Below are 138,085 nucleotides of genomic sequence, written 5' to 3'. Positions count from 1 at the left end.
TTCACATGCACACGTTACAACAGAATGTAAGCTCTGTAAGGTCAGGGACAATGTGTTTTTCTGTGATGTATCTCCAGTTCCTACAACAATGTTGGCACATGACAAATATTTGTTGAAAGAAGGGCACATAATGGAACACATACTTGCAAGTAAATGTATACATACAGTTATATACATATATAACTATACGTCATCTCTACAATGCTTATGCACATATATGTGTCTACGTGGTTATCCACACACACATATGCTTTTAGATAATCCACATGTATAACATATGTTGTTATGTATATACACACATGTACACATACCGCGTATACAACGCATGTAAGTACATGCACATTACTATGAACATATTGATATTACACATGTTACACAGAGATATCACATATATACTACACATACATGTGCACATTCACATACATAAATGAATATAAACGGAAGCATCTTTTTACTCAAAATTTTCCAATTTAACTGTCTTAAGGCCCCCTGGCCCAGGCCTGGCTGCCACAACTAGAAATATCCACCAGATGGCACTCTTTTGCCACTTCCCGTACTCCCAAGCTTTGCCAGGGGTGACGCCAGAGCTGTCGCCCCTTTCCGCCGAGGCACAAAACTTGCGGAGCCGGTGTAGCCCAGGAGCTTCCCTCTCATTCCCCTACCCAGCAGGGCGGTGGGCGTGTCCTTGGTTCCCAAAATCTGCAATCTCGGCCCCCTCCCAAATCGGGCTCATCCTCTCGGGCCTCCAGGCTTCTGTTGGAGGGGCGGACTCCCCCCTCCGGGCCCCAGTTCTGCTCAGCCCTCAAATCCACCCATGTTTATCAGTGAGCCAAGAGTTGGGCTTCACCCAGACTCTCTCGATTCAGAACAGCGCGGCTCAAGGACCTTTACTAGGAGCCTTCCTAGTAATAAGCAGTCCGATTCCCCACGAAGGCGGAGGAGGGAGTCAGGGTCATTCGTACACACCTGGACACAGCCCCCCAACCCCGGCGTACTCCCGACATCCTGCCCTGGACGGCGAGCTGGGGTCAGCCAAAAGCGGAGGGAATGGCCGGACCCTGGGACCTAGTACCCTCGGCTAGGGAGGGGCTGGTCCCTGTTAACCCCTCTTGCACCAGTACAGTGTAGACTCCCGATCTCTGGTTCGGAGTCGAAAGGAAGGGCATTTGCTCATCTTAAGCAAACCACTTAAAACCCCGGAGCTGGGGGAAGGGGGATGGGACAGAGGTCCTCCCGCCTCCCTGCCTAGGCCACTCCGAGTCAGCTCTCCTGAAACCTCACATTTCGGGTGTGAGCAGCCTCGAACGAAAGACGCAGGGAAAGCTTGAAAACCCGTGGGGAGGCGAGGCCGGGAGTTCTGGTAGCGGCTCAGCTTCCCCTCCCCTTCCCCTCTCTTCCCCCGGGAGCAGCGGGAAATTATTTATTAAAACGCCGCCCGCGCTCTCATTTATTTGCGGTGAATAATCCTCGGCTTCGCAGCGCGTTTATTAAACCTTTCCCGTCCCCGCATTACTTTAATAATAAATCGCGTGTCACTTTCCAGCGACGTTATTAAAGCCCGTCTGCCGAGCAGAGGCGGGGAGGGGGCGGGGTGTGAAGCAGCGGGGATTCCTTCTATTCCAGGCTGTGGGGCCGGAACCAGCAGGGCCAGGAGGGGGAAACTGAGGCTGTAAGGAGCCGGCACTCGAATACTCTACAAAGTCTGCAAAAGCGATCAAGGAGTCCGGACTCCCGGGGGTGCGTGTGACCCTCCTTGGGTCGGGTGGAGCCTCTACGCTGCAGGTGGGCACGGTACTATCAATAGACCCGTCAGGGGGCGCCTTCGAGCACAGCTGGGCGGGAGTCCCTGGCGAAGAACTAGCCAGGGTCGAACAACCCATACCACGTTCCCTCTTCCAGTGCGAAGTAGACCGCCTTTTGGTCCGGACGCCAAAAACACGACCGCCCCCCCCCCCCCCAATCCCTGGCACACCGCTCACATCCCTACTCCGCTTCCGCGGTCGTCTTGGAATTCACCCCAAGTATCGAACCCGCTCCAGCTGCCGAGCGCAGGTCTTGGGGCCGCCGGGCTCTAGACAGGACTAGTCAACCAGAGCTGTCCTCTGGCTTAGCCTCTGGAGGAGCCCTACGGTCCCGCGGGAGAGGCGGCCAAGCCCTCGGGTGGGGATTCCGGACCACTCCCCTCCCAAGAGCCGGGGCTCCCTGCCTTGGGCCCCAGAGGACAAGCTCAGACAACTGAGCCAACTGCAATCTCTCCTGCCGTGGCGCCAGACTCTGGGCGGTCTCCGCGTAGGAGACTGTCGCCATCCACACACAAGATCTTGGCCTCCCGAACTTAAGTTTTCATTTTCTGCTTCACTCAGTCAATAAACACTGGGCTTCACCCAGTAGGCTAGGTACAGCGAGCGTGGAGAGAGGTGTGGGGAGCCAGGAACTGCAGCTCCGGCAGTGACCCCCAGCCAGAGAGGACAACTCACAGTTGGCAGATAAGGAAACAGGCTTACCTGACTTTGGGTTCAGCAAGAAAATGGGTGGATTCCTAAGGGAATCCTAGGGTGCAGCCCATACTCGTGGCCAAGCTTCTCCCCTCCTTCATCCAGTTTGTGCTTTTACACTGGGACCCTACCCACACCGACCTGGTTCCCCACCTGCAGGGGCAGGCAATCTAACTCTAGTCCAGCCCCGATGGAGTGCAGACCGGGAGAATACCCTCCCTCCAAACAGATGGCTTCAGACTTCCTCCCTAAAGGGCAGGGTAGGCCCCAGCTCAAACTTCCTCTCCGTACATCTGGCAGGCATGTGCTTAGGGGCAGGACCTACAGCTTCTGGAAACCAATGCCCTTCTACCATGGAAAGCCTCCCAGGGAAATGTGGTCTTCATGTGCACACCTGCATGAACCACCTGTGCATCTGTGTCTGTTTGTTCAGAAATCTTTATTGCATACCAACTGTGCCTAGTCCTGTTCTAGGAACTGTCCAATATAAAAAACAGTCCTGGCCTCAAATTTTTCAGAAGGACAGAAGTTAGACATGACCAAATGCCCATCTTACTGCACTGACCTAAACCATGCTCCATTATGTTTTTCCAGACAACAAATGCCAACAGCAAAGAGGACTGCAGTTAGTAAGTACAACTGGAACTTAGGTGAGTGGAGGAATTTCTAGGTGAGCTTCGAGGAGGGTAAACTGAGGCTAGGCAAAGGTGAGGGACTAGAAAAATCACAGCAGGAGTTGTGGCAAAGGGTAGATCGGAAGACTGGCTGAGCAGGGCTGGAGGGAAGACTGGCAGGAAAGTGGAGGATCCCAGCCGCCTCTTTGTGTCTGCTCTGCACTCCACCCCCTCACCCCCACCCCCGCACACTCCCACCCAGCCTAGGGTCCAGCAGGCAGCTGCTGTCTTCTGCCTGGTTGCTCCACGTTGGAGACTGTCCCAGCCAGGGCATCTCCTCCATGGGCCCCTTTGCTTCCCACTTCCCCTAGCCTCTGCCTCTCTCCTTACCCTCTACCAACTTTTGTCTCCCTACTTACCACCACGTCTCTCCTATTAAGGGCATTAAAGCAATGAAAGGGCCCTGCTCCCCCTTTTAGGTCTTTTCAAGAGCAGGGATGACTACTATCCCCACTCACCCACCCCCATAGGCCAGGGCTGCAGACCTAGTAGTAATCCTCGCCCTCTTCACTCTCAGCCTCCTCCTCAGGAACCAGATGCAGGGATGGCAGCTGCGGGATGCCTGTGGAGTTCAGCTGGTCTGCAAACACATGTGGGTAAAGGAGAGAGAAAAGGAAAGAGGGGCTGTCAGTCCCCCTAGGCTGGGAGAAAGCCATACTTGTCTGTGCACCCACATGCACATACGCACATGGACACACATTCAAGGGCCTCACTCCACCACCAGTCCCCCCCACACACACACAGGTCCCCAGAGTCCAGGGTTCACCCTTACCTGGTGTGAGCACTGTCAGGCTAGCTGGGGCCTCGACCTGGCCCAGAGCATTGCGGGCCAGGCAGCGGTAGATACCTTCATCGCTGGGACGCACAGCCTGGATCTGCAGCCAGCCTGTCACCTCAAACCTCTGGGGTCCACCCCTGAACTAGAGCCAGAGGAGGGGTCAGCAGGGTCCTTCTAGGGGGACCCTGGGCTGCCCAAAGGAGGCCTCTCCTCTCTCCTACCTGCACTGAGATGTGGGGATCATCCCCTGGTAGCTGAATGTCCAAGCCGTCCTTCCTCCACTCGATGGATGCCATGGGGTAGGCAAACACCTCACAGCCAAAGATCACGTCCTGCCCCGTCACGTTCCAAATGTCATAGGGGTGCAACACGATCTGGGGCTCTGGGGACGGAGGTGGGAGGCCTGAGGACGGGGTGGTACATCCGGCCCCACAAGCAGCCCATATATGAACCATCATGGATGTGTTTGTGGGGAAAGACAATCAACGCGGAGGTGTATGCACATCCATACACATGACAGGTACACACGGGTACATATAAATGTAGGTACAGGTACACACACGGTACAAACAGAAGTGGCGAGGTACATGCAGACAGATGCCACAGCTTGGCAGCCACACTCCATCCCTCATAGCTCCCCTGTCCTCATTCCACCCTCTAGGCCCCTATCCTGCTATACTTGTAACCAACACCTCCCCCTACCCTCCCCTCTTCCTAACCAGGTCCAGTTGCCAAGGACCCGAAGAGCAGCCCTCCCCCAGAGAACCTGAAACCAGATCTGGGCAGCGGGCAGAAAGCCGGCAGTTGTGGGGTAGAGTGTTGGGACCCCATCGGTGTTTGTTTTCCTGGCAGCCCCAGCCAGGCCAAATCCCTCAAAGGGGCTCAGGAAGTGAAAGTGACTAATGCTGCCAAAGGAAACCTGAGGCCTGAATGGCCCTCAGACCCCTGGGATGGGAGGGAGGGGCTGGAAGAGCCCCCTCCTTCACGAATCCTGAGGCACGGAAGAAACAGAAGGGAGGTGGGGAGACTGGGCTAACAGCTTGCTCTACGAATCGAATCCCAAACCGCCCAAGAGAAACCCGATTGCATCTCTCTGGAAGCCAAGTCTCACTGCCTGGGCTCCAGCGGTCTGGGCAAAGTCCGGGAGTCTCTCCGCTCTCTCAGTTTTGAGACCAATCATTGGCTCTGTGCCTGCTCCCTCAGAGGGTTGGTCCCTGCCAGCCGGGTCTGGAGCTTTCACGCGCCTCGGGGCACACAGCTTGCCGACAGAGCTCAGACCCGCGCCTTGCGACGCCGGTCTCTGCGGACCAGCAGCGAGAGCGGGCTCTTATATTGGACTCGAGGACTCCCCGGCCTCATCTTTTTCTCTCCGCCGGCCAGAGACCAATCCAGTCGGAGGTCGGGGAGCAATGCCTCGGGTGCCTCGAGTGCCCCAAGTGCCGGGGGTAGGGCGGGCCGTGCGTACCCGATTCGCAGGGCCCCGGGTGCGCCACCGTGAGGTTGGCGTCGGGCCGAGCGCGGGCCGCCTCCTGGAGGCGGCAGATCTGCGCGTAGGTGCGGCCGTCCGATCCGCAGACCGGGCGCTGCGAGCGGCAGGCACACAGAGGCTCCGGCACCTCTCCGCGGCTCAGGTCGCCGCCCGCGTCCAACCGGCACTCAAGCTGCTCGCCGCAGCGCCCGTAGAAGTGCGCGCTGGGGTCCAGGTCGCAGAGCTGGCCCTCGAGGTTGGCGCACTCCCAACAGCAGCCGCACGCGTCGCGCACCCGGCCGGCCAGGCAGCCCCACGGCTCGGCGCACTCTTCTGGCCGGCAGGGAGCGCAGCCCTCGCCCTCCGCCAGCAGCCGCAGCCAGCCGCGCCGCAGGTAATCGGGGCCTGGGGACCGCGGCGCGCCTGTCGGAGGCGGCGTCCGCACCAGCAGCAGCAGCAGCAGCGAGGGCAGCGCCAGGGCAGCGGCGGGCGGCTGTGGCATGGTTAGCTGGAAGCCCTGCGAGCACTCCGGGCATCAGCGCGATCGTGGCACCCTGCCGGGGAGGGAAGCCAGGACGGGAGGTCAGAAGCAACCTCATTGCTCCTCGTACCAAAGTCTGACCCGAGCACTGCCCCCTCCCCTGACGCCCTCAACACAGAGGCATGGTGACTCTCTAGGAGTCATCCAGTTATTGATTGGACTGTGTTTCTGGGGTGGGGGAGAGATGAGAAGGGTAATAAAGCTCAAGACCAACACACACACACACAACCAGCCGCAGCACCACATACCATCCCACTCTGAAGCTTCCTGCCCTAGAGGTGGATGAGAATTGATGGCCCCAGAACTAAGGAGCTGTTAACAAGGGTGGGAATGGGGAAGAAGTAATGCCCTGGGGCCCAGAGTGCTCACCTAGTGTCAGGACTAAGCCCTTCAGAGCAGCTATGTCTCCGGTCGGAAGAAGCAGGCGGTGGAAAGAAAACAGAGGCCAACAATCGGCTGGGCCTGCCAGCCACCTCTGCTCCGGCTTGAGGATCTCTGAGAGAGCCCACGGACTTGGACTCAGAGAGCAACTCCTCCGCCCCTCTCCCCGCCTCTCGACGTCGCACACAACCCCCTCCCTCCAGTTCTGAAGCTGCCAATTTTATGCAGCCGCGCGGGACCCTCCTGAGCCACTTCCCCTGGCTGGGCCAAAGTCACAGTGAGAAGTGAGAAGTGAGAAGCCGTAACCGGGCACCGAGGCTGGGAGAAGACAAGGGACAGGGTGGGATGGGGGTTGGGAGTAGGGGATATGGGGGTGGCTGGGAAGCTGGAAGAGTTGAGTGAAGGTCGAGGTCTTGTTCCATCGGACTTTACAGTCCCTGGGCTCTGCCAGAGCAGCTGCATAATGGGGAGGCGGTAAGAGCTCTGGTGCCAAGCCGGGTGCTCCTGGAGGGCAGGGCCAACCAACGTAGTCTCCCCGCAGCCCAGGGCCGGCTTCCCCGGGGCTACTGCAGACTTGTCCACCCAGCTTCCCTACCAAGACGCTGACCAGAGACTTGGCGCTTACATCTGCCACCCCACAACTGGCCTCCTCCTCCCTCCCCACATCCGGCAGGTGCTTCAGCCCGCGGGTGAGCGGGTGAGCCGAGTGATTATAGAGGTCCCAGCTGACCAGCAGCCGCAGGGAGAGGTGGGCGGGACGCCTCCCCCGCCGACCTCGCTCCGGGTTGGGATTACGGGTTACATTTGCAAGGCCGGCAGGGCCGGAGGCATTGGGTCTCGCGGCCGCCACCAGCGCCACCGTGGCACTTTGGTTTGGGGGCGGGGAGGAGAGCATTCCCGGAGGCCCGCCCGCCCGCCTTACCGGGGGTCTGCCAGGCCCCGCCCTAGCCTGCCCCAAGCGGCTTACAGAAGCCGCGTTGCAGTCCAGTTTGCAGGGGGCGGAAACTGAGCTTTGCAGCCGGGGAGGTGACGGTATTTAGTCAGTTTCGTCCTAGAAGGACCTGGCCCCCGGCCTAGCGGCCTGGACCTGGGCCTCCTGACCAGTCGCGAAGTTGAGGGCGGGCGACGGCCTCCAGACCGCCCAGGGGGATCGGCTCCGCATGCGTATTGGAGGGCTGGAGAGTCGAAACTCCCGGATGCGGTCCAGGACTCTCCCTCCGGACCTGAACTCTGCCAAGCCCTTTCACTTAGGGGTCCCCTAGCCGCGTGCACGTCACTCCTGGCCGGGGGAACTCTGACGAGGTGGGCGAAAGCAGATACACACAGTCCCCCTGGCCTCCAAGACTCAAGGACAGGGAGCGAACTTCACGCGAGATCTCGCGACTGTCGCGAGAATCAGAACAGGAAGTCTAGGAATTCAAAGCAGGAAAGGCCCGCGGGTTTCAAACAGGAAAAGGAGTGGGCGGAGCCAGCGATTGCTGATAGTTGTGGGTAATCCCTTGTCCTTGGCATTGGGGTCAACTGAAGCGTTGACCTAGAGCAGAAGTGAACTGTAAGAGAACTGCAGGAAGCCCTGAACAAAACGGGGGAGCGGGGTAGGAAGGAACATGAAATTGCGGAGCTGACCAATGGAGTCACTCAAGGATGTTTCTGACTCTGAATTACAAAATGCCTTGAGGGTGGAGATCACTTCCAGTATACCAGGCGGAAGCCGTCGGGCATCTCATAATGAATTGTTACCGGCTTCTAAGACTTGGAGCCAGGATTTAAAACAACAAACTCCCCAGACCTAGAAACTCTTCACTTACCCCACTTTATTGTACCGTCTGTTTACTTTCAGTCTTTGCTATGCTCTAAGTGTTTGGTATTAGGAATCGTGCCTAACTCTTAACTGTATCTTGTGCACCTGGCCCTGCGCCTGGCAGCACAGTAAAATCTCGGTAAATATTTGTGGATTAAATATGAAAGACTTCCTGTGTGTGAAAGTCAAGTTTAATTTGGGTTTTCTGAGTCGCTGATTGAAGGCTGGATAGACGGGGAACGAGCGCCCTCTGGTGGGCTTGCGGTTGGTGACAATAACATGACCGTGCATACAGTAGGCACCGAAGATGTTGACTATACAGATCTTTTAAGTAAAAATTTGTTCCACATATTATAAAAATATTTTTAAAATATGTAAAAAAAATACCACATATTGTAAAAATATTTTTATAAGGGAATTTTTTGCAGAAGACAATTTGAAAGTCTAGATATGTTCCCAAATCCCCATCATCTGACACTATCCATTCAGACTGCAAAACACATTCAGTAACATCTATTCCCATACAATTTTTGCATATTCATACTTTGAAAATGTTGGCTCAGTTTGGGTCATGCAAGACTGTTGGGCCACAAGAAAAGGATTCTCTAGTTTAGATAATGTGAGTACTGCAAGGAGAGAAGCCAGGTGGCAGCAATCCTTTGCATCTAGGTGAGGGAGACTAGATTCAGATGAGGAGAGTGAAGTTAAAATTTCTTGAAGAACAGATAGTCCTGCCTCTTTCTCCTCCCCACCCTTGACTGTAGATGCTTGTACTGGAGAGAGAATGAGATATAGAATATAGTTTGCTTTCCACTGTGGATCATAGGCTGGAGTTCACAGGTTATCATATCTTCACCTTCTTTCAGCCACTGACCCATGAAATAATTGTTAAATATAATGACAGAATGAAATGGGCCTTATACAGATGAACAGCATAAGATGAAAAAAGGTGTAAAGGATCAGTGAGTAACTTGGTAAGAAATTACTTGGGAAGGGGGCACCTGGGTGGCTCAGGCTCAGGTGGTGATCCTGGGGTCCTGGGATAGAGCCCGGAATTGCAGGTAGCCTCCTTCTCCCTCCCACTCTGCCTGCCGCTCTCCCTGCTTGTGCTCTCTCTCTGTGTGTCAAATAAATAAAATATTTAAATAAAATTAAATCTTTAAAAAAATTACTTGGGAGGACCACACATTCACTTCATGAACGCTGTTTTGACACAGCTGGTGAAAATAGTGGGGTTGCAATTTTGATGAAGAAGCAGAAGTGAAACAAATGGTCTAAATCAACCCATTAGAAATGGACACAGAAGAACTGTGCTTCCTGTGAACATTAGAATCACTTAAGTCAAAAAAAGCTCAACATAGATAATTGAGATGGAATAGTTTGTAAATACCTACTATAGGCGAACTTAGTCAAAGTGAAAAATATGTATAGAAAGGTAAGGTTAAGTAAAAAGGAGAAATATATGGATACTCTTTATCATACATATCATCAATAAACACCCTAAGAGGTGCCTGGATGGCTCAGTCGGTTAAGCGTCTGACTTTGGCTCAGGTCATAATCTCAGAACCCTGGGATCTAGCCGGCTTGGCGGGGAGTCTGCTTGTCCCTCTCCCTTTCCCTCTGCCCCTCCCTCCCACCTCTCCCCCAGGCTCATGCTCTCTCTCAAAAAAAATTAAATTAATAAATAAAATCTTAAAAAAAAAACACCCAAAGACAATTTGAAATGAGGCAAATGGTTGTGTATAATGCTCACTATTCCTTTATTTTGTAAAATTATTTTCCATAATAAAAAAGTAGAGGCTATTTTTATAGGTAAATTAGGATGTTGAGATAAATTTAGAAAGATGGGCCAGCCAGGTGGGAAGAGAAACATAATTCAGCTACAAATAATGTTACCAAATGAAAGCTGGAATACCCAGGAGACTAGCTGTCTGGAATATCTGTAGGCATTAAGTCAGATTAAATGAGCTTTAAGGCATGCAGAGAAAAATCAGGTGAAAATTTCTTTACTTTACTTTTCCTATATCCAAAGAGTCAACTCTCCCACTCCACCCTCCAGTGTCCCATCCACCTTTGAGATGGAGAATGTAGCTCCATCTGACCTGATAACTTGGCCGTTTTTTGTATTAATAAACTTAGAAAGGATGTTAATTTTTTTAAGATTTTATTTATTTATTTGAGAGAAAGAGAGAACAAGCAGGCGGAGGGGGAGAGGAAGAGGGAGAAACAGACTCACTGCTGAGCAGGGAGCCCTATGAGGGGCTCGATCCCAGAACCCTGGGATCATGACCTGAGCCAAAGGCAGACACTTAACTGACTGAGCCAACTGGGTGCCCCGAAAAGGATGTTTAAATCATTTAGACTCTTTCTACATTTCTTGTTCTCTTTTTGTTTTAACTTTTTTTTCCATTTTGAAGTATAACAGACAAGGAGAAAAGTGCACAAAATAGAGATATAGTTCAATTAATTATTATAAAATGAATACTCATGTGATCATCACCCAGGTCAAGAAATAGAACATTGTTAACTCCCAGAAACCCCCATCATGTCCCATCACAACCATTAATCCCTCCTTTTCCCCCAGATAACCATTTCTAATTCTGTATTTTAATTTTACCTGGTTTTGACCTCTATGTAAATTGCAATACACCTAGGAATGGAATTGCTCCTTCCTGTGATACATGCTCTCAACATTAGTAGTTATTACCAAACCATTTTTCCAAAGTGACTCTATCAATTATAGTCCCCAGCAATTAATGAGAGCTCCCATTGTGCCACATCCTTGTCAACACTTGGTATTGTCAGTCTTTTAAATTTTAGCCATTAAGTAAATATTTTAGAGCCTAAGATTCTTTTTTTTTTTTTTAAAGACTTTATTTATTTGACAGAGAGAGACACAGCGAGAGAGGGAACACAAGCAGGGGGAGTGGGAGAGGGAGAAGCAGGCTTCCCACCAAGCAGGGAGGGAGCCCGATGTGGGGCTTGATCCCAGGACTCTGGGATCATGACCTGAGCCGAAGGCAGACGCTTAACAACTGAGCCACCCAGGCACTCCAGAAGGCTTGTTTTTAAAGAATAAATATGGGGGCACCTGGGTGGCTCAGTTGGTTAAGCGCCCATCTCTTGATCTCAGCTCAGGTCTTGATCTCAGGGCTGTGAGTTTAAGCCCCATGTTGGGTTCACACTGAGTGTGGAGCCTACTTAAAAATAAGAAAAAGGGGTGCCTGGGTGGCTCAGTTGGTTAAGCGTTGGAGTCTTGATTCTGGCTCAGGTCATGATCTCAGGGTCATGCGATCCAGCCTCCTGTTGGGCTCTGCGCTCACTGGGGAGTTTGAGATTCTCACTCTCTGCCCCTCCCCTCTGTTCATGCACATATGCTTGCTCTCTCTCTCAAATAAATTATTATTTTTTTAAAAGATTTTATTTATCTGACAGAAAGAGACACAGCGAGAGAGGGAACACAAGCAGGGGGAGTGGGAGAGGGAGAAACAGGCTTCCCACTGAGCAGGGAGCCCGATGTGGGGCTTGATCCCAGGACCCCGAGATCATGGCCAGTCCACAAGGATTCCTCCCCTGGATTTTTAAAAAACTTTATTTTGAAATAATTTAAAATTTGCCTAGAAGTTTCAAATATAACACAGGAAGTTCCCATGTACCCTTACCCATCCTACCCCAAAGATAACATTTTATATAACCATAGTATGATTATCAGAACCAAGATTTTAAACATTATTTATTTTAGGAGGGGTGGGTGGGAAGAAAGGGCAGAAGGAGAGGAAGAGAGAGAATCTCAAGCAGACTCAGCGCTAAGCCCAGCACGAGGCTCGATCCAACAACCCTGAGATCATGACCTGAGCCAAAACCAGCAGTTGGATGCTTAACCAACTGAGCCACTCAGGTGCCCCATAAATTGCTACATATGCTATTAACTACTAACCAAATTATGGACGTTATTCAGATTTCACCAGTTTTTACATGTATTTGTATGGGGTGTGTGTGTGTGTGTGTGTGTTTATAATTGAAAAGTTTTTAAAGATTGTATTTATTTATTTGACAGAAATAGAGCCAGAGAGCACAAGTGGGGGAAATGGCAGAGGGAGAGGGAGAAGTAGGTTCCCCTCTGAGCAGGGAGCCCGATGTGGGGCTTGATCCCAGGCCCCTGGGATCATGACCTGAGCCAAAGGCAGATGCTTAACCATCTGAGCCACCCAGGCACACCCCCTATAATTGAAATTTTATCACATGTATAGGTTTGTGTGACCATAAGGTAAATAAATGGGTCTTTTCGGGTATGAGGGACTAAATCTCATACCAAGGGAAAAGCTTGTAGAATCTATAATAGTAGAACAGGGGCACCTGGGTGGCTCAGTTTGTTGAGCGTCTGCCTTCGGCTCAGGTCATGATCCCGGGGTCCTGGGATCAAGCCCCCACATCTGGCTCCCTAGTCAGTGGGGAGTCTGCCTTTTCCTCTCCATCTGCCTCTCCCCCAGCTCGTGCTCTCCTGTCTCAAATAAATAAAATATTTTTTAAAAAGATTTATAATAGTAGACCAAATGCCATTTAATATATAAGTTGCTTTTTATTTTTTTGAAGATTTTATTTATTTGAGAAAGAGACTGAGAGAGAGAGAGCAGGGGGGAGGGGCTGAGGAAGAAGGAGAAGCAGGCTCCCTGCTGAGCAGGGAGCCCAATGAGGGGTTGGATCCCAGGACTCTGGGATCATGACCTGAGCTGAAGGCAGATGCTTGACTGACTGAGCCACCCAAGTGGCAATAAGTTGCTTTTTAAATTACTATCAAAAGTCATTGAAGGGAGGGGCACCTGGCTGGCTCAGTCAGTGGAGCTTGCAGCTCTTGATCTTGGGGTTGTTTGAACCCCACGTTGGACGTAGAGATTACTTAAAAAAGAAAATCTTTAAGAAAAAAGTCATTGAAGGGAAAGGAGGCTAGTTGTTGGGAAAGCTAAATACACATTTTCATAGTCTACATCTACTTGTTGGGGCAGCTGTGGGCAAGGCTAGAGCCCCAGGGTCACTGGTTGAAGTCCACTGTTCATTATGGCACACCCAGAAGGAATGATTTGGTGATGACAAGTGATGTTCTCCAAAGTGGCAGGCCCTTCAGTCTAGCCTTATTTTTTACTTGAAGACAATTTTCTGTAAGCGAGGTCAATGAGATAACTTCCTGCTGGCCCCTCTCCAGTGATTCCTCGTTCCTTCGACCATGATTGTATATGTCCAGATGATTCCCAAATTTCTATCTCTGGCCCAGACCTCTCTCCTGAATGTCACACCAGTACATTCAAACTGATGAATCCACTTCTAATATTTTCTTCCAAGCAGCCAGGAAAGAAGGCCATAAACAGCTTCTGTCTGCATATATTTATGGCTCCCAGGACAAAAAAAAAAAAAAAAAACCACATCAATATATCAAATCCAGGGTAACATTTTATTGACTCTGCTTGAGTGATAGGCTCAACAAGAATTAACGACATGGCCAACGCGTGGCCATCCAGGAGCACAAGTCCCCCCTGTAGCAGATGCAGTCAGTGCCCCAGCCATTTACACTTGGCCACACCAAAGTTTACCTGCAGGCAGTTCCTGTACAATCTCATGGGTCCCTCTGCCTGAGGGAGGCCTCTGGCCCCCAGAGTGAGCTCGGGTAGCAGGGCAGGTTAAAAATGCCAGAGTCAACTCAAAAGCAAGCCATGTCCAGTGAGGGCCAGGAGTTGAAGGATAAATACCTCTGCTTCCTTTCCTTTCCATGGCATAATTCTGAGGTGTGTTCTGTCTAGTCTACCAGGGGGCTGCAGTGGGACTGAGCCCCAGTTACCCTCAGTGGTACCTAGCTCACTGATGCACTCCTTATTTGCTTTTCCTCCCTTCCCTCCCTTACATCTCCCTCACTGTGTTTTCTGGGAGGGTTCTCAAACAAACAATTTATACTCAATCCCGGTCTCAGGATGTCCTTTCTGAGGAACCAGAACTAAGATAACCCCTGTAAAGATCATCTGTCTGGGAGCCCCATCAAGACCATATGACCAGGAAAAGATCTCGGACCCCAACCTACGTTTGTTTGTGACAATATCCTTGCTCACATCCCACTTTCAGCCTTTGCTTTTAAGATATAACAGTTAAGTGTTGGCTTCTGTGAGGAGCTGGGCAACAGGTTAACATCCAAGACCCCTCTGAACTGGCTATTTCCCTGAAACCAAGGAAGAATCTGGAAAATGTATGCTCAGAACTTCAAGGAAGAAATGGTGGGATGTTTTCTCAAGGGCTTAGGGAAGACAAAGAGCACTATTCAGCAGGAACTACTTGGCTTTTAAAGAACCTCACCACATAGAGAACTCTGGGCCCTAGGCAAGCATCAGAATATGGGGTGTATAATCCTGAGCAGACAAGAGCTGCCCTCTCTGGTCAGTTTGTGCGACTGAACAACTGAGTCAGAACTCAGCAATGACTGAACAGATGAGTCAGAAAGAATTGTCTAGGGGCTCCTGGTGGCTCAGTCAGTTGGGCATCTGCCTTCGGCCAAGGTCAGGATCCCAGGGGCGTGGGATGAAGCCCTGTGGGCTCCCTGCTCAGTGGGGAGTCTGCTTCTTTTTCTCCCTCTGCCCCTCCCCCACCCCACTCATGCTCTCTCCTGTGTGCACTCTCTCAAATAAATAAAGCCTTTAAGCAAAAAAAAAAAAAAAAGAAAGAAAGAAAGAAGGAAGGAAGAGAGGAAGGAAGGAGTAGGCTATAAAGAACAAACACGAGGCTCAGCATGAACCTCTGAGCATGTTCAGAAGCCCGTAAGTCTTACATGTCAAAATGCTCAGCCACATGAAACCCCAGATGCCTTTGTGCATTCTATCCTTTTTTTTCCCCAACAGTAAGGTACAGGAAGAGAGTTACCAAGAGGTAGCAATCAGGAGAACTGTGCCTAGCAAGCCTCCTGCTGGCTCTGTCCCCACACTGAGGGACACCCAAGTGGGGAATTGTTTAAGTAGAATCACACTGAAGTTGGGCTCAAGAGATGTGTAGAAAATGGTGCTTTAAACAAAGTTGAGATCTCCAGGGTCCCGAGACTTGACTTGATGTCACACTGCCCTCTACAACATTTTTTAAAGAATTTGGGTTTATCACAAGAGAGAAGACGGCTGTGACCCAGGTCTTGTGCTTCAGGAGATGCCAAGGGCTAACTCTGGCCACCTCTGCAGTGGGTGGCTGCTGAAAAGGCCCCACAGGGTAGGAAGGGCCTCACAGAAGCTCTTACTTTAACTTAGAATCCAGGCTTCCAGTCAGCTTTGGCAGCAGCTTCGACCCACCTGAACCTCAGTTTCTTCTGAGGAACGAGGGTGAATTCAGCCTTCAGACATGTATTTGGCACAGTGTTTTGAGTTTTTATCTAATTGCCAATATTTCTGTAGTGAGAATTTGTATTTAAAAATCCAGAATTTGGGGGCCAGAGTCATCAGGCCAGGATGTTCAGAGAAGCAGGCGGGAGAACTCCCAGCTGCTCTTAGTATGAGATTGGAGGTGAGAAAAGTCAGAGCTAATATCAAGCTGCTGGTGCTGCCAAAAGAAAAAAAAAGGAAAGAAAGAAAGAAAGAAAGAAAGGAAAGAAAGAAGAAAGAAAGAAAGAAAGAAAGAAAGAAAGAAAGAAAGAAAGAAAGAAAGAAAGAAAGAAAGAAAGAAAGAAAGAAAACCTGGGGAATTTGGTCCATCCAGCAACCACTGAAGATAAGTACTGGTTGCTGTTTTCAGTGGGGCTGGCCCTGTCGGCCCCCCCCCCCCCAAGTCCTGATGATGGGACCAACTTCCCTCATATAAGAGTCCTGTCCACCCCTGGAGCCTTTGCAGTTATGATCCTTGAACCAGATGGTTCTTTGGCTCTAACTGGCGACAACAACAACAACAGCAACAGCTACACTTAGCAAATGGTTCCAGTCTTCTGCCGGCAATTTACACACATGAGCTTGTTTCAGACCTACGACACCTTGTAAGGTAGGATCCTTAACCTTAGTGTCTAAATAAGAACACAGAGGTTCAGACCTGTAGGTAAGTTTGCCCACTGTCACACTGACCAGTGAGCAAGAGTCAAGACTTGAACCTGGGGCTGCCTAGGTCTGAGGCATGATCCTAACCATCACACTATCCCGCCGAGATCACTGTTCTCTTTGTCAGCCTAACCTCAGCGCGGCTCGCGCCAGAACTGCGGCGGGCGGTTTTATGAGTGTTAATGCCCCATGTTCCGAGCCAAGTCCTAGAGACGCAGGTGAGTGTGTACCCAGTGAGCAGAAAATCAGGAGGTGGGAGGTGGGAGGTGATGGGGCACATCCTTGGTTATAGCATCTGGGCCCCTGAAGCCGAAGTGCTTGGTGGTGAGTGTCTAGAGCAGACAAGGGAGATGAGCTGGGGCTGCGGGGGAGGCAGGTCAGTCTCCGCGGAGGGCGGGACCCTTGAGAGGCCTTGGGGAGAAGCTCGAGCTGCTCTAGCGCTGACAGGCAGCTGGAACCGGAGAGCGTTAGGGCTGACGCCCGCGCCTGCTGCTGGCAGAACTCTCTGGCTACGGGTGCTTGGGGTGGGGGGGGCTGTGCTGAGTGGAAATCGGGTGGCTGTCTGAGCTGGGGGGCAATGGGAGCCTCTGAGCCATGGGGCTTAGGGGTCCCACCCGTGCCTTCCTATTCCTTGCCCCTGTCCCCGCCTTGTCTGAGTGGTCTGGGGTAACCAACCAGGTTCCTTTGCAGGAGGCAGCCCCGCTACCTCACCGGGAAAAATAGGCCTGGAGCCTTTCTTAGGTGCCGCAACTTACCTAACGCCTCAGGGCCACCAAGCCCCTGCAGTGCAAGGACGTGAGAAGGACAGGGAGGAAAGGACTCGCTCCGAGGCCCTTCACCTCGGCGCGGGGGCTCAGCCGCGACTTGCCTGGCCCGGTGGGTAGCAGGGGGGATGAGGCGCGGTCAGGGGGTGAGGGCACCGCGCCGTTCGGTGGCCCAGTCAGCTGAACGGCGCGAGCCCAGAGTTGCGCGCCCTGCCTGCGATCCCGCAGCCCGGGCCTGGTGCGCCCCCTGCGGGGGGCCGAGAACACCGCAGGCAGGTGGCGGCGCGGGGCGAGGAGGCCGGCGGACCGAGCTCCAGCCCCGCCCGGGAGCGGGGTGCGCCCCCAGCCCACCTGCGCGAGGGCACCCCGCCCGGGGGAGGAGGGGCGGGAGTCTGAGGCGGGTCGGATTCCCAGCCAGCTCTCTCCTCACAGGAGGCGGCCCATTATCCGGCGTCGTTAAAGAGCAATTAGATGGAAATTAAGCCGAGAACAAGTATTGATTATCTCATTAAGGCCGGGGGAGCCCGCTCGGTCGGTGAGAGTTTACCGCCGCTCACCCCATTATCTGCAAGGTGAAAGCCTGCGGTCATCAAAACCCAGTGAAGTATCGATCTTACCCCTATCCCCAAACCCAGTCCCAGGCCCTCCCTCTAGAGTGTGTAGGTTCTAGAGAGGTGACACCGGGGGTGTGACAAAGTGGAGGAAGACCTCAGGCCCCCACTCTCTGGGTCTTAGCACTTCCTCTGAGGTTCCTTTCATTTTCTTCTTCTAAATCATTATTTTTCCCGATGCTCCGGGGTGGGGGGTGGGGGGCCGAGACTAGAGATAGTTCACATCTCTCTAGGACGGTAGAGGGGACTCCCCTAGTTTTACATCCGGGGAAGATAAACTAAAGTTGAAACTAAACCGCAAGTATTTGCCCCTGTCGACACAGTGTATAGGGTGTCCCTGGGCCCCAAACCCCTTACCCTGCAGGGAGGTGGGAATGGCCTAGTTCTGGATCACCACCATCTCCAAAGGAAGAGACACCTGGGATCGCCCCCAAGGCCCCCAAGTCTTAGAAACCTCAGAGTTCAGAAGGGACTTCCCCAGGGTCCCAGATGATGTGATCTTCGGAGAAAAATCACAGCGTGTTAGAGAGAAAAGTTGTTTTCATCCTAGTTTTGCTTCTAGCTAGCTGTGTAACCTCAGGCAAGTCACTTGCCTCTTCAGGCCACAGACTCCGCAAAAGAATGGAGTTGGAAGGGCTCTAAAGCTTCTGCGCCCTCAGACGCAATAATCTGTCAGACAAAGTGCTGAGCTCGGGCTGGCAGGCCTCAGGGTGCAGCTGTATGCCCAGCCCCTGCCTGCCCCCCAAGAGCTTATGCCCTCAAGGGGAAGAAGACATTGAACAATCATGGAAATAATAAGTTACAATTATGATATGAATGAGAAGGAAGAGTGCCGGTGCTATGAGGCTGTTTAAGAAGGGAGCGGTGGGAGATTGTGCAGGAAGCAGATGTTTCAGTAAAAACATAGGGAAAGCCTGTTGCCCACTAACTCATTCAACACACACTTCCTGAAGGTGCTCCAGAGCCCATGGTGAGCAAAACGATGGTCCCTTCTCTCTGGAGCCCACAGTCCAGTGAGGTCGACAGATATCAATGACATAATCACAAATAAAGGCCAAAGCACATATATGGTACATATACTGAAAAATATGTGGGAGCAATGAGCGAGAATAAGAGGACGAATTGACTTGGGGAAGAAAGGGTCAAGGAAGGCTCTCCGAGAAAGCGATGGTCAGTCCATCGTTTAAGATCAGAAGTCCTGCAATCAAGTCTTTCGGGAAAGCTGGGGGAGTCTCCCGGAGAGGGCGCACCTTCCTCCCCAACTCGCCTTGCCTCGGAGCGCGCCCAGCCCGGACCCCGTTGTGCGGCTTACCTGAGAGAGTTTCGGGCGAACCCGAGGGAAGAGGGGAAGGAGGCGGAGGGAGGGGGGAGGAGGGAGGGATGGCGGCGGCAGGTGGTACGCCCGGCCCTCACCAAGTTGGCCCGAGCCGAGCGTGCGGCGCTGCTGCGGTATCTGGGCTCATCTCCCTGCCCCGGAGCCGGGCAACTATTAATCTTGGTTGACGGTTTCTAATGTCCTAATTGGGAAGTGGGGAGAGCGGCCCAGTCCGCCCTAAAGGTAGAAGCGGCTAATGGGCCTCTTCATCACCGCCAGGAGCGGGTCCCTGGCGGAGCGCGAGGGCGCTGCAGCAGGTGAGACGCGGAGCTGGCGGCGGCCCTTAATGAGGCCGCCGGGCCCGGGCGGCCCGAGCCCCCGGGAGGGAGGCGGTTCCAGGGGTGAGAGGGCGGAGAGCTCAGCCGCGCGCGGGGGCTCACCTTTACCTGAGGAGGCCTCCTGGGGGCGCAGTGCTGGGGGAGGGTGCTGGGTTAGACCTGAGTAGACACGGATCTTTGCAGAGGGGACAGGAGTTGGACGGGATATGGGGGAAGGAGGGGTCGCCCTGCAATAAGCGAGGGCCGAGCACAAAGTGGGCGCTCCGCAGTGCGGCTGACCCGCGAGGCCTGTGCCCGACGTGTGCAGGGCGGAGACGTTAGCAGGGGCGCATTCACCGGCTTCCGGGACCCTAATGACTCCAGAGCGCCTTGTCTTTTCGTAGCCGCGCCCCTGCCCCTCGGCGACTCAGTTTCCCTTCTGGAGCGGGTTTGTGAGCTCCCAGCCCTCACCTCTCCTGTCCGTCCCCCCAGTCCCCCACCAGCATATCCTGGCAGAACCTGCAGCCAACCTAGCACCAAGACAGTTGCCCTCACCCACCCCCATGTGGCCCACACTGCCAGGGGGCATGGTGGGGGTAGCGCTTGGGCCCACGCAGCCGGGTCGGCGCCGCTCCTGCCCTCCCCTGGGAACCGCTGCGTGCCGGAGCCGCGGCGGCTCTGCGGGCTTCGCTGTCTCCCGCTCGCTGGCAGCCTTTCTCCCGCCCCCTTCCCCCTCCAGCCGCCTCAGAAATGTATTCTCACCTAATCCTGTTCAATTACAGCATAATAAAACACATAATAAAAGCCTAATTCATTTTTCTCCCGCACCCATCTCCCGGCATCTTCTTGCTCGGGATTAAAAATTTGTCTTCATGCTTGTGGCGCCGCAGTCCCCGCGCGTCCGCATCTTTAATGTATGAGCCGGGGAGCTAGGGACCCGCCGATTCCGCCGTCTTCGCTCCGGGAAGGCGTCCGCTAGTCACCTGAGGATGCGGGTGGGGAAGGAGGGAGAAGCGCAGACCTAAGTGGGGCCCCGTTGGCAGCCACCCCTCCCTTCCACGGGATGGCTTGGGGCTCAAAGGCCCCCAGATTTCCAGTGGCCGGGCGATAGCTTGTCGGTCCGATCGAACACACCCAATGTGGCCTCCAGGGGCCGCAGCGTGGGGCAGGTCTCCCGGTGGAGTTTACCAAGAAGACTTGGCTACCTGATTGCAGGCCAGCCCCCTGATGCAGAGCAGAGCCGGGCCACGTGGAGGGGCCCCAGTGTCCTCAGCCTCCATTCTCTCCTTTGCTTCTGCTCTCAGCTGGCCGGGCCAACGCGGCTCTGGCTTCTAAGTTCCCACCACCATCCCCAGTCCCTAGGGACTCTCTAACCACCCTCTGATCACATTGTGAACAACCTGGATCACTGAAACAAGGTTAGAACTTCCCACAAAGAATTATTAAGAATTCAATAAGAGAAAATTTCCTACGAAGGCACAGTACCTGCAGTTTCCAGAGGGTAGATCTGAGACCCAATACACCCCAGCGATATTTCCTCATGCCTTCTTTTCTTCCCTCGTGCATTGAGGGCAAGGGTCCCCAACTTTCTAGAATTACAGAACCTTTAGTTTTCTAGTAATTTTTTCACAGTACCCTAGGCCAAAAGAAATATCAAGTAGTTCCCTGTAGCTAGTTAGGTCCAAGCAATTTAGTACATATTTATGGCCTAACTCCATCGTACCTGTTTGAAAAACGAATACACGTACATTTGTACCTGTTTGAAAAACGAATACACATACATTGGGGGGGAATCTTTTTTAAAGATTTTACTTATTTATTTGAGAGAGAAAGAGGGTGGGAGGGAGAGGGAGAGAGAGAATCTGAAGCAGACTCCCTGCCGAGCGCAGAGTCCAACGTGGGGCTCGATCCCACAAGATCATGACCTGAGCCGGAACCAAGAGTCAGACGCTTAACCGATTGAGCCATCCAGGTGCCCCAAGAATATTTTTATGTAATTCTTTTTATTATTATTATTACTTTCAAGTAAGCTCCACACCCAGTGTGGGGCTTGAACTCACCACCCCAAGATCAAGAGCTGCATGCATGACCCACTGAGCCAGCCAGGCGCCCCCCATTTTCATGTAATTCTTAACCTTTGTTACTTACTAATGGGATGTTGCACCTGTTGAGATCTGCATAACTTCTCAAAACTTAGAATCAGCTTGACTACTGCCACCCTCATTGCCTGTACCACATTGACTCTTTTTGTCCCAGCAACCATCAAAAATTCAGTTTTGCAAAGACACTGAAAATAATGCAGCACAGTCTAATTTTGAAAACATGAACTTGAGCTAGTAGTTTGTGCAATGTCCATTGCGGAGTATTTTGGGGTCCTCTCGAAAACAGAGAATGTTTTGCAGTGGTCCTGCGAATTCATTGTGGCACTCTGGGATGCCTCGGCACAGTTTGGAAACCACAGATTTAGGGAGTCTGCCTGTTTCCTTTACATAACAAACCTCTTTAGTGGCCTAGGAAAGTTTGGGACAATTGAATGGAAGTCATCTGATTTGGCCAAAGGAAAAGAACTTGAATTTCATCCACAACTCAGGGGTCAGATATAAGCCTGGGAGTCTGACAGCTTGAGGCTAGTTTAGGTGTTGGAAGCCAGCTTGCAGAAATGGAGCCTTGAAAGAAAATCACTAGCAGTGACAAGCAAGTCCAGCCAGGAAGAGCAAGACTCAGCAGAAGGCCTGAGTATCATAAAAAGGAATTCTTTTAGGCATATTGTAGGGTGATGCTTAATCTTACATCACTACTACCCAGCACCTCCCCACCCCATTGTGCCTTGGTGCCCTGGAAAACAGGCCATGAAAATGAAACCATACGGCCAGAGGCCCAAGCAGTTCTGCCGTGGGACCACTCAGTGGGAACTGGACAAGAATAAGGTGAAGGTGTCTCCTTTCCAGCATGCCTTAAATGATGGCAGCTCAGTGCCAGCCCCAAGAAGCTGCCGAGGTAGAGGGTAGGTCAGCACCATGGGGCACGAACTGCCACAGGAAAGAGGCATTGACATGGCACAGAGAAACAGACCAGAGAGTTGCAGACAATGGCTCTGATTACATGTAAGACACTCTCTCCCTCACCCCCTTTCATTTGGGACTCCTGGAGAGACACAGAAGAGAGGGGGCTGAGCTCCTCCTCTCACTGGCCATCATCTGTAGGGACAATCTAGGGACAGCTTCACTTTGCCTGAGGGACTTTTCAAGCCGCAAGGTTCTGATAAACCTCCCTGGGAGGATATGCTTTCCCATCCTCCAGGCTGAAAGTCACTAAAGTCCTGAGCCATTGTTTCTTTTGTGAATATGTAACATATTTTAGGTTTGCTGAGGAGTAAAACACATTGAGAACCACTGTGTTAAAGATCTTCCCTAGGACCAACATATGAGTGAGGCTTAGGGCACTTTGCATTCCACATTCATTTATTCAGCAAACATGTATTGAGTACTTACTGTGATTCGGGCAGTATTATAGGTGTTGTGGGCATACAAAAGTGAAGATATGGGCTGTTGTTTAATGGGTATAGAGTTTCAGATGAGCAAGATGAAAAAGTTATGAACATCTGTTTCACAACAATGTGAATATACTTAACACTACTGAATTGTACACTAATAAATGGTCAAGATGGTAAATTTTGTGTTGTTTTTTTTTTTTTTTTTCACTTTTTTTTTTAAAAGGGAAGATATGGTGCTGGCCCTCAGGGGAGGTTTCATTTAAACTGGAGAGAACTACAGATGCATGGGACCAATAATAACACATGTTGTAGTAAATATCAGTCATGGAGATTCCCAGCTCACAGTAATTGCCCTACTTTGGGAACAGCCCCAATCATAGAGGTAGACCTGAAGTAATGATGTCCAATGTCCTTGTAACTTGACCCTGACCTCTGGCCACCTCCTAGGAGGAGACAACTGATCTAATCTGTACCAATTTCTGAAACTTGAATGGACAGATCGGAAACTGGAGCTGGTTGAAGCTGCTACCTTAATGGCAGTGTCCATAAACTCCAGTTGCTGAGGCCCCAGAGCTGCCCAGCTTCCTGCTCGTTCCAAAGCCAGGCTGGTTAGTCCCAACTCTGGTTCTGAGAGTTACTGCAGACTCCTTCCAATACATCTCTGTTGACTGAAGCTGGCCACAATCATTCTCTGTTGCTTTCCACAAAAATAACTTGAACTAAAACCCAAACCAGAAGTGCTTCTTCTGGGAAATAAAAGTTGTAACTGATTGAGGACTTGCTGGTGATAGGAGAAGGGAGGTCTTCAGTCAGAAAGTAATATAGATGGTTGATTGGTTTTTAGATTTACATAGCAAACTCTTATTCCATAAGCAAACACCCTACCTTGAAGGAACTGCTTGTGGCTTGTTACCAGGAGCTGGTTACTCTCCTATTGGATGTATGGGGTGGGAGGAGGAAGGGGTTGTGTGTGTGGCCCAAGCTATGCGGGGTTCCTCCCTCCCCTGTTCTCCTGGTCGTTATTTAGTTGCAAAACCTTGCTGGTCTAAGATTGGAGAAAGGAAGGAGAAGCTGGAGGAGGCTGGGACGCAAAGCTGGGGCCTGCTGTTGTCCCCCTGGCAGCCTGAGTTGGGACAACTGCCCATGAGGAAAAAGGTGTGTATATTTAGAAAGAAGGGAGGGCGCTGCCCAGGAAGCTCCCTTGGAGGGAATGATGCAGCCGGGTCAAGATCCCTCCACAATTCCGAGCAAAAGAATGCAGCAGAATTGGGCCGAGATCGCTGTAACAGGCAGGGAGACTGACGTGGAGGGGACGGAGGGAGAGGCACCTTAATGACTGCTGGGCACAGGCTGTGTCCCTGCAGATGGGAAGGGCCTCGGTTCACCCAACAAGACATTTCTACCCAGCGCCGGGCACAGAGCCACTCTTAGCAGACTTCAATAAACGTTTCCCCAACTGTGGGAGGCAAGTGCAAGAGGCAGGGCCGATAACCTCGTAGGCCGCGGAAAAACCCGGGCTTGGGACCCAAGGAGAGGCCTCACGCGATTCCTCGAAAACCTCGCGGATTTCCGGGCAGGAAGTCAAAGGGCGGGCGCTCAGGAGCCCGTGGGCTTCGAAACAGTAAAGGAGGGAGGCGATTTGGCGGATTTAAGGGTCCGGGACCGAGGTCACCCGGAAAGCGGATCTGAGTCCCTCGCTCAGACGGGGAAGATGAATTGCATTCCGGGCCAGCGGCGATTAAAGCCGTTGCCTGGGAAACGGAAAGGAGGTGGGGCCGAGCCTGACTTTGACTGACAAGGGCCAGAGCAGGGGCGGGACTCTGCGCCAGACTGGCTTTGCCCCCCCCCGCGGGGCGTGGCCTACCTATGACTGACAGGCACCCACCCACCCCCAGGGCGGGGCTGGGTTGAGAGGAGAGCTTGACGGAGGAAATGGGGCTTGTCTGTGACTCGTAGGGGACCGGGGACTAGCCTAGTCTTGGCATGAGCCCACAGGGCCGGAGCTGAAACTGGCCCTCACCACTGCCCCTAAGATGCCGGCCTCACTGACCCTAGAAAAGAGCAGGGGACCCTAGAGAAGAACAGGATATACTCACTTGGCCTCCTTCCTCTGGCCAGGCTAAGCCAGACGGGAGCCCTTTTTCTCCTTAGAACATGGGCTGGGAGAGAGGGAGGGCTGTGGTCTTCATAATGGGCAAGGTGGGAGCTCTGGAGCAGATGAGGCCAGGCCAAGGGAAGAAGGCTGGGGAGGAAGACCAAGGATGCAGATGTAGGCTCCCAAAGAAGGTTCTCAGAGTCTGAGCAGGAAGAGGAGGAAGGGAGGCCCAAGAATGGGGGAGATTACTTTCCAGCGAGAAAAGTGCTACCTCTGCCCAAGTGCTGACTTCTGAGGAAAAAGTCCAAGTATGTGGAGGCAGTCTGGAAAAGGAACCCGGCTAGGATTTGCCCCTAGAAAGCCTGTGAAGTGTGCCTAAAGCTAACTTTTGCTTTGAGAAGCTGTGGTAGAACTAGGAAGGAAAGATGACAGGAAAGCATTCCTTCCTAACTGGCCCCATTGGTGCCTTGGCCAGTCGTCTCTCTGATATGGTTTAGTGTTATCTGCAGAGCACAAATAACTGTGTTATAAAATGTTCTTAGTGATTTTGTTTAACAGAGATTCCTGCACCTCACTCCCCAAGTAGGTTTATTTTATATGGATTTTCCAGTAAAAGTTCAAGGCCCCTTTTCAAGGGAATTACCAAAGGGGAAAGCTGTACCTGCAGAAAGAGGCTTGAAGAGGGGCGCCTGGGTGGCTCAGTTGTTAAGTATCTGCCTTCGGCTCAGGTCATGATCCCAGGGTCCTGGGATCAAGCCCCGCATCGGGCTCCCTGCTCAATGGGAAGCCTGCTTCTCCCTCTCCCACTCCCCCTGCATGTGTTCCCTCTCTCACTGTCTCTCTCTGCCAAATAAATAAATAAAATCTTAAAAAAAAGAAAGAAAGAAAGAAAGAAGCTTGAAGAGCTGACCCAGGGCCCCGTGGGCTTGGTGGGAGGCACCACTCAAGACTGGCAGAACAGGATGGAATTGAAACGTGTTTTCTAAATGTCACCCGATACTTAAAAAAATTTTTTTAAAGTAAGCTCTAGGCCTGACGTGGGTCATGAATTCATGACCCCAAGACTAGGAGTCGCATGCTATACTGACTGAGCCTGCTAGGGGTCCCCTCTAAATGTTGCCGCATATTTAATCAAGAATAGGATGGGGCACCTGGGTGGCTCAGTCGGTTAAGCATCGGCTGCCTTCAGCTCAGGTCATGATCTCAGGGTCCTGGGATCCAGCCCCGCATCGGGCTCCAAGTCCCCTGCTCAGTGGGAAGTCTGCTTCTCCCTCTGCCCCCCGCCCCATCATGCGTGTGCGCACACTCTCTCTCTCTCAAATAAATAAATCTTAAAATAAAGAATAGGAATCTTTGCTCATGCTCCTTCAGCTATAAAACCCTCAAGCTTGGAAACTCCTCAGTGGCTTTAGTAAAAGGTCTGAGTACACGTGTGGGCCTCAGTTTTGCTGGCCTGTAAACAAACGGCCCAGGGAGGAGATGCCCTAGAATGTCAAAGGGACCAGGAGAACTACTTCAAGTTTGGCTGGGGGCTGGCAGGTCAGGAAGAAGCTTAGTATCATGGCTTCAGAGTCACACGGCTCTGCTTGAATCCTGGTTCCACCACTCCCTACTTGTGTAGCTGCGGGCAACTTTTTACATGTCTTTAGGCCTGTTTTTGCTCAGAGTGGACATAACATGTCTGGCCCCACAGTGGGTTGTGAAGATCATAAGAGATAATGGGCTTAAAGCGCTTGGCTTTTTATTAAGCCTGGCACCACACATAAGGCTCAATGAGCAGTGGCTGGTGTCACCCCCACCACCCATACAAGTAAACTTCTACTGCCCAAGAGGCGTGAGCAAGCCCAGGCCAAGGTACCAGGTTCACTTCCGGCTGTTGTGGGACCATGCGGCCCTAAAGATTTCTCCCCACCACCTAGTGTGAGAGCTTTGAGCTGAAAAAGAGGAGATGAGGGGTATGCCCTGCCAGGAGTATGCAATGGATTTTATTGTAGATTCATACATGGTTATTCTTTTGAATCTTCCAAAGCCAAGACTTAGGGTAAGAGACACAGCTGTAAGCTGTTAAATTGTAGCTCTCATTATCTGTTCATAGACGTGAACTTTTGGCTTCATTTTTCCCAGGAAAAAAAGGGGGGGTATGTAAAGAGGGAGTGGAGGGTGGAGGGCCCTGGGATGGGGGGGAGGGGGTGTTAACTAGCAAATGGTCTGTGCCAGGCTTGTTCCTGTGTTGCATTGATGGGGGCGTGGAGGGGTATGGAGGGTGTGCTGGTGCGCAACTTCTCTCTGATGGAGCTGGACAGTCCTTAGCCCTCTAGTCTTCCTCTCTCCAGAGGCTGCCCTGGGAACCAGAAGCTACCAACCCATGCCAAATGCCTGAGCCCAGAGCCTGGGCTGGTATGCAGGCGTGTGATCAGCCTTCCTAGCAAACAAGGAAATGAAGCCAGGACTCTATCTGCAAAGGGAATAGAAGGCATCTACATCCCCTCTAGGTTAGTTAGTACTCAGGATGCTGATGGACTGATTTTCTAATCTCACAGCGCCCTCTGCTGGGAGCTGGAGTTCCCTACAGAAGGGGAGGGAAGAGACTAAGACCTACATTTTGTGGGGAGGGAAGGCAAAGGGTAGGCAAGAGGCTGGCTCTTCCTGGACCCTCGGGACATGGAATCAAGTGAAGATCAAGAAGTTGACAGGTTTTGGGACGCCTGGGTGGCTTCAGTCCGTCAAGCGTCTGCCTTTGGCTCAGGTCATGATCCCGGGGTCCTGGGATCGAGCCCCACATCGGGTTCCTGGCTCAGCGAGGAGCCTGCTTCTCCCTCTCCCTCTGCCTCTCTCCCTGCTCATGCTTTCTCTCTCTCTCTCTGTATCTCAAATGAATAAATAAAATATTTTTTTAAAAAAGAAGTAGACAGGTTTTCAGTTTATTGAGTAACAACGGCATCATAGTTTTAGTCACTTATGGCGGATAGCTGGGGAAGCAGGAAAGTGCTCTTAGAGGATCCCACTGGGGCCTTCATCTATAACACCTACTGCTTCGGCCAGAGCACATGGGCGTTAGAGTCAAGGTCCAGCCCTGTATCCTATGAGTGTACCACCATATATTCCATTCCCAAGCCTACCTCCCCTTTGGACCACCTATGGATGCCCAGGCCCTTCTTCCTTTTGGGAGGTGGGGGTAGGAGTAGGAGTAGGAGCAGGGCTAAGCCTTACAAAAGAGGACCTAAGCTCAGGGTTCTGCTGAATGTCTAACAAGAGCCAACAGAACATAAAATGTCCTGTCTTAAGGTTGTACACTCAGGGCCTAGTTGCCCTTGAGGGTGTCCTAGTTACATCCACTCAGATACCTGTGGAGGTTAAGCACCATTCCCACAGCCTTGTCCCTCTGTAAGAGGGGGCAGTGGGAGCTCTTAAAGGGGAATGCTTGCTCGCCTTCATGGCTTTGTGGTGTGGGGAGGGAGTTGGGACTCTAGGTGTAGATCTGAGGTTATAACGTCAGAGCAGACCAAGAACTCCTAAGATTGTACAAAAGGGTGCCCACCCTGCAGTGTGGGGAGACGGGAAGATGGCGGGAGTGCTACAGGATCCTGGTGCCCCTTTGTTCTCATAGAGGAGAGAAGACGAACTTCTCTATGTCAGGATGTGGGGGATGCCTAAACCACCCTGTTTCCCTTATCCTGATACGTCTTCCTCTGCCAGCCCAGCTCCCGGGTCAGCTTTGGGAGCTAGGAACCAGAAATCTGAAGGAGTCGGCCCAGTTTGGCCTGCCAGTGTCTCTCAGTCTCTGTGCTGAGATCCCGGGGCTCCTTGTGCGTCCAGAAGGGGCGAGGTGCTGCTAGAAATGACTGGGCTGGTAGAACTGTTGAGCAGGGAAGTCCTGTAGCCTGGCTGGCTGACAGGTGGCAAGATGCCGAGAGAAGCCAGATATCAGGACACCCTAGGACAGCGTGTCTGTTCCTAGCTTCCAGGACAGCACGTACACACACACACACTTATGCACACGTATTGTGTATGTATGCACGTAGACAGAGAAGCCCAGGAGAAAGGGATTATGTGACCCTGCTCTTTGAAACCAGGGAGGAGAGAAAAAGGCTGGACGGTGGCACCTCTCTCAGCCTAATGGATTGCTGGTCTCACTGGCCATGCCCCCACGCAGCCCCCACCCAGTACCAGGCAGATGGGCAAGGTAAGGGGAGGGAAGGCGCCACTAAAGCAGCAGCCCAAGGAGGTGAGGGAGGGGGCCATGGGCCGACCCTCCCTCAAAGCCCCTTGTTGTAGTAAACCACTTCGATGTCAGGGTTTTGCTCACGGATCCGAGCTCTCAGCTCTGGCTCCAGCCTGCTCACGTGTAAGGAGCTGCAACAGAATAGCACAGGCGGGCTGAGTATCCCCTGAACCCAACCTGCATCAGGCTAAGGGATCACCGCCCTTCCTCCTCCCAGGCTGAAGAATCTCCTTTGATGGCCAGAAGGCCCAGCTCACTATCATTTCCCTGCGCCAGAATAAGCTTAGTGCCTGGCAGGCCAGGCCTCCTCCTGGAACACACTGAAGGACCCTAAGGTCAGCTGGTTCCAGAGATGTGAAGACCCATCCAGAGCCCCCAGGCCAGCCCGGGGTGCAGCACTTACCTTCTCTGGGGGAACAGGGCACAGCACAAGGGGGTGGCAAATACCAGGCTGGGGGGAAGAGCGTTGGAAAGGTTTGTGAAGTTTTGACCCAAGGTTGTTCCCTCCCTGCACCCCACCCCATCTCTGGAGAGAGCCCCTAGGGGTAGAAATTGATTAAAGCCAAGGCTGACATTAGGCTCTGGCTGAGGAAAGAGCCTCCAGAGCAGCGACTGGGCGTGCCACATTCAGCAATCAAATGTGCATGAAACTCCTGGATGTACCAAAAGGCCTAATTCCATGCTTTCCTCTTAAAGACGAAGACTAGAATCTCTTCAACTGGACTCTTGGCCCTCAAGGATGGAGATCACCCCCAACACACAGCATGCCCTACAAGTGCCCAAGACCCCTACCAGCCAAATGTATGAATGAATGATGTACATAAACATCTTAAAATCAATAAATACCCACTACATCCACCAAGGAAAGGACACTCTCACATACCCTTGCTGAATCTCCACACACTTACCAGAAGCCCACCAGTCCCACCTGCAGGGGAGCCCCCAGCCAGGGGCGACACTGTGGGGAGACAGAGACAATGGAATGGCTTGTGTCCCCTCGTCCCCTCCCTCCACCCCATTCCCCCTACCACAGCTCTATCCCTCCAACCCTGCCTCTGAACCTCTGGTATGTGCCCCATTTCTTTCTCCCAAGCCCACAAGAGGGAAGGAATTTCCAGATCACCACCCTCCAGTCGGCCAGGCCTGCTGGCTGACACCCTCCCTAGAGTCCCATCACCCATTCTCCCCTCTCAGAATTGGTTCCACACTTCCTCTAGGAACTGCTTTCTTCAGGAAGCCTCCCCTAACCCTCCACTCACTTCCTCCGGGCCCAGTGGCGTGCATGAACCTGTCCCTTCTCGATTCACTCCAGCCACAGGGACCACCGTTCTGTTCCTCCAACTGGCACAGTTGGTGCTCAGTAAATACTTGTGCATAAATGACTCAGTGAGTGAGCCTGTACTCCTTGCCTTGCGTCTCTGTTCTGTTTGTGCACGTGTGAGCCTGTGTTTCTCATGGTTGTCGGTAGGCGACAGCATGAATGTGATGTTCGGTGTGATTGCGGCAGTCCATCCCTGTGTGTGCCGGAGGCCTCTGGAGTGACACCAGTTCTCTTCAGAACAGAAACCATTTCCTTCCTTCCCTTATCTCTTCCTACTGCTCCCTCATGGTTCCTTCACCCCAGCCCAACTCCTCGCTGAATGAATGATGGGAGTGGGGGCAGCACAGGGGTGGGGCAAACAGGGGCCACGTCTCAGACTCAGGCCAAGCTGGAAACGGGCTCGGGGGCTGGTCACCTCTGCTTCCAGCCACCACCACTTCCACGATGGGAAAGGTGAGAGTGACCTACCTTTAGGAAGTCTTTCTTCTCCAGAGTGTCCATGATCACGGGGGGAATGGCTGCAGGGAGAGCAGGGCGGAAAAGGAGGGAGTTAGTGAAGTGAAAGTCGGGATCCTAAGGAGGGTGGATCCCCCTTCACAGCTCCTCCCACTCCCCCCAGAGTCACAGCGCTCAGAGTGCTCAAAACCCCTGGAGAATGGCCCCCCATTCTCTGAGAGCCTCCCGTGCCCCACCCAGACACCTCTGCCTCACCCATGGCAGGAATGGCCATGCAGATTCTCGATATCACCACCTGGAAGATTCCCTGCTTGGCCGCAGCCACCGAGTGGCCAAGTCTCTGACTGTCCTCATCAGTTACTGGGATGCCCACCTGCAGTTCCCTGAAAAGGAAAGGGGGTGGGGGTCAGACCACAGGCCCTAAAGCCTACCTGTAATGCCCTCTCGGGCAGCTATTCCCTGGGGTCCCCTCAGGTGTCACAGACTCAAAGGCTATCTCTCCCAGCCCAGGAGCCCCGAGTCAGACTGAGACTGTGCCCAGAAACTTCCGTTTGTGGAGGGAGAGGACTGGGCTGGTGCGCACGGCGGGCACGCATGCCAGGAGCTGGGGCCACTCACCTCTGCCTCATCAGGGGGGTGTTGATGCAGTTGGCGGCTGCCACAGCTGCAAAGGGCACAAATCTGCCGACCAGGGGGGGCAGGTGCTGGGGGAGGGAAGATGTCACTTAGTGGCCCTAAGGGCCGTGGGGTGGTGAGGAACTCTGGGGAGAGGTGTGGGGAGCCTGTAAGTCGGTGTGGACGAGTGATGGGGAAATGGAGGGCATTTACCTTGGTGAGGGATTTGAGCCCCAGGGCTGTGACCACGGCACCGGTGGTGGCACTCACGTAAGCTGTCCCCAGCTGCCTGTGGCGGAAGAGTCGGGACACACGTGGGAGGTGAACGGCTCTCGCTTTCAGGGACATGCCAAGTCCTCAATACATGAGGCGTGGAAGGCAGAGAAATTCCTTCCCTGCTACAGTGTAGACTGGTCTGGAAGTTCCGATCCCTCCCTTTCAGGAGCAGAGGGGCCCCCCCGTAACACACACGAGAGGACGCCGTGCCCTCAGGCCAGGAAAGCGGGGAGAGGGGCAGGCTGAGAACAGCACTCCGGAAATAGGAGCAAACCAGAGGGAGCAATGGTGGGTCCCGGGGGAGTCCCTGGGGACAAGCTCTCACCCCACAGAGATGGGAGCATCGCCACTGCGGTTGGAGTAGTTAACAACAGCATTGAAGGACTGATTCACCCACTGCCAGAACACCACCGTCGGGGTCTTCCTGAGGGAACAAAGACGCTTACTTCTGCCCCCTCTATGGTGTCCCTCATCCTCCAACCCTGATAACGAAACCCCAGAGGTTATTCCCAAACCCTCAGGAGGGACCCAGCTGATAACCCTAGAACATGCTCTGGTGAGCCTCGCACAACCCTCCCCACTCGCCCCACTTATGCAGCCACACACACTGTGTCTGGGCTGGGAGGAACCCCAGGGCTGAGTTCTGAGAGGTGTAGGGGATTCTAACACAAGCTCTCACCCGCCCACTATTTTCTGCCCAGCGGGCCTCACCTAGTCATCAAGCTACACTCTAGCTTAGAGTGCTCAGGGAGGGGACGCATGGGACAGGACCTGCCTGTAGAAGGTGAGCATGCAGCCAGTGATGGTCATGTTCATGGGCACCTGCGCTGACATACGGCCAATCAGGACCATCTTCTCCCCTGTGTCCGGATGGAAGGCAGAGTCGTACGCATACTTGGCCCTCCACAGCTGGTCCTCGGTGAGCCCAGGCGTCACCACGCCAGCCCTGTGGAGAATGACAGGGAGGAGACAGGTAATTCTAGGCGGCAGATCTGCCCCTGCAAGCCCTGACCAGGGGAAGTCTGGACAGAGGACCAGGAACTTTGGCCCCCAATCTCAGAATAAAGGAGCTCCTTGTCTCGGGGGAAGAACCACATCTTCCCAGAAGAGTAGGCGGGCTCCTATTTCTATTTTCCTTGTAGCCACACAAACAGGGGTGCCCTTCTGTTTCTGCCTCAAAGCTTGGTCATGAGTAATGATGGTTCCCAATGGGTTGAAATGGCCGGGGGCATCACAAGGGCTTTTCCTCCTGGAGACAAGGGGGATGCTCTCCTTCTCCTTGGGCTCAACTCTGAGACCATCTGTTCTTGCAGAGGGTGGCCTAGCAGTGGGACACCCCCCTTTAGAGGGTTTGTGAAGTGGACAGCAGTCCCCTGCCCACATATATCAATGCCACCTCCTCAACCCAAACACCCTAAAATTCTCTGGATTAAAACTCTGTGCCATAGTTACCTGTAATTCCAACACATAAGGCCAGGGAATAAGGGGGTTGAGGAGTGGGACAGGGTCACTTTCAAGTTTGGGGAGATAGATGCAAAAGGTACTGTATTCAAGGCAGGGAATGAGGCCCTGGGATACAGGGTCAGATGGGGTAGCAGTCTACCTGTAGTTCTGCACGATGTTCCGGGAAGCTTCCAGTTGTGCTCCGGACAGCAGCAGATTTCGGGGGTCAGTAACAGTGAAGAAGTGCCGGGCTCTGCCCAGGAAAGTGCTTTGGTCCCAGCGAGGTTCCTGAATATTGATATCCAAGGGCAACTCACCCATTTTCTGCAGGGCAAAGACCAGAGTCTGAGGACTGACTCTGAGGGGGGGTCCAAGAGCTCTGCCTGTGGGAACCTCTGGTAGCCCTGCCCTGGTCTCTGGGCCTCTCACCAATCCCTTCCAGAGCTCAAGGTGACTCCAGATAGGTAAGCAAGGGCTGGGGGGAGGAGCTGTTTTCCAGACAATGTTCTGGCTCAGAGACCTAGAGCCATGGGGGGTGGGGGGGAGAGGAAACACAACCAGAGAAACAGATCTCCTTTGCACTCTGGCCTGGTGCAGATTTTCATCAGTGAGGATTTACATGTGTGTGGTTGATGCAAGAGCAGCAACTAATCCTGGGCAGCGACTCTCGTGCTCTCTATGCACAAAATTGCATATTATATGCATTATATATGTACATGTCAGCTTTAGGCCCCAGCTGCCTTGAGACCTAGCTGCAAACCCCCAAGGCTGATTGGGAAGATGGCATAAGCCATCCCACGCCCCAGCCCCTGATTGGAGGAGAGCAAGGGCTCTCTGGCCACCCCAGGGCTTATCTATGCCAGATCTCAAGTAAGGGACTCTGATGCCCGTCAGGCATGCGTGCTAGGGGGCATGCACAAATCTCCTCTTCAGGGGCATTTTCCTCAACCCATGCTGAATGGCCCAAGGCCCTCCTTGTTCCCCAGCTGGGCAGGGCTGGCACAGACACCCATCCACCTCTCTCCAGGCCACCCACGGCCAGAAAGGAGTCATTAAGTGCCCTCTCCACCCAGTACGGAGAGGAAAGCCCAAAGCAGCCATCTGGCTGTGTTAGGCAAAATCCTACAATATGACTAATCCTCTCCGACCATACTTCCTCCCCCCCTGGAAGACACACCCTCCCCTCTCTCACACACTCACACGAACATACCCACACACAAGGAAGCATACATGCCCTACACAGACATACAAACAGTGGACACGCCCTGCGTACACTAGCCCACAAAGACCGTTACTTGCACACTCACACATACACACACAACCCATACCCATCAACTGCAGACACCTGAATGTGTAACCACATAAGGCCCCACCCTGACATTCCTCCCCGCAACCAAGCTCCCCTCGCCCCCAAGAACCTCCCTAGAACCGAATATACCGAATCCGGAGAGGACAGAGAGCACGCTTCCAGGTAGGCTTCCCTCGCTCTTAGCCCTCAATCCCCTCCTCCCCTGACCGCTGAAGCCCGCCCGCCCGGGACCGCCGGCGCTCACGCTTTCCCGAGCTCCCGGGCTTCTGGCCTCTGCAGCTCCCAGACCCGCCTTCCTCCAGGCGCGGCGCCCCGGCTCCTGCCCCCTCCCGCACACCACGCGTAACGTCACGCGTGACGCTCACCCGCCGGAGGGGCGGGGACTCCCCGCCTCCGCGCGTTCGCTGGGCGTGCCCAGGGATTGGCAGAGCCTGGGGGCGGCGGGTGCCATTTGGGGCGACGCCCCCAGCCCGGGCTCCCGGGACCTGGCCCAACGCCGCCTCCCAGAGCCAATCGGGGCTCGGGGAAGCAGTTCCGGCCAGTCCCCAGCCAGAGAAAGAGCAGAGGCCCAGCTGGCCTCGGGGAGGGGGGCACCGGCCTCGGCAGCAACGGGTCTAGGTGCCCAGCGCGAAGGCTCTCAGCGCGCAGGACGAAGGCTGGCGGCGTGGAGGGGCCATCCTCTGATGGTGCGCCCGGAGGGTCTCGGATTACCGCCCGGCTTGTTTACTAGATGGCCGCCTTGGCAGTGGCCTCTGCCTCCTTGGCCTCCTGGGCTCCTACCCCAGTTCCCACAAGTTCTTGTCACAGCACTTCGGCACTCGCAGCACTTTACAGTCTCCCTCCTGCCTGTGCCCCCTCTATGTCCCCACCCTTTTCCTCCTCCAGCCCCCTCCTTACCCGCCTCTTGTAACCCCTAGCTCCATTGGGTCCCAAGTTTCCTTCCGGCCCCAATCCCTACACCTGCACCACAGACCTTAGCCCTAGTCCCTGCCCTGCGATGTGTAGGGGCAGAAGGCTCAAGGTGCCTCTGTCTGCATCAAGCAAGTGGATCAGAAAGATTCTTCCTCCCCCTAGTGTCCTGGAACCAGCGGCTCCACCCTGTGCCCTTTCCAGAACTGAGTGGCCAGAGAGACACTTAGTGACACAGAAGGAGGATGCATGTCAAAGAAGGCAACACACACACACACACACACACACACACACACTTCACAACTCACCCAGTCACCTTAGAGAGCACGCCTGCCGCACACCCAGGCGCCAGTCCACGCTCCTGCCCACCGAATGCTTACGCCCCCCCCCCCCCCCCCTGCCCAGGTGGCATTCCCTCACTGAGGCCTCAGGGGGGGGACGCGGAGGGGTGGAAATTCCAAGAGCCCTAGTATCCGGCTTGGCCTGGAGAAGACGCGGTACTGGGCTCCCCTGCGCTGAACCGGTAGCGGGAGGGGACGAGGCGTGACCCAAACCCTAAGTTCGTGGGGCGGGGTGGGGCATCAGAACTCGAACTGCAGCGGGCAGAACTCAGCGGCCTCAGCCCAGGTGACAAACGGCTGTCCTGCGCGCTCAAGGGAGGGGACCGAGGCAGTGACTGGCAGCCCTCGCAGCCAGTGGGGGCCCGCGGCTACGCAGGCCAGCCCTATTCCAGTAGCCGGGGCGGAGCGTGGGCGAGGTTCCCCCCAGGCGGCGGCGAGCTCTCGCGCCCGCGGGAGCGGCTGCCGCACCAGCAAGCAGGTGAGGGGAGCCAAGCTCGAGAGGTGGGGGCCGAGAGGACCGACCCGAGGGTGGGATGCTGCGTGCTGAGTCCAAGAGCTGCTCTGGGGGACTTGGCTCCGGGTTTTGTGCGCGCTGTGTGGGACTCTAGCCAGCAGGTCCTCCGCCAAAGCCCGGGAGAGGTTCAGGCAACCTCTTTAGACGGGAGAGGAGGGGGGACGGAGGAGACAGCAGCCTGGGACCAGGAGATCTCTGGGGGTCGGGGAATCTCTGGGACCCTTGGCTGCAGCTGTCCCAGGTTCTGCAGCCCTGCCCTAGAGATCCGAACCCCCTACCCAGATAGGCAAGGAGAGGCGTGCGGGGAATTGTCCGGGCCCCAATTTCTCTTACACCATTTGAAGCCTTATGACCCGCAAGAATCCATCTCCACTATACCCAGGACTGGACACTGGGGTAGATGACTCAGCTGAGAGCCGGAATGAGGGGTGAATGAGAGGCTCCCACTGGCCTTGTATAAATGGTTCCGAAAGTCCACGATGCTGCCTGGACTGGGCCAGGGGCCTAAGGCAAGGGAGGACAGGATCTCAAATCAGGGCGGGGGTGGAAGTTCTGGGGGGCAGCAGGGCAGCATTTACACCCTTGTCCCAATCCCTGCTCTCCATCCACAGGCCTGGAGCGCACACTCCTGAGAATCTGCAGAGGTGGGGGTCTCCCAGTCACTGAGACTCCAGTTCCGCACAGAAGGCTCATGGAGCCCGGAGCACGCGGGGCCCTTTTCGCGAGGGCTAGCAGGTTCCTTCTGGACTTGTAGGGCGCCGCCCCAGGCTCGCCACGATGGCACAGGGTTTTGCAGTGGGCTTCGACCCACTGGGCCTCAGAGACCTCAGCTCGGGCACCCTGAGCTCCCTCTCCTCCCGCGGCCACCTGGGCAGCGACTCGGGCTCCGCAATGCGATACCTGCTGAAGAAGCAGCAGCGGCTGCTGAACGGGCCCCCCCGCGGAATCCGAGCCTCCTCACCCATGGGCCGCGTCATCCTCATCAACTCCCCCATCGAAGGTGGGGGCGGGGCCCAGCTTAGGCCTGGCGCTAAGGGTGGGGGTAAGGGCCAGCTGGGAGGAGGAACTCGAGAGATGGGAGTCTTGGGGCTGTGGGGCATGGAGGGCCCCTGTTTTGCCATAGCTCTTCCTCATCAGCCCTTTCCTCCTGTTCAGGCCAATGCTTTAGGGTTGCAGGACTATAGAGAGGTCGGAGGTGGGAGATAGGAGTATGGAGGCAGGGACAGGTGGGTGTGATATGCTAGCCCCCAAGCCAAGCAAGGCAGGGTAGCTAATTGGCTGCTCCATCCTATGGACTCTGCCTTTCTCCAGTCCCTTTGTGTATGCCCTGCGGGTTGGGGGGAGCAGGATGGAGAAGGATATATTCCATCAACCAACCCGTGGTGTGACCAGCTCTGTGCTGGGCTGTGAAGAGTCAGTGCCCAGTTGGGGAGACAGAATTAAAGCCTTCAGGTGCAGGGGCGCCTGGCTCAGGTCCTGAGATCAAGCCCCACACTGGGTGTAGAGATTACTTAAAATAAGTAAATAAATATATTTTTTAAAGATTTTATTTATTTATGTGAAAGCATGAGAGGGGGAGGGTCAGAGGGAGAAGCAGACTCCCCGCCAAGCAGGGAGCCCGATGCGGGACTCGATCCCGGGACCCCAGGATCATGACCTGAGCCGAAGGCAGTTGCCCAACCAACTGAGCCACCCAGGCGCCCCTAAATAAATATTTTTTTAAAAAAGGTTTCAGATGCAGAAGAAAGGAAAGAGGTAGAGTAGCAAATGTTCCAAAAAGGGGGGAAAAGAAGGAGGGTTGAGGGTCAGGAAGGGACCCCCAGGCCTGGGCCCCGAAGGAGGGGGCTACCTGACCTTATATAGTTGTTTAATGCTGTTACATCGCACACCTGTTCTATACCAGTCCTGGTTAGGTCCTGCAGGGGCCTGGAGGAAAAGGAGGCTCAATCTTCACCTTCCAGGAACTTACAGTGTAGTAGGGCTTCGAGACAGAGCAATGAGAACAGCTGGTGCTGGCGTGGAGGTATCCCAGACAAGGCTGGAAGTGGAAACCAAGAGCACAGGGTGGGGAGGGGGGCGGGGAGGAGTGCAATTAGGAGACAGCTTGGCTGCAGTGACAGATGTGAGGCGACAAAGAGCCAGTGAGCAAGGCAGGACCTTGAGTGCCAGTTGGGGGGGGGGAGTGGGTACCCCTGGGGCTGGGCTTTCTGTGGGCCAGATGCCATAAATATCTCCAGCTCCCCTTCTGTTTCTCAGCCAGCAGAACTCCCCTGGCTGGATCTCAGAGAGGACTTTTCAGACCCTGCTCCTCCCCTCTGACCCAGCTGGGCATCTCAGGTCCCCTCCCCGGGCCGCTGGGTTGCTCAGAGAGCAGGCTTTCCTGACCCCGTGGCCCAGCATGTTCACTCCCATCATCTACCATGCTGGGTCTCCCCCCTGGGTGAGCAGCAGGGCACTGCTGAGAGTCACCACTGTCATTCGGGTCATGAAGCAGAAGTCCTCAGAGGAGGTAGGAGACACGGTAGAGGATAGGGAAGGCACTGGGGCATGGCCCTTTTGGGTCCCATTGTATTAAAAGAACTTACACGTCCCCCTCACACAGCCACATAGACCATGCCCCAGCTATGATGCGATGGCTCTGTATACTCTCCCTCTGAAGATCCTCTCGCAGAAGAAGTTCCGGGATTGCTCTGTCCCGCTGCTTCGCCCTAGAGCCCTAGTGCAGCCAGGGGAGCAGCCTCTCCTAGCAAGGGGAGGCCCGGGGCATGGCCTCCACCAGCTGGCCTCTACCCTGTCTATGCTGGGAGTCTCTGAGCCCAGAATCTTCCCCTCTGCCTGAGCACAAACATCTCCCCACTTGCCGCATCCTGGAACCTCTCCCCCTTGTTACTATTTAGACCATTCCAGAGGCCTAAAGGAACGGATAAGGGAGGCCCAGTGGGGAGGGAGAAACTGGGACCCACATCACCCCCACGACTTCCCACCAGCTCCTCAAACTCAGCTGGTCCCAGAGAAAATGCATTCTCTAATCCAAACCAGCCCTTCCTCCTCACTCTCGTTCATCCGTTTATTCTTTTACTTATTCAAAAAATCCTTGGCAGATATCACGTGCTGTGCGACATGCTGGAGATATATTGGCAGAAAAGGATTACAAAGTCCCTACCGTGACTGAACTTACAATCTAGCTAAAGGAGACAGACAATAAATAATATGTGAGTAAGCCAATAATGAGAAAGGATGGTAAGAATCCTGGAGGTACTTATTTGGATGATACGATAGAGTAGTGGTTCGCACACATGGGAATACATCAGAATTGCCTGGAGGGGGGGGAGGCTTATGAAAAGACAAGCTGCTGAGTCCCACACCCAGAGCTTCTGATTCAGGGCATCTGCAGCGAAGCCCAAGAATACACATTTTTTATAGACTTTTTTTTAAAGATTTTATTTTTGAGTAATCTCTACACCCAATGTGGGGCTCAAACTCACAACCCTGAAATTAAGAGTCATATGCTCTACCGACTGAGCCAGCCAGGTGCCCCAAGAATACACTTTTTTCAAAAAAGGTTTATTTATTTGAGAGAGAGCAGGGGGAGGAGCAGAGGGAGAAGGACAAGCAGACTCCACGCTGAGCTCAGAGCCTGCTGCAAGACTCCATCCCAAGACCCCGAGATCATGACCTGAGCTGAAATCAAGAGTCAGTTGCTTAACCAACTGAGCCACCCAGGCGCCCCAAGAATACACATTTTTAATAAGTTCCTGAGTGTTGCTGCATGGGTGGTCTGGGGGGCACACTTTGAGAACCACTCTAATGGAGGCCACCTGGGAAGAAGGGAAGGGACTTCAGGGAGGGTAGTCCAGGAAGGTTTCTCAGAGAAAGTGGTGTCTGAGCCAGGAGGGGCTGCAGATTGGGAGCTGGCTTTATGAAGGTGTGGGCAAGAGTATCACAGATTGAGGGAACACTGAAGTGATTAGCCTGTGAGAGGAACAGGAGAGAGGTCAGTGTGGCCAAAGCTCAGTGAGGCTGGGATGGTGGCCAGAGGCGAAGGGAGAGAGGTGGGCAGAGGAAAGCCCACAGAGGGCCTTACTGGGCGTAGGGGACTGTGGAGTTCCTTCTAGAAGAAGGAGGAGGCATTGAAGTTTTTAATAAGCAGGCATGATCTACTGTAAAAGCTGACTCTGGCCACTGTGTAGAGAATGGCCTAAAGGGGGCAAGAATGGAAGTGGAGAGATAGTGAGGAGGCTGTGAGCTCCTGGAGGGGGAGGTTGGTGGCCCGGGGTAGGGCAGTAGAGGTAGAAAAGTTTCCATCCTCAGAGGCCCCAAGCTCCTATGCTCAAAACCCCAGATCGGCATCCCCCTGGCCCAGGGCCCTAGGAAGGCCCCAGGGAAGGACTGAGAAGAAAGAGGGTTGGGGGACAGGAGAGCAATAGACTCGTTGGCTGGGTTGAGATGTGTGCAGACAGAATCAGCCAGGAAGCCTCAGGATGTCCCACAACTCTGTCCTGCATCATCCCTACTTACAGGCTGCCCTTGGAGATTTCTTCCTGAGCTGCTCTGGTCATGCACTGTAACCTGATTTCTCTTAGATCAAACAGAAGTGTGTGTGTGTGTGAGAGAGAGATTTCTCCCTCTCAAATATCTCTGGAGTAAGCCTTGTCCAAGAAGAAATCTCACCTTCTCACCTGGGACCCAGCTTCCCTCTCTAGTCTTCTTAACTTTTCTAACCAAAGGCCTTCTCAAGGACACCCCTCAGAGCCTTGCTCACTCCCTCCCCTTCCTCATCAGTGCCCTCCCTTTCTGCTCCACCCATTGAAATCCCACCAATCTTGTCTTCCCAAACACCTTCCCTATCAGCTGCAGCTCCTAGGGACCCTGCTTCTCTGACTTTCCCCAGCACTGATGGAGAGGACCACTCTGGGCTCTGGGCATATACTGTAGCAGAGTGGTGTTTTGGGTTTCTCTCCTCATATAGTCAAGTAGCTCCTAGAGCCCTTACCTCCAGAATCACAGAGTCTAAGAGATAGAAGGGGCCTCAGAGATCCTTCCACAATATCCCAGACAGGGATTTATCAAGTGCTGGCTTGTATGCCACCAAAGATGAACTCACTATCTCTCCTGGAAACCTCATTCCATTGTCCGATAGCTGAAGGTTTTAGAAAGTTTTTCCTTACTAAATTGGCCTCCACCTAACTCCACTATGAGGGCTTGGTTCTGCCCTCTGGGTTACACAGAAAAGAACATCTAATGCCTTTCACATAATAGCTCTTTGACTATTTGAAGATAGAGCGAGCATACTCCTTTCTGCTCAAGCTGAAGAGCCCAGACTTGCTCAACTCTGCCCTATAGAATGGAATCTTGAACCTCTTCTATCCATCTGACCCTCAGAGTGGCAGGGTTTTTAGGAATTTGTCCTATCCTGGGCCTGTGGGCATGAGAAGCTTAGTAAGTATAAGAAACACACACGTGCATGGGCGTGCACACACACACACACACACCCTATATAATAAGGGAAGGAGAACAGCATCTTCTAATATGGAGTCCTGTCCTGCCTGCTCCCATACTCTCTTGCTGACCCATACTCTCAAATCCCCAACAGGGAACTCAGAAATCGGCTACCCTTAGGCCATAGGGCCTTAGGTGTATGTGCCGAGCAACCTAACCCAAACTGGGAAACCCAGGGGCTTTCTGTGCCCAGAAAGGACATGGGAGTCATGCCTGTGTCCCTGCCCCCCACCACCTCCACACAGCCAACAGTGATGAAAGCGACATCATCCACGCTGTCCGGGTGGAGAAGAGCCCAGCAGGGAGACTGGGTTTCAGTATACGGGGCGGCTCTGAGCATGGCCTGGGCATCTTCGTCAGCAAAGTGGAGGAGGGGAGCAGTGCAGGTGAGCAGGGCCCCCAGGAGTGGGTGCTGGCTTAGGAGATGAGCCCCCACCTCGGTGGGGCTCTGGAGGCCTATTATCAGCGATGGCAGGCAAGGGTCCTCAGCTTTGGAGGGCCTGATCCAATGGGGAAAGGAGGCCCCCTCCCAGGATGGAGTGGGCTCATGGACAAGTCCCTAGTCTACTAAGGAATACCCACACCTCACCTGGGGATCCCCAATCTCGTGGAAGAAGTTTTACCCCAGGGAGCCTTGTGTGGTGGGGAAGGCTTAGCTTTGCCCTGGGGGACTTGTCCCAAGGGGCCCATGGCAGCCGCCCCCTCCCCCGGTGCAGAGCGGGCTGGCCTGTGCGTGGGGGACAAGATCACGGAGGCGAACGGGCTGAGCCTGGAGAGCACCACCATGGGCAGCGCCGTGAAAGTGCTGACGGGCAGCAGCCGCCTGCACATGATGGTGAGGCGCATGGGCCGCGTGCCGGGCATCAAATTCTCCAAGGAGAAGACCACATGGTGAGAACGCCTGGTCCCAGCCCTGACCTTGACCCACCCCATCCACCCTATCCAGCCCATGGCAGGAGGCGCTGAGGGCACAGGGCTCTGCGTGAGACTCAGCTATGTACGGCTTCTGCTCTCTCTGTCCCTTGGCGCTGGACGCACAGCGATCCTAAGGCCTGACACTGAAATGGGACAAGGCCATGTCTCTCCCCTAGCTCTCCTCCCAACTCTATCCCAGACGCCGGCGGCCCTGTCCCCAAAGATGCTCTCCTGGGAGCCTGGGCATAGTAACAGCACCTCTCCCTCAGAGTTCTTGTGGGGATTCGAAATGGGTCCTGGCCCAATGGAGCCACTCCATAAAAAGAGGAGATTGGGGTGGTTTCCCAAATTTAATGAAGTCTACATCCCACAGAAGGTCTCAGGACTGGGGAGTCCCCCAAGGCGACCTCCCCTTACCTGTGCAGTTGTCCGAGATGCTGGAAGGAAAGGGGGTGGGCGGTGGTGGACGGGGCGGGGGGGCCCAGACTGACAGCCCCTTGCTGTTGTCCCAGGGTGGATGTCGTGAATCGGCGGCTGGTAGTGGAGAAGTGCAGCTCGACACCATCCGACAGCGGCTCGGAGGACGGGGTGCGGCGCATCGTCCACCTGTACACCACGTCAGACGACTTCTGTCTGGGCTTCAACATCCGTGGGGGCAAGGAGTTTGGCCTGGGCATCTATGTGTCCAAGTGAGGGCTGGAGCCGGGCGTGCAATGCGGACGGGTGGGCAAGTGAGACTCAGCCAACTACATGTCCAAAGGAGGGCCTAGGTCAGGGGTGGGGTCTGGAGGGGAGTGGGGGGCTCCAGGAAGAGGGTCAAGGAGTTTGGCTGGGGCATCCCTGTGTCCGAGGGAAGAGTCTGGTCTAGGGTGAGGGAGGGCAGGCCAGGTGGCCTCTCAGACTGCCTCCTGTCTGACCCCAGAGTGGATCATGGTGGGCTGGCCGAGGAGAATGGCATCAAGGTGGGGGACCAGGTCTTGGCGGCCAACGGTGTCAGGTTCGACGACATCAGCCACAGCCAGGCCGTGGAGGTGCTGAAGGGCCAAACACACATCATGTTGACTATCAAGGTGGGCAGGACTGTGGGTGTCAGGGAGAGGCCAGACTATAGGAGGAACTTCCCAGACCTCTCTAGAGTTTAATGCCCATTGTCCTACAACTTATGACTTTTCCACAGCCATTTGAGAGAGCAGGCATTGTGCTCATCCCTAGTTCACAGAAGAAAAACCTGAGGCTGAGAGAGGCAGAGTCACTCAGAAACCACGGTCACTTCCTCGGCTGGCTAGTAGCAGGGCCTGCTTCCAGTCCTGCTGCCCAGACACCCAGGGCAGTGCCCCTTCGGATGAGTGGTGGAGGTCCAGGGTTGAAAGGAGAAAACGTCCCGCCCCGAGGGTGGGGTGGAAGCTGCGGTTTGGGCAGGACCTGGGCACAGGGCAAGGACAGCTGGGCTGAGGCCAGAGATCGGATTTCAGGGGAGGCACCTGCATTCATGATTCATGTGGGTCTCACACTTGCCTGAGGATCAGGTCCTTCTCACTCTGGCTGCAGGGGAGGTGACAGCTCGCTCTCCGCTAGGACCCACTCCCGGCCCCGGCTCCGCTCTCCTCCCTTCCCAAGCCTTCACCCCCCTCGCCCTTCAGGGCCTCCTCCGCCATTCCCCCGCTTCTGCCCCCTTGATTTCCCATCCCACGATCCCCCCATCCCGTTTCTCCCTTTCCTTCCTCTCACATGACCCCGAACACTCCTCCTCTCTCCCACTCTGCCCCTCGTTCATTCATTCAACATTTTTGAGTATGTCCTACGTGACAGTGCCTATGCTGGGTGCTGGGGCTATAAGACAGATGAGGTCTCTGCTCCGGGGCGGGGCGGGGGGGGGGGGGAGACAGACAAACAGGATGCATGCTGACTGACAAACGCTGTAAGGAAATTAACAGAGAGGTGGGAGGGGTAATTTAGGAGGGCCCTTTTAGCCACGGGGTGGGGGGGGGGTCGGGGCAGGTCTCTCTGGGGAGGTGACACCTGAAGAGGGAGAAGGAGCTAGCCAGGAGATGAGTGGAAGGAAGAGAATCCAGACAGAAGGAGCAGCAAGTTCAAGACCCTGAGGTGTAGAGGAATTTGGCAAGTTCCGACATAAAGCGGCCCATTTGTCTCGAGCGTGATGAACTTGGAGGAGAGGGATGGGGTTGAAAAGTCTACTCCTGTCCCGTCACTCCCCCTTCTCACCTACTCCCCGCTGCCCTCCTGTGCCCGCCATGCTCTTCCCAGGATACTGGCCGGTACCCTGCCTACAAAGAGATGGTTTCTGAGTACTGCTGGCTGGACCGATGTAAGTGGCTCGGGCCCCTGCGTTGGAGGGAAAGGGCTGAGGCCCGAGGGTGCGTGGGAGCCTCTGAGGAATAATGGGGCAGGAGGAGCAACACCTGCTTGGGACTTCCCCACCGCCCAGAGCCATTTCCGGGCTCCCCTCTGAGAAGCTGCGGGTTCAGTTCCCAGCTCTTCTTGGCTCTGGAGTCCCGGGGCAGGGTCAGGGGGGCGGGTGAATGGAGGAGAAGTGACTTGGCTAAGGTCTCTCAACAAGTCAGTGGCAGGACTGCCGAGCAGCTGGTTCCCCAGAGCCCCGCGCTTCCAGCCTTGGCTGCTCGCCGACACTCACCCACCGCCACCCCCAAGGTGCTGTGCGACCCTGGCAGGGCCCTGAGGCCAGCGGCCTTCCCCTGAGATGCCCCTGCCTTCCCCACTGCCTGCAGTGAGCAACGGGTCGCTGCAGCAGCTGTCCCCCGCCTCGGAGAGCAGCTCGAGCGGCTCCTCCTATGCCTCCAGCGCCCCCTGCAGCTCGGCCGAGGGCTCCCTGCCCTCCCAGCGCCTGGATGGCGGCCTGGGGCTTGACGAGCCGCACAGTCGGGGCCCAGGCTGGGGGCGGGCGGACACAGCCATGCAGACGGAGCCGGACGTGGGCGGCCGCGTGGAGACCTGGTGCAGTGTGAGGCCCACCGTCATCCTCAGGGACACAGCCATCCGCTCCGACGGCCCCCGGCCCGCCCGCCGCCTGGATTCTGCGCTCTCCGAGTCCCCTAAGACTGCTCTGCTGCTGGCCCTGAGCCAACCCCGGCCCCCCATCACAAGGTCCCAGAGCCACCTGACCTTGTGGGGTATGTAGGGAAGGGGCGGCCGATGTTCTCTCCAAAGCTCCCGGTCCAACACCTGCCTCACACCCAGTCCTGGGCCCCAAACCTCCCTTGGCTCTAGGCCTTGACTCGGCCTCCGTTCCAGCCCCAGAATGCACTCAGACGCTGCTCTGGGCCCCATTTTAAACTGGCCCTGGGCCCCAAACCCACCCTCAGATCTAGTCCCAGCTCCTGTCGGCTTTGGGCCCCACACCAGCCCTAATCCATCCCCGCCACCCTACACACACAGACACACACACCCCGGCCCTCTTGGAGGGTCCTCACCGAGCTGGAGCTGTGGGTGGGGGAGAGGTGGAAAGTCGAAGGAGGAAGCCCACCTATCTCCACCCCCACCTCCCCACAAGGCTGGAGGTCCTGTCTGCCCCCTACTGTCCCTCCTCCCTGGCTCTCCTCACACCCCTGCCCCTTGGCCTTCCCTCTGCCCACTGCTCCAACGCCCCCGGGTGCTCCCTCATGTCTGCAGAGGAGAAGAAGCAGCAGAAGAAGGAGAAGTTGGGGTCCTCCGGGGAAAAGGGGGCCCTGCAGCGCTCCAAGACACTGATGAACCTCTTCTTCAAGGGAGGGCGGCAGGGCTGGCTGGCAGGGCACGGGCACAGAGAGGCCTGGACGCTGGACAGAGGGAGCCCGGCCAAGCCCCGCCCTCGCCTAGACCTGGAGAAAGGTAAGCACCGGCCGATGAGACCGGGAGGAAGGAGATACAGTCCATTTGGCATCCAGCGGCTCTGGGTTTCAATCCCACGCTGCCTTTTCCTAGCTGGGAGGAACAACTCGCCCCCATAAGCCTGTTTCCTCGTGAGTAAAGTGAGAGTAATGATACCTGTTTCTTTAGGAATGGTGAGGAGTAAGTGAATGGATGTATGTAAATCACTCCAGGACATTGTCTGGCATACAGAAGGTACCAGAAGGTACCAGAAGGTACCAGAAAATGTAGTGGTCATTGTTAAACTCTCTCATCTCCCCACTTTACAGAAAGGAAAACTGATAGAGCTACAGCCTAGCAAGGAAGTTGAAGGGCTTGGGTCAGATCTCTGTGCTGGTGCTGAGGTGGGTAGGGCACTCCTCTCCTGGAATATTTGGCTTCACCTCCCCTGGCCAGTGCTCCACAGGCCCTACACAGTTCTAGCACCATCCCTGAGTAAGGCCAGTTCTAGATCAGGGCCCAAGCAGAAAGGCCTGGGCAGGCTTCACTTCTGTCAGGGGCTTCCCGTGGACCCTCAGAGAGGCCTCTCGTCTCTCAGGTGAGGCTCAAAGACTGGACCAAGAGTGGATGAGTTAAGACTCTCAGGGTTGCACGTGACAGAAACCCAACTCAAATTAGCTTTAAAAAACACTCCTTGGCTCAGCTACTGATTTGAGTGGGTCTAAAGGTTTGAACAATCTCATCAGACATCTGCCCCCTTCCTCTTTAGTTCCCCTTTCCCCTGGGTTGGCTTCGTTATCATGCAGGTTTTGCCCACTCAGAGGGAAGATGGCCATTCTCGCTTAGCAATCCAGGGACGGGAGAGCTTCTTAAAGAGTTCCAGCTGAAGTTCCAGGCTCTCATTGGCCCAGCTGGGTCACGTGCCCAACAGATGGCTGTGCCGGGGAAAGGCCAGTGGCGCCTTCCTGGGCCAGCCTGGGTCATGGGCTCACCCTGGAGACCATGCACTGAGAATGGAGATCCCCAGGTGAAATTGGGGTGCTGTTTGCAGAGGGAGAGTGGATGTTGGGTAGGCAAAAACGACCAGAGGATGAGGAGCTGGACCCTGCCCCTTCTGGGGGGCCAAGGTGAGAGTCCCATGGGAGAGACAATCTCTTCAGCTTAGGCCAGGTCAGCCCCACTTCCTCAACCCATCTCTTTTTCCACAGGCCCCAGGGCCCTGCTCTCACCTGATGCTCGTCCTATCCCTCTGGCCACTCCTCTCTCTCCTCCAAAGGCTCCTCTTTTTTTCTCTGTCCCCTGAAGGTAGGTGCTGCCCCAAGCTTCGTTCTTGGGGTTCCTCCCTCCATATATTTGCTTCTAAATGAATCTCCACAAGCAGAACTCACACGGCACCCTCTCTTGATCCAAAACCTTCACTGACTGCCCACTGCCTATGAATGAAGTCCCCAGTTGGGCATAGCCTTACAAGACCTTCGTGGCCTGGCCTCTTGCCTCGCCATGCCACCTCCTTCCAGCCTAAACTCTTCATTCCCGCTAGTGATCTAGCCGTCCCTGAGCCCTCCCAAGCCCCATGTTCAGACTGGGAGCCAGGGCCCACAGCTGAGCCTTTCTTTTTCATAGCAGGGGCAGTGGGGCCTGTGCAGAAGTTTGTCACCTGGAGACTGAGACGCGGTAATTCATGCATCTCTTTAGCAAGGCCTGGTTGACAGCAGAGCTGCAGATGGGGTGCATGTTGAGGGGCAGCTAAGGGGCTTTGGGCTAAACTCAGTTGGGGTCATGCATGGGGGATTGGGTGCAAATTGGGGGCAGCTAAAAGAATTGGACTAAGCTTACCAGGAGAGACAGGGCTGCAGACAGATATTGGGGTGCATTTTTGAGGACTGGGTACTCGATGGGGCTCCCAAAGACAGATTTTGGGGAGGTGAGGGAGCCTGTGCCAGGACCCCATTGAATACTATGACTGTGAATGTTCGGGGGGCCCAGGGGGCACCGGGCTAGGACATCATTAAGGAACAGCCTAGTATAGGGGGTCTGTGTTGGGGGCCAAAGGGTCTAGATTGCAGCTCCTTTGTTGGGTAGATTGCTACGGGAGACGTCGGTGGGGAGATTCTGGGCTAGGCTGGAATTCTGTCAGTGGCACCTAGGCCTCTCAGCTGACCTGTTCTGGGCTCTGACCCCATTGAGAGAAGCCCCTGCCTCCTCCCCTGACGGCTCCTGGCTCCTTCATCATATGCCTTCGCTCCTTCCCTGCAGAGCGGGAGAGGGGCCCGACCCTGCTCTCTGCTAGGTCCGGGGGCTCCTCCAGCCAGCTGCCCGACATGGATGAGCAGGTGCAAGCCTGGGAGAGCCGACGGCCCCTTATTCAGGACTTGGCCCGACGGCTGCTGACTGACGACGAGGTGCTGGCAGTCACCCGCCACTGCTCCCGGGTGAGCTTCCAGCCTGCCCCCAACTCCAGCACATGGTCACCCCATCACCCAGCCCCTCATTCATTCGGGCCACCATCTCTGGTCAGTATCTGGGCTCGAGGCCCTGAGGCCAGAGGTTGGGAAAAGCAGAAGTCACTCCTGTTCCTGTCTCACACACACACACACACACACACACTGAGCTCACAGACAGGAGAGGGACATACAGTAACTAGAACCTAAACACCCATAGCGGCAAATTGTGTGAAATGCTGTGAAAGAAAAGAATAGGAGAAAATAACCCAAGAGGTACAAATTAGGTGGTGTGGTCTAGGAGGGCCTCCTTGAGGAGGTGATGTTTCAGCTAAGGAGAGAAGGAGCCGGACAGGTGATGAGTGGGGGCACATGAGTCTCTGCGGTCACCCCCTGAGCTCTCCTCTAAACCCCAACCTTCTCCCCTGACTCCCTGAGTCAGCCCCCAGGCCCGGCCTCATGCCAGGCCCCCTCCCCTGTTACCTAAGTAAGTAATCCTTTGTCACCCCCCACACACCCCAAGCCTCCCCCAACGTCTGCTCTGTTGTTCTGTTTCCTTCTACTTCAAACAGGAAGTAGGGCTCCAGGGTGGGGCGCAAGTTAGATGTGAGGGAGTCCTTGTGGCCTGGGTGTTGGGGAGGTTGTGGGAGGCACAGGTCTGGGGTCTGATCCTCCAGGGAGGTCTGAAGGCCCTCTGCTCTCCTCCTGCCTCAGAGCCCCCGGGTTTCCTGCGCTGGGGTCCCCGTGGAGTGCTGGCGTCAGTGCAATGTGAGCTTGCGTGCAAGGACAAGCTGAGGGGCTCCAGGAAGTCGTCTGTGATCCCCCCATGGCCTCAGCCCAGTCGGGGCAGGGCTGTGTTGTTTGTCTGTGTGATGTGTACATCTGTGTGTCTGTGGGCACCTGGGTTTGTCATCTGTGTGATCGACACGTGTGCGTGCGTCTAGATACGGCACGTGTGTATCACCTGGAGACTGAGGCACAGTAATTCATGCATCCCTTTACCAAGGCCTGGTTGACAGCAGAGCTGCAGATGGGGTGCATGTTGGGGGGCAGCTAAGGGCCTTGGGCTAAACTCTGTGTCATCATGCTCAACTCTAAGTGCTAAGTGGGGTCCCCAGCACCAGCCTCCGTGAGCTTGCAACTCTGGGATCTGGCCATTAGGTGGCGCGCTGTGCCCATTTCTTGGATCAGCTCCTTTTCCATCAGCCCTCCGTTCCTCCCACCCTGTCCAAGCCAGGACCACCTCTCACGGCACCCAAACCTGACCCCCACCTCACCCGCACCAAGAGATCACACCCTCTGTGGTGGAGCTCTGGCCGGGGTGATTGGAAAATCTCCCCTAGTGACTCAGATGTGTGGCCTCGAACCCCAGGCCTCCTTCCCTCTCTGAGCCCTCTCTCCACTGCCACCAGACCAGGCTTTAGAAAGCCCCCCCGGATCACTTTACACTCCCCAAGCCCCTGTGCAATCTCTTACCTTTGGCGGAACAGAGTACAAGTTTCTAATGCTCACATTCAAGGCCTTCCCTGCTTCGACTCCCCCAGCCACTAACCTCAGCTCTCCCGCGGTCGCCACATCACCACATGGTCATCTCCTGCTGGTCACCGCCCAGGGTTATACAGGTGATGAACCGCACGACTCTGGGGCACCACTCACACCGGAGTCCCCACCTATGCAGCCTACGTGGAGGCCCTTCTTGTACCCCACGGTCAGGCTGAACTTCTGTCTACCCGCTATCCCACCCCACCCCGGAGCACTTTCCTCCCAATACTCATGCTGTTGCCTGCATTTATGCCTAAGAGTAAATGTCAATGAAACAAACATACCAAGAGGGGTCTGTGTAAATGTCGCCGCCTCCAAGAAGCCGATTCCGGTCTTGGTGCGCTCCTCGGAGACTCCCTCTGCCCCGCTGCCAGTGGTTTGTCATTCCCTGGGGCACGTGGCTCGCTCTGCCCCTCGTTTCCCACTAGACTGACTTCTGAAGGATCTGGAACAGGGTCTTCTTCATTGTGCCCCCACTGCCCAGTACAGGGCGTGGCACTTAGTAGGTGCTACATGCGGGTTTGTAGCCTTGAAATGTGTACATATGCGACTGATTCTGTGCAATTATAGATCTCTTGCTCCAGACAAAAGGGGTTGTATTTTGGACACGTGTGTGTGTGTGTGTGTGTGTGTGTGTGTGTGTGAGTCCCTGTAACTTTGTGTGTGGTTTAGGGCCACATAGTTTATATTTTATTTCCCGATATTTACGAATGTCTCACTCTGGCCACCAGGGCTTGCTGTGTCTCTGTGTCTATTCCTGTCCAGGATGGTGTGTGTGTGTGTGTGTGTGTGTGTATCACCATGTGATTGTGTGTATCTCCATTTCACCACCAGGGGGCGGTGTGCTGTCCAAATAGGGTGGCTCCCAGTGTTCAGTTTACGGGTTGGTGTGCGTGGGTGGGGTGTGGCTGGTGGCATCCGGGCAGTGCCAGGCAGAAGGGCCTCCACGCCCCGGGGGACTGACTGGAGAGGCTTTCTGTCGAGCCACCCCTTCCCCAAGGTCCCCCGTTCCAGCGCCGAACAAAGCCTAATTGGTAGGTCTCTGTGCAGACATATGCTGGGCCAGCCAGGCGCACAGCCTAGCGTTTGGCTCCAATCCCTTCCTTCTGCCTGGGAGGTGGGGGCGGGGAGGAGAGTCGGCTCCCTGCACACCCTTTTCCGGCACCAGAGCTCGCAAGAGCCAGACTTCTCAGGTTCCAGTCCCTCTTCACACTTCCTTATCTGTGTGGCCTTGGCCAAAGTCCTCTCTGAGCCTCAGTTTCCTCATTCGTAAGATGAGAATAATGAACGTCATCGCACAGGGTCGCTAAACGAGAGACCGTATGTAAAGGGCTTACAAATGCTGCTACCGGGGCTGTTATAGGTCTGTTACGACAACCGCAGGCTTCCCCCTAGTCACCAACATCCCCCCGGGGCCGGGGACAGCCTGGGGATGCGGAGGAGCTTTCCTAAACGTGGGGAACCGCACATGCGCAAGCAGCGCCCCCCAGCTCTGGACGTCCTCGCTGCTGTGTGACCCGCGGCGCCTCTCTCCGCAGTACGTGCACGAGGGCGGTGTGGAGGACCTCGTGAGGCCCCTGCTGGCCATTCTGGACAGGCCCGCGAAGCTGCTGCTACTGAGGGACATCAGGTGGGGTGGGGGCTGTGGGGAGGGTTTGGGGGGCAGAACGGGGACCTCTGAGAACTCCCCCCACTGTCACCCCCAGAACTGTGCCCCTGCCCACCCCCTGTCTCTCGACCTCCCCCAGGAGCGTGGTGGCCCCCACCGACCTCGGCCGCTTCGACAGCATGGTGATGCCCGTGGAGCTGGAGGCTTTTGAGGCCCTTAAGAGCCGGGCAGGTCAGCAGCTGGGGGTAGGACGTGTAGATCCTGAGCCCCAGGTGGGGATGGGAGTGGGGCCTCCCGGGGGGAGACGGGGCAGAGATGGCCTTCAGCTGGGTCCATCAGGGAGCCCGGCAGGGGCCCCGCCTCTGACGGGGTCTCCTCTCCCAGTAGTACGGCCTCCTGCCTTGCGACCAGCCCGGCAGGACACACCGCCCAAGCGTCACCTCATCACGCCTGTGCCTGGTCAGTCAGAGTCCCGGAGCCGGGGGAGGGGGCACACTGGGGAAGGGAGAACGGGCCCTCCGTCCCTGCCCCCCACAGAGGGTGTCGTGGCTTCCGAAGGCCGGCTGGTTCCCTGAAGGAAATCCTTGTCCACCGCAGCCACGTTTATCACATCCACTCACCCCCTGTACTATTATTTACTTAATAATTGGTTTTAAACCCACTCACTTTTTTTTTAATTTTTTTATTCTTATGTTAATCCCTATACATTACATCATTAGTTTTAGATGAAGTGTTCCATGATTCATTGTTTGTGCATAACACCCAGTGCTCCATGCAGAATGTGCCCTCCTCAATACCCACCACCAGGCTAACCCATCCTCCCACCCCCCCTCCCCTCTAGAACCCTCAGTTTGTTTTTCAGAGTCCATCGTCTCTCATGATAAACCCAGTCACTTTTTAAATCTACTCTCATTCTATGCAATAATCTCTGAGAAATTACCAGTTTGGTGTGTGAGTGCTATTTTTTCTGAGACACATATTGCCATAGAAAACTTTAAAGTTCTGTATCACCCTGGAACCCAGGCAGAGTCCCTCACTGCGCGCACAACCACCAGAGGCCTGAGCAAACCCAAGCTTGGGTCTCATGGGCCCTGCACCGACGAAGGCGAGGATTGGGGCCTGGCAAGGTGGTCCGGGCTGGTGAGGACGGGCAGCCTGACCTTGGCCCCCTTCCCCAGACAGACGTGGAGGTTTCTACCTGCTGCCTGTGAACGGCTTCTCGGAGGAGGAAGACGATGGGGAACTGAGGGAGCGGCTGGGGGGCCTCCAGCTCTCCCTGGGTGCCTCTGCTCCCCGCCACCCTCATAAAGGGATCCCCCCTCTCCAAGACGTGCCAGTAGACGGCTTCGCCCCACACCGAAGCTCCTGCACACCCCCTCCCCAGCCACCCCCCGTCGCTCCCCGGCCCCCAAGGCCTAACTGGCTGCTGACAGAACCCCTGACCCCAGAGGACCCTCGGCAGGGCCAGAGCCAGAGGCAGAGCCAGGGCCCTGCCCAGAGCCACAGCCGCAGCCGGGGTCGAGGCAAGTCCCCCGGACGCAGGCACTCCCCATCCCCAGCGCCTGTCCCCACCCCCAGCATGGCCAACGGGCGCTCCCACAAGCCTCGGAAGGCCAGGCCCCCTCTGCCACAACCTGTGGATGAGCAGGCAGCCAAGGCGGGGGGCCGTCAAGGCCCCTCCGAGAATGGAACTGGCGGGACAGCCAGGGAGGCAGCCAAGAAGGCCCCTGGTGGGGAGCTGAGGACAGTCACGCTGTCCAAGATGAAGCAGTCCTTGGGTGAGTGCAGGTGGGACTAGGCCTGGCAGGTGGGGCTCTTGGGTTTGGGTGAGGTTTCTGGGCTTGGTTTTGGGGTACAACTAGGGGGCCTGGGCTTAGGAAAAGATTTGGATATGGGGGTCTATTTGGGAGGTTCTAGATTGGAGGGGGTGGGAACTAGAGGATTTTTGGAGTCGAGGACCGAGTAGGAACAGAATCTGGGGATTTGGGAGAAGTCGGGGCCTGGACTTGGCGTTGGGGTGCTGGGTTTCTTCTGGGAGCTCTGGGTTGAGGGGTGTGGCTACATGCTCATCCGGTGTTTTTCTCTCACTAGGCATCAGCATTTCTGGGGGCATTGAGTCCAAGGTGCAGCCCATGGTGAAGATAGAAAAGATCTTTCCGGGGGGGGCTGCCTTCCTCAGTGGGGCCCTGCAGGTGGGTGAAGAGTACCCAAGCCCACTCCCGAGGTCCAGAGCTGAATTCTGGTGGGGGTGGGGCCGGAACATACTCATCTTCCAGCCAGACAGGTTTAGACCAGGTCCTGGGAGGAGGCTTGGGTGCAGGGGGGTCAGGCCTGCAAGATGAACAAGCCTAGGGAGAAATCTGTCCCCTCATGCCAGCCTGGGCCTGAGAGTGGCCCATCATGTTCCACCCCTAGCCCCAAGGGACAAAGGGCCATTGTCTGTGCCTCACCCTGCCCCCCACAGCTCCAGGCACAAAAGTCCCATTGTCCATCCCCTCCACCCAGATGAGGAGGAGTGTCCTAGGTGGTGGAGGTGAGAGGTTGGGTGGTGGGATGACCTGAGAAGGGAGGGCTTTGATTTTCCCACCCCCATCCCAGGCTGGCTTCGAGCTTGTGGCAGTGGATGGAGAGAGCCTGGAGCAGGTGACCCACCAGCAAGCAGTAGATACCATCCGCCGAGCTTATCGAAACAAGGCTCGGGAGCCCATGGAGCTTGTGGTCAGGGTCCCCGGGACCAGTCCACTACCCTTACCCCCTGACTTGTCGGCCCTCACCAATCAGCGCCTTCCTGCTGACCATTCCCCTACCCGCTGACCCCTTGATGGTACTCCTTCCCTCCCACTGCCTCCCAGAACCTCCCATTAATGCTCTGCCCACCAATATCCAGATTCCTCCCACCGACGCCAGGCTCCTCCATCGGACCGACAGCCCAGTCCCTTCTCTAGCCCTCCAGACTCCTGATACTAACCCCAGACTCTCCCCACCTATGCTACGACTCTTCCCACTGACTTCAGATCCTCCCACTGACTCTCAGGACCCTCCTGCTATCTCCCAGACGTCACCTACTAACCTCCTCGGGACTTAGGAACCTCCCCCTCTTGCTTGACTTGCCTCCTCCCAAAGCTCCCCACTTTCTTCCCTCTCCAGCTATCACTAAGGCTCTGCTCTTTCCAGATAAACTTGGTGTCAAGGACAAGGTGCTCCTGGGTAGCCTGTGTCACCCGCTCACTGCCCCCAATCTGCCAGGACAGGGAGAGGTTGGGAGAAAGCCAAGGTCTGGCGCTTGGGATTGGTGGGCACTTTCTCATGATGTCCCCTTTAATGCCCCCAAGCACTGAGGGACATGGGCTCTCAACAGGGCCCTGAAGGGTCATTGCACCCATCCCCCAGCCCCAAGCAGTGTTCTGTGCAAGGGACAGGATGGAAGGCTTTTCTAGATTCTCAAACCCTGAGAGACCATTTCATGTCGTGGTCCGCTAGGACCTCACACTTTCTACTGGATTTGTCCTTCCCCCATCACTCTTTCCCTCCCCAAGATCCCTATGAGGGGTAAGGGATTAGCCAGCAAATTGAGGGGGCCTGGGGGTAGGGGTCAAAGAAGTTCCCATAATCTCTACCTAGCACACTCATCTTTTTTTTTTAAAAACAAAAGATTTTTTAATTTTTTTCTTTGGGTTTGTACAAGAAATTTACAGTGTGGAAAAATATACAAGTGAAAACGAGGCCATAAACCTGGGTGTGGGGAGGGGCCACTTGGTCACAAACACAAATAAACAAGACAATGCTGAGTTCTTCCTTTGGTCTGACTACAGCCCCCTTGTCCCAGGAGAGAGGCTGCAGGGCTGGAGCCTGGGGGTCACATCCCAGTCCCAGCCCTGGCCCCCGACACGGGCAGGGTGGGGGCAGGCACATCTGCGACAGCTGGCGCTGTCTGGCTCTCTCTGGCTTTGGGGTAGGGAAGAGTGTGGAAACGAAGGCGCCCCCTCCTCCTCCTCCCAGCCCCCTGGCGTCTGGGATGAATGCGCTTGGCAGAGTGGCAATGGCGGCAGAAGGGGGGTGAAATGGGTCAAGCGAGCAGGAGCCTCTGCATGACCGTGAAACGGGGACCTTCAAGGAGTCTGATCTTGCTCATCCAAGTCACAGGGCCGCCCCAAGGTCTTGGCAGAGGCCCAGAGGCCTGGATCCCAGGGGACGAGTGGTTCTGGGGCCCTCAAGACTTTGGGGACCTCCGTGGACCTGAGGCTCCCGCCACCTCCCCCCTTCGGCAGAGCTCCCCGCAGATCTGGGATGCCAAGGGCCCTAGATTTCGGTGGCGGTGATCTCCTCCAGGCAGATGCAGGGGGCCGGCTCGGCCAGGCCCAGCTCGGCGAGCTCCCGGGCCTCCAGCTCCAGGCTCAGCTGCCGCAGCTCCTGCTCCAGCTGCCGGTTGCGCCGGTACATCTGGATGTAGTTGTGCTGCAGCTGCTTCTGGTAGCGGATCACCTGCTCCTTCTCCGCCTGCCAGGCCAGCCGCTCCCCCTCGAAGCTGTCCCGCTGCTCCTCACCCCGCCGCCGCTCCCGCTGCAGCTCTGCCCGCAGCCGCTCCACCTGGGCGCGCAGGCTGCTCCCGGCCCCGGCGGCCGCCCGCTGCGCCTTGGCCTCATCGCTCTCTGCCAGGAGGAATGGGTCGGCGGCGGCAGGTGACCCGGGGGCTTCCCGGAGTCCGGCCGCCTCGCTGTCCAGCTGGCCAGCTTTCTCTCGGAGCCGCTCGGCCTCCCGGCGGTGCTGCTGCAGCTCCTGGGAACAGGCCTCCAGCTCCAGCTCCCGAGCCCGGGCCGCCTCCTGCAGGCCCCGCGCCCGGCCCTCGCTGGCCCGGAGCGCGCCTCGGGCTTCTCGCAGCGCCACCCGCAGGGCCACCAGCTCGCTGCCCTTCTGCACCAGCTCTGCCTGGGCCTCCTTCAGCTGCTGCTTCAGCAGGGAGATCTCACCTGACTTCTGGCACACCTAGGGGTGGGAGGGGGCCGGGGAGGGGGGTGAGAGGGCTTCTCCCAGAGGGCCAGGCCCTGAGATCACGCGGGGTGTTTGGGGAGAGCTTGTTTGATCATGACACGCACGACACGGATGGAGACACTGAGGCGAGCCCGGTGACACGTCCAAGGCCACATATAGGCTAGTAAGCGGCCGACGTAAAACACAGACCCAGATCTTTTTCCTTCAAAGCAGGTGACTTTAAACCATCACAGAGGCCCAGGACTGGCTGGTGGCAGGTTTTGCAGGACTGGGAGCCACTGAGGGCAGTGCCCACACTTCCACCGGGAGGCGCCACGGCATTTTGGTGAAAAGCGCAGATGATGGAGCCACAGGCCTGAGTTCAAATCTCAGCTCTGCCACTGCCTAATCGTAATTCTGGGCTCCAGCCTTCCTCATCTCAAAAATGGGGGTGTTAACAATAGCCGCCTCCCAGGGCTGTTCTGGGGATCGGAAGATCCACTCTAAGTAACGGCTAGAAAGTTCTGGGTGCGTAGCAGGCTCTACATTCTTATTGGTCGGGAGGCAGTGGATGGGAAGGCCACTGGCTAGGTGAGCACTCGACCCGAGCAACGAGGAGACCTAAAACGGGGGCACAAGGGGACCCCCTCCCCGCCCCAGGAAGGGAGGTCAGAGGGAGATCTTCATCTCCCGGAGGTGAGGATGGGGAGGACCTCTGGGAGTAGCAGGCTGGGTGGGGGGGTGTTAATGGCTGGACCCCTGGGCCCAGGGCTCGTCCCAGGAGGCCCCGCTCCCCGCCCCTCCCGGCCTGGCCCACCTCCCACTTGGTCTCCTCGAGCCGTGGCCCGAGCTCCCGCTGCTCCCGCTCGAAGGTGGCACAGCGCCGCTCTAGCTGCTCCCGCTCCTGCAGCAGCTGCGCGAAGTCGTCCTGCAGCTGCCGCTTCTCGTGCTGCAGCTGGAACACCTGCAGCTGGAGCAGCTGGTGGGCCCGCTGCGCCCGCTGGGCCTGGGCCGTGCTGTCGTCCCGTGGCGGCTCCCGCTCCCGCGGCCAGTGCCGCTGCCGCTCCTCATACGCCTGGGGACAGAAGGCAGACCTGGGTCCCCCCCGCCCACTGCTCCCAGGTCACCAACGGCTCTTGGCTGGGCTCGGGGACCGGAGAGGCCATCCAACCACTCAAGAATAATTACGGTAACTCTAGTCACAACCACTTCTAGGGTTCTCGGGACAATGTCCATGATAGCAAACGCCCCTGCAGAAATTCCTAGGTGCCGGGCGTCATTCTAAGCGCTCCACAGCCTCTGCCTTACTTAATCCTCATCCGAACCCCAGGAGGCCAGACATGTGCCCATCTCTAGCTGAGGACAGCGAGGCTCAGCCCCGTGAAGTGTCTCGCTCAAGTCTGAGGACAGCCAACGGCGGTGCTGGCCGGGACCCCTCACCACTCCCCAGGTGAAGCCCGACAGCTGGGCCTCACCTGCCGCCCCCCCCCGCCCGGGCACACACGGGAGTGCTCCCTGGACTCCCGGCTCCTGCAGCTGTCCGGCCGGACCACCCCACCATCACTGCTGACCACACCTGGCACACGGTCACCTCACTCTCGTCCAGACTGTCCCGCAGCTGCTGCAGCTCTGCCTCACGGTCGTGGAGCTTTCCTTCCAGGACACAGTGCAGCAGGGCCTCATCCGAAGGGGGTGGAGGGGGTGGGGGCGGGGGTGGGGAGCGCTCCCCACAGGAGCTGCTGTCAGGCGAGGCCCGGGCACCACTGCCCAAGAGCCCCCCAGCCACACGGCCTCCCAGGGAGCCTGTGCTCTTGCTGGAGGAGGATCGGCCACTGTCCGAGTGGGAGGGCCCAGTAGGGGCCCCTCGGGCTGGCCCGGGCAGTGCCCCCCGCGCAGGGCCGTGGGAGGGCAGGTGCCCGCCTGGGGAGTGGCTGGCTGGCTCTGCACCCCCGGTGCTGTAGGTGGGCAGGCTGGACAGTGAGTTTCGGCCGGAGTCAGACAGTGTCCCTGATGGGCAGCCGCTGGTCCAGCCACTCAGTGCCAGGGGTTTGTCAGCAGCCGAGGAGGAGGAGGAGGACGAGGACGAGGCAGGGCCCCCGAACAGCTGTGTTAGGCTGCCCTGGCTCCCAGACAGTCCGGCGGCCCGAGGACCCAGGAAGCTAGGTAGGGATGGTGCCCCTCGAGGTTTGGGCAGCACCGGCTTGAAGGCTGTTGGGCGGATCAGGATTTTCTCCATGTTCTGAAATGAGGTGCCACGTGACACTGGGGATGAGCTGCCCAATCTTTCAAAGCCCTTATCATACTCCCTGCTCTCCGATCTGGGGTCCCCAATCCCCACACATTAATACTAATTGCTACCACCGCTGAGGGCCTCCTGATACCCTTTATGGCAAGCCACTTAAAAGGTTCATCGCTAATCATTACAACAGCCACACGAGCAAAATATTATCACTGTGCCCGTTTTACAGATGAGCAAATGGAGGCTCAGCAAAGTTAAAGGCCTCGTTCAGAGTCAGATGCGTAGCCGTTGCACAGTTACAGGAGTCTGAGCAGCTCACCTTTACTGAGCACGTGTTGTGTGACAGGCACTAGGCTCAACACTGACATACACTGTGTGATGGGATGCTCCCGACCATCTCAGGAGAGCTGACCTGGTGCCTCCACATTGCAGATACAGAACCTCTGGCTCAGAAAGGCTAAGTGACTTCCCTGAGCTCATGCAGCTGGAATGAGGCAGAGCTGGGATTAGAACCCAGGTCTGGTGAATCTGCAGCCCACATTCTCTCCTCTAAATCGGCCCCCAAATTCCAGCTTCTTCAGGGGGCTCCTGATTCCACCCAGGCCCCAAAGGAAGGGCTGGTCCTTACCTTCTCCAGCTTTCCAGAGACAGGGATGAGCTTGGGTGGGGGGCCGCGCAGATGGGCGTTGCGTGCCCGCTGTTCTCGGGCATCCTCAATGTCACTGCTCGGGCTGGAGGGTGACTCTGTCCGGAAGTCCTCGTTGATGTAGGTGAAGCTGGTGCCAGCGACGGTCTTCCGAGGGGGCACAGCTGGGCACAGCGGCTCCTGTGCCTCATAGCCACCCCGGAGCAGGCCATCCTGCTGGCGGAAGAAGGTGGGCCCAGGGGGGCCATGGTGGCGGGGAGGAGCTGGCCCCCCGGGGCAGGGCCGGCCTGAGATGAGGCTGCTCACGCTGCCCATGGCTGGAGCTTGTGGGGCAGTGGTGGCCTCAGGAGCGGGCTCGAGTGGCACTGGCAGAGTCTGCACAATGGCCATGGCGACAGAGGCTCAGGCCTGGCCAAGGGCCTCCAGGGGAACCTGTGAGCAGGGCAGTGGCGTCAGAGTCCCTTCACCTTGAGGCCCCTCCCTATACAAGTCCCCGAGTCCCTCTCCTGACCCCTTGTCCCACGTCAAACAGCCTCCTGAGATCGGGTACAAGCCCTGATCCCCGAAGGCTCCTCCTCCAAGCACTGGCATGAAACTCGGGTCTTCCTGGGATCCAGATCACCGTCCAACTCTGGTCTGAGCAGTGCTAAGGGCTGACCTTACCAAGCAAGGAAGATGAGGGGAAGGGAGGCCTGCTGGTGACGCAGTGCCCCGCCCAAACCTGCATCCCTCACAGAGTTCGGGACTCAAGTTTAGGAGGGAGTTCTCTACCAGCTCCCAGCACAGGTTTCTGGTCCCCTGGGACAGGTGGCCTCATTAGAGGGCACTTGGGGCAGAGGCAACCTCAGGGACACAGTCAGCAACTCAGATGGTAATTAGGGAATAAAGAGCCAAGGCCAGGCAGCGCCCAGCCTCCCCCAGCTGGGCCTGTTTCTCCCAGACGGAGAGGCGGCAAGGATGGAGCCGGCCAAACAAGAAACCCAGAGCTTTTAGGGAGTGCACAGGTGCCCTCTGGGGTCTCCTGCCTTCTAGAGGTGGATGCAGGCTCCTGCTTGCTTCCATGACAACTCCGAGCCTTACCACACCCAATCAGTCTGGCCTAAAGGAGCCTACACAGGCCTGCGGCCAACCTCTGGTTCTGTGAAACCATCCGGCTTTAGACAGTCTCCAGAGCAGCCCGGAGGGGATGAGGGTGAAAGCCCCACCATCACCTCTGGCAGCTGCTCTCAGATCTCACTTCCCTGGAACCCAGGGAAGAGGGCTCCACCTCCCCAGGCTCTGCTCCTTCCTGGAAGGGGACAGCAAGTCTCCACCCGGAACTCCCTCCCCAGGCCTGAGGCCGAAGAGCAGGACTCAGGCATCTGCTGAAATCATCATGCAGAGTGGGGGCCAAGAAGTGGACAGAGAATTGCGTAGGAACAGGAGTTTGTGTCTGTACTTATTGGTGTGTGTGAGACTGTGCACAGGCGCGTGGAAATGCGTCTGTGAAAATGTGTGAAAACATCATGAATGCGCGTGTGTGAGTATATGTATGTTTGAATAGTTGTATCAGTACATTCCTATTATTCATGTGTGTGGATTAATATGTCATAAAAGAGTACGTGTGTGCTTCGGGATCCCTCAGAAAATACGCACAAGTAATAACTGCATATAGGATAAGTGAATTCGTGGTGTATGAGTGCAACTCTCTGAGTGTCTTTGGATAGATGTCCCTTCAGATACACGAGTTTATATGTTAACCCCCCCTGCATCTTACACGAGCATACGAACAGGAAAGTGAGTGTGCACAAGTGTGTACAGACGAGTATGTGTATGTGGATAGGGCATGTGTGAGAGTGGGTGGGAGCCTGGGTGGCAAGCAGGGCCAACTGGGTGAGCAGGAGCCTGGTTCTTGTCACTCACTGGAGTGTGGGGAAAGGAGAGACACATTATCTGACTCCTTTGGTCTATCCCCCTTCTTTCTTGCTTGTATTCCACTAGGCCCACCCTCCACCTCCCCGCTCGAGTCAAAGGACCCTGAGAACCAGGAAGGTATCCAGACTGAGGGTGGAGGAGCTAGGGCTTGGGACCTGGGGGAGAGCAGAGTGCACCCACCAAGTGCCAGCCCTGGGCTAAGCAGATGGCACACCCCATCTCCTGCCCTCTCCCACACCACTCCAGGGCCCGGAGAAAGCTGTGGGGACGGGGCTTCTTAGGGGGCAGTGGAGGCTGGCACCTCTGTCTGCATTTGCCCACTTCAGTGAGCACTGAGAAAGTGAGAAGTAAGGGGAGGAGAGAGACAGACTCAGAGAAAGACAGGGACCCAAGAGACAAGAGACAAAGACTCAGAGAGGCCCCAGGGTCAGGCAGACAAGGAGACAGGCTGACCCAGTGAGTCTGGGCCCCTGAATCCCACGGAGCCAGAGGCCCCTAAACCCAGAAGAGCTATAAAAACTGGGCCCTGAGAGCCAGACACTCAGGGAGCCAGAGCCAGGCCTCTGGGAAGCCAGGCCCAGCCAGCCGGGCTCTAAGAGCGGGAGCCCGAGAGAGAAGGAGGGGCAAGTGGAGGCTCCATTTTGAGAAATGCGTTGTGGCTGTGGGAAAGGGAACCCCTGGCTCTCCCCAGCACTCCCTGAGTAATCACTCTGGCCCAGCGCGCGCACGCGCGCGCACACACACACACACACACACACACATACGCACACACACCCTTAGTGGGCTGGGGGCAGCCAAGCGCTGGGTTCAGCCAGGGCCCCGGGCAGGTCTGGCTAAGCTGAACTCCCACAGACCTGTTTCGGGGCTGAAGAGTTGGGGAAAGTCTCCCCCCACCGAACTCCAAAGACCAGTCAAACGGGATCAAGTCTGGGATCACGAGATCCCATTCCGCGACAGGAAGCCGGAGCCCCCAACCCACCCTCCAGAGCAACCCCCCCCTTTCTCCGCTTCCATTAAGTGGGGTCGGCTGGGGGATGCCGCCTCCGCACCGGCCCTCCGCCGCGCAGAAGTTGGGGGCGCCCCCAGGTCGCCTCCCAGCCCCGGCCCCCCCTCACCTCCGCCGCGCCGCTCCATGCTCAGCCCCGGGCCGCCCCCAGCGCTCCACAGGCTTGCCGCCCGGCTCCAGCCCGCGCGCGGCCACTCGGAGCCGCCCGGCCCGGCCCGGCCCCGCCTCCGCGGCGCCCCCGGCCCGACCGGCCCCCGTCCGGCCCGAGTGGGCGGCGCAGCGCGGGGGAGGGGTCCGAGGGGCGTCCCCGCCCCGGGCGCGGACACGCGCAGGCACCCCGCGTCACGCGAGGCCGGCCGGGCGCACGCGGGGACGGCGCCACGGGACTCGGGATTCCCCCCCTCCCCTCGAAGCCCGGTCGGCTCAGGACTCGGCGGCGGCGGCGGGTCACCCTCTACCCCTACTCGGGCCCCGGGGCCAGCGGCAGCTGGTCATTGTTCGAGCACAAAGGGCCGGGCGCCACAGCGGCCGCCCTTCCCCCTCCGCTCCTCGATCGAAGCCTGCCCCGCAAGACACACTCTCCGGTTTCGGAGTCCGGAGCGGGGCGCCGAGGGTCAGCTGCCCCCCCAACCCTCCCCGGCTGCCGGGCCCTTGCTCCCCAGGACCGGTCGGGGACCCAGGCTCGGGCCGTGCCTGCCCCACCCCCAGCGGTTAATAGAGGCATATTCGGATTTGCGGAGGTGGCGCCACCTGGCGACACATTCGGAGAATACACCGTCACCCCCCCAGCCCTGGGGGCCCCTACCCGGCTCCCCAGCACTGTACCCTCTCGACCCCGCGAGCCCAGGCCTGTCCCGGGCGCGGCTGTCTGCTCCCCAACCTTCCTTCAGAATCATTTGTTAAGACAGAGGTCATTGCTGGGAGAGCGGCAGCCCCTGCCCTCCCTCCCCAACAGTCACTGGGTTGAGGCGGTCCAAACCTACAGTCCGAACCTACACCAGCCTCACAGCTGACAACACTCCTCTGTCTTCTCAGGGTCACAGATATTCTCACCCTCTTGCAAACAACACAGTCTTCATAACACCCACACGACCTTTCCCACATTCAGTCCCCTGCAGCCACAATCACACAGTCTCATCCATCACGTGGTTCCATGTTCCTTCTTTCCATAATCTTTCAGGCCAACTCACACACAAACTGTCACACATCTTGCTGTGCAGAGTCTTTCACATAGACTCAAAGGCCTTCCTACCGAGGCACAATCTCAAATGGGCTTCCTCTCCTAAGCATCTTTCACACATTGGTGGTCTCATTCAGACAACTTACACATACACGTGGTGTTTCACAAACATTCTACCACACAGACTTTCCCCGAGGGGTCTCTGTGCCCCAGTCAGGCCAGCGAATGCCCACAGCCCTGGACAAGGACCGCCTCCCACCCCCTACTTGCATCCCCACCCCCAACGCCAAGGCCTGCCAGAGCTCCTCTGCCCCAGGAAGGAGCATCCCCCCCTTCCAGGCCACAGCCCTGGCCGGCTCTCAGCTCTATTTTTAGCTCTATGGAAAGGGGTTGTTTTTCTTTCTTTTTCCCTGGAAAGGGAGACATAGCCCAACCACCCTCAGGCTCACCCCAGACCCTGATCCTCACAAGAACAAACTGAGCCCCCCTCCTGTAGAGACCCCTCCTCTGGCCTTGCCCTGATCCCAGCCTCTTGGGGCACCAGGAGCCTCCTCCCCTTTCTGGCAGCCAGCCCAGAAGCTCAGGCAGCAGCTGGGCTCAGCATGTGTGGAGGGGTGGAGGGTGGGGCAGAGAGGGAGGCAGAGGGCCGCTGCCCACTCCCTCATTCCCTGGGAGGGGGGGTTCATCCTCCCTTCTAGGGCAGGGAGATGGGCCCACTCCCGTACTTAGGGCACATTTACCCTCGTGCATTCTCTGGGAAAGGAGGACTCCCACTCTTGCACGAGTGGGCTTTCTGTTCGTACAGTGAGGGGAGGAGGTCCCAGTTCTGCAAGGAGGGGTGGTGGCAGGAAGGGGACCACCGGCGCTCAGGCAGCTGCTCCCCAGACTGGAGGTATGGGGCGGGGGTTGCCGTACACTGCCATCAAAAATAGCGCCGTCCTCCGATACCTTCAGGGATGAGGGCACCATGAACGCGTTCGGGTGAAGGAAGGAGCGGAGCCCAGGTAACCCCACCGAGCCCTACAGTCTTCAGTCTTGCGCTACCCGGACTCCAGGGGGCGTTGTGCTCCCATTTCTGTGGGAAGGCTTAACATTTCTTGAGGCGGAGAATGGAATACAGCCCGACAGGAGACCTCGCAGACTCGCCCAGGACTGGGGAGGCAGGTCCTCGCCCTGACGCGGGGGTGGGGAAGCACAGCCCACTTGTCTCCGAAGCGATCACGTGCTCGGCGCCTGTTTACGTCTTAGTCTTCACCTGTGGGCGGCCAGGAAGCAGGAACCTCCGGAGGTGTCCCACCCGGCTCGCCCCCGTCGGCGGTCGCCGGGCAGCCCTTTTCTCCCACCCCCGTCAAGTACGCGACAGCAGAGCACCTTGTCCGCTGGGGGTCCGTGTGGGCCCGTGGCGCTGCTCCAGGGACTGCAAGGGTAACCCACTGGGCGCGTCCTTTCCTGAGTGCACGTGTGTTCGTGTGTCCCAAGTGCGTGGGTCTGTGTGCGCGCGTGTGTGGACCCCTCGGTGTGAGTTTCCGTCTCGGTTCCCTGTTCAGGCTCCCCGCGTGCACCCCCGCCCCCACCCCAGAATAGGACCCCCTCCTCACTCCAAACCCCGGCTTCCCCAGACCGGGAAAGTTCGCTCCGGAGCCGGGATGTGCCGGAGGCTGGAGTTCCGACACCTCCACGGCCCCACCACTCACCCAGCGCCACCTGCGCCGCGGCTCCAGCTCCCGCCCGGCTCCTGCTCCAGCGCGGGCACCTCCTCGCCGCGGATCTGCCGGCTCCCAGCCAGCTCCGGGCTCCGGACTCCGGGCGCCCGCCTGGCCCGGCCTGGTGGAGCGGGGCGGGGCGGCTGAGGCCGCGCCCCCGACCCAGGGAGGGGAGTGGTCTGCCCAGCACCCCCGCAACAGCCGACCCGGTACCCAGCCCAGCGGTAGCTCGACGGTGGCCTGAGGCTGCCCCTCTGGCCTCCGACTTCACAGCTTTCTGGATTTGGTTTTCGACCTGGGGAAGGGACGAGCAGCACGTGACCGAGAACTAAACTACCTGGCCGCCCTAACCAAGTTGACGATAGGGCTTTACTGCCCCTGCCCTGCCCTGTAGGGAGCCAAACCGGGTCCACTCTCAGCTCATTCCCCGGGAACAAGGAAAACCCCTAGGAAGCAGACAAAGACGGCTCGGGTTTCACCAAAACAGACCCCGCCCCACCCTGCGGTCGGTCGGAACTGCCCTAGCAGAACCAGCACCTCCCCTCCCCCGGAGTAGGTGTCTGCCCAGGTGAGCATGTTTGCCAGTTCTGGCCCCCCCACAGAGCATAGCCAGGCTTCCCTTCGACTCATAAAATTCCACCCACAGGCACAAACAGGAAGTTGCCCTGTATTGCAGGGAGGCACCTAGGGCTCCCCCCGTGGCACCCAAAGCAGCCTGTGGGAAGGCACAGACTGTGGTATCTACAGGTATCTGGGCCATACTTGCAGCGTGAGTACTTGGGCAGCAGGAGTCCAGTGAATTTAGTCTCTTCTCAAACCCACCTGTAGTAAAGAAGCTACTGGAGGACCCAAGATGCCCCCTCACAGATAAAAATGACACTAAATCTGAGGACAGGGCTGCAGATCCAGCTGGACCCTGCTTGGCCAAGCCCTTCCTGAACTCTCAGGGAGATTCTTAATATTCAATTGGATATAGGCAGAGCCCAGGTAATTTGCCTCAATCCACTCTGGTTGGGTATAGGGACGTGGCTCCCAGGGACCTTACATAGGACCCAGGGATCCCCCACTGCTCTCTAGGCTCCAGAGACTCCTGAACATACTTTAGTCTTGATGTGAGGAGTTTAAGACAGGTGTGCAAAGGAATGTGTGTAGGGGGTGTGGCTGGGGGAGCATTAACTTCGCCTCCCATCATTCTGGTTTGTGCTGTGTGGGGGAGTCTGCTAGGAGTGTAGGGCAAGACAGGCAAGTGTGTATCTATCCCTCTATCCCCAATTGGCAGAGACCTCACAAAGGCCCTAATGGAAATCCCTCAAGGATTTCCTGAGAACACACCAGGCGTTCCCAGTAGACCAGAATCCTTAGAGGTAGGAATGACCCGGTGGCGTGCATCTGGAAGGTATGGCTGACGTTCAGTGTTACAGATCCTGGATGAGGCATAGACCAGCCAGCGGCTGGGAATGATTACTGCGGGATTAGGAGGACTGGCTCCAGCCAGTCTGGGAGAGACCCCCAAGAAGGGAGGCCCTGGAGGAGCTACCCCCTCCCTCCCCCGCAGGTTCTTCCCCAGAGAACAGCTTTGTTCCAGGGTCTGTTTCAGGAGACAGTTGTAGCCACAGTTCTCACATACAACAGACCAGAGACCCCAGAGCCTTCCACAGGGCCCCAGAAGCAGCCCCCTTAGGTGGACTGGGAGAACTTGGTAAGGCAGACCTGCTTCAAGGGAGCAGGAAACCTCTGCTCACCCTTACAAAAGCCTTCTCCCCAGCCCCCTCAGAACATCTTGCATTCTGACTATCCTTGCATGCAAATCTAAAGGGAAAATGGGACTTTAGGCTATCACAGGAAGTGAGATGGGAAAGTGCCCTCATTTAGGACTATTTCTGACAAGGCCTCTAACTTTACAATCTCCTTCAGTACTTGTTAAAAATGAGGAATCCTGTGCCTTTCCTCAGACCTTCAGAATTAAAAACGTCTGTGTGCGTGTTTATTGGGGAGAGAGTAGGCCCTAGGTTCTGCATTTTTAAAGAGTCCCAGGAGTTCTGACACATACGAACGTAAGAGAAATAGTGTACAAGGACGAGGGAAATGGATGGGGAGCCAGATAAGACACTGAGCATGTGTCCACACTGAGAGGTCAGTGAGTGGCTCGTATCACCTAGGGACAGCCGGTCAGGCAGGGCCTAGGCGTGTGGCCCAGTGACCCACACCTCTGCCAGGGATTACATGGAGATCTTCAGGGAAGATAGGGATAAAGAGGCACCATCCTGTCATCCCTGAGCCAAGAAGAGGCATAAAGGGATGTGTGGGTCAAGGCCCTTTAATGCCCTTGCTTCCTTGGGAGTGCACAGCTCAAAGACTCCCTATTCAAATCAAGAGGAAAATCCAGTTATAGACTGGGGAGACATCTGGTGGACAAATAAGAAAAAACACAGAAACAAAGGCAATGGAAAATTTTTTTCAGTAAAACTAGAAAAGGCTCTACAAAAAGTCATGACTATGTCCACTCCAGTGGTCTGAGGCAGCATAACATGGAATCAGTGTCCAGGTGGCAGGCACTCTGGGTTCACAGCTTTCTTCTCCAGCCAGTTCCACCTTTGGGGCCCTGATAATACAGGGCCAAGCACCTAGGATCCAATGGTAGCGAGTGCCACCACATGGCAGGGTCCAGAGGAGGCAGCAGAGTATGATACCCACCGTGTATCACCCTGTGGCTCCAGAAACCTAGGCTGGAGTTTTGGCAAGAAGTCCTCTATTCCCTTCCAGGTTCAGGGTCTGAACCCAGGGCTTTGCACTCAATTTGCTCATTCCCACCACAGGGCCTGTGTGTCTAATTTTCCCTCTGCTTGGATCCCTCTTTCTCCAGATGTTCACATGGCTCAATCCTAGTTCTTTAGGCCCCATCTCCAGGGTCCTCTGCTTAGAGATACCTATTCAGACCTTAAACTAGCCTGTAAGCACTATTGCATTACTGTTTTTTCTTCATAGTATATCTCACCGTTTGACACTGTTTTGTATTATTTTTCTTGTCTCCCTTACCAGATCGTGGGTTCTAGAGAAGCAGGGGCCTCACCTGTCTTGTCAGTGCTGTATACGGCACACTGGAGGCTCTCAGATATCTGTTAAATTGCATTCTCTCAGGATGGAATTCTGCCCTAGGTTAGGCCCCTCTGACGGAGGAGGGTCCCTAGCTTAGGACCACAGGACAGAGGTAGCCTTAGCAGAGGGCTAAGAAAGTCTGTGTCCCAGCCTGTTTTGTCAGGCTCATTTCAGTGTCCAGCTCTGCACTGCCTTCACCTTGAGGGCTTGGAGGGGTCTGGCTGGTAGGGGTGGTGGGCCTGACCCAAGCAAGTCTTGGAGTTCTGGGGCACAGCCCCCTTTTTGCCAGAAGAAGGCTTTTTGGTCACTAGCCCATTGTCATCCTTGACCTTCTTAAGCCGAGCCTTGCTCTTTGGTGGTATGGAAAAGGTGAGAGAGCTCTTGTTGAATTCCAGTGGGAAGACACCTACATCTCCATCAAAGCGGTTCTTGGATACCTGCAGATACCGTTTCCCTGGACCAGTTACCAGCTTCCTGTCCTGTAGAATCAGAACGTTGTCCGCTTCTTGGCTTGCCTGGGGGATGGGGGCAGAAGGAGGAAGAGCAGTGAGAAGCAGAAAGAAAGGCTGAAGGTCCAGGGAAGAATGGCAAAGCTCCCTGAACTACTGACCATGATGATGGGGCCACCTGTCTTTCAGTTCCTTGACTACCTCACTGCCCCGGACTCCTCTGCTTGTGACACTTCTCCACAGCTCACCACCCCACTCAACCCCAGCTTCTTATCGTTCAGGTCTCGGTCTGAATGTCACACTTCATCAGAGACCATTCTTGATCCCCATAAAGAAAGAACCACCATCTTTGCACTTCTGTGTCACTCTCTTCCCCAGCTCCATGTTTGTTCCATGGTGGCATAGTTTGTGCTCCTCACCCTGGATTCCCTGTGCCCAGCCCAGGCCTAGCATGTAACAGGCACTCAGCATATCCCTGGAAGCTCCAGGACCGCGTCGGTCCTGCTGCCCAGAAAGCCCTCCCATTTATTCGATTATTTAACACTTACTGTCTGCCAGAACTCAACCCAACCTCTTTTGATACCTCCTCTCCCCGAATGGGCAAGGAAGTCTCTCCAGATGTCCAGGCTGACTCAGATGTCTCATTGTTCCCCAAATACCTATGTTGCCTATCATAGCTCTTATACTGAGTTATAATCACTGTCTCACTATTTTCCCCACTGGACGATGTGAACTCCGATGTGAAGGCAAAGGACCAACTATTATCAGCCTTTATATTCCTAGCACATGTGTTCCTCATGTCATGGCCCCAGAGGCAGCTGTCTCCTGCCTCTTCCAGGTGGACAGTCAAGATGATTTAAGGCTGAATGAAGGCCATCCCTGGTCACACCTGTCCCCTCTACTCCCCAAAACTTGGGCTCCTCTAAAGGCCACTTACTTTGGCTGAACCAAAAATTGATGCTGTCTGCAGTTCCTTATCATCATCCTCCTTCCGGGGATGAATGACCAGTGTCACATGGCAGCTATTGTCTGTTGCAAACTTTCGAAAGGCCCCAACGATGTAGTCTTGAGCTGCAATCCTGCCCCAACCCCATCAAAGTAAAGACATTATCAGACACAGAGAGAAGGACAAGAACATACCCACACGCAATTCATTCACATCTCCCCACAAACCGCCCCAACCCACTCTACCCAAGGACTCACACTTAGGTCCCTATCCATACTTCCTACTGCCACAACCCACACCTCTATGAGACAGAAATACGTATGGGGTGGTGTGTGCAAACACACATGTCAGAAAACAAAAGAGTACAGTGTGCATGCCTAGGGGCCAACTGCATGAGAAGAATTGCATGTTCAAGTGGGTTCCAGAGAGACAAGAGGATGTCACCTGTCTGTGGACAGCTGCTCATGCCCCATCATGAACTGCAGATTGTCGATGACCACATGACAAATGTCATAGACGTATACTGCATGTTGCATTGTGTCTATTACAGTCCTGGGAAGAGGAAAAGGCAATGAATTCAAGAGTCAATTATAAGTAGTCTCTTTAAACCATCCCAGCAGAAAAGCCAGCATTCCTGAAAATTCTGTTGGGGATCTGTTCTCCTGCCCTTCCATTCTTTGAAAACCCTAGGCCTTGGAATCTTACCTGATGCTCTGCTGCCCATGAAAAGTCATGAAATAGAGAGGCAAGTCCTCAAAGCGGTCTGCCCACTCGTCGTATTTGTCCAGTTGCTCTTCTAGCCGCCCCACAGCGAACTGTGTCAGCATGACCCGGGCTAGTCTCACGTTGCTGATCTCAAAGCTACCCCAGAGTGTGTTTACCCCCTGGGTACACAAATCCAGGGCATACTCACTGATGAATGTCGTCTTTCCACTGCCAGTTGGCCCTGCAGGGGGGTTGAACACAGACCTGGGTGAGGGAGGAAAGTTCTACCCTTAAAACCAAGACCTGGAGCAAGGGCTTCAAAGTTGGGAGAAACCTCCTCTTTAAGATTTGCCATGGCCCAAACCCACATGCTTTTGTCGCCTGATCCTTTGCCTCTTACCCCAAGTAGTGATTTCCCAAGGGCTCACCTGTGAAGACTGTCAACTCCCCCTTCCGATGTCCCTTCAAGAGACGATTGAGGTCTGGGAAGCGGTTCCAGCGGATGCCAGCTGCCTGCTCCACATTTGACAGTTCTCCTAGCACCTCCTCCCGAAGCTGCCGGAAAGACACGATAGACTTGTGCCACGCAGGCAGGGCAGTACGCAGAATACGAGAAAGATTTAAGCCTTGGTTCAGGGCCTCCAGGGCACGGGGCTGCTGGTCCCCAGGCCGTACCAAGGAGCATCGCTTGGGATTCAGTTTTCGGGCAAACAACTTGGCAGCTTCCCAGGACCGAAGGTCATCTCCCAGCCAGAGCACAATACGTCGAAACTGTTCAAGGTAAGGGAGCAAGGCAGGGGGTAAGCAGGCAGTTCCTCGGGGTAGGGCAAGGGTGGGCAGTCCTGTGGATTGGTTCAAGGCCAGGCTGTCCAGCTCTCGACCTGTCAGTACCACCTCAACATCTCGCCGACTGATCAGTGGTAACCCAAACAGATTGTGGTAGACACCAGGCCGGGGAATGGTGGTTTCCTTATAGTGCACTTCATCTCCCTGGACTTCAGCACTTAGTAGCTTCAGGCCTCTTAATCCCAAACCTCCAGGGGAGAGCCAAGGGAAGACAAGGCTGCGAGCAGGCCGCAAATACCGCACACTGAAACGCCTGAGTATGTCATCTGTCACTTTGGTAAGGCCAAACATCACACGAGCCAGCTGGGCCTCCTCTGGTTCGGGCAGCTCCCAGAGAGGTATGGCTCGGTCCCAGATCCTCTGGACCTCCTCACTGTCCTTAGCTTCTGGGGCCTCACCAAGCAGGACCCCCTCTCTGGCCCCATCCCCTCGCCCCTCCACGCTGGCCTGGAAGTCTTCCCAGCTGCCCTCTGCTAGGCTGGTCATGCAGAGAAAGCGGCCTGTGGTCTTGTCAATGAAAAGGCTGAAGGAAGCAGTAGCACCAGTCTGGTCCTTGAGCTGCAAGGCCTTCACAAAGGGGCTCGGTGCCCGCAGGCAGCTGTGGCCATCCTGGAAGGAGATCCCATGTGCCCTCAAATATTGGCGGATTTCAGTTGCAGTTACAGGCAACACTGGTACCTCCAAGGCTGGGAGAGCCTCCTTCCTGTACCGTCTTCGAGGAGAGCCTGGGACCAAGCTTCTGGGCAGGCCCCTCCGACCCATCCACTCCCCACGCAGGGGTAGCAGGATACGGAGGGGGTACCCACCTCGAAGGAGTACCCACATTCCTAGTCAAATCGAGGAAGTCACTAATTGAAATGCTTTCCGTCCCTGGTTTGGGTGCCTTCGCTAGGTCAGACCCTAGGGATCCTCTGCACAGCACACTCTACAGAGCCCACTCGAGGTGGCTTCTTTCTTCCAACTTGTCCCTCATAAACATCTCTCTGAACCCTCGTCAGCCCCTCTGCATTGCTACTTCACATCTACGCCCATCTTTCACGTCCGTGGGCCTCTATCCGGCTCTCCACCTCTATGGCCCCGTACAGCCACCGCCTCACCGCTCTACTTTCTCTAGATCATCTCTTCACCGCTCCCGCCCGGCCAAGGGATCTCCTCGTCGTTGCCATCTCTACCGCCGCCTGCGTCGTTCCAGACCCCACCGCGCTAGCCCCCAAGGGGAGGCCCTCTTCGCCGCTCCTTCCCTCAAAGGGGACTCGCCACGACCAGAGCGCCACCGGGCGGCTCCCGCCAGTCCCCGCGCTCACCTCGCCCCCGCGTCCTCCCTCGGCTCTTCTGACAGAAGCTGCGCGGCTCGCGACCCGGACCGCGCGTCACTACCCTCCCCTCGCCCCTCTCGCCCGCAACGCGGTTCACTGGCGCGCCTCGCGCCGCGACCGCGGAAGCAAAACTCCCGGCCGCGGGTGTTCCCGGAACCGGAAGCTTCGGCGTTCGTCTCGCTCCCCTCCCCCGCCGCCCCTCCAGGCTGGCCTGCGCGACCTGGGCGCTGCGGCCATGACGGCGCGCGGGACCCCGAGCCGCTTCCTGGCCAGTGTCCTCCATAACGGGCTGGGGCGCTACGTACAGCAGCTGCAGCGTCTCAGCTTTAGCCTCAGCCGCGATGCGCCGTCGTCTCGTGGCGCCAGGTGAACTGGGCGAAGGGCGCGGGGTGCTCTCCGGGCTGAGGTCGCCCCGGGTCAGGGGTCGCTGTGCTTACTCTTCTCGGCTTCGTCAGGGAGTTCGTGGAACGAGAGGTGGCCGACTTCGCCCGACGGAACCCGGGGGTCGTGATATACGTGAACTCGCGGCCGTGCTGTGTGCCCAGAGTAGTGGCCGAATACCGTGAGTGGGGCCGGACGAGGGCTGGAGGGCGCCTGCGGGCGGGTTGCGGGGGTGGAGACTGGGCCCGCTCGCCTTCCTCTGGTCTGACCCCTGATCCGTCCGCTTCCTCTCTTCCGACCCCCTTCCTTCGGCCAGTTAACGGGGCAGTGCGCGAGGAGAGCATCCACTGCAAGTCAGTCGAGGAGATTACGACGCTGGTGCAGAAGCTGGCGGACCAGTCGGGCTTGGACGTGATCCGCATCCGCAAGCCCTTCCACACGGACAGCCCTAGCATCCAGGGCCAGTGGCACCCCTTCACCAACAAACCGACGACGTTGGGTGGGCTGCGCCCGCGAGAGGTCCAAGATGCTGCCCTAGCCCAGGCGCAAGTGCCATGAAGAGGTGCCCACCAACTCCAGTACCCAGGCTTTGGACTCTTACCCCAGTGGAGGTGGTTCTTCCTCTTTGGGTTCAGGGGATTCCAAGCCCACACAGGCAGATAGAGCCCACCAAAAGGGAAACTGATGCCAAAGCTTTTGCTTGGGATAAAGAAGAGCTGTCTTTTCGTTGCTTATGAGGCAGGGCAGTGACTTTGTTCGTCTCCTAATTCTTCCCCATTTGATATCCCTGAAACCTGACTCTTCAAGGATATTACAGGCATTTATTTCTGAAATCCAGATTGATAACAGTGATCTCAAATCCCAGCGAGCGCTTTCAAGATTGGCATCTGAAGAATCCCCCGTGTCCTTTTTCTGTAACCATTGAGCTAGAGAGCTAGCATCTTCCACCCTGCTGTGGACCTGGCATTAGGATAATCACTTTATATCCGTGTGAATGTTTAGATTAGAAAACTGAGGTTAATAAACATGTTCGAGGTTACACTTGAGGTCTTCAAAATATGTGTAGATTTTAAATATAACCTCACTTTTCGTTATCCTAAAACCAGAAGCGGAACATATAACCCTTCAGGATGGTTAGTATCAAAGGCCATGTGATTAATCTAGTCCTGACCCTTGGAGAGTGATTCTCAGGTCAGATCTGTGGTAACAAGCTTGCCCTTGTCCTAACTATTCCCCAAGACAGGCCCCTCTGCAGAAAGGAATTCATGTTGTCCTTTGTTGGGGGAGGGGAGGTACTGAAAAGCTTCTTGTGGACAAGCAAGAGAAATAAACAGGGAGCATCTTCTAGGCTTAGCTAAAACAAGGGGGAGGAATGGTGAGGAAGAGAGTCAAGAGGTAGAAACCTAGAAATCTTTGTATGAATTCTTGAACAGCTGTAATTTTGTCATGCCCTTATCACCATGCTCAGTGAGTGGTGAGAACCTTATAAAGGCCTGTGTACCTGCCCAGGGTATAGCCAGATGGAAGCTGAGGATCCCAGTTTTCTCTGCAAATGGTTTTATAGGGAGCAGAGCCAACCCTGCAGCACTGTTTCCATAGGCTCAGAAGCCTGCCCCCTGGTGATCAGGGAAGGCCAATCTAGACCAAGCGGAACACACATAGCTGTGGGGAGAGAGGGTATTTATTAACCAACAGGAGGGGGAGGAGCTGAGCCCAGGCTCCCCACTCTGTCTCATGCCTGTTCTGCCCACCTGGGTGGTGAGTGGGGGCATTCCTAAAGAAGTATAGCTGTTCTCACAATAAATACATTCATTGTGGGGTGGAGGTGGGAGAGATTGGGTGAAGGGCAGTAAAAATCCGTGGGGATTCCACGTTCTCGGCTACAAAAATAACAGTCATCCTCACCCAAGGAGAACGGGGGAGCTCAGTCAGGATTTGATTGTCCGATATCAATGGAAACTTCAGAGGCCCCTGGACCCTGAAAGTGCCCCGGTGAGGTAGGACAGGGATGGGAGCCAAGCATCCAAACTCCCAGCCTCTGCCCTTTGCATAGTTCCAAGAACGGGCTTCATGTGCCAGGTTGATGAGACCTCAGATCTCCCCCTGCTCTGGTCTAGGGGTAGCAAATGCTTGGTCCCCAAAAGGGAGGCTGGCTCATTGCAGTGTTGGTCACCCGTCCTAGGGAAATGTCCCTAGGGGGACAGCTGAACAGGAGAGGGCTCTCCCTCTGAAATGTCCATGGACCAAACCCAACAGATACAGGTCTGAGGCAGCAAAGGGAGGCTCAGAAATACATGTGGAAATGTAAGCACATGTGCGTGAAGGGACATGCCTGGGGCTCTGTCTGTCACTCTTGAGAGTGACCAAGGGGGTGGGGAGGCTGACTCACGAGGGCTGCACATTAAGGAAGAAGAGGGGAATGACACAGTCTCACAGTCTTACCTCCCCAGGCTGGCCTGTTCCCAAGCTCTTGCCAAAGAGGTCACCACATGGGGTTGGAACTAGGGGAGAGGACTAGATAGGATGGGATGTGGCAATAGGAAGGGTACCCAAAGTCCAGGAGAGATGAAACACAAGAATGCACCAGGAGATGGGGGTGGGGGCCCTGCAGCCCAGCTGATGGACATTCATCCATGTGCACGTGTGAATGTACGCAGGGCTCAGGTGGCTCTGGTGGCTGGCAGAGGTCTCGTCTGGTTTCGGGACCGTCCAGCACATAGGGCCATGCAGAGGGTGGTGACATGGAGGTCATCTGGACCTGCAGAGCCCTGCCTGGGAGAAAGAGGAAGGGTTTGAGCAGACAAATGGGGCAGGAGAATGGCATCCTCTCCTCCCAAGTGCTTGGGTTAAGGGAATAGGAATTGGGACTGGGTCTACAGAATATCAGGTCCTGAGGGAGTACCCACCTCTGAGGAGCACCGGTTGGCCTGGGCTGCTCACAGATGGGTCTGTGGAGACTGAGGAGGGGGCTTTGGCTGGGCCTGACTCTGCCAGCCCTACAGGGACATCAAAAAGTTGGGAGAAGGGCCTGGAGTTGGGGAGGGGGGTGAAGGTAGAGTGGCTGTGTTGGGGAAGCAGCAGCCCGGCCTGGGGCAGACAGGCTGGCTTGGAAGAGCATTTGTCCTAGGAAGCTGGGCTCAGACAGAGCTCTCATCCAGGTGCTCTACGAGTTGCGTGTGTTTCCTCTTCTCCAGGATGCGGCTGAGCTCCTCGGCAAATGAGCAGGGCCCTGCTGGCACTCCATTGTTGCTCTGCCTCAGGAGCACGTAGCTGTTGCCGTTCATCCTGCGCAGCCGGCTGGGCAGAGCCACCAGCCCATTGGTCAGCTCAGCCGGTGGGGGTGGGGGTGGTGGAGGCGGTGGGGCTGGGGCTCCCTCCCCAGGGATGATCTGGAGGCAGCCACCTTCCAGTCCCCCAGGCCCCTCCCCATCATCACCCTCATCTTCCTCTCCAGGACACTGGCCTGAAACAGTCTGCAACTGCACAGCAGAGCCCCCTGCCCGGCCAGCCCGACCCAGAGAGTATTTCCTTCGACGCCCTCGTCTGCCTCCCTGAAGACAGGCCACATAGAGGAGGGAGGAAGCTAGGATGAGGCAGAGGCCGCCAAGGGCAGCGATGGCTAGCACATAGAGCAGCCTCACGTCAGGGGCCAGCTGTGCCCCAGGCATGGCAGGGGCTTGTGGAGCTGGGGCAGGAGTGGCCGGCCGGACTGTGAGGCTGTAGGAGGCCAGCAGGGTGCGGAGGCCATTCTCCTCAGCATAGCAGCCGTAGTTGCCACTGTGTTCAGGCTGTATGTCTGTCACCAGCAGCCCATCCACACCCACGCGGTAGCCATGCTGCCCATCACTCAGGCCCATGCTCCCATTGAGCAACCACAAGGCCCGGGCCAGGTTGGATGGCTGGTCACAGGGCAGGAGGACATCATCCCCTCGGAGCACAGAGCGGGTTTTCAGTGGTGGTGGTGGTCCTGGAGGGGGGTGAGAAACAGGACTGGTCAATGCTTGTCTGTCTCAGGGAGGGCACTGGAGATGGCAGGCCAGATGGTTCACTGTTAGCGTCCCTAGCACCAAGCACAGACTCTGGAATCACGGTGACAACTGACCAAGGTCTCCTGCACTCATGCTCCCATGTAAGGTTCGCACTGGCCCTTCCTAGTGGTTTCAGTTCCTGCTACCTGCCAGTGATTGGTAATCTCGACCTCTAGCCCAGGGTTCTCTCCTGACTGTCAGACTCTAACATCTTCCACCTGCAGGGCATCTCCGTGTGAGGCCTCTTGGACATACGGCACAGGAACTAAGGCCAAAGCCTCCCTCCCAAACTATACCAGGTCTTTTCCTTGAATTGTCATCACAGTGAATGGCACCACTAGCTACTCAGCTGCTTAAGTCAGAAAGACACCTGGGAGTCTCCCTTGCCTCTCTCTCCCCTTCACCGCTCTATCTAACCCTCACCAAGATTCTGCTTCCAGACTCCATCTCAGACCTGTTCACTTCTCTCCTTCCCCAACTGGGGAAGCTGGCCCACTCTGGCTCCCATCTAATCCATTCTCCATGCAGCAGTGGGGTATCTTTTTAAAAACACCATACTGATTATGCCGCTCCCCTCCCTCAACGTGGTCCCTGCCCACTTCTCCAGCCCCTTCTCAAACACACCAAGCTCATCTGCCTGCTGTTCCTTCTGCTCGGGTGTCACCCCCCTCTCTGTGCCCTCCACTGGTTCACTTGGAGGAAAGAGCACAGCAGTGATGAAAAGCACAAACTCCAGTCAGGCTGCTTGGGGTCAGGTTTGAATTCTGACCCTGCCACTTAATAGCTTATTAATTTGGGTAGTTTACTTATTCTCTCTGGACCTCAGAGAGCTTGCCCCTCATGGGGATGGGGATCGTGGCACCTGTCTCCCAGGGATGCTGGGAGAGTAAGTGAGATCATGTGTGTAAGTGTTCAGTCAGCACCTGTCACGAGTAAGTACTCAGTACATGTTCGCTGTGGCGATTAACTTTTGCTCTTCAGGCATCAGCTCAGTCATCTGATTTTCCTCAGGGAAGTACCCATTATGCTTCAAACCCTTGTCATAGTTGTTAGTATTCCTTTTGTAACAAAAACCAATGAAATAATTATTTGGGTGATCATTTAATTGTCTGCCCCCCCCAACTTGGCTATAAGCTGCAGAAGTGACAAAGACTTCACGTCTTGAGCCTGTCTCCTCATTTACGGGTCTTTTGGGTAACAACCGTCTGTGAAGCACTTACTCTGCCACACTCTGCTGGGACGTCCTGGACGGAAGCCCACAGACGCGGCCGTTCGGAGCCACACATGCACAGGTAAATGACAATCAGTGTAGAGGGGACGGGCTGTGCAGCCTGTGAAGGTCACTTACCTGTGTCCCTGTTGCCTTCGCAGCCTCGGTTGCCTCTCTCCATGTCCTGTATCAGGGCTGTCCTGGATTCAGGGACGGGGGAACCGAGCTTTAGTTTTCCCTAGCGGCAGCATCCGTGGGGCTGTCGCCAACGGCCCCCACGGCCCCCACAGCCGGCAGGCCTTTCTCCCCCCTCAGGCCCTGATTCCCCGCTAACGTGGGACCCTCACCCCCCCACCTCTCACCTGCTCCCCTGGGACCTGCTGAATACGGTGCAGGCATGGGTGCTGGGGTCCCAGCCACAGTAGGGGTCCCGGGCCAGGATGCAGTCATAGCAGGAGCGGTAGCGGGGGCAGCTCGACAGTGGTAGCTGGATGACTCCACTCGGGGCCCCCACGTAGAGGCTATGCTGGGAGCCAGAGAGCAAAGCTGGTTGGCAACACCCCCAACTCCCACCTACAGACACACACGGCCACTGCCCAGCCACCCACTCCCTCCCGCTATTCTGGCAAAGCCATACTGAGGGTCATGAGTCAGAGGCTACCTGCATTGGAGAGATGACCAGATTTTCCACAGACTGGGGCTCCTCGAACACTTGCGTCTCTTCGATAATGTGCATCCCAGAGCCCAGCACCACGGCCTTGTGGATCCAGCCATCGACTGGTACGGAGTGGACAGAGTGTCAGAACCCAACAGTGGAATCTGGTTTTGGTCCCCTGCAATAGCCTAATGGGAGCAGCTCGGGAGTCATGAGATCAGGGACAAGGACTCAGGCAGTAGCAGTTCCTCATGGACACTGGGAACTCTGGGCTAGTCATGGCAGAAATGACTGGGTTCAGAAGCATTAGTGATCAGGGTCAAATATCACTGTGTTTGGTGACAGGATTCAGCAGTTACCCAGAGCCAGTGGTCATCGGGGACCAGTAGTGAGTGTTCAATGAAGAATCAACATCAATGGCCACCAGGGTTTTGTGATCAAAAGTCATCCAAGGGATTAGCGGTCAACGAGGATCAAGGACTCAGTTACCAAAGGGCTCAGACCAGGGGTCAGAAGTACCTGTGCCCAGAAAGAGCAGGTCATAGGTGGGCCCGGCAGGCGTGGTGACAGGCGTCCCTGTGAGGTGTGTATAGCGCACATTGCGCTTGAGCAGCAGGGGCCGTCCGCGTGTGGGCACCACGGGCCGGGCCATCAGTGGGTGCAACTTCACAAAGTCCAGGACCAGGGATGGCAAATCCTGGGATGAGTTGTAGCCGCGGGTGCGCAATGAATCTGTGATGCACTGGGGTGGGGGACAGAGGTGGTGAGCCTCAGGAATCTACTGCCTGCCCGTCCCCCGCCACCCCCAAGGCTAGATCCTTCTGCCCCTCCCAGGGGTTCTGTCCACCCAGCGCCGACCCTAGGCTTGGGCACTCACTGAGCCAGGCCGGGGCTCTGGCACTCCACCCTCATAGCGGCCCCAGCGCCGGGCACCATCCTGGTACTCCATGTAGGGACCTGCGAAGACAGCCTGCACCTCGGCCAGGTCGTAGCGGCAGATGGCTGAGGCCTCTAGGGTCTTCCTAGGAAGGGACATAGGGGAAGGGGCTGAGCCACACTGAGTGGAACCTGCCCCCCTGCCACCTGCCCAGCCTGAAGCCCGCTGTTACCCTGGCCGACCCCAGCTCTAGGCCTCAGGGCCTCTCCTGAGGGTCAGTAGGCCACTGTGGCCTCTGGCCCCAGGCTAACTGAGTGTACCTGAAAGTCTCTCTCTGCAGCCAGCCTCCCCACAAGGGATCCTATTGTATCCTCACTGACCTCTGCTCAGCCCCCATGCTGTCCCCAGTTCCTCCTCTCCCCACTGTCCCTGCACTGACCACTGTGTGGTCAGCGTGAAGGCCGCATAAAAGTGCGTGCGGGCTGAGGCGTCAGCGTCCAGGCTGCAGACAGCACGTAGCATCTCATACTGGGGAATGTGGCAAATGAGACGCGCCTTTAGGAAGGAGGTCCACTTCTTCTGCAAGATCTTCTTTCCTCCCAGGTCTCCCTGGGGAGGCAGGGGCACAGGGTCAGCGTCAGAGGTTCAGCGTCTACACTCTTGCCCTGAGCTTGGTCCTACTCACCTTGCACACACGGGCCACACGGGCCACACGGTGGCTGTTGCGGCTCTGAGCAAAGCTGTTGGGGACCTCGTCAGTGGCACGCTCCGTGAAGAAGTAGTAAACCTTGTCGTCATCACCCACTGCACTGGCCTCGCTCTCCCGCACCAGGACCGAGAAGACAAACTCAGCATCTGTGGGTTGGACAGTTCAAGTGGCCTCTGAGACAGGCTGGGGATGCCCTCCACCACCACCCCTCAGTCAGCACCACACAGGAATAGACAGCTTCACCTGGGAATTTAGGGAGGGGACGGTCAACTGCCCAAGGGAGTAAAGATGAAGAAACAGTCCCTGCCCACCCCCCCCCCGCCCAGCATCCTGTGCCTCAATCTCCTGACCGTTGAGCCAGTGCATTGGTGCCTCCTCAGTCCTCAGGGCGTGTGGGTGGCGGCTCCGGCGGATGTCAGGGATGCTCCGGAATTCATACCGCGTGGCTGTGTAGAGGCCTCCATCTGGAGCAGAGACATGCTAAGCATGAGACATGTCACATACAACAAGGCGCATAACACACACGGGTGGCAAGTCCTAGCAACGGGATCCGTGTCCCACAAGCAGCACGCTGGTGGGTGAGGGGCCGGGGTGGGGAGGACAGCATGTTCACCAATGACGAGGCCTGTGAAGCCACGGGCTGGGTCGTAAGGACACTTCTCCTTCCCCTCTTCGAAGCTTGTTGGCAAGGTGAAGGCCTCAGCATCCTGGGGGAATATGGGGCCAGAAGTCAGTGGTCTCCAGGACAGGCAGGGGTGTGGCCCAAGGTCAGACCAGTCTGGGGCCACGGGCCAGGGGCCAGGGGCCTGGGACCAGCAATCAGGGCTGGGACAGGCATACTCACAATGGCTGCACAGAGGGGCTGGAAGGCATGAGTCCCACATGCGTAGAAGTGGGTGGTGTTGAGCCGCTGAAGGAATCGCACATGGTTGAAGCATTCCGTCTGTGGGGTGGGTGGGGGAGGGCTGAGCCCCCAGCCTGCTTAGAGGCCTTTTCCATTAATCAAAATTCCAGCTTTGTCGTCCAGCTCTTGCCCCCCCCACGGGACGTGGTTCTTTCTGAGATCCCAGTGGGCCTGCTCACTGTCCGGGACACAGACTACTCCCTGGCACTCACTGTCCTTTGGCTTCCCAGTGGCATGAGCCCTCTTCTTGCTTCTCTCTCACTGTTAGGATTACCTGAAACACTTAGCCAGCTTCTCCTGCATTACCCGCAGGCCCCTGCATCCCCAGTCCTGGGGCCCCCGGGGCTCCCGCCACCCTGAGATGCTTCTCTCACATCTCCTTCTCAGCAGTGCCCCCGTCCTGGAGCCCCCACATACCCTTTGGGGTGACACTACCAAATCTATCCCCAGGCTCTGGCCCTCTCTCCATCTGATAGTCCACGGACACATCAAACTCACCTCGTCACAAACCAAGCTCATTCTGTCCTCCCTAACCCGCATCTTCCCTCCTAAACCTGTTCATCCAGTCTTTCCCACCTCATTCCATCCATCCATCCTATTACTCAGTCTAGATACCAGGAGTCAGGCTTGCTGCCTCCCACTCCCTCACCCTACATTCAGTCCTTCTCCAGGATTCTTTGTCGTAAGTGTCTCCTGATGTAGTCCACTTCCCCTTCACCTCCACCACCCTAGTCCACGTTACCGCTGTCACCTCTTCCCTGAACAAATTTAGGGACTGCCTGACTGTTCTCCCAAGCCTCTGCCACTCTATAAAGCTACCTATTTATCCAGTGAATGAGGAATACATGTATGCAGTGTAAAATTCAAAAGGTACAAAGGGATATGTTGTAAACAGAGCATCTCCTTTTATCCCTGTTGCCTTCAAAGGGGACTGCTGTTACCGTTGTCTACAGTCTCCTTCCAGAGATATTCTACCCATCAGCACCCTCTGGTAACCCACTTTCCAAGGCATATTTTAAAAATGTAAACCAAATCATGTCACTGCTGTATTTAAAAAAAACTTTGGTGGCTCACCAGAGTCCTGAACATGGAGTCCCACCACTTCTGCCCCTGCATGATAGGGCTCTGCCCCTTCCTCACCCCCTCCAGCCACACTGCTCTTCTCTGCCCATTAAATGCGGTAAGCTGACACCTTGACTTCTTTGCCTTGTTAATGATTCTTCCTCCTACCTGTTACCCAGAGTTTGAATCCATGCAGACCCCTTTGTCTCATCCCATTCCCTCCCTCGGTGTATCTGTCCCTTCTCTCCACTAGCCTGCTCAGGTCTCCCTCCTCCGACCCCCATGATGCTCCCAACCGCCCCCCACCCCATGATGCTCCCAAACCCCGTTGTCTTTCCTGCCTCCAGACTCACTCTATTTTAATCCTTCTAGTGCTTGGGGCAGGATTAATATTCCTGTAGTAGTGTTTCCCCAAGATGCTTACATAAGAAAAGGGGGGTGAGGGAGGAACTCTGTGGTCAAATAAGTTGGAAATCATGGCTAAAACTTGCCTCTCCAGGGGATTTTTCAGAGCCTTAAGGATGTTGCTGTGCATTGTGGGATTGAGCATACAGCACTTCCCAAACTCATGTGACCATTAAGCCCTTCTTTTGAAAATTAGCGTTCCTCAGAACATGCTTTGGGAAGTGTTGTCCTAAAGCTTTGCTACCTCAAGTGTGGCTTAGGAACCGGCAGCATCAGTTTCCTCTGGAAGCTTGTTAGAACTGCCGAATCTTGGGCCCTTCCCCAGGCTTACTGAGTTAGCATCTGCATTTATAACATACCCTGGGGCTTCATGTGCACACTAAAGTTGGAGAGTCTATAAAGTACCAAGTGATGAGGGTGTCCGTTGTCACAGGGTAAAAGCCATCCCCCGAGCTGGGCACTTACAGTGCTCTGTGACCTGGGTTCCACTTGCCTCACCAGCCCCGCTTTCTGCCCATGCCACATGCTGTACCAGCAGGCATCTTTGATGGAGTCTCTTAGAGGGGCCTCTTTAAAGTTTTATTTGTTTTATTTTAGAGGGAGAGAGCATGAGCGGGTGGAGGGGCAGAGGGAGAGGGAGAGGGGAAGCAGACTCCTGCTGAGCGGGAGCCCCAGGAACCAGAGGAGCCTGAGGTGAGTGGGGAGTCCGAAGCAGGGCTTCATCTCACGACCCTGAGATCATGACCTGAGCTGAAACCAAGAGTCAGACATTCAACCTGACTGAGCCACTCGGGCGCCCCCAGAGGCATCTGTTCCATAGCCTGACCTGGGACCCCTGCAAACACCCTGTTCTTTAGCCAGAAAGAGCTAGCAATTCACTACCACCCCTCCATGGTGTACCAGGTACTTGAGCGATTCCTTGACCAAACCTCATTTTTTACATCTGTAAAATGGAGGATAAAACTACTTCATAGGGTTATTTTAGAATTAGGAGAGATAACAGCTAAGTCAGCATTTACTAGAGATTACTTATTGCTCTCATGATTATTATTCAGGAGCCCATAAGAGATTAAGAGGGCACTATAGGCCAAACCGGTAGGTCACCAGATGCTTGGCTTAGAAGTGCTGCACCTAGGGCCTGCCACTCCGGCTACACTCACGTGTTTGTTGTGGTTGCTCCAGCTGACTGGCTGATCCATACCTCTCCATCTGTGTCCCCACCAACCCTGACATCCCCAAATGAAGAGAAGGAAAGGAGCTGGGGACAGGGCAGACCACATACCTGGTTGTTTTTCCCTTTCTGATGACATTTGCTTTGCATCTCTGGGGAGGCCTCCCAGCGGATCTGGAGACGGGGAAAGGAATGGGCTGATGTGCTAACCCCAGTACCCTTGTCTTTCACCATTGTCTGTGGGACCAGGTGACAGGACTGCAGGAAATAGGGGAAACTGAGGTGCAGAAGTTTCAGGAGTGCCATTGGATGGTAAAGGAGACCTGGCTTGGGAAGGGCAGTGCTATCTGACCAGAGGGCTATAAAGCTGGAGACCTTCCAGGTACTCCAGGCTCTGGGGGCTAACCTCTTTGTGAGCCCCATCTCCTATGTCACGGGCATTGAGAGAGAACAGGGCACCTCGGGCTCCAACCAGCAGTCTTGCGGAGGACTCCTCCAGTAGCAGTGTTGAGTAGTTCTGGGCTTGACCCTTGAAGTGCCGGGTCCTGGAGAGCTCTGGAGAGTGGGAGCAGTGAGCCCGGCCCTGGGGCTGCCTCTCTACTCCCAGACCTGGCTCCCGCTGCCTTTCCAAGTTGGGGGAGGGGTGTCTAACCTTCATAGGGGATGGTCATCCGCGGGGTGGCATCTAGTTCTCTGGATGGCCTCCGCAGTGAGGGTCCAGGGACAGCAGTTGCTGTGAGGAAGCTCAGGAAGAGGGGCCAGAGCCTCCCCCACATCTTCCTTGGGAGGCCCAGACCAGTAAGACCCCCAAGGGGAGCCAAGGCCAGAGTCACAGGGGATGATGGGAAGAACAGTCACGGGGGTCAAGGTCCAGAGAGGTCACTTGGAAGGTCAGGGGTCATGGGGCCAGGGAGGGTCCTGGAATCGAGGGGACATGGAATCACAGGGTTGTGTGGCCATGGAATCCCAGGTTAGAGGTCAGAGGGAAGGATGGATCACACACTGCCTTTCTGCATCAAATACAAACTCCATGGTGGGAGGGAGTTGTAGGGTCATACAGGGGTTGTAGGTCACTGATGGGGTCACCCTGCCCCGACAGAAGGACTAGTCCTGGTTCTCTGAGGTCCGTTTTCTGAAGAAAAAACAGGAAGAAAAAAAGCTCTTTTATCTGTGTGTGGGTAGAAGGTAGATGGCATTACCCCCAGACTTCAGGGGGCACTGGTGGGAGAAGGCCCACAGACTCCCACATCAGGATCAGCTCACTGTCATTCTGTCTACCTCTCTGCTCTGATGCAAGTTGGGCAGAATTTGCCCTCCTTACAAGACCCTAGACTCCTCCCAGCCCAAACCCAAAGTAATGGCAATCCTCTGACCAAGTCAGAAGCTAAGCTAGGTCTCCATCTCGACTAGAGCTCCGTTTCAGGGAGAATGCCTTCTCCTAGCAACAGTGAGACCAAACTTGGGACAGCAGCTGCCCCTGCTGCCTGCGGGGGTGCCTTATGCAAGAAGGCTGGGCAGAGACATTTAATGGGCCTTTGTTTATTTTGTCCTGTTTTCCCTTTGTTTTTTCTTCTCCCTGGCCTGAGAGCTCCCTCTGGAATTTCTCTTTAATTAGACACTTCTCCTCCTCAGCATTCTTCTCCGAGGGGGTGCACATCTCTACTCTGCCCATGCGAGTCTGTACTGCACCCTCTGGCTAGGCATCCACACGTGCCCCTACCTGCAAACAGGCACTCATAGACATGGGGGGGGGGTTGGCATCTGGGCCCCCCTGGTTGCATAGGTGTAAAGTCTGTGCCGGAGGCTCTAGTGTGCAAGACCAGTTGAAACATAAGCAACATGGAAAAGGTGAATGATGAGGTCCCTGAGTTCTTTGCCACCTCCCCTGGCACATCTTGGAGACTATTCCCACACCGGGACACTCAAGCCAACCAGTTGGGGATGGGGTGGAAGTAGGTGACAGGCCTTCTGTGACCCCTGTAATAGGCCTGATCTCTGAGGTGGCTCTTGAAAGCTTCCTTGACTGGGCTGGGTGTGAAGGAAGCCTGATCCATCCAATTTCATCAGACACCCACAGACAGGGCCACAGGGGCCACTGGCCTCTCCCCTCCTTTCCAGGTCAAATATTAACTATGTGGCCTTGAAGAGAAGGGAAGGACCAAGAACTGGCCAGAGGGAGAACAGAAATTTGGAGCATTTATTTAAGAGGTAAAGGTCAGCACTGTAGTGGTCAGAGCCCAGAAGGGGAGAATGTAGTATGAGTGGAGAGAAGAGGGTCCTTGGACCACAGAAAGGGCATCCACTCCTTGTGTGGGGGCTGGGCAGCAGGAAGTCCCAGGCAAACTGCCCATGCCCCACCTCTCACTGTGGAGGCACACCTGTTTACCTTTGGGGCCTCCCATTTGCTTAGTGCAGAAGTGGGGGGAGCCCTATGGCTATGAGGTATCAGTCCCTAGGATTGGGCAAGAGGAACACACCCCAGGTCAGAGGAACCACTCAGAGTGTGGTTCATGGCAAAAGTCACACATAATCCAGAGAGGGGTGATGTACATGCAATAGGTGCACATACACACATGTTCACAGAAGGGCTGTGAGCACATGTACTCACAGGAGAGTCATGCAAACATACATTCACAGGGAGGTTTGTGCATGTATATGTTTATATAAAGGGCCTGCCAGATGTGTTCATACACATTGACAAATAAGGTTGTATTCACATAGTCATATCCATTCATTCAGCAGGTTACACAGCCTCAGAGATTGACAAGGAAGGTTATAAACCTACACACGTGCATACGAAGGACTGTACACCTATTCACAGAAAGGTCCAGCACATACACACATATGTGTAGGGACGTGCACACAAACCCACCAATACAGTAGGTCAGGGATGTTCATGTTCACAGAAGGGTCAAGTAAATGTGTGTTCACACAGTACTCAAACACACAATTACATGTATGCAGAGACAAGCTTCAAGCGTATGTACAAATAGGGGTCCAGTTCTCACTGCAGGCTTGGAGGCTGCCAGTATCCACTGAGGTGCAGAGCAGACCCTCCCTCCCTTCCCGAAAGTCCCAATTTTAAGGCCAGATTCTAAGTGTGTGTGTAGTGATGTGGGGAGGCATCTGACCTCAGATGCTCGGATGGGATGGGCCTCTCTGCAAAGGAGGGAGGGGGTACCTAACCCAGGCGAAAGGAGGCCCCTAGCTTTAGCAAGGGAAGGATGGAATGGAACGTGTAACTTAGCGCTGCTCTACTCCGATGTATATACTGCTGTTCTAGATGTGGGAGTTGGACAGGGGCTCTCAACCCCCATTTAACCTGTTGGGAGGGAGGGCGGGGCTAAACGGGGGGGCGGAGCTGCTGCCCTCCCTCCCCCAGTGGCCACAAGGCTTCAAGGTCTTCAGTCCACACCCCACACTCCACCCCCAGTTCCACAGTTTGGGTTCCTCCCCAGGGCCAGCCCCCTGAACTCTGGTCACCTTCTGACTATTAGATCCTAGGGCTGAAGAAACTGAGGGGAGACACCCCCCCCAAAACAGGATCGATGTTGGATCAGCAGGCTCTCGACCTTCATCCCAGATGTCCACCTGCTTAGTGTAGGCGGCATCCCCCTCTGCCCCGTAGGATGGCCGTCTTTCTGGCCTGAGAGCCCCTCCCCCGCTACCCTCTCTTCCACCATCCTGGACAGTCCGCGCGTCTTCCCTCTCCTCAGATCTAATCTCAGTCTCTACTGCTGCAGCTTGAGGACAAGCTCTCCTTCGATCCCGCCGGACGCCAGGAGACGTGACCCAGATCCCAGGGAACACTGTTCGCCACGCGGGTCCTCGCCCCGCGCGGGTCCCCGACTCCGCGGTGGCGGGTCTGCGCCCAGCACAGCCCGAGGCCTGGCCCGCGCCCCCCCAGGAGCCTTTATGCGGGACCGGGAGACTTGGCTCTGAGAAAGGCCTGGCCCAGCTTGGAGGGTGGAATGGAAGTGGGGAAGGCCTGGCCTGGCCTCCGCCCCCCGGCCTAGGCCCCGCCGCCGCCCGCACTCCCTGCCTCTCTCACCTTTGCGCTCGGATCCCTGGCCATAGAGACGGCGACGCGCTGCTCCGCGGCCCCACAGCACCAGCTGCGGGAGGAAGGGGCCGCGGCCGGAGGCGGGGTGGGGGTGGAGGCGGAGCCGGGGGTGGGGCGGGGGCTGGAAGGCGGGGCCAGGGAGGCGGGACCGACTGGGTGGCGTGCAGGGAAGGGCGCCGTTCTCTTCTTTTGCGCCCCCCACCCTACACAATAAAGGTTTGAGGTAAGACTCCCACGGCCTCCGGGCATCTGGCGTCCTCCGCCTCCAAGGGCCGTGGCCCCCGTATCGCCCCCTGGTGGTGGCCTCATCACGCCATGCGCCCTCGACAGGCTTAAAACCCACCTCTCTCCCCTCCTAGCCCTAGGACCCCTCCGACTTGTCTACTATTGGGGACTTACAAAACTGTTCTCTGGGGGCTTAACTTTCCGAGGGCCCTCTATCCTGTCTTCTAATCTGGACCTCACTTCTTGCGCGCCTGCCACTCTTTTCTGCTCTCTGCCTAGGGTGCAGTGGGCCACAGTTGGTGGAGGCCGAGCGTTGGGGCAGCTCTGAACACACAACGGGGTCTGGATTCCCAGCTCAAGAGCCTCCAGCTGCTTGGTCCTTCAGCCTGAAGTCTAAGGGGGTCGGGCTTAGTGGGATGAAGTAACGGCCTGACCAGAAGTTCACAAAGACAATGCTGTTTTTCTGGATAAATAAGCCACAAGGGTTTGCACTTGTCCACTCAACCAAACCTTATGGTAACCGGGGTTTACCTCCTCAGGGACTGGGTCACTCAGATAACTGCCTTCCCTTCCAGCTCATGTTGAACATCATTCTTACTCCAGGTCTTCCAGTTAACTCTCCTCATAGGCAATCAGATATCCTGTCCCTCCTAGGCTCAGTCACCTCACCTAGAAGCAATCTAGAAAGCCCCCCTCAGAATTAACTTCCCAACCAGGGGAGGTCCAGGATGGTCCTCCCAAGCCACCTTTGGTGCTGCAGTTTCCTGGCAACTCGGGCTATACCTTTGCCTCACGGGCTGTTAAAGACCCCTCTAGGGTTTGAATCAAACTGGGGCTCTAGCCATGACCTGGCCTGATCCTCCCCCTCCCTCATACATGACATTATTGTAGTGGGCCGAAGAGCAGGACTAAAATGCTGAAGGCTACAGGGACATAAGGTAACTGACTCTTGCATGTGCCTGAGAGTCTGAACTCTGGAGAGGCAGGGGCTAGGAGAAGAGGCAGATGCACATTGGCCTGAAGGAGGGTGAACAAGATTCAAATGGCTCTGTCATTTAACTAAAAGGACCCTGGGAAAGACATGTCATCTCTCTTTCCTGAATTCCCCAAAGCTCTGTTTGGCACTTCATCATATACAATCTCGTAGCTTGGGCTGCTGTGTGTGACTGCAGATTGCTAGACAGCAGGGCCCACGCTACACTCCCACCTCCCCCAGCACTCTGTAAATAGGATGTGTGTATGTGAAGGGGGAGGTAGCTGGGGAGAAATGCTTATGTTAAAGTGTACACACACTCTCACAAAGACTACCCAGCTTCATTTTAAAAACTGTACCCTCATTCTATCCTGAGGGATTAACAGCGCCATTTTATAGATGAGAAAACAGGCTTTAAGAGGTTAAGTGACTGGCCTTGAAATTCATTCTTGTGTTTACAGATAATCAGTACTGGGAAAGCCTGAGAAGAGGGAAACAGGGTAAACCTGAAGGGGAATTATCAAAGGCATAAATGTGCAATTTTGTGCACAGATGTGTATTGGGGGAGTAGGCAGAAAAGAAGGGATGTGAAAGAGAAAAGTGAGTTTAATGTGATGAGATGGGAGGGTTCCTAGTGGGAAATAGAAGGGAGAAGTCAGCAAATAGTTGGGAGACACCACAGAAGAAAATCCTAATAGATGAAGGAAGTCCAAGCTGGGAAGCCCAGGAAAGACATGGCTAAGAAAAAGAAATCTGCAGTCCTGTGGGAAAGTGGGTTGGGGGGTGACAGTGGAGGGAGGGCAGGAAGACTGCTAGCCCCACAGTACCAGACAGGAGAGAGATTAGCCTGCAGGGGCCCAGTGGGCTAAGGGACACAGCTCCTCCGGTTCTCACAGAAGTCACAGTGCTGACTTCAGGTACCTGTGCAGCTGTAGTGATCTGGTGGCAGGTTTAGCCTCACACTTGCGCCTACACTCTGTGAGGCAAGCCTTCCTCCTCAAAGGTGCCCTGACGGCCGACTCAGAACCTCACACGTTTCAAATGAACAAAATGTGTAAATTATAATGTGGAGTTCCAGCATGGCACTTGCAGAACTGTAGCTGAGCGGTTACCTAAGTATCTCTGATAATACAGATTTACATCACAATCCATTTCTTTCTGCTGTCCTCCCACTTGAGTCTCTGAACCTAATGATCAGATGGGACGGCAATTAATGGAACTTTCTCTAGGAAGCCCCTCTGACAATGCTCTTCTCTGCAAATTAAGCTCATAAAATATGAATGAGGGGAATACTGACAGTGGAAGAGACTCCAAATCAAAGGAAGAAATGAATCCTAACCTAGCCATGAGTTTGTGTCCTGGGACACAGGCAGGGCATTCTTTGAGCAGGTTGTTACTCATCCTTAAGGTCACTATCCTGGCTGCTTCACAGGGTGCCTGGGAGACGATCCCATTGGAAAACCTTCTGGTGTACTTCACAAGCACAGAACATAAAACGTAGTTTTGTTTTTGCTAGGCTATTCTCCCCAACTCCGTTGTAAGAAAATGGCTGTTGTTCTCAGCCACCTACACACCAGCGTTTGGTTCCAGGCTTCGCACAGAGCAGTTACTCACTGTATAGCAGGGATCCTAGGTGAGGGGGGTAGGTATGAACTCCTGAAACTTGAGCAGAGGTTCCCTGAGGCAAAGAACTCTGGCCTATTCAAGTTGTCCTGCTTCCTGTTCACTGTGGCAGCATTTCTGTTCCTGCTTTGCCATCTCCACCTCTCGTTTGCCCAGCACTCTCCCTTTAGGTGGCGTGATCTTTATTTGGGCCAAATATACAGCTGAGGTGCTTCTTCAGTAGGGACTGTCACCAGGGCACCAATGCTGTAGTCTCACTGTTCCACTGTGCCTCAGAAGCCTGTTTTGCCTGTTAAGTTTTCCTCCCAGCCAGTCGTCTTGGAGTCAGACCCAAAGCTGGGCCTTCTGGTTTGCCCTCTCTTGACTCCAGCCTGGGGAATGGTTAGCAAGGAAAAGGGAGTGTCAGGACATGTCTACAAAATGATGGAAAATCACCCACCACCATCCCTTCTCAGCTTTAGCATGCTGAGTCCTAAAGAAGCCACAAACTTATATATACAGATACATATATATGTGTATATATATATACATATATATATTTTTTACCAGGAGAGACAGAGCTGGACAGAGAAGCCTCTGGAGCTGCCTGTCAGAAGGATTAGAGCACACCCACACTACAATTTTAAGGTATGGTTTGCTTAGATGTCAGTGAACCCCCAAGTGCCTTATGTTCAACTTATTTTTTTTAAGTAATCTCTACATCCAACATGGGGCTCAAATTCACAACACGAGTAGCATGCTCCACTGACCAAGCCAGCCAGGTGCCCCTCCTTAAGTTCAATTTTAACTGTCATCTGAGAAGAGCTTCAAATGAGAGCTAAATAATAATACCTAGCATATATGCCAGGCACCTTGCTAAGTACTTTTCATGCATTAGCTCACTTAATCCTTATAAGCTCTGAGATAGACACCATTATTATTGCTTTCAACAGAGGAAGAAACTAAGGTTTGGACAGGTTAAGTAACTTGCCAAAGATCAAATGGTTGTTATGGTCAATCTGGGATCTGAGGTCAGGACTAAGGTCAAGGTCAAGGCCCTTAACTTGCACAAGGCTATGCTGCCAGGATCCCAGTACTTAAGGCAATGTCTTTGCTTTTGTCTGGCTGTTACTCCCTCACCCTTCTACCCCAGTCAGAAAAATGCTCACAAGTGGTCTTCTCCAAACCAGCCTGTCAGAAGGGAGAAATAAATACTGGCATGGTTCTGGAACCTGAGGCCTCTGGCAACCATGTCTAGCCCTTCTATGAGCTCATAATAGTTTCTTCTGTGAGGAGTTGTCAACCTATGTCTCCCCTCAGCTGCCATATGCACAGCTTTCTCTGCCTGGCAGGTTGGAGGTAGTCCTGAGCCCTGCTTCTGCATCATATGGCTTCCCCTTTCCTTGACCTGGGCTCTAGAACAGGGGAGCCAGGCCAAAGGATTCCTTTCCAGTCCTCTTTGGCCAATAACAAAGTATTTTCACCTGGATACCAGAAGGTACAAATTCATGAGAGCTGTTTGTGTTGTTCACCACTGAATCCTCCAAAGAGTACCTAGCATGTAGTAGGTACGCAATAGTTGTTGAATCAACCGAGCGAATGGGGTAATGTAAGAATGAGATTACTGAATTGCTGACCACAAATTATGCAGCATATTATTAAGTGGGTTATGTAAAAGCGAACTGTGCACAACTATAGCTTTATGTATTCCAGAAACAGGAGACATCAAACCAAAAAAACAGATGGAAGAATCCAAAGCAAGAGGAAAAAAGAATCATTTTAAAAACTAGGGGGATAGGGCAGGGAAGAAACAGGATTCCCAGATATTTAACTATCCCCCACTCCCAAACAAATATTACCAAACACATGTTCAAACTGAGAAAAAGCATTTTTAATAACACACACATACATTCATGGGACTTTAAACAAGATGTAGTAAAAAAAAATCTTAAAAAAAAGGGGGGGGGGGAAGAGAAAAGAAATCTGCATTTACTTGTAAACTGCCTAAGAGCTGGTGGAGCAACTGGCTGACAGGACTGCCCAGGGAAAACAGATGCACAGATAACGAGGTGCACCAACACTGTAAACGAGTAAGAAATAACCACCACAGATCGTGCTCTACATGCCCAGCCACCGGTACCCTAATCTTGCATCCTTAGAGACAAACCAGGACAGTCTCTTCCCTATTTTCCAACTCAGTCACTTGTTATTGGGTCACCTCTTAAATTTTTTATTTTTAAAATTTAAAAATTACCCTTGGTTTAAAGACTCCACGCATTATTACTGGCCAGTCCCCACCAACTATACTTGTTTGGACAGAAATAAAAATGCAAATGCTCCTGACTGAGCCTGGATGACAATGCGCCTTTTTCTCTTTTACATCTGGGGAGATTTTGTGAAGTCAAAAGCAAGCTATTATTTGTACTTCAAAACAAAACCAAAATGCCAACCTCCCAAAAGGTGACAAAGGCACCATTACCGTCAAAAGACAGACAGGAAATGTACAAATGCTGTTACTTTACTGCTAGATAGATGCATTTTGTGCATGGAGAGCCTCTTCACTTAACATGATATAACTAATAGAATTATATTTTCCAATAACAAGAAAAGCAGTTTAGAAAAGGCAAACAGTTACACACAAAAGCATAAACACTTACAAGTACCTTAATTTTCAGCTTGCAATAAGGGTAATAAGTTTGACATACATATCCAGAAAATTAGACAAGGTTATTTTTGGCACAGTAATACTGCCAAACACACCACCACTCAGTGCAAGCTTTGTTTGCCAAGTCCCAAAAGTGGCCTGACATTTTCTGTGCAATGAACATTTTCTCCCCCCACTACCATCCCATTCGCTGGGCAACAACAGCAGGAAGGAGACAGAACATGGGGACTCAAGAGGGAGAAGGATAATACTTGATTTGGGAGAAAAGTTATGGGCTACTTGTGCTAAAAGAGAATCATCACAGAATTTGTATGAGAACCCAATGCAAGTACTGACTGGAGTATGACCTGGAGACGGAGACATCTACCAGAGTCATAAATACAAGGGCTCAAACTGATGTCTGGCCATTTTTAAAGGGACAGATGAAGTATTTTTCTCTAATGAAGAAAGACAATTAAAAATAGAGACTTTTCTTATTGGAACTGCTAAATAAAAATGTATCAAAGTGGTTTTAAATTTGATGAGCAGTTATCAGTTGAAACTGCAATACAAAAGGGTCACTTAAAAAAAAAACCTGAATAACCCACTTGTCCCCCGTCAATGTACACGATTAGAAAATATTTACACACTGTAATTACAAGCAATATAAGCAGTATTTTATACTTTGAGATTTTGTACACTTTACACAATGCAAAATGAGAAAAATATGAACACTTATAAAATTACACACAAATAATGTATCTACAAAGTATTAAATTACAAAGAGTGAAAGCCCCCATTGTTGGGCAGATAGATGCCAGAGTTTCAAGCTTCTGTCAAATAGAACTCTTTGTATCTATCTCATTAACCATAAGTGGCATTTTCTAATAATACCCTTGAGAGGTAGTATCGAGATAATAATATTCTTACCAGTAAACTCAACAGAATAAAACTTTTGTTGGTCTGACTCCTGGAGCCTCATTCAGTCGGGGTTCTAAGGAATTGGATTTACTTAGTCTTCCCTATAAAATCTCTAACTGCTCAATGCTTGACATGGGCTCAAAAGTTACTTATGCTATTGTAAATGATAAGTTTAAGATAAAATGCTTTTAACTCATAACCCTCAATTTAGAGGTAGAAAGCTATTTTTCAAAAATTATCTTCTCCCCTCTCAAACCATAAAACCCAAGTCCAATTCCCTTCCTCTCCATCATCTTTCCCCCCACAACTGGAGACATCAGAATGCTCAGGAAAGCAGTGTCATCCAAGTCAATATTGAAAGGAAAAAAAAGTTGACATTCTCATTCAAGAAACAACCCCCTCCACAAAGGGACACTCAGTCAACAAAAGAATTTTTCAGTTAGCTAGTAAGAGTCTATTACTACCAAAGGCTTCAAAGGGCCCTTGGGCTAATAAGACCAGCATGTGCACTTCTACTAACCCTTCACCATTTAAACCCAAGGATGGCTTTCCAGTGTTTAAGAATATTTAGAGCAGCTGTGGTTTTCAAGTGCAACAAATTTAAAATACAAGCACACACACGCGCGTGCACACACACACACATACACACACACGCGTGCACGTGTGCAATGTCCCAAAGAATAAACACCATCCAGGTCTCTGCCAAGCTTACATACTCATGAAAGTAAGGGTTTTGGAAACTTGTCCAGATCTTTAAGCTTTTATACTATAGACTTCTGTAATATGGCTGACCAAGGGCCAGGATTCTAAGATTTAGCCAAATTCTAAGATTTAACCAGTATTTAAAAATTATATATACACTTAAAAGGAATCCAAAACAAACTGCATATGAATGTTTTGGCATAAAAACAGAGACACTATTTTATAGCTTAACCTCTTCCCCTTAAGGGGGATCTGACAATATACCAAATTTCTGTTTCTTAACCGTTTAAATGTATTTTAAAAACCTAACAGATTTCTAATCTTGAATAGTGAAGGAAAATGTATGGATTGAAACCTCCCTGTGGTTTATAGGAGTTACAGAAGAGATTTATTCTTTTTGTTATTAATCTCAGTTCTAAGTTTTCTTTTTGAGTCCTAAAATAATGAAGGGGAAAATTAAACCCAACTGGAACTTGGTCTTGATTTCCATGTCAAACTACTCAACTTGGTCCAAACCCTTTCCTACATATTTCCTGTGATTATCCAAGTGCCATAAATACAATCCAAAAAAACAAAACAAAACAAAACAAAAGGATAACTGGCTTACAAATTAACAAGAGGAGTTAATAGGGGCAGGTTAGACATGCAACTCTTAGCTGCTTCTACCCCTCCCCTCTTGTTATAGGATTCTGCTCTTTTTAAAATGTCAGTTGCCTTAAAATTAAGCAGATCATGTTTCATATCTGCTTCAGAAATGGCAATTTCTTCATTACCAGCTTCATACTAGATATTCAAGTGGCACATTTGCAGCACATTTTCTTAGCATTCCACTGGAGTCTGTAGCATTCTTTCTACTCCTCTAGGAAAAGGTCTTATTGAATTTCTCTTGGTTCATATTTTTGCTGCCTCAGCTCCTGTTAAGAATCTGGTACCCAGAAGTCATGAAGCTGCCCCTAGAAAAGGGAATGGGGAAAAAAACAGGATAAAGGAAAGTCAGATTATGCATTCATCCTTATAAAACTACTAATCATCAAACAAGGTTCTGGTAAAGGAAGTAATAAAATCTTTATATTGTACATTTCTCTGAAAATTTATGGTAATCGGAATCAGTTTTCACATTTTGTGGTCTAACAATTAAAAAAAGCACAAAATAAGTCCAAGATGTTTTCCTCACCAACACACACATGTGGAGGATCATATTTAAGAAGATTTTGTAAAATGTTAAGCTGACTAGTAGAGAAGTTTTGGTATTAAATTCATTTATTTTAATACCACATCAGCAAAGATGGCCAGGCTAAAACAAGATCTACTGAGATTAGAAACTGAAATAACAACAAAACATTAAGATTTCTCAAAGAGCAGGCATATCTTATGAGGGGCAATAACAGCAAGAAAGTCAAAATGCAGAAGAGTTGAGATTACTTTTCCTAATTAATCTTCAGTGTTCCTGTTGCTTTGACATAAACTATAAGCAACTTCTAGGTCCAATCTACTGAAATTATGGTTCCTGGACCAGCAGCATTGCCATCAATCTGAGAACCTGTTAGAAATGCAGCATCTCTCAGGTCTCACTCCAGACCTACTGAATCAAAATCTGCATTTCAATAAATTGATGCCTATATGCACATTAAAATTTGAGAAGCATAATTTTAGACAATAACATATCCGTTAGTTTGTAAAAGGCAAATTTATAGTATGGCAAATGTAATACCAGGTGCTTAAACAATGCCCCTCTTAAGCAAAGTCCCCTTAGATATGATACCAAAAGCCTAACAAAGGGAAATAAAACTGGACTTCATCACAGTTAAAAACTTTTGTTCTACAAATGATCCCATTAAGGCAATGAAAAGACAACACACAGAATTAGAGAGTAATATATTTGCAAATCATATACCTAACAAGGGACTCGTATTTGGAACAAATGGAGAATTTCTACAATTCAGTAATAAAAAGATAAAAAACCCAATTAAAAAATGGGCAAAGGATTTTAATAGACATTTCTCCAAAGAAGCTACATGAATGGACAGTAAGCATATGAAAAGATGCACATCATCATTAGTCATTAGGGAAATATGAATTAAAACCACAATAAGATTCTACTACCAACCCCCTACTATAGCTATAATAAAAAACACAGATAATAACAAGTGTTAGCAAGAATGTGGAGAATTTAGAAACCTTATACATTCTGGTGGGAATGTAAAACAGTGCAGCCACTATGGAAAACAGTATGGCAATTCCTCAAAACATTTATCATAGAATTACCACACGACCAGCAATTCCACTCCCAGGTATACACCCAAAATATTTTAATTTGAGAACATATGTTCACACTAAAACCTGTGTAGTGTTGTTCATGGAAGCGTTATTGACAACAGCCAGGAAGTAGAAGCATACCCAAATGTCCCATCTAATTAAGTGGATAAATAAGATATATTCACACAATGGAATATTATTTGGCAATAGAAATGACATACATGCTACAACATGGATTCACCTAACATTATGTGAAAGAAGCCAGTCATAAAAGACCACATAGTATATCATTTCACTTATATGAAATGTGAAAAATAGGCAAATCTATACAGGCAGAAAGAATAGTGGTTACCTAAAGGCTTGGGGGGAGTTGGGATAGAAATGCACGTGGTTGGGGAATGGGTGGTGGCTGCTAATGGGTTCTGGGATTTCTTTCTGGAGTGACAAAAATGTTTTAAAGTACATTAAAATATTTGGTGGTGATGGTTACACAACTCTGTGCATATACTAAAAACCACTTTAAATGAGTGAAATATGATACGTGAATTTTATCTCACTAAAGCTGTTGAGAAACATGCTCCCCATGAAAATATCAACCTCCATTTGATGTAATGTGGTATTTTAAAATGGGCTCAACCATCTCTGGAAATAAATTAATAAATATAAAGCAAACAAAAACTAAAAAGCATACACAAATTATTATACTGGAGTTTTCAGTTTATCTTAAGATACCTAGAAGCAACTGCTCTGTCATTTTTTTTTAAAACAGTATAAAGAAGTACCATTTAGCAAAACTACTAAGAATAAATAAAACTGTTTAATAAAATGACACCTGAGTAGGCCGACAGTTCTGGATTATTTCCTGCCATTTTCCATGTATCCTGGCAACCAGGTCTTTTACCTTAAAAATATCAAAAAGGGGAAAAGGGATCAGATCAAAACATCCTTAACTAAAATCAATTTAATGCTTGATATGAAAGATATGATAGTTGTGACAGGCCCATACCCAACAATTCAATTTAATTTTGTCAAGAAAGAGAAAATAAACTACTCATCTTCTGGAGGGGCTTTCAAATCATAGTGATTAATGTAAGACTTTTCTCAATCACCATAATCTAAATTACTGAATGCTTAGGACTCTATTTTCCCATCAGTTACTAAAGATCATCCAGAAAAAACATATTCCTTCCCTGCCAGCAAGACACTTATATTTTCAACTTGCTGGCTTTTGAACACCCACATAGAGAAGCTGAATTGTGGGCTTTGTTATAGGGCCCAAGGCTTTGGCTGTCCTTGTCTTTCCAACTTCTATTTGAAAGACTCAAGGCCACAAAAATGGCTGTCATTTGTTCCTTCCCACATTATCAGAAGATCAAAGATTCACTGTACTGTCTCTCTAGGTTTCTGCAAAGTACTATGAATCCTCTTTAAATCCAAAGTATATTCCACGTTTGTAGGTTTAGTGAGTCTCTGCCTGAAACTCAAGCTTCCCTACAACTCTAGAGATTCTCAATTAGTTCTTAAACATAACTGCTTCAGAAAAATGTTTTAAACAAGTCAAGAATTTTATAGCTGCTTTAAGTTTATAAAGTAAATTAAAAGGTACTTTTTTCTCCATTTAGAGTTCAGCAGATTCGGTTTCTCCAAAATAATCACCACCTTTTCTATTACAGGTTGTGAAGAGGCAACTCCTCAGCAGACCATCCCCCGACACAATTTCCATAGACCCCTGTGTCTCTCTCCACTCTAAGAGAAGCAAGCCCTGGCACCAATCTATGCAGGCCCTTGGCTTTAAGAAACAAAAACCTTGGGTGGTCCCCTTTTAGCACATCTGTCAGCAGTAGCCACTACCACTAAGTTCTACGGGCCAGTAACCCTAGTCAATGTTCAAAAGAATGTGCTTCTTTGAAACTATGGTTTCCCCTCTAAGTCAAAGAGCTATCCCCTACATATTTCTGAAAATCTGCAATCTGATACAACTTCATTAGTTGCTCATCTCTGTATTTAACTTAAATCTACTAAAATAAATACACATACTGAATCCAAATGGGCATTGTTGAAATGACTAACCTTTACAGCTAATTAATGTAAGATATAAAGTTACAAAGCTGAAACTTCACATTTACTGATTTATCCAAACACAATGGCAAAAAAGAATCAGCTTTACATTACAAATGCTAAAAGATGATTTGGAATTAAAAAATCCTTAAAAGTTTTTTAAAAAAGTGTTTAATGTTTTAGGAAAAACTTATTTTATTAATACTCAAGTTGCTTTCCTAACTCCATACTCATAGCCAGCTTTTCTACTGTCTACTGTCTTGGAATATACTAAACTTTTAAGAAAAAAAGCTTATAGCAAGCTTACTGCTGAATCATTTCCATCCTAGAGCTCAGACTGGGTGATATACAACTCAGAAACCTGAAGAATCCTTCTTTAACACATTCTTTAATGGGACATTCAAAGAAAAACAGCTAACCTATTTCTTCTCTATGAACAAAACAAGTTTTCAACTATCACAAAATTGCTTTTAATCCCCGAAACTAACTTAGGCATAAAAGTCTTAATTTGTAATCAAAAGAAACTAATTTTCTCTCTCTTTTTTTTTAAGATTTTATTTATTTGTCAGAGAGAGAACATAAGCAGGGGGAGCGGCAGGCTCCCCGTTGAGCAAGGAGCCCAATGCGGGATTTGATCATGGGACCCTGGGATCATGACCTGAACCAAAGGCAGATGCTTAACCAACTAAGCTACCCAGGTGTCCAAGTTTTATTAGTACTGGAAGAACTTTCTCTTCAGGTGTCAGGAGTCTTAGAATAGAGAGTATAGTAAAATGGAAAATATATTTGTCTTGAGATTTTTCCCTTTCACTTTTTTAAAAAAAGTAATCTCTTTGCCCAATGTGGGGCTCAAACTCACAACCCCAAGATGAAGAGTTATATGCTCTACTGACTGAGCCAGCTAGGTGCCTCTCCTTTCACTTTTAATTTAGCTAGAAGTATTTAGTAGAAACTGATTTCTGTTATTAAAGGAGAAAGTCATATTTCTCATCTTCTATGTTTTTTTTTTTTTAAGATTTTATTTATTTGAGAGAGTGAGAGCCAGAGAGCACAAGAAGGTTGAGAGAGCACGAGCAGGGTGAAGGGCAGAGGGAGAGGAGCCCCCTCTTCTCTCCCCACCCACCACGTGGGGCTCAATCCCAGGACTCCAGCATCATGACCTGACCTGAAGGCAGACACTTAACTGACTGAGACACCCAGGCACCCACCCTCCCTTTTTAAAGAGAGGCTTATTCGCTTCTCTTCCTCAAATATTAATGTAATCAAAGCTAGACAACAACAAAAAACCCTAACAATTCTTATGAAAAACAAACACTTACCTTAGTTCTATAAAACAGTCTTGCATCTTCCCTAATATCACACTTAACATGCTTTTCCAAAGCCCCACAGAGGTGCACGAAGTGTTTCTGTGCGAAACAAACATGAGGGATGAAAACAACTCTGAAGCGTTGCAAATTAACAAAGAGGAGATGATGCTTAGAACTAACAATCATTTAAAAAATCTTTCTCCAGTTACTGATTTCTGATGTTAACCATAATATAATACCAGTCATATCACTGAAAACAGTAACTGCCACAACAATAAGACTGTTAAGGTTTACTGCTAACATAAAAATATACACAAAAATGAAAGTCGTTTTGCTGTATTAATTTGAGAAAATATATGCATCCCTATGTTTACTGCAGCATTATTTACAAGCCAAGAATGGAAGCAACCCAAGTGTCCAGTGACAGATGAATGGATTAAGAGGATGTGGTATATATATGTGTGTGTGTGTGTGTGTGTGTATATATATATATATAATGTGGTACACACACACACACACACAACTAGAATACCACCCAGGCATAAAAAGAATGAGATCTTGCCATGTGAGAAAATGGATGAACCTACAGAGTATGATGCTAAGTGAAATAAGTCAGACAGAAGACAAATACTACATGATTTCACTTATATGTGAAACCTAAAAAACAAATAAATAAACAAACAAAAAGCAGAAACAGACCTATAAATACAGAGAACAAACTGATGGTTGCCAGAGGGTAGGGGGTGGTGAAGGGATGGGCAAAATGGCTAAAGGGCAGTAGGAGATACAAATTTCCAGATATGGAATAAGTCATGGGTATAAAGGGTACAGTATATGGAATATAGTCAGTGGTGTTGTAATAGCATTGTATGGTGATAGATGATAGCTACACTTGTGGTGAGCATAGCATAATATATAAACCTGTTGAATTACTATGTTGTACACCTGACATTAATGTAACATTGTGTGTCTATCTAAAAAAACACACCAAAAACCCCAAAAAGCAAAACAAACAACAGAACCAAGAAAACCCCACAAGAACCCCCAGTGTTGCGTCCTTTTCACGATGACTAAGGAGATAATACTAAGTTTTTTTTTTTTTTAAAGATTTTATTTATTTATTTGAGAGCGAGAGAATGAGAGACAGAGAGCATGAGAGGGAGGAGGGTCAGAGGGAGAAGCAGACTCCCCGCCGAGCCGGGAGCCCGATACGGGACTCGATCCCGGGACTCCAGGATCATGACCTGAGCCGAAGGCAGTCGCTTAACCAACTGAGCCACCCAGGCGCCCCGATAATACTAAGTTTTAAAACAGGTTGGAATACTTACAGTATGAAACATGATGACTTAAACAAGAACTTTCCCCAGAAGTATGGATTATGATAGTATGGGAAGGACAGAATACTTCAAAATGAATATTTAACATGGGGAGATAATTAAGAAATGCATATGTAAAGTAGCCTGACTTACTATCAATTTAATTTTGAAGGCAAATATTAGTTCTAAAGGAAAAAAAGTGAGTGGGAGAAAAGACGGGAAAAAACCAGCTAATAGCTGGCCCATTTGGTGACCTTGGTATCTTATTAATGTATTACATTGTTGTCAAGTTATGATGGTTAAATTACACTCCAGTAAACAGAACTAACATGTGCAGACAAATAATTCTTGCTAATGATATGGTTGCAAAGTTACTATTACTTTCCTCTTTCCAGTGTACACTGGGATTTCTATAGCAAACCCAAAGTTAACTTTTATGAAGTTTTCTTCTATATAAAGAACATTCATTCATTCCATCAATAGTGACACTTATTAAAAACAAAAAACACTAAAAACTACCTACCCTTTGTCCAGAAGAAAAAGAATGAGAACAACTAACTTCACCAACTAAATGAAGAAGAATGTAGGTCAGGTAATATGCCTGTTAAAGAAATAAATAACACAAACACCCATGAATTAGCTAGCATAGATATCATTCCAGTTTACACATTAGGAGAGTTGCCCAGGAAGGACTAAAGAATTTGCTAATAAAGTTAACTGAGCTGGTAAGTAGGAATATCCAAGCATTTAATCTAGGCTTCCTGACTTCTAACTCAAGTGCATTCCTTTTACTATCTCACAAGTGCCCTAGTAAAGGAGTACAAAAAATACTCCCAGTATTAAATTACCAACAACCATCCTTTTACCTCGGTTCTCAACTCTCAAGGTTACTTAAGAATTTCACGACAGCAATAAGTAAAAAATATCATTCACTTTATAATTGTGTTTGCTATAATGTATCTAAGTCTCCAAATCCAGAAATGCCTATGCTATCAGCCTGTTGTTAGGAAACTGGCATCAGTTATACTCATAATGTACTCTTCTGAGATGATCTAGCCCCGGATACCTGCTTTTCGAGTTCCAAATGAAGACTATCATCAATAGTGCCATTTGGCTGTTCAGCCCTTTTCTTCAAGACCATTTTCTTCAACAAATCAGAAGGCTTCATTTGCACAAGATAGCGATGTAGGACTGATATCTATCAACAGAGAGGAGAAACAATATTAAGCAATACAGTTGCTCCTTCTTAGTCTACTTTTTTTCAGTGGTCCTCTGTTCATTTTGCCTTCTCTAATTTTGCCCCTTTAGCTTTCTTTATAGTCCAGTGATATCCAATTCTCCTTTATTTAAAAGTCCTCATTTGCTTAAAAGGGGCTTTAAATTAAAAGGTTCAATACTTGTAATTGAGGATAAAAGCTTGAGGAGGAGACCAAATGGCATTACAACAGAGGCCAAACAGAACGCTTTCTCTGTGAAATTATTTGAAAGTCAGCAAAGCTGAATCTCCCTATGAGTAGAAGTCACTGAATTCTAAAAAGAATTCTCTTTTGATGAAAGTAAGTTATCACTGAAAAGACTGACAGTCCCCATATCTGGAATCAAATCTACCTGAGCTCTACTAATGAAGAAACCAGCTGTCCCTTTCAATCTCTCTGTCCCACAGCACCCTGTGCATACCTCTATCATTGTTCTTACTACATTGTACAACAAGGGTTTATTTTGTTTCAACCTAGATTATGTTTTCAAGAGCAGAGTCTCTAATTCATTTTTTTATCCCTAGGACCTAGTAGAGAATAGATCATCTTGTATTGAATTGCAGTTCACAGAAGAACATATCTAGACCAGGTTAGATGTTGAGTTTTAAAATTCCAACTATGTGTATGTAGCCCATGTAGCTCCCTTAGTGTTATTAATGTTTGTAAAAGGCTTTCAGTACCTTTCAGTGGAGCTTCCGTTGGACATATTTAAACCCACTCATCTATACATGATATATTTACTACTGAATGTGATAAAATTGCTAACCTTGATAAATAATCATATAGTCATATTTATATAGCACATTTTGATTTTCCCAGTATTTATACATTAATTCATCTAATTGTCCACAACCAACCTATATGTTACTGAATATGATATCATGTCAGTGTAATGGATCTCATTAGTTAAGTACCATTCTAAAGATTATATGAATAGTATTATGCTTGAGAGTTGAGATCTAACCCCAGAACTTCTGACTTAAGAACCATCAATTTTCCTTACACCTCACTACCTTTCCCATTTATGAAAAGAAAACAAAAATATTATTTATACCTGTAGATTATTGGCATTAGGGATATCTTCACGTTTCTCATCCAAAAGCTTTGAAATAATCACTAGGCTGAGGCACTGTCTTAGTTGCCTGGAATTAGAATTTAAAAGTATTTAGAATGCATTTTAATCAATACTGTTTGAGAAGCAAATGAATGAGCCCAAAGTTCTTCTAATTGGAAACATTGGAAACATGGCTAGTATTTCAAGAGAAGACAGTATAAGAACATATAAACTTTAATAGAACAGTAAAATTTTCATGTAAAGTATTTGTGTATAAAGTTAGAATTGCCTGCAAATCATTAAGAGTCTTTATCTTTGGCCCTGCTGATATACTGATAGAAAATCTATTTTATTGCTCACATTTATATTTACTAAAGTAAAATAAAGAAAAAAGCGAATTCATTCATTTTCATGATATGTGTCATCTGTATTAAGTTATAAGATAGGCTAAAATTAAAAATCAAGAATATCACAAAATGATCTGAGTTAAGTATTAGAATCAGGCTCTCAATGCTTTTTCCCACAGCTGACTATGAAATAAAAGACTGATCTAACATTTAAGGAACGATGAAAGGAAATAATGGACCCAAAAGTATTTCATTAATGTAAATATAAATTTTTCTTAATGTTTAATTCTCAATTTTCAATACCTTCCACGTGATGTCCAGTTAGGAACCAGCTGTACCAACCACAGAAGGTTGTGTGGATGATCAGACAGTTCATTTATGGCCAGACAGAGTTCAGGCACCTGAAAACAAAGAATGAGCAAGATTTTTCAAATAGGTCAGTGAAACCAAATCATCCACATCTTCTTCATCCACACCTTCTTGCCTTATGTGAGCATTATGACAAAAAGAGCACTCATTTTTAGAAACAGCATGGAGCCTAGAACCTGCTAAAACATACACAGTACACAGATTCAGTTTTATCTTAAACTTTGGAACACACTGAACAGATATGTTTATCAGAATTTCACTTGGCTTTCATGTTTTTTTCTATGTCATACCTATACCTATATTCTAAACAGTCCTCCCTAGAAGAATACAAATCTAAATCTAAAGAGATCTAATTTAATTTATTTGAGAGAGAGAGTGTGTGTGTGCGTGCGTGCGCGCAAGCAGGGGGAAGGACAGAGGGAGAGAGAATCCTCAAGCAGACTCCCTGCTGAGTGTGGAGCCCAACTGGAGGCTCCATCCCAGGACCCTGAGATTATGGCCTGAGCCGAAATCAAGAGTCAGACGCTTAACTGACTGAGCCACCCAGGTACCCCTAAATAGAGCTAAATACAAATACCAGCTTCTAAAGGTGTATAATGAGAGCTGCAGAAGATCATATATGTTCCTGACCTGGGATTTCTTGCATTTTGGGGATCCTCAACTATTTCAGTATTTAAGGTCTAACAAAATTGCTTCAAAATAATCTCTGAGTAGGGGAAGAAAGTATGGGATGAGGGTAACAGATGAGACAAGGTTGATTATGTCTTGTTAATTGCTGAAGCTGGGTGATAAGTACTTACGGGTTCATCATACTTGTCTTTCTACTTTTGCACGTGTTTGAAATTTTCCATCAAAAAAGGTTAAAAAATGTAATTCTTCTAACAAAAATTATACATGTTTACCCTTAATATGGCTATAAACGTTCAACTCCAATTTTTGTTGTATGTGTGACTTTGCTTCATCATTTCATGTAGGTCTCGCCTCAAAGGTCACTTCACAAGGGCATTCCCTGACTGCTTTATCTGAAACAGCAGAAGATTCCTGCCTTGCTATTCTTTATACCCATGTCCTGCTTTATTTTAATTTGTAGCCCTTATTACAACTTGACATAGTATAATATACATTTATTATTTAACCCTCTAACTAGCATAAAACTGCTATAAAGGCAATGGATTTATCTTTTCCAGTGCTATATCTCCAGCACTTACATTAATGCTTGACCCCCAATAAATCCCCCAATTAACACTTTTTTTTTTTTTGGAATGAATAGCTGCAGTTTTAGAGAAGATTCAGTTATCATAAATTTAATACAGTTCCAACAAAGACAGTAGCTTCCTGTTTATTTTTCATCTGCCAGAGATCTTAACTGAGCTTAGAAACTATTAATTCCATATGCACTATGAAAGTCAATTTGTGATGGTATACAAAAAACCAACACTAAAACCAATACAAAAGCTTTAAGTATGGTTACCTTTGTGTTCCAATCTCTAATGTTTTTCATCAGATTTATCAGGAGGCTTTGAAAGTCCACTAGAGGAATCTGTTTCAGCTGTTTCTCCAAACTCATTTTAAACAACATTAAAATCAGCAACATTATTTCACGATCCTGGTAACCTTCTGGATGTATAGATGTACACAAGCCTAGAAACTGTGACAGAAGTACAGAGACAAAACAACTTAAGGAGATATATTTTACTTGGAGAGTTTAAATTATAAAAACTTTCTGACAAAAAAATGCAAAAGAGAACTTATAGAAAACGAAACATCAGATGTCTAGAAAAAAGGCAAGAAATACTCATGTTAATAGAAATGTAATAGCTGAATTAGGTGACAAGATAAGTATTTTCTTCTCCAATTTTCATTTTTGAGATTTTTTTAATGGTTCAGTATCACTGACTTGATTCAGCCACTAAAAAGTTTTAACACTGTTATTAATTCTTAATCACTAAGTTATAAGTAATAACTTTTTTCTCTTCATACATCCTAATTCTAAAAAAATTATTGGTTCTAAAAATACTGGTTTCTAAAAGCTTCTTGGTAAAGGTATCCTAGAACTATATTAATTCTATAAATCTAAAGTTCCCTTTTACTCCTAATATTAAAACAAAAAATAAAAACAGCAAAAACAATGTTTAATACAAAGAATACTGCTAACAAATTTCAAAGATTGGAAATCACCTGGTAAAACACTAGTGATTTTGTTTTAAAACCACTAACCACAAAACTAAATGGTTCCAGTACTGTGCTAAAGACATAAAAGAGTTTTTCCCTACCTTAACCACATTTAAAATGTTGGTTTCAGGAAGAGTTGAAAAAATTGGCTTACAAGATGAATCTTCACTTCCTTCCCCCCCCAATGTCATCTGTGTTTCAGAACTATTGAAAAGTGAATAAAGCAATGTGAAATTAGGCACAAAATAATTATTTTAAGATCGAACAACAAAAAAGTTTTGTTGAGGCATAATTTACATATAATAAAAGGAATATACCCATTTTATGTTTTGATAAATATATATAGTAGTATAGCCACCAACAGAATAAAGAAGTAGTAGAACATTTCCATTACCCACAAAAGTCCCTTCATGCCAGATCCAAGTCACTTTGCTATCTCGCACTCCAGGTAAACACTAATCTGATACCTATTTCTATGCATTAGTTTTCCGTTGAACAGCTACTTTTTATAAGGCACTATCCTCATTGTTCTTGGTGTCAGAGAACTATGTAGAAGGTGGCTCTGACTACAAAAGAACTCATAATAAAGGTCTCATGAATAGACAGCAATATAAAGAAACAATTCTAAGCACCGCAGTTTTGGTTGAGGTAATCAGTGAAGGTTCGTGGAGGAGGAGACACATCAATTTGGCCTTCAAAAGGTACTTTCTTATTTAATTTTTTGAATAATAATACCTTCATATGGTTAAAAAACTCAAAAGGTATCAAGGAACAGTACTGCTGTGAAGAACTGTCCTCAGTCTAGGCCTTTTGCCATCCATTTCCCCTCCAGTCACTACTAGTTTTAATCCTTCCTTCCACAAGCATTTTATGTATATACAAATAAATATGTATTCATTTATTTGCCCCCCCTTAATGTAAATGGCAGCACACTATATACTCTGTTGTGTACCTCTCTTTTTTTCACTTAATATATCTTATACTTCCATAACTATATATGAAAAGCTTTCTTAGCTTTTCAAGTCCCTGCTTAGTAGTCCGGTGCCTTCCTAGCTGTAAACCTCAGGCAAACTACTTAACCTTTCTGTGCCTGACTCACCTGTAAAATGGAATGAGAATACTATCTAACAGTTGTAGTGACCATTAAATGAAGTGCTACATTTTAAGCCCTTAGAACTGTGCCTGGCATATAGTAAGCAATATGTAACTATTAGTAGTTGTGATGATGATGATTAACGTACCATGATTTAGTAATCTGTTCCATACAGATAAGACTGTCTTGCTCTTATTTTTTTTTTTTAAAGATTTTATTTATTAGAGAGAGCAAGAGTGAGAGAGAGCACAAGTGGGGGTGTGGGTTTGAGGGAAAAGCAGATTCCCTGCTGAGCAGGGAGCCCCATGTGGGGTTCGATCCCAGGATCCCAAGATCATGACCTGAAGGCGGATGCTTAACAGACTGAGCCACCCAGACCCCCTGAATGTCTTGCTCTTAGAAACAGCGCTTCAACGAGAGAGACAGGTAATATTTTAGTGAGCTGACACTGAGGATGGAGGTGAGGGATCACTATGAGGAAGAGCCAATGCAATGATGACTAATATGGAGGAAGAGCAAGCAGATCAATTTGGTTAAAACAAAAGGGACAGCAAAACAGAAAATAGGTCAAATTGTAGAGTCTTCAATACAAGGTGTAAAAAGGCTTGAGAACAGAGGAGAAAGAAGTTCAAGGCTATGTTTCATAAAAGGAATCCTCCAACAGTGAAAGGAATAAGTATCTTGGAGGTAGAAAGCCCCTGGGGAAAAGGAGATTTTTTTTTTTTTTTTTGCCAGGGTAGGCATGAAAAGAGGATCTGAATTAGACTAACACAGGTAACAAAAAAGGAAAGAACAGCTGTGACATGAGCAGAGGAACTAGAACACAGGGATGTGAGAATTGAAGGAATGCAGAAGAGAAAGAGGTTAGTTGTGACTCAGATTCTAAGTCTGTACATCTAACAATAATGGTCAAGAAAAGAACTGTTCGACTATCCTTTAGTATCTTACTCTCCCTATCTGAATATTTAAGAGCCTTCAAACATTTCACACACACCAACAAAAGTGGTTAAGTTGCATGTGAGTCTTAGTGAGAAGAATGAGTTGTGGTCATATCTCAACAGGATTCAGTCTGTACTCATGTTGCTTAAACAGGCATTTCATCATGGTTCACTCATTCCTTCACGAGCTCCTCCTTGCTTTCCTGTGCTCACCAATGCCTACCACTGCAGAACAACAGTGACTACAGCCATCACCTCCCTGCTGTAGTCACCAAACCTAACTGATGCCAACTCTTTAACTGGTAAGTTACCAATAAAAAAACCCATTTTGCTGAGTATTATCTGCATGTATTATGCCTTAATGCATTCATTATATATCTTTATTTCACTATTTCCACTACAGTACCTGCTTGCAACAGTGAAGAAAAATTCAAATCTGTTGCATACAACATACATGACCACATGTTACTGAATTCATGAAGTGTTAAATAATAAAATAACTGGTACTTTAACTTTTTAAATATAGGTGGTTTGAGTATTTTAACAATGTTTGGGGGAAATGGTTGGGTTTTTTGGATGGGCTGGGAAAGCATTATTTTCCCTATTTAAAGTGATAGAACATAGTCTTTATCTGAAAATTTGCTATCCAACATATTTTTAGATACAGATTATATCTGAGCAACAAGGGATCCTGTATGGAGTGGAAAGAGAACTAGAGAGGTAAGAGTTTGGCTTTGGATATAGCAATAACAAGAATTTACCTTTTTTCTCAGAAGTGAAGATGAGTATATTCTCATATTTAAGAACCAGTTTTATTTCTGTGATCAGTTTATTCCTTTGTCCATTTTTCTAATAGGTTATTATCTTTTTATTAATTTGAAACTAAATCTTTACCTGTAACCACAGCTGTTTCATTCATACATATATGCATGAATATGAAAAATTCATATAAATATATATCTCCCTCCCACTCCCTTTTGAAGCTTTTCTTTTGACTTTGTGTATAGTGATTACTGTCATGGCAAAGTGTTTTTAATGTGGTCAAATAAGTTAATTTTCCTTTATACAGCTTTTGAGTGTTAGTTCATACACAAAATCATTTTCCCCTTTTCTAGGATTATAAAAACCTGCTGGTTTCTTCTGTTACTTTTTTTTTAAAGATTTTATTTATTTATTTGACAGAGACAGAGATAGCGAGAGCAGGAACATAAGCCCCGGGAGTGGGAGAGGGAGAGCAGGCTTCCCGCCAAGGAGGGAACCTGATGTGGGACTCGATCCCAGGACCCTGGGATCATGACCTGAGCCGAAGGCAGACGCTTAACGACTGAGCCACCCAGGTGCCCTCTTCTGTTACTTTTATGGTTTTATTGTATACATTTAAATCTTTGATCTATCAGTTTGAGGTATGGATGCAAAATTTTTTTGCAGATGGCTATCCAGTTTTCCAGATAGTGGATAATACCAGATACTTAATAGCCTACTCTTTCATTTATGGAAATAGCTTTTTAGCATTTACTAAGTATCTATATGTATTTGGTTCTATTTTGGACTTCTTTTGTTCCATTGACAGAACTTTGCATGTTGTACTTGTCCCATACTATTATCTGCTAAGGCCAGTCCTGCCTCCTAACTCTTCTTTCTCAAAGCTTTTCTAGATATTATTTTTTTCCATATAACTTTACAGAATCACTTGTATAGTATCAACTCTCTCCTTCCCCACAAAATATCCCATTGGCATTTCTTATTCAAATGTCATTATGTTTATGGTTTAACTTCAGGAGCTCTAATCTATTTATATTATAATGTTGAATTTTCCTATCTGAAAGCATGGTATGCTCGTCCATTTATTTACGTCTTCTATTTTGTTTCTATACACACACTCACACACACTCTCTCTCTCTTCAAGTTTATTCCTAGGTATTTCATATATTTTTCTTGCTGTTGTAAATGAAGTCTTTTCTTCCAGTTTATCTTTTTTTTTCTAAGATTTTATTTAAAAAAAAATTTTTTTTTTAAAGATTTTATTTATTTATTTGACAGAGAGAGACAGCTGGATAGGGAACACAAGCAGGGGGAGAGGGAGAAGCAGGCTTCCCGCTGAGCAGGGAACCCGATGTGGGGCTCGATTCCAGGACCCTGGGATCATGACCTGAGCCGAAGGCAGATGCCTAACAACTGAGCCACCCAGGCGCCCCTTATTTTTAAAAATTTTTAATGTAATCTCTGCCCCTAAGGTGGGGCTCGAGTTCATGACTCTGAGATCAAGAATCACATGCTCTACCAACTGAGCCAGCCAGGCACCCCGCAGCTTATCTTTTAAACTAGCTACAGCTCATATATCTAAAGGTTACTAATTTCTCTTTTTAAACTTTGTACCCTGGAATCCATACCAACTTCTCTCTTTTTTAAAGATTTATTTGATTTATTTTAGAGAGAGGGAGAGAGAGAGACAGCAAGCGAGCAGGTGAGTGGGAGGAGGGGCAGAGGGAGGAGGATAGAGAGAGAAAATCTTAAGCAGACTCCCTGCTGAGTGCAGAGCCTGACGTGGAGCTTGATCCCAGCACCCTGAGATCATGGCCTGAGGCAAAACCAAGTGTTGGCCACCCAACCAACTGAGCCACCCAGGTGCCCCACCCCTCCTTTTAAGTAGGCTCCATGCCTAATGTGGGGCTTGAACTCACAACCCTGAGATCAAGAGTCACATGCTCTACTGAATGAGACAGCCAGGTGCCCCATACCAGTTTCTCTTACTTGTTTCTTTTATTTGTTATAGCTTTTCAGCCGACTTAGGCTTCTTTGCATACATTAACACACTTCTTCTGCAAATAATGAAACTTTTGCCAACTCATTTCCAGTTTTTATATCTCTTATTTTTTTCTCTTACCTAATTGCTTTGGCCAGTATTGCCAACAGAATAATGTCAAATAATGTCAAATACTTATCTAATTGCTTTGGCCAGTATCACCAACAAATAATGTCAAATAACAGAATAATGTCAAATAACAAATAATGTCAAATAACGTCAGTTTCATTAAAAAAAAATTTAAAAATTTTAAATGTTTCTATATCCTCCCTTTTTTTTTTAAAGACTTTATTTATTTATTTGACAGAGACTGAGACACGGCTAGAGAGGGAACACAAGCAGGGGGAGTGGGAGAGGGAGAAGCAGGCCCCTCTTGGAGCAGGGAGCCCGATGTGGGGCTCGATCCCAGGACTCTGGGATCATGACCCGAGCCAAAGGCAGATGCCCAATGACTAACCACCCAGGTGCCCCTATATCCTCCCTGTTCAACTTGATGATGACTTTCAGATTAAGACAGATGTTAGGAATGTATCTAATTCAAGATCCATTTCAACTTTGAGAGATTTAAAAAAACCAAGAATGGGTACTCAAATTATCAAATGAGTATTAACTCTTATCCTATTACAAATTATTTAAAAGAATGTTTTTGGGAGTTAATTATGAAAATAAAACTTACACTAGATTATCTTCATTAAAGTCTGGCTGAAGATTCTCCAGAGGAAACAAAGATCTGAAATCAATTCCCATATTGAAAAACACAGCTGCTATATCAGATAACGATGGGATCCAGGGCCAAACTGGTGAATCACTGAAGGTATCTAGTTAACAGAAGAAAATATTTTATCCCAAATCCCAGGTTCACAAACACAGTTGCAAGGTGACAGTCTGCATGTGAAATATGGATTATCATGACGATTTTAAAGAAATGACATCTGGTAGTGATATGTTAATGATATAGTTATTTAGAATGATCATATAGGAATTATAGATTTTCAAGTAAATGAAGGAAATGACATTTATTAAAGTATCTGAGAGTGATGATGAATAAAAGAGTATAACTCAAAAAGTAACACATTTTGAAAAGACTGAAAATAACAATGGTAAAATACCAACTACTCCTAACACAGAAAGACTTTACCATCTTCAGTGCCCATATAGTCTCAATCCCCAAAACAAGTGAAAGGTGTAAATCACAATGCTTGTTTTATTATAAGGGATCTCAAAGGTGAGAAAACAATTGTTACATTTTTGTAGTACTTTCAGTCTCCTCAGTGCACAATCAGTACAATACTTGTTCACCAATAAGCCAGTTAAAGTTAATTGGCTAAATAAATAACAAACTTGCAACTATTTCCATTTACCCAGAAGAGTAACCCATGAGTTGGTAAATATTAGGTTAGGGCTGTCACTTGTAAGGTCTTATACCGTTTTTCTCAATGCAACTAGAAAAATGCAGATACTCATTTTTGATTGGAGTTTCATGTCATTAAAGATTTTAGATCACAAAAAATAATTTTTTATTCTATATTTCTGAATATCCTAAATGTTTAGCAACACGAAAGAGACTGTGTAAACAGCAACCAATAATTCACACAGCTAATCAGAGTAAATTCATATACTCACCATTCCTAATCGTTATTTCCATCAATGTACTTAAAATCTGCACGGACACAATACAGTCTGTATGAACCGACATCATCTGCCAAAGCAGGTAAGAGTATTAAAAAAGAAAGAAAATGAGCATTTACTATTTGCCAGGCATATATAAAGGTATTTTATGTGTATTTTCTTTAAAATGTATTTTATATGCATTTCATTTTAATACTTACAATAACCTTATGAAGTGGTCATACATTACACATGAGCAGACAGGCTCAGAGAGATTAAAATACTCTACCTAATGTAATACATGAGGAGTTGGAACTTATAATTCAGGTCTAATTCTAAAATCAGGGCCCTTTCCATTCTAACATGCTGACTGTTTTTACAACTTTCGTTTATATTAGACAAATATTTACATTTGAAAACTATCAAAAAATGCCTTTCTAGTTCATTTGTGCAATGAAATCCAAAAACCATAAAGGAAAAGGCTGCTAGTTGATCACAGGCAAAAATCAAACCACAAACTAATAAAAATATTTGAAAAGATACAAATAAGCAAAATAATGTATCAACATACTATTTATTTATTTACTTATTTATTTATTTTTTAAGATTTTATTTATTTGTCAGGGAGAGAGAGAGCAAGCATAAGCAAGGAGTGGCAGGCAGAGACAGAAGCAGGTTCCCAGCTAAGCAGGGAGCCCGATGCAGAACTCGATCCCAGGACTCTGGGATCATGACCTAAGCCAAAGGCACACGCCCAATGGACTGAGCCACCCAGGCATCCCTATCAATATACTTTTTAAAAGATGTTCAATATCACTAGTAATCAAAGAAATGCAAAGAGAAGTGACAAACTGTCATTAGCATGTCAAAAGAAGCTTGACTTTGGGCAGCTGGTGGCTCAGTTGGTTAAGCATCTGCCTTCGGCTCATGCCCTAATCCCAGGGTCCTGGGATGGAGCCCTGCATTGAGCTCCCTGCTCAGCAGGGAGCCTGCTTCTCCCTCTCCCCCGGACCCCCGCCACTCGTGCTTGCTCTCTCTCTCTGAAATAAATAAAATCTTAAAAAAAAAAAAAAAAAAGAGAAGCTTGACTTTAAGATTGTTAACGATCAAGAACATTGATAACGCCAGTGTTCATAAGAGTACTAGGAAAGAGGGCGCCTGGGTGGCTCAGTTGGTTAAGCGACTGCCTTCGGCTCAGGTCATGATCCCAGGGTCCTGGGATCGAGTCCCACATCGGGCTCCTGGCTCAGCGGGAAGCCTGCTTCTCCCTCTCCCACTCCCCCTGCTTGTGTTCCTGCTCTTGCTGTCTCTGTCTCTGTCAAATAAATAAATAAATAAATAAAAAATCTTTAAAGAGTACTAGGAAAAAGGTAGCATGCCCAGTATTAAGTATAATTTGGTAAAATTTAAAAAGTAATTTGGTAATATTTATGCAAAGTTATTGTCCTTATATTTTGATCTAGTTAGCCTTTTTACATACAGAAATTTATATGCAGAGGCATATAATTAATATAATTTTACAAAACCATTTTTTGGGAAAATATTCTCAAGTTTAAAAAAACATTAAAAAAAAACATTTTAAAGAATCACGACAGGGGCACCTGGGTGGTGGCTCAGTTGGTTAAGCATCCAACTCTTGATTTTGGCTCAGGTCATGATCTCAGGGCTATGAGATCAAGCCCTGTGTCAGGTTCCCGCTCAGCAGGGAGTCTGCTGGAGATTCTCCCTCTCCCCCTGCTTGCATTTGCATGCACGCTCTCTCTAATAAATAAATCTTTGAAAAAAAAAGAATCATATGACGTACCGAAGGTAATTTTAAAGTGGTTTAGCAGGGGAAAACATTTCTTTCCCTTTTGGAGCTGTAGATTATGACTACAGTAAATTTAAATCTAAAATGTAAGGGAGATTAACCCAAACTCTGGTTTCAATCAGGCATATTTGTGTCATTGTATGTTTGTATTTGCATCATTTGTATATTTGTGCCATTTTCAAAATCAACCTGTGTCAAAAAAGTCTGTTATAATGTTTGTGCTATGTTTTGCCACTAGGGGGAAGCACCATCCAAAGGCATGTTGGAAACCGGACAAGTTTTGGTAACAATCTTTTTTGGGTAATAATAATTCTAAGGTGGGCAACCCAGTACTTGGAGATAATTAAATAAATGTGTAAAGAGGTGCAAATAACAATCTGATGTCTATCAACTGAGAATGGGTTAAATAAATCATAGTATAACACTACAAAAGAATTATATAAAGCCATTAAAAAGGATGACAACATATCTATACTGACATGAAAACACTCAATAATTTATCTGAAATAAACAAATCATAAAACAGTACATATTCTGTTTACACTGTCATACAGCAATCTATGTACATGCAGAGAACAATCTAGAAAACACTAAAATTTAACAGCCCCTGGAAACTGGGATGGCATTAAGCCTTTTTAAAAAATCTTTCCATTTTACTTGAACTTTTCACAATCGAATTGCCTTTGCAAAAGTTTTTAAAAAGTAGTAAAGTGTCTTTCTAGTTTTACACTCATAAAATCAGGAAAATGGAAACATTTTTAATTACATTTTAACAATTAACCTACAAAAATGTTAGGACCATAGATTTCATTCCTTTTTTTATGGTTGAATAATATTTCATTGTACATGTGTGCATGTCTACACGTACATCTCTTTTATCCACTCATCTATCGATGGACACTTGGGCTGCTTCCATAATTTGGTTATTGTAAATAATGCTGCAATAAACACTGGGGTGTGTACATATCTGAATTAGTGTTTTTGTATTCTTTGGGTAAGAAGGGTTAAAAAAAATAATTAGAACCACAGCATTAAAATAAATTCTGACATACTTTCTAAAAAAGAAAAATAGTCATAAGTTGGTATATCTCTCCATCATGAAAAATGGACTTGGAATTGAAAAGGAGAGATGAGACAAAGTGTTTTACACAGAAAAAGTGATTAGAATGATTATTAGTTTAGTTTTTCAAATAATAAATATGTAGAGTGTAGAAACCACTTATACAAAGGTATGCTTATATGTTATAATCAGGGTTTTAAAGGCTATAATGAGGACCCACATCAACAAGATAAAAACTAACACAGATAAAAATGGAAAGTCTTACTTGTAAGTTTAAGAAAAGATATATTGCATAGTTGGAGAATAACAAAGCCCTGGCATGACAATAGATGAAGTTTTGAATTGCAGTAACAGAAATATGTCAGTGGGTAGAAGGGAAAGAGTCGCACTGGAAACTGCTGCTTATAAAGACCTTATCTGGAGCATATGTCCATTTATGGGGGAAACACTTTAGGAGCTAATGGCCATTCAGAAAGATGATCAGTAAAGGGACTAGATATTTAGAGACTGGAGGAAGTTTAGTGCTGGGGGGAGATGAGGGTCATGACAGCTGTTTTAAAATAAATGAAGGACTGTTAGATGAAGCATATTCTGGGAAGCTCCAGAAAAGATAATTAGTACTACTATACAAAAACTACAGGGAGGCAAGTTTTGATTTTTTTTTTTTTTAAAGATTTTATTTATTTTTTTGAGAGAGACTGAGAGAGAGAGCACATGAGAGGGGGGAGGGTTGGGAGGGTCAGAGGGAGAAGCAGACTCCCTGCCGAGCAGGGAGCCCGATGCAGGACTCGATCCAGGGACTCCAGGATCATGACCTGAGCCGAAGGCAGTCGCTTAACCAACTGAGCCACCCAGGTGCCCGGCAAGTTTTGATTTAATTAGGACTCTTGAAAAAAAATTTACTGGGGTCAAAGTGCTGAGCTCCTAATCACTGGAAGTAAATGCTCGTGCCCCACAGTCTGCACTGCCTGCTATTTTCTCTGCCTAGAATGGTCTTTTACCATATAGTGGCACAGCTCACTCCATTACTTTGTCTTCTCTTTACTCAGACCTCACCTTACCAGTAAGGCCCTCATCATTAATTATCTTATATACATATTCAAAAAAGCAAGCTTTTTTTCCCCACCCTGATACTTCTCTGTGTCTACTGTAGCCTACTATTTCTTCCTAGCACTTACCATCTGACACAATAGATCTCTAAATAGGCATTTACACACACACCCATTTACTATCTCCTCTATAGTACTAGAATGTGGCTTTCATGAGATCACAAATGTAGATTTTTGAGGGCGCCTGGGTGGCTCAGTTGGTTAAGCGACTGCCTTCAGCTCAGGTCATGATCCCAGGGTCCTGGGATCGAGTCCCGCATCGGACTCCCTGCTCTGCGGGGAGCCTGCTTCCCCCTCTCCCACTCCCCCTGCTTGTGTTCCCTCTCTCGCTGTGTCTCTCTCTGTCAAATAAATAAATAAAATCTTTAAAAAAAAAAAAAAAAAAAGAAATGTAGATTTTTGGGGCACCTGGGTGGCTCAGTCGTTAAGCATCTGCCTTTGGCTCAGGTCATGATCCCAGGGTCCTGGGATTGAGCCCCGCATCGGGCTCCCTCCTCTGCGGGAAGCCTGCTTCTCCCTCTCCCACTCCCCCTGCTTGTGTTCCCTCTCTCGCTGTGTCTCTCTCTGTCAAATAAATAAATAAAATCTTAAAAAAAAAAAAAGAAATGTAGATTTTTTCATTGCTGTTCTCTTCAGTACCTGGCCACAGCTGGCACTCAAAAAATGCCAGCTATATGAAAAAAATGAATAACAGGCTATATTGGAATATCTAGTTCCTGCCAAATATGAGATTGTTTGAAATGCTATCTTAAAGCCCAGAATAGAAACTCCTTATGTTTTTCCCACTTCTCACTTCATACAATAGTCATGTTTTAATAGTCATATTTTTTGATACCACTGATATTTCTAAAGTTACCATGCAGATAATATAAAAATTTAGATAATTAAGTGGATTTAAGAATTAAACATTATTGGGGAAAAGAAACATTTGGTTGCAGATATATATATATCTGCATACACACACACACACACAATGGGAAAATATTGGTATACAAGTCAAATCCTAAAAATACATATGCAAGAATCTCCATAAAAATGGGAGAAAAATATTTTAAAACCCCCCCACTAAACCCCCTCCCTTCCCAAAAAAACAGGTAACGTAAGAATGAGAAGAACTCTCCTAAAACTAACCATGATAATGATTTACCAGTGGGATGAAATGTCTTAGGCACAATTAACATTACTATCCCGCACATGATCTGCATTAGCATTTCCTTTATAATCTCTTCACATGGACTCTTTTTGCCTCATTTTAACCCACTGAAATCATGGGTTTGATGTGCTATTTTTTTCCTCTAGTAATGTGCAAATATGATATTTTAACTTTGTTTTTGACTAGGAAATGCAGTAGGAGACAACTATACTCCCCAAACATTTCTCTTACCCGAAACAGCCACTTTAACACAGGTACGGGACACTGGACATAGTGATAAGCAGAGGTAAGAAAGCCTTGTGTTGTCAAAAAAATCTGATCTGTTTTTCCTGATCTGAAAAAATAAAGTGAAATCAATGACTGTTACTTTCATAGTAAGAAACTTCTACCACCACCTCTGACATAATCAGGGAAATGAGCTAGCACACCATCCTCAGTCCTTAGAGGTGGACTCTACTCCAATATGGATGGGTTACTCATAAAGGAAATTCAAGTGATGGCCTAAAGCTGATCCAGTCTGTTAGCCTGTTTCCAGATTTATCTGGTGGATAAATTTACATTAGCTGGCAGTGTTGAGAAAGCTCCTATTAAGTCTCAGGGCATTGTCTGCTTTTGTCAGCTTGGGTTTGTACTTCCATAAAACTCAGCACCAGAATTAATGTGATCTCTCTGCATCTGAGATAATCATGCACTGAGAGAAATTAGACCAATTTGGGCACTGTGGTATAGACTGCTAGTTGCCCATCCCAACATCTATTCTTGCCTTTCCTCTTGGCAACTGAACCCTGACTTTTAGCTGGGTACACTGGCTCTGCCTAAAATAAAAACCATTTCCCAGGCTTCCTTGTAACTAGGCGTGGTCATGTTGACTAAGTTCTATCCAACTAACCGTAAGTAGAAATGTGTGGGATTTCTGGGAATTTTAATGTAAAGGGCTGGAGTACCAGTAGCACCTGAAGCAACCAGGTGCTTAAGATGGTGAAGAAAGATTATATGGTGAAACACCAGCCCTGGACTTCCTACCTCTGAACTTCTTTCACATAAGAAAGACATATACTTCTTATTTTAAGCCCCTATTATTTTGACAGTTGCTGTTATTATATGCTGATCTTAATCCTAACTAATAAAGGCATGTAATACGCCAAGCAACTATCTTACACTGCTTCCTATAATTAAATAATAAACACAAAAAACAATAGTAATAAGAAGGATTAGAAAACTGGATAGGTTATAATAGAAATTAACCTTTTAGAAGATTGTGAGTTAGAAATCTTTGAGTAATTTTTATATAGGAAAAAGCAAAATGTTTTTCTATTTTTCTACTTACTTAAGAATAAGCTTTTCTACAGCGCTCTGTCCTATAAAACCAGAGTCTCTTAAATCCAAGGTATACTGATTGAAAATTTTTCCGGAATTGAGGAAATTAAATATTTCTTCACCTGGGTGATGATCAGGAATAGCATCAATTGTAACTGAAAATTTCTTTAGAAATTCCCTGGAATAAAAAAAGTTACTGAATATCAAATAGTTATATTGCATATGGTTTTGTGTTTAAAGGTTGGGTGCAAAGAAAACTTTTCTTAAGACCAATGTTAACCCCAGATAAGAAGACTAGCATGAGAACATGTGTTTTGTTCCTCCCACTTTTTGCTAGTAGTTAGTCCAAAGCCACTAAATGGGTCTGTGTGAAAAGAAACAATAACCAGGAGGAAAAAGATGTAACTTGGCCTTAACATTTGTCCTTCAAATCCATCATACATGGATTAGAAAACCATCATAGATTACTCATAAAGTATATTAACCATCAATGGTTCCTTTATTTCACAGGGAACAAAATTAAAAAATATAAACTTAATAGGGTATACATTATGAAAAATGCTATACCTGTGCTCTTCTAAGAGGCCATCCTCATCATCTGTACTGTCTTGATCTCCAATTCTGATGGGGGATTTAATACCTCGGCCCTGCCTTATGTCTTCCTGTAGCTGCTTCTGCAGTTCATCTAGCCTGAGAATTAAAAGAAATGTTACAGAAAATGGTTTACTCTAAAAATAATCTTTAGTTTAGGTCTAAAAGCAGCACCAAAAACCAAAACACCCCCCCCAAAACCCAACCTCTTATTAATAAGTACCCTGTTATATGGCAAACTTTGATGCACTACAGGTCAAATTATGTCTTCCCAAACATCATGATGTATAACAGACTTTTACCCAGCTACTGGTATGATATTAGAATAGTGTTCCTTCACATAGAAGACTTGAATATTTCTTTATAGCTAGGACTTCAAGAATGATACCCAAATCATTTAGAGAAAGGGGAAGGAAAAATGGCAAAGAATAATTTGATTATCCCCTTGAATCTTTAATGCTCATTTGACTTCCAGTAGACCAACAAACTGATGTTAATTAGTCTTTCTAGCACCAGTAGTTATTATCATTGTCATCATCATTATCATCACAATACCTAACACTGAGCCCTTACTATGGGACAGGCACTGTACTGAGAACTTTACGTATTAAATCTTTCAACCCTCACAAGAACCCCATGTAGTAGTTTATTATTACCCATTTTACACATGAGGAAACAAACATTAGGAATGCTCACTTGCTCAAGCTCACAATGCAAGGAGCTGGGATTCAAAGCCAGAGAGTCTAGCTCTGCAGTCCTTGCTTATACTGCTTGCCAAGATTAAGTTATTTTAACCAAGGTCCTTATTCCTAGCTCCAGCCCCACAGTAGATGAGTATAATACAACAGTAAGTGACTGGTAAATGTACTGCTCTACCAGTACAGAAAAGAGTCAATCATCAGATCAAACTAGCATCTCTGCCTCTGGTCTGTGCAGTGCTCATTTCAAATAAACAACTTCAGATCTGACATTACAAATCATATGAATTCATGAAATGTTTAAAGAATTTTACAATAGAGACAATTTCTCTAAATTTAGAAAGGGGAACACTTCTATTGTATTTCCTATGGTTAGCTAACTCATCTATCAAGTTTGAGACACATATATACCAACTTCACGTCAGTTGAGCCTTTTTTTTTTAAAAGATTTTATTATTTTTTTATCTTATTTTTAAGATTTTATTATTTATTTGAGGTGGAGAGAGGGGACTCCCTGCTGAGCGGGGAGCCCAACATGGGGCCTGATCCAATCCCAAGACCCCGAGATCATGACCTAAGCCAAAGTCAGACGCTTAACCAACTAAGCCACCCAGGCGCCCCAAGTCAGTTGAGCTTTTAGTGAAGTTCTGTGAGCTAGTTTTGAGGATTTTCCTTAAATGAGGAAGATATTTTTCCCCTCATTAGCAAAAGTAGTTTACAATTAGTGACAAATTTTATCAGGTCCATTATGATCCTCAAACTTTTTTTTTTTTTAAAGATTTTATTTATTTATTTGAGAGAGAGAGAATGAGAGAGAGAGAACACATGAGAGGGGATAGGGTCAGAGGACGAAGCAGACTCCCTGCCGAGCAGGGAGCCCGATGTGGGACTCGATCCCAGGACTCCAGGATCATGACCTGAGCCGAAGGCAGTCGCTTAACCAACTGAGCCACCCAGGCGCCCAATCCTCAAACTTTTTGATTTCTGTGTGTGTGTGAGAGAGAGAGAGAGAGCCAGAGATAGAAAGAGAGAGAAACGTTAACTCTAAACTTCTTCCTCAAGAGTAACTTGATGTAGAAATACCATGTGTGGCTATGCTGGTTTCAGAATTTGGACTACGTGAATATAAGAATGTTTAAAAAAAATTCTATGCAAACAAAAAAACCCCCAAACAATTCAATTAAAAAATGGGCAAGGGGCACCTGGATGGTTCAGTTGATTAAGCGTCCGTCTTTGGCTCAGGTCATGATCCTGGGGTCCTGGGACTGAGCCCCACATTGGGCTCCCTGCTCAGCAGGGAGTCTGCTTCTCCTTCTCCCTCTGCCCCTTCCCCCTCTTGTGCTCTCTCTCAAATAAATCAATAAAATCTTAAAAAAAAACATGTGCAAAGGATCTGAATAGACATTTCTCCGAAGAAGCTATACAAATGGCCAATAAGGACATGAAATGATGCTCAACATCATTCGTTATTAGGAAAGTGAAAATCAAAACCATGAGGTACCACTTCATATTCATTAGGATGGCTATGATCAAAAAACCAGAAAATATCAAGTGTTGGTGAGGATGTGGAAAAACTGGAATCCTTGTGCTCTGCTGGTGGGAATGTAAAATGGTGCAGCCACTATGGAAAACAGTACAGCAGTTCCTCAAAATATGTATAGAATCACTGTATGGTCCAGGATTCCACTTCTGGGAATATACCAACCCAAAAGAATTGAGTGGGGACTTGAAGAGATATTTGTACACCCTTGTTCACAGCAGCAATACTTCCAATAGCCAAAAAATAGAAACAACACAAGTGTCCATCAAAGGATGAATGGATAAATAAAATGTGCTATATACATACAATGGAGTATTATTCCGCCTTAAAAGGGAAGGAAATTCTGACACATGCTACAACACGGACAAACCTTGAAGACACTACGCTAAGTAAAATAAGCCAGTATAAATGGACGAATACTGTATGATTTCATTTATATGTGGTACCTAGAATAGTTAATTTCATAGAGACAGAAAGGAGAAGGGTAGTTGCCAAGGGCTGGGGGAAGAGGAGGATGGGAAGTTATTATTTAATGAGTATGGAATTTCAGTTAGGGAAGCTGAAAAAAAGTTCTGAAGATGGATGGTGGTGGTGGTTGCACAACAAGGTGAACGTACTTAATGCCACTGAACTGCAAATTTAAAAATGATTAGAATGGTAAATTAAATTCTATATATTTTATCACAATTAAAAAATACACACAAAAAACTCTGCCCATACTTTTGATCAAGAATTTCAGCTACCAGTTAGATTCTGGTTGTGGTAAGCAGAAAAGAATTTGTATTATTACGGTAATGCAGTAAACCATAAAAACCTGATCTTCTGACCCCGCCTGTGAACAAGAATACTTTTTTTCTAACAAAGCTGACAATAAAACTAGCACAAAATGCATGCTAATTTCTCATAATTTTTAAAGGAAAATTAAAAGCCAGCCACACAAACAAGCAGTATGTTAAATTTAGCAAGGTAGTCATGATGCTAACTAACCTTTGAGTGTCTTCCATCTCCTTCACTAGACGTTCTAAAGTATTTGTGTATGTTCCACTATGAACATGTTCCTAAAACAAGAAGAAAATTTAGGAATACTTTATAACATATCTTAGTAGAAGAATTGGGATGTTTTAAGTTGTTCAGAGTACTAAAGAATGTTTTCTATTTCAATAACCTAGGCCAGGAGAATACCTTTCTTAGAGAATTTTCACCATCATGCTTTAAATCTAGTATTTTGTACTGCAGGCAATTTGATTTTACCATTTATTAGGAAAGGCACTACTTATAAAACCCTGCCAGCCTTAGGAACTGACTACAAACACCCAAGGGCTCCATGGCTACCCTGTCTTTATTTTTAAATTCTATTTTAATGGAATCAAACTAATTTTTAGGTGTTACCATGGAACATTAACACCTTCCCCACCAAATTTTACAGACATATTAGAATTTAATGCAGCTTATTCCCAAGATAGAATGAAGCACTTTATAAATAAAATTGCACACCACAATTAACAACATTTCTACACTCTACCTTCATTTACAGCAGTGGTCTCCAAAGCAGGGGGTGTGCAAGGTGATCCATTGGGGTGCAGGAAGAAAATAATAGAACTTCTATTTATATGGAACTTCTATAGAAACTCCAGTAGAACTTAGTCTATAGTAACTTCTATATAACTTTTAAAGGAAAATACTTTTTTCTTCTTCCTTTTAAATTCTGTTTTTGCATATGCTTTAGAAAGTACACAGTAGTATAGTGGTACATGTATATAACCTATAAGTATACATATATATTGGAGTACATGCTTAAAAATTTTTTACTAATAGAAGTGTGTGTGATCAAAAAAGTTTGGAGACCACTGATTTACAGTAATAAAACTAAAGATATGGGAAATCCATTAACCAAACAAGAACTATACCAGTTTCAGTCCAATTATGAATCATAACAAATACTAAGTTTTCAAATAAGTTCTAGCAATTTATCCCTCTTTCACTAATCAATCCATCTTTCCCTCTTCAAGTAAAGATAAATGTCACAGCACTACTTACTGTATAGTCTGATGATTGAGATCTAAGCCCCTTGGAAAGAGCAGGAGGTTTTCCTGTAGTTGCAGGAGTCTGATTGAAGTTCAAAGCCATTATTTCTTCCAGTGATTTTAATGTTTCCTCTTCCTCATCACTGTCTAGGTTGTAACCTAAACTTTCTTCATCACTATCAAAATCACCCCTTAGTTTTCTTTTCAGTGCATTGCTACCTGCATTGGAATTTCCTGAACTCTCTTTATCTGAAGGGGCTTTATCTGAAGGTGCTGTAGGGCTTGGGATACATGGCACAACTTCCAAAGCAGCTGGGGGAGACTTTGTAGGAGTGCCATATTCTGAACGCAAAGATCCCCCAGAAATTTTCCCTGAAGATACATTAGAATCAGCTTTATCAGTCTTTGCCTTGTGTTCCTTGTGTTTGGAGGACTCTGTAGAATGCCCAGAACATTCTTTAGATGAGGAACGCTCTTTTTCTTTTTTAGGAACTGGAAGAGTGCAATTTTTAGCATTTAATGGTACCCGGGAGGAACCAGCACTTGGAACATGGGAAAGTAAAGGTAGAAGTTTTGTTTCCTTTGATGCCACAGAGTTAGCAGTTTTACTTTTCTGAAGGTTGCTAGCTTTTTTAACTGCAGACTTTTCCTGAGGTAAAGATAAGTGGGGTTTCTGCATCTTAGTCTCTTTGGTACTTGCCACACGGATTTGGTCACTATTCCTGGAAGAATGGTGGCCAGAATTTGAAGGTGCCAAGCCTCCAGAGGAGCGATCAATTTCTCCACTGGGTTCCTTGGATATATCTTCCAAGCGTAATACATCCCCAGGTGTCTTCAGTGCAATATGTTTTATAAATTTCTCTCTCTGATGTGGTCCGTCAGGACGCTTCTCAAGGAAGGACTCTTTTACTTTTGGCATTATAGATTCTCTTGTGCTTTTCAGATCTGAGTCCACAGAGTTCCTTTTTCTTTTGTCAGGGAACTTATTCTGCTTAGACCCTGCTAAAATTTAATTTTTGCCAGATTAGTGAAAAATATATTTTCCTATCTTAGTAAAGTTTATTCAGTGAGTGTCTAGAACACTATGACAAAATGTTTAAATTGTAAAAGTTTAAAGGGAAAAATGAAGCGGGGGGGAATCGGAGGGGGAGACGAACCATGAGAGACTATGGACTCTGAGAAACAAACTGAGGGTTCTAGAGGGGAGGGGGGTGGGGGGATGGGTTAGCCTGGTGATGGGTATTAAAGAGGCCATGTATTGAATGGAGCACTGGGTGTTATACTCAAACAATGAGTCATGGAACACTACATCAAAAACTAATGATGTAATGTATGGTGATTAACATAATAAAATTTAAAAAAAAGAAAAAGAAAAATAAATTGTAAAAGTTTAGGCTGAGACCATTCAATATATGTGGGATAAGGAAAAAGATTGTACTACCATTTATTTATTAACTAATAAAATACTGGTGTCCAAATTTAAAGCTAATGACAATGCTCATTTTCATTCTAAAGCTGTTTACTACCAAAACAAAATTCAAGGTATTGCTCCCCAAAACACAAAAGCTGCATATCTGTTATCATGGAAGGCAATTCCCTCAAAGTTCATATATTCTTTCTTAGACCAAGGACTATCTGATTCCAAAAATGTAATACTTCTACATCTAAATTTATAGCACCTTAAAATATATATACGATAACTAGTTGAAGGCAGACATATTTTAATTTCTCAATTAAGAAAATCCACCCAAGTCTTTCTCCCCAGTGTTTAATTGTTTATTCCTTCCTGTGTATCCGTCTAGTCTTTAGCTGTGTTATGAGCTGTGGTTGAATTGTGGCTCCTAACTCCCAGAATCTCAGAATGCGACTTTAACAAGAAATAGCGTCTTTACCGGGGTAGTCAAGTTAAAATAAAGTCATTAAGGTGGGTCCTAATACAGTTATGACTGGTGTCCTCAGAAAAAGGGGACATCTGCAGTCTTGAGGTCTTTTATCTTTTTTTACACTATCATGTCATGAATTCACAGGGAATATACTACAGCAACTCAGGCTCCTTTCCATTGGTTCTCACAAAATGAGATCTCACAAAATGCCAGCAGGCTGGCATTTTAGTTGAACCTAAATACCTTTCTCTTTGGCTTCCTTCAAAAGGGGAAATTTGGACATAGAGACAGACTTGAAGAGGGAAGATGACGTGAAAACACACAAGGAAGGGGTGCCTGGGTGGCTCGGTTGGTTAAGCATCTGCCTTTGGCCCAGGTCATGAGCTCAGGGTCCTGGAACTGAGCCTTGAGTTGGGCTCCCTGCTCAGTGGGGAGTCTGCTTCTCCCTCTCTCTCTCTGCCCCTCCCCCTGCTTGTGTGCGCACACTCTCTCTCAAATAAATAAATAAATAAAATCTTAAGAATTGTTGAGAGAGGGGCGCCTGGGTGGCTCAGTTGGTTGGGCGACTGCCTTCGGCTTGGGTCATGATCCTGGAGTCTCAGGATCGAGTCCCGCATCGGGCTCCCTGCTCGGCAGGGAGTCTGCTTCTCCCTCTGACCCTCCCCACTCTCATGTGCTCTCTCTCATTCTCTCTCTCTCAAATAAATAAATAAAATCTTAAAAAAAAAAAAAAAGAATTGTTGAAAGAGAGCATGGCTCTGCTGATAACCTTAATTTTGGATTTCTAGCTTCTAGAACCATGAGAAAATAAATTACTATTGTTTTAAGCCACCTAGGTTTAGGAGCTCCATACAGGAGAACTTTAATAAACCACGTATATTTGAGTTAACCAGGTTTAAAAAATTTCTTATTGTGTTTAAAAATGTGATGTATCATTAATTAAAACCACTAATCATTAAATATTACTATATATATAATCAGTATTCCCCAAATCAAGTTTCTCTCTGCATATGGGCAGATGTCCTCAAATCCTCAACAATTTGATTAAAACAACAACAAAATAACTCAAGAGGTAAGCAACTTTTTGGATAGCTTGATCAGAACATAATCTGAAAAATTCCATTTATAAACATGAAAAATCAATAAACAAATGCCTCTATCGCCATTACCTGAAGAAATCATTCCATGCCCACTCACTCTGCTGGGGTTAAATGTCTTGTAAAAAAGGACAGGGGTCCTTTACAGTATAAGATGAGAAATCAAGTAACTAAGAAAAAGACTTGGGGTGGACTTACACTGATTATTTTAAATTTAGAGTTTCAAAAAAGACAGCTACAGAGCTGCCGGTTTGAGTTCTGTTCCATTTCCTAGAGAAGCTAATTTATATACAGCTAGACATGAGGAGAAATTTCTGATTTGTTCAGGTCTTCAATTGCGAAGGTCTCCTTCAACAGGAGGAGAGAAAACCTGTTTATGGGCAAAGTTTAGGAAAAATCAGCTTATTAAGAGCTTTTGACATCTAGAATTAGAGGAGGTTGAAATGGTACTATGGGGAAGCTCCCCTTTTGCAAGCTCTCTAAAGCAGTGGGTTAACTGAAGAATTATTTTTGCACTGCTTGTACAAACTGTAGACTGCTTAAGAACATTTCAAATATCTGTTAATATATAAAACAGGTAAGACAAGAGATTGAATTTGTAAATAGAAAAAAAGTAAAAATCCAACTGTCCATTAATAGGAGACTGGTTAGGGGCACCTGGGTGGCTCAGTTGGTTAAGTGGCTGCCTTCGGCTAAGGTCATGATCCCAGGGTCCTGGGATCGAGTCCCACATTGGGCTCCCTGCTCTTCGGGGAGCCTGCTGCTCCCCTGCCTGCTGCTCCCCCTGCTTGTGCTTGCCCTCTCCCTCTCCCTCACTCTCTCCCGCCCCCCATGTCAAATAAATAAATAAAATCTTAAAAAAAAAAAAAAGAAAAAAAATAGGAGATTGGTTACTAATAAATTATAGAATAAACAAGGGATGGATTAATTTGGACCTCAGAATGCAGCCCAAGGACAGGATTCTGGAAGACTAAAGAGCTAAATGACTTTATCAACATTTCTGAAATCCTCTAACTTGTGTGTGATTATGTACATCACGATCACAACTGAGAAGTATAATAGCAGTAATATGAACAAGACAGAATATTTGGATTATTAAGATCTATTCACTATTAGATAAAGATAAGCATTCTTCAGGTTATCTAGTAAAAAAGCCCCTTATGTTCTTTATATTCTGTTGACAGTGAAATGCAGCACAAATGTGTATTTATTAAAAAGTACAATACCATAACTAAAAATGATTATGAAACATGCAAAAATATTAGAAATAAAAATATAAGTGAATCTTAAATCTGCTTATGAAAATATGCAGAAAGCATCTTTTTCTTTTATTTTTTTTCATATTTATTTCACATTTGATCTGTAAACTTTTATTAAAAAAAAATCCACTGTCATTAGCAACGTGTGCTGCCATTAGTTTGTCTTTAGTGAAATAAGAGCGCAGGCCTTAAAGAGTCTCTGTCTAAAACGTGTAGAAACTCCGATGTAAACACGAGGTGTCCGCCCTCTTCCCTTGATTTTGGGAGTTCATCAATGACATGATCTCAACCAGAAAAGCAGGGGGGAAAGGACAACACTTTGATACCTAAGAGCTCCCGGGACAGGAAGCGTCTTTTTCTTTTAAAGATTTTATTTATTTATTTGAGAGAGAGAAAAAGCACAAGAAAGGGGAGGGTCAGGGGGAGAAGCAGACTCCCTGCTAAGCAGGGAGCCCGATTCGGATTCGATCCTGGGACTCCAGGATCATGATCTGAGCCAAGGTAGATGCTTAACTGACTGAGCCACCCAGGCACCCAGAAAGTACCTTTTTCAAACACTGTTCAAAAACTGCAGTATGTGGAACTATATAAATGAAACTACATTACAGTCACCACTGATGAAATCTGCAAACCCACGAACTGAAGAGAATTTTTCTCTTAGTCATTACTAGAGAAAAAAAAAAAGCTGAAGAGCTTGGTGGCAACACCACCACCAGCAGCCCTTTATACTGGCAGAGCAAACTATTTTATACTAAAAATACTTTGTTCCTCCATTCACCTCACTGCAAATGACTTATTACTACAAATGTGTAATACAGTGAGTACAGGAACAACCTCGTGGCTGAGAAATTATTGTTTTATTTCGTGATGTCAAAATGCAATGAGATTTGATTACTAAAATCAACAACACTGTAAAAATTAAATAAAAATTTTAAAAACCACATACAACTTCAAATTTATTCCTGTATCTAGAAGCTCCCTCTATGATGGTAATTATCGTTTCAGCCTTGGCTAAACATTGATTTTAACACTTGAGATCACCTGGTCAAAATGTACTGTACCTCTAGAATATATAAAAAATAGAGTCTTACATGAAACCTGAAGAACAAGGAGTCACATCTGTCTCTCTGTACCACTGTTTTTTCATCTTTAAAAGTAATCATCTTATGAGGATGTGAAGATCAAATGAATTAAAAGCACAAAGAACAGGGCATGGCACACAGTAACTGTTCAATAAACGTTGGCTATTATTGTTATGTCCACTGTATCTTACTGAGTGTGGAAATCTGTAAAATTCATTTTTCAAAGTTTGCAATCATGGCAGAAAAAAATCTGATACACCAGACTATTAACAGCTGTTATTTCTGGGAACCTTTTATTTTCTGTGTTATGAATTTCTGCAATGTTTGACTTTTACACTGTTCTATTTTCTAGTTAAGAAAAGATAAAGATACTTTAAGAATTACTGAATTAACAGTAGCTATTTGTTATTATGTATTTCCTCAACCAATAGATACTGAAAGTACAAATTAATATCATGTAGGTGTCCTTGGAAATTTGCTATTAAAAAGGTTATCTTTGTACTTGAAATATTAGGAAACACTGTTTTGGATCATGATAACAGTTTCAACCTTATACAAAGCATCTATAATACCAAGATCTCAGATAGTCCACAATTCCAATAATATAAGATTATGCTTCTTATTGTAGCCAAGATTCAGCAGTAGAACACTGAATACCAAAATGAGAAACATGTTGCTAGGAACTCTTGAAAGAGGCAAAAAAGTCAAGATAAACCACAGGTTATGCATACTAATTCAAGTACTATTCTTTTAAAATATAATTTACCAAACTCTTAACTGATCTGAGACATTCAATTTCCCTCTAGGAAGGAAACTGAATATTTAAACCAATTTGTTTTAAAAAAGTGCCACCTAATGGGGCACCTGGGTGGCTCAGTCGTTAAGCGTCTGCCTTTGGCTTAGGTCATGATTCCAGGGTCCTGGGATCGAGCCCTGCATTGGGCTCCCTGCTCAGTGGGAAGCCTGTTTCTCCCTCTCCCACTCCCCCTGCGTGTGTTCCCTCTCTCGCTGTGTCTCTCTCTGTCAAATAAATAAAATCTTAAAAAAAAAAAAAAAGTGCCACTGAGGTACAATTTTATTTAAAAATTAATAAATTAATTTTGATTCTACCTGAAGCAGGTTCCCATGAATCAGAAGAGGATCTTTTCCTTGAGAAATGTCCATTTTCCTATTAGCAAAATGAGAAAAAGTTAATTAGGAATTGGGGCCAGTAAAGAATGTAAACTTTTCTTTATAACATTTAAACACAGATTTCTAGACCAATTAAAGCAAGCACTTATACTTGGAGAGAAATTCAAACTTCTATAATAAAACATTTTAAACTCTTTAAGTTTTATAAAAATGAAGGGCATTTGTATCATAAAATGTAAAAATGTCATAAAAATAAAAGCCAGTTTTCATAATGCAAATTTAGAGCTAAAGATTAAGCACTATATCATTATTTTGAAAAAGAAATAGTAAGCCTAATATTTGCCAATTAAATGGACATAACTCAGGGGCGCCCAGGTGGCTCAGTCAGTTAAGTGCCTGACTTTGGTTCAGGTCATGATCTCAGGGTCCTGGGATCGAGCCGTGTCCGGCTCCCCACTGAGTGGGGAGTCTGCCTATCACTACCCCCCCCCCAACTTGTGCTCTTTCTCTAATAAATAAATAAAATCTCTAAAAAAAAAAGTGGACATAACAGACTCTTTAATACTTCAGTTCAAGTATTGACGTACAACCAAACACTAAAATCTTCTAAGAATGGACCAAATGTTACTAACTTCTATTGATTGTTAGCAAATCTCATTGGTAAAGACACCAAACTCCTTTCAAACAAACCCTAGAGTTTACAAACACATTTTCTAACAATATACAAGGCAACACTCTCCATTCCCTCCTAAAATGTCATAGTTTGGTTTACTTTTTTGGTCTACCTGGCTTTAAAATCTCATAGCATCTTATCAACATAGCCCTTTCTTGATATCTGATCTTGCTTTATTTGCTCTGTATGTAGAAAAGTTCTTTGAAACAGAGGTACTTGTCTTTCTAGGGGAGAGGGTCAGCTTTTATGCTAATCTAGGTTTGGTCTATTCTCAAGGGAGAATATGAAGTTAATATGCATCTGGATAGCTTTCTAAGTATTATCTAAGTTGTCTAAGACCCATTCTCAAAATTATTTAGGACTCATATAATCTAAACCAGTCAGTCTCAAAACTTTAAAGTATATCAGAATCATTTGGAAGGCTTGTTAATTGCAGATTGCTGGTCTTACCTCTAATTTCTGGTTCAGTGAGTCTGGGGCGGGGCCTGAGAATTTGCATTTCTAAGTTCCCAGGTGATGCTGATGTTGTTAGTCTAGGGACCACATTTTGAGAACCGCTGTTCTAAAACGTTTCTTCCTGTTTTAGATTTTTCCATTCCTTAAGTATCTCCCTTCAGCACAGCCTAATTTAAAAATGACTATACTTGCCTAAAAAAAGAATGCTTACTTTCTTGATTAAGAAAGGTCTTTGTTCATGGTCTGAAAAAATTAAGGGCAAGAAACATTAAACTGAATCCTACGGACAGTCAGAAGAAATGTAATGAAATTAGGTTTTAAACAAACTGTGTATCAGTATTTCCTTAACAAAAGATACCAATATGATGCTAAGTTATTAAATATTTTTAGATTTAGCATGTTAAATAAAGCAGTAGCCAGGCTAATCCAGTAATTATTACACATACCAGGTTTGAAAGATTACTCTTTCCAGGTGTGACGTCATTCTGTTTACTTTGTTCCTGCCTTGGTTTACATTTTCTTTCTATACTAGAGGATTTTAAGGAAAGATTGCTTGCTTCTGAGAAAGAATTTTCCGAGTTGATTCTCTGCTCCATCTGCTCCCTTCTCAACTTCTTTAGTTCTCTTTCTCTGCAGTAAGAAGCTAATGACAACTGGAATTTAGCCCCCAATGGACTTTCTCCTGGGTGGTGCCTGGATAGGCTGCTTCTGCTGCTAAGACTTCTAGAGCTGTTCTTGAAGATGTCAGTTTCTGTCACTGTGGCCTGCTTTTTGGAATCTGCACTGGTCTTGTCTCGATCTCTATCATTCTTCTCCCTGCTATTTTCATGAATGAACAGTGACTTCCTTCTCTCTGGAGATCGATGTTTTTTCTTCAGTGCCTTCATCTCCTTTGACAAGCAATATGGAGGAACATAGACTTTTGCAACTGCCTTTGGATATTTGGTGGCGATTGACACACAAGGCCGACGTGACTCATGCATACCACGATCTTTATGGTGCTCTTTTACACCTTTCATGAAAGCCTCTAAAATACCGCTCTTTTCTGATGGCACCCTTTTGGGTTTAGATTTTTTTGGTGAGGATAGTTTCCTTCCAAACTGCTCTGTCCCACTGATGGACAATCCACTTCCTCCATATTTGATGTCTGATTTTTGTGGAGAATCCAACATATGTCTGTCTAAATAGCCAATTAAAACACAAATTGCATGTTATTAAAAATAACACAAACTATTACATTTTGTATATTTATTTAAATTAATAATACTTAAAATACTAAGCTATCACAAGAATTTTCAAATCAATATTTAGATGATGATACACATTTCATGGGGGGGAATTAAGACATGATTTATTTAATAGCCTTACTTTCATAAAGCTCCCTTTTGCTACATCCTGTAAGCTCATATGGCTCCATTTATAAAATGTTACTGTATTAGAGAATCAAAATAGTATGCAGTATGAACATTATTGACTGAATAGTTTAAATGTAAGAAAGAATAACAGCAAAAAGTTTCATGACGTTTACAACTTATCTTTGTAAAAAACACTGCATCTTCATTATATTCTCAATTTGAACATTATGCTTAATCAAGTAAGAGCTTAGAGAAATTTATTGAATCCATCTCCCTCTTCAAAAGATCCTGTAAAAAAATGCATTAATAGTATACATACCTTGTTTTGAAGCTGGTTTGAAGAAATCTATAATTGACTGCTTCCTGAAAATAAAAGCATAACTAATATGGTATCACATAAGCAAACGTTAAAACCTCAATAATTCAGATTAAGGGGAGAATACTAGATTTATAGGATATAGATTGGATTTCACTACCTGGTTTAATCATTCTGACAATGGCAATAATGCCTTGCTAAGCTGATTATAAAAAACTGAAAATATAATTTACCATTTCCTGTAGGAGCAAATTTATAAAAGCACAACTGAGGTTTATATAATCTATAGTACTAAAATGATAAGACTGGAGTACAGATCCAGGGAATTGACAGTGTGCTTCCTAGGAAAAGCTTACTGCTACGTGAAGGGATCTGATCCTATTGCTTGGTATCTCCAGTGACTGGTACAAAATAATGCTCAATAGATGTTTGCTGAATGAATAATGGAGATTATAAAAACTGAGTAAAACCTGAACAGACTCATAGCAAGAGTAGATGGTAGAATGGCATATCAGTGATTGGGCCCAGCTGGGGAGGCAGCTGAGTTGAAGGGCATGCTGGCCATAATGCAGAAAGGATCAAGTGCCAAGTTTATACTACCTTCTTTATATACTACAGTAAGATGTTAATCTAAGTAACAGCAGAAATTAGAATGATCTTCACAACTAGTGTTTCAAAATCTTAATTTTTACCTAAAAACTCTTCAGATATTTACAAAAATAACACATTGCCTGGGGAAAACACGAAACACGAGAAAAGGAAGAAAGTGAACAATTACAAAAACCAAATTGTTTTAATTTTTAAGGATTTCTGCGCCTTTCTGCAGAGTAACACAAAGTGAACCATATTACCAGAATTTGTATTTGGATTGATGTATTTAGAGTTATCTGTCAGCTGCATAAAGAGAAATGTCATCATATGTAGAGCAAAAAATTTCCTTGCAAAATTCTGCTAAAACATATTCATTTCACTGAAAGAGAAGCAGTACACTCAGTTTCCCTAAACATTTATTCATTATGAGGTTGGAATGCTCAGAGAAAACTTGAACAATCCAAGTCCCTCGTACGCTTCACAGGTCACGTTCGAAGAGCAACACCAGTCTTTAATGGTTTACTGAGAGTCTACAATGTTTATAAAATGTTGGTAGAAAAGCTAACTGGTTATGAAATGAATATGAGTGATAGACTAAGAAATAATTTATGCATTTGTTTTCATAAAACATAAAAAATTCCACAGGAGAATAAACGAAGAAATGTCAGAGGTTCTGTAAATCGGGAAAGGATGATGCCCTCTGTTACTGGTTGAGGAGAGATGGGAAAGGATTAAGCAGCAGCTAATTCAAAACAATACTAAATATGCCTTTACATTAATTACTAAAAGTAACATTGTATCTTTCCTAAAATATTAGATCCCAGGCTCCTTTTCGAGTAATACACCAGAGGGAAAAATGGTTTTGGGTAAAACATACAAGAAATCTGTAAAATAACCATGAATGTAACTTTCAAGTAGGAACAGTTCTCTAATTTTATATGCACAGAAATGTCCATTAGTTATTTATAACTAGCTTTTAAAAATTATAACAGCTCACAAGCCCTTATCTGAAATTTTTGGGGTCAAATGTTTTTGAATTTTGAATTTACTGGATTTTAGAAAGGGGGTAACCTGGATGCATTACATAAAGTCCCCCAGTGGGGTCTGACACTGCACCCCAGAAGCAAACACACCAATATTTCTCCAGCAAAGCTTACAAATACTCACACTTAATGCCATAAAGCCCATAAATAGCCTTCCATTAGTTCTAGTCAGGTTTGGCTGCCAAAGTCAGAGGTGGTGCCAAACTTACTGAAAACTTTTGATTTTCATAGCATTCTGGCTTTCACAATTAAGATAAGGGATTGTGGACCTGTACCACATTAGAAGATAAACTTACTGTTAAACTTGTTACAAGCTTTTTAAAACTTAAAATAAAAAAGACAGTACCAAGTGCGTAGAGAATTTAAACATGTTTTATTGTCAGAGGATGTCAAAACTCCCCCATCTTATTACATAGCTCCCACAAAATCTTCACAAGAAACCTAGCCTGGAGAGGCGGAAAGTTACTGAAGGAAAAAACATATCACATTCCAAATCTGCATGTCAAGTATCAATTATCGTGCATACTGGACTATAAAGTAATTCGTGGAAAGGTTTTCCTCGTCACGTCGTACATAATTTCACCCACAATTGAGAAAAGATTTATACTGTTAAGCTACTACGATCAGTAGAACTGCAACGTACAAAAAAACCACCTAAATATGCACTAAGCAGGCAGGGCCCCGGGTCCAGCTATCGTAAAAGACAAAAATCACGGTCTACCTAAGGCGGGTTCTCCGTAGCGACCCAAGCTGTGTGTGGTCACTAGACCGAGAACTGCGTCCCAACTACAGAAAAGGAAACTCGAAGTCCCAGAAGCCCCCGCGCGGAGGCGGGGCAGGGGTTTGCCAGGCCCCGGAAAGCCGAGGCCTGAGCTCGCGGAGGATGGCGGGAACTGAAAGAGCGGGCGTCCGCAGTCCTCCCTCATACCCTTGCCCCCGCGACCCGGCCCCTTCTCCAGCCCTCTGCACGGTACCTGTCCCCAGGACTCTTTGTTCTCTTTCCCGCTGCAGCAGGGGCGGTACTACCGGGTCTCAGATGGCAGCGCGGGGGCGACGACCCCGGGGCTGGGGATGAGGGGAAACCTGGCCTAGCGGGCATGCAGCGCCTTGTCATGTCGGCGCCGCTGGCGACGGCGGCATGAGCTGTGGCTGGAGAAGTTGGGTGCGTGGTTGCCGTCTTGCTGCTGGGACTCGGGAAGGCTGTCGGAGCGGAGTTGGGCGGCACCCCCTTCCCTCTTCATGGCGGTTCTCTCTCTTCGGAAGTGACTCCTGTATGAGCGGGAAGGAACCTGAGGACCAACAGGGGGCGGGTCTTACTTGAAGGGTCGCACTCTGACTGGCTGGCACGGCGGTCATTTCAGTAGTGGCGCAATAGAAAGCCGCAGCCTCTCAGGAGAAGGTGGGGCTTCGAGAAGGGGGAGGGGGTAGGAAAACTGCCCCCCCCGTCACGTGCGCGGTTGCGGGGGGAGCGCCCCGTCGCATCCGGGCCGCGTCGGCCTTGGCAGGCACGCGGGGGCGGACAGGCGCGGGCCGTTGCGGATGCTGCGGCAGCTGGCGACAGCCGCCTGCTCGAGGGCGAGGGACGACGAGGTTTGCAGAAGCAAACCCGAGCCCGGCAGCTGCCTTCAGTGAGGATGGCCAACGGTTCGGCTTCCTGTGTCATACAGTTGTGCCTCAGAAATCCCCAGCTGTTCATTCCATCGTCTCTTTAACATCTTAGGCCAAAGTGCCCTAATGCTGTCACCATTTCCTTGGTAATCTG

General features: G+C 49.5%; 8 protein-coding genes across 29 annotated transcripts; 2 read left to right on the top strand and 6 right to left on the bottom strand.

The window, feature by feature from the left end:
- Positions 1–1,963: 1,963 nt before the first annotated feature.
- On the bottom strand, positions 1,964–7,704 carry KAZALD1 (Kazal type serine peptidase inhibitor domain 1). Of its 2 annotated transcripts, XM_045878648.2 has the most exons (6): positions 7,260–7,704; positions 6,326–6,451; positions 5,413–5,969; positions 4,169–4,329; positions 3,942–4,089; positions 1,964–3,749 (listed from the first exon to the last, which is right to left on the bottom strand). In XM_045878648.2, exons 3-6 carry the CDS (start codon positions 5,915–5,917, stop codon positions 3,655–3,657), a joined length of 909 nt encoding a protein of 302 aa, XP_045734604.1. In that variant the 5' UTR covers positions 5,918–5,969; positions 6,326–6,451; positions 7,260–7,704; the 3' UTR covers positions 1,964–3,654. The 2 variants fall into 2 exon arrangements, with proteins under 2 accessions (XP_045734604.1, XP_064451253.1); XM_064595183.1 differs by having other exon boundaries at positions 6,326–7,704.
- Positions 7,705–28,213: 20,509 nt separating this feature from the next.
- Positions 28,214–34,801, bottom strand: SFXN3 (sideroflexin 3). 2 transcript variants are annotated; one of them, XM_054508344.2, is made up of 11 exons: positions 34,662–34,801; positions 33,269–33,432; positions 32,437–32,611; positions 31,991–32,085; positions 31,603–31,678; positions 31,393–31,478; positions 31,030–31,157; positions 30,787–30,836; positions 29,906–29,955; positions 29,401–29,448; positions 28,214–29,128 (listed from the first exon to the last, which is right to left on the bottom strand). In XM_054508344.2, the coding sequence occupies exons 2-11, from the start codon at positions 33,427–33,429 to the stop codon at positions 29,032–29,034; spliced, it is 966 nt and encodes a 321-aa protein (XP_054364319.1). In that variant the 5' UTR covers positions 33,430–33,432; positions 34,662–34,801; the 3' UTR covers positions 28,214–29,031. The 2 variants fall into 2 exon arrangements, with proteins under 2 accessions (XP_054364319.1, XP_054364320.1); XM_054508345.2 differs by having other exon boundaries at positions 34,547–34,702.
- Positions 34,802–36,055: 1,254 nt separating this feature from the next.
- PDZD7 (PDZ domain containing 7) lies at positions 36,056–55,504 on the top strand. The gene is given in 18 exon segments (XM_045878645.3): positions 36,056–36,145; positions 36,793–37,181; positions 41,926–42,066; positions 42,397–42,571; positions 43,108–43,284; positions 43,518–43,665; positions 44,861–44,921; positions 45,343–45,744; positions 46,244–46,441; positions 48,044–48,094; positions 48,677–48,852; positions 51,942–52,033; positions 52,152–52,243; positions 52,400–52,471; positions 53,191–53,790; positions 54,104–54,204; positions 54,611–54,843; positions 54,845–55,504. Coding segments are annotated over 17 exon segments (3,195 nt in total). The 5' UTR covers positions 36,056–36,145; positions 36,793–36,958; the 3' UTR covers positions 55,098–55,504.
- A 139-nt stretch (positions 55,505–55,643) lies between these two features.
- LZTS2 (leucine zipper tumor suppressor 2) lies at positions 55,644–65,863 on the bottom strand. Of its 6 annotated transcripts, XM_064595181.1 has the most exons (6): positions 65,660–65,863; positions 64,914–65,220; positions 59,848–60,297; positions 58,557–59,219; positions 57,798–58,055; positions 55,644–56,995 (listed from the first exon to the last, which is right to left on the bottom strand). In XM_064595181.1, the coding sequence occupies exons 3-6, from the start codon at positions 60,253–60,255 to the stop codon at positions 56,312–56,314; spliced, it is 2,013 nt and encodes a 670-aa protein (XP_064451251.1). In that variant the 5' UTR covers positions 60,256–60,297; positions 64,914–65,220; positions 65,660–65,863; the 3' UTR covers positions 55,644–56,311. The 6 variants fall into 6 exon arrangements, with proteins under 6 accessions (XP_064451251.1, XP_045734597.1, XP_045734599.1 ...); XM_045878641.3 differs by lacking the exon at positions 64,914–65,220 and having other exon boundaries at positions 65,660–65,861; XM_045878643.3 differs by lacking the exons at positions 64,914–65,220; positions 65,660–65,863 and adding an exon at positions 62,895–64,214 and having other exon boundaries at positions 58,572–59,219.
- A 2,241-nt stretch (positions 65,864–68,104) lies between these two features.
- On the bottom strand, positions 68,105–73,309 carry TWNK (twinkle mtDNA helicase). Of its 5 annotated transcripts, none has more exons than XM_045878638.3 (6): positions 73,015–73,309; positions 71,293–71,419; positions 70,865–71,128; positions 70,604–70,711; positions 70,151–70,292; positions 68,105–69,279 (listed from the first exon to the last, which is right to left on the bottom strand). In XM_045878638.3, the coding sequence occupies exons 1-6, from the start codon at positions 73,307–73,309 to the stop codon at positions 68,959–68,961; spliced, it is 1,257 nt and encodes a 418-aa protein (XP_045734594.2). In that variant the 3' UTR covers positions 68,105–68,958. The 5 variants fall into 5 exon arrangements, with proteins under 5 accessions (XP_045734594.2, XP_064451250.1, XP_045734591.1 ...); XM_064595180.1 differs by having other exon boundaries at positions 70,865–71,105; positions 73,015–73,074; XM_045878635.3 differs by having other exon boundaries at positions 70,865–71,105; positions 71,540–73,028.
- On the top strand, positions 73,258–74,446 carry MRPL43 (mitochondrial ribosomal protein L43). The gene is made up of 3 exons (XM_045878639.3): positions 73,258–73,392; positions 73,482–73,588; positions 73,724–74,446. The coding sequence occupies exons 1-3, from the start codon at positions 73,262–73,264 to the stop codon at positions 73,963–73,965; spliced, it is 480 nt and encodes a 159-aa protein (XP_045734595.1). The 5' UTR covers positions 73,258–73,261; the 3' UTR covers positions 73,966–74,446.
- On the bottom strand, positions 74,146–96,468 carry SEMA4G (semaphorin 4G). 10 transcript variants are annotated; one of them, XM_064595170.1, is made up of 17 exons: positions 96,332–96,468; positions 91,304–91,683; positions 85,081–85,560; positions 84,835–84,983; positions 84,540–84,686; positions 81,731–81,829; positions 81,500–81,593; positions 81,237–81,350; positions 80,863–81,032; positions 80,617–80,786; positions 80,178–80,322; positions 79,820–80,042; positions 79,307–79,422; positions 79,008–79,171; positions 78,784–78,845; positions 76,314–77,374; positions 74,146–76,179 (listed from the first exon to the last, which is right to left on the bottom strand). In XM_064595170.1, the coding sequence occupies exons 3-16, from the start codon at positions 85,202–85,204 to the stop codon at positions 76,545–76,547; spliced, it is 2,607 nt and encodes an 868-aa protein (XP_064451240.1). In that variant the 5' UTR covers positions 85,205–85,560; positions 91,304–91,683; positions 96,332–96,468; the 3' UTR covers positions 74,146–76,179; positions 76,314–76,544. The 10 variants fall into 10 exon arrangements, with proteins under 10 accessions (XP_064451240.1, XP_064451242.1, XP_064451243.1 ...); XM_064595172.1 differs by having other exon boundaries at positions 74,146–76,175; XM_064595173.1 differs by having other exon boundaries at positions 84,540–84,602.
- SLF2 (SMC5-SMC6 complex localization factor 2) lies at positions 93,161–137,581 on the bottom strand. 2 transcript variants are annotated; one of them, XM_045878630.2, is made up of 20 exons: positions 137,298–137,581; positions 134,693–134,736; positions 133,465–134,198; positions 131,869–131,926; positions 125,451–126,439; positions 124,401–124,471; positions 121,152–121,274; positions 120,595–120,762; positions 119,499–119,601; positions 114,151–114,226; positions 113,204–113,345; positions 107,795–107,897; positions 106,993–107,169; positions 105,456–105,553; positions 104,806–104,893; positions 103,562–103,693; positions 103,019–103,096; positions 101,192–101,278; positions 98,647–98,715; positions 93,161–96,511 (listed from the first exon to the last, which is right to left on the bottom strand). In XM_045878630.2, exons 1-20 carry the CDS (start codon positions 137,435–137,437, stop codon positions 96,476–96,478), a joined length of 3,516 nt encoding a protein of 1,171 aa, XP_045734586.1. In that variant the 5' UTR covers positions 137,438–137,581; the 3' UTR covers positions 93,161–96,475. The 2 variants fall into 2 exon arrangements, with proteins under 2 accessions (XP_045734586.1, XP_045734587.1); XM_045878631.2 differs by having other exon boundaries at positions 125,451–126,436.
- Positions 137,582–138,085: the final 504 nt, after the last annotated feature.

Source organism: Mirounga angustirostris, unplaced genomic scaffold, assembly GCF_029215605.1.
Source record: "Mirounga angustirostris isolate CCGP_5_RB_7025 unplaced genomic scaffold, mMirAng1.0.hap1 SCAF_6, whole genome shotgun sequence".
In the NCBI taxonomy this organism is placed as follows: Eukaryota; Metazoa; Chordata; class Mammalia; order Carnivora; family Phocidae; genus Mirounga; species Mirounga angustirostris.
This window is presented reverse-complemented; position numbering and strand designations above follow the sequence as displayed.

What these genes read in the sequence shown, in the direction of transcription:
- KAZALD1 (XM_064595183.1), bottom strand. Translation starts at nt 5,917, where the DNA reads ATGCCACAGCCGCCCGCCGCTGCCCTGGCGCTGCCCTCGCTGCTGCTG. An exon ending in ATCCCCACATCTCAGTGCAG is followed by an intron (nt 4,090 to 4,168) that starts GTAGGAGAGAGG and finishes CTCTGGCTCTAG; the next exon opens with TTCAGGGGTGGACCCCAGAG. An exon ending in CCTGACAGTGCTCACACCAG is followed by an intron (nt 3,750 to 3,941) that starts GTAAGGGTGAAC and finishes ATGTGTTTGCAG; the next exon opens with ACCAGCTGAACTCCACAGGC.
- SFXN3 (XM_054508344.2), bottom strand. Translation starts at nt 33,429, where the DNA reads ATGGGTGAGTTGCCCTTGGATATCAATATTCAGGAACCTCGCTGGGAC. An exon ending in GGCTCAAATCCCTCACCAAG is followed by an intron (nt 31,479 to 31,602) that starts GTAAATGCCCTC and finishes TCCCTCCCCCAG; the next exon opens with CACCTGCCCCCCCTGGTCGG. An exon ending in AGAAGAAAGACTTCCTAAAG is followed by an intron (nt 29,956 to 30,786) that starts GTAGGTCACTCT and finishes GTCTCCCCACAG; the next exon opens with TGTCGCCCCTGGCTGGGGGC.
- LZTS2 (XM_064595181.1), bottom strand. Translation starts at nt 60,255, where the DNA reads ATGGCCATTGTGCAGACTCTGCCAGTGCCACTCGAGCCCGCTCCTGAG. An exon ending in TCTCTGGAAAGCTGGAGAAG is followed by an intron (nt 59,220 to 59,847) that starts GTAAGGACCAGC and finishes ACCTCATTTCAG; the next exon opens with AACATGGAGAAAATCCTGAT. An exon ending in GTGAGGTGACCGTGTGCCAG is followed by an intron (nt 58,056 to 58,556) that starts GTGTGGTCAGCA and finishes TTCTGTCCCCAG; the next exon opens with GCGTATGAGGAGCGGCAGCG.
- TWNK (XM_045878633.3), bottom strand. Translation starts at nt 72,535, where the DNA reads ATGTGGGTACTCCTTCGAGGTGGGTACCCCCTCCGTATCCTGCTACCC. An exon ending in CATGGGCAGCAGAGCATCAG is followed by an intron (nt 70,712 to 70,864) that starts GTAAGATTCCAA and finishes TCCTCTTCCCAG; the next exon opens with GACTGTAATAGACACAATGC. An exon ending in GAGCAGCTGTCCACAGACAG is followed by an intron (nt 70,293 to 70,603) that starts GTGACATCCTCT and finishes GGGTTGGGGCAG; the next exon opens with GATTGCAGCTCAAGACTACA.
- MRPL43 (XM_045878639.3), top strand. Translation starts at nt 73,262, where the DNA reads ATGACGGCGCGCGGGACCCCGAGCCGCTTCCTGGCCAGTGTCCTCCAT. An exon ending in CCGTCGTCTCGTGGCGCCAG is followed by an intron (nt 73,393 to 73,481) that starts GTGAACTGGGCG and finishes CGGCTTCGTCAG; the next exon opens with GGAGTTCGTGGAACGAGAGG. An exon ending in CAGAGTAGTGGCCGAATACC is followed by an intron (nt 73,589 to 73,723) that starts GTGAGTGGGGCC and finishes TCCTTCGGCCAG; the next exon opens with TTAACGGGGCAGTGCGCGAG.
- SEMA4G (XM_064595170.1), bottom strand. Translation starts at nt 85,204, where the DNA reads ATGTGGGGGAGGCTCTGGCCCCTCTTCCTGAGCTTCCTCACAGCAACT. An exon ending in CTTCACAGGCCTCGTCATTG is followed by an intron (nt 81,351 to 81,499) that starts GTGAACATGCTG and finishes TCTCTGCTCCAG; the next exon opens with ATGGAGGCCTCTACACAGCC. An exon ending in AGCAGGTCCCAGGGGAGCAG is followed by an intron (nt 78,846 to 79,007) that starts GTGAGAGGTGGG and finishes CCCTGAATCCAG; the next exon opens with GACAGCCCTGATACAGGACA.
- SLF2 (XM_045878630.2), bottom strand. Translation starts at nt 137,437, where the DNA reads ATGACAAGGCGCTGCATGCCCGCTAGGCCAGGTTTCCCCTCATCCCCA. An exon ending in ACATTTTAAATGTGGTTAAG is followed by an intron (nt 107,170 to 107,794) that starts GTAGGGAAAAAC and finishes CTTCTGTCACAG; the next exon opens with TTTCTAGGCTTGTGTACATC. An exon ending in CTAATGCCAATAATCTACAG is followed by an intron (nt 103,694 to 104,805) that starts GTATAAATAATA and finishes CTCTGTTGATAG; the next exon opens with ATATCAGTCCTACATCGCTA.